Raw genomic sequence first — 130,417 nt, 5'->3', positions numbered from 1 at the left:
CAGGGATTACTCACACAGCGCCCCCTGCTGATCCACAACCCCTGCTCCTGGGCTTTCCCGGCACAGTCCCCCATCCAAGCCGCGACCGCATCCCGCCCTGCTTAGCGGCAGGTTTAACCCTTCCCTCGCTGGGCAGAGCACTCACTGACTCGGGTTTTTCTGAAGCAGAAGAAGGCCACAAGGAGGAGGAGGAGGAGGAGGAGGACAGCGGCTGCCGCGCTTGCCCCGGCAATGATGGGGCTGGTCAGACCTGAAAGTGCCGGCGATTTGGATCCACCTGGGAAATAGCAGCAGGCCGTGAGTGCCAGGAGCGGCTGGTCTGTTCCCCCCCATGCCCCCTCCTACCCCAGGTGGCACCCAAGGGGCTGGGACACCGCAGGGCAGAGGGATCCGAAAATTCTGTGGGGAGGATGTCGGGGGCCCCAGGGCATCAAGTGGGGTCAGAGCAAGCAAGGTTTGGGGGATTTGTAGCGCTAGGGGGCCCTGGGCTGCAGGGGGCAGGGAGCTCAGTAGGGGGCGCTCTCCCCATCAGTAAGGGCTGGCCCCATTGCCCCAGCATGGCGCTAGTGGGTCCTGTCTGATCCAGCCTGGCTGTCATTTCTAAGGCATTTCACTCCCTTCCTCATGGCCACACCGACTCAGGCCAACAGGCCCATCTAGCCCGGTATCCCGCCTCCCATACTGACTGCTCCTGGCTGCTTCGCAGGGAGCTCCAGGGCACCCCCCTCCATGGCCACTGATGGGCCCAGCTGCCCCCAGAGGAAGCCTCCGGCTGCCCCGTTAGTGGCAGGTTCGTGTTTGAGCAGGAGGCTTCGCTCCCCTCCCAAAACCATTGGCGGGGGGGAGTCACTGCCCCCGTGAACAGCCTCCGTCTATTGTGGCTCAATAGATTCCCATCCCAGCCCGGTACCTGACCCCGCCCTGCCTGCATGGGTGGGAGCCGACGCCGCTCCAGGCTGGGTCAGGTGGGTTCCCCCTGCAGGAATAGAACCAGCGTCTGTCGGGGAGGGGCTGAAACACAGACTCAGAGATCGCCCCGGACCCTCCGCAACCAGTGGTGGATCAGCCACTGGGCCTATGGGGCCAGTGCCCAGAGGCCGCAGCCAAGTGGGGGACCCCAGAGCCCTGGCCACCAGGCGAGCAGGACGGGAGAAGCCTCAGCAGCCCGACCCTGCTCCTCTCAGAAGCACGGGGTGGTGGTGGCAGGGGAAGCCTTAGCACCGGGACCTCCGTTGCAGCCCCGGGACGGGAGGAGCTCTCGCTACCCGCCACTGCCTCGGGGCTGGGGGACTCTCACTCCCCGCTGCGCCCCTGGGCCGGGGTCGGGGGACAGAGCTTCTCCAGTCTTAGGGCTGCAGTTGGGGTCAGGGGGTCAGAAAGTAGCAAATGGGTTGTGGGGCTGCAGTGGGGGGACGGAATGAGGCGGGACCGTGGGTGGAATAGGGGCGGGGAGAGAAAGGGGTGGGGCTGTGGGCGGGGCCACAGGCCGAGGAGGCGGGACAGGAGAGGGACGCAGGTGGAAGGGGTCGGGAGGGATCCCCCTTGCTCTGGCCCAGGGCCCCAGGAAACGTTAATTCATCTCTGCCCGTGACTCAGCATCAATCGTTACTGTCAGTCCCGGGGAGGGGGGTTTGTTGCTGGGGACGGTGCCGGCTGGGCAGCCCCTGGGCCCTGACTCCTCTCTGAGTCCCCAGTGCAGGGGCAGCCGGGGGAGCATCCCCTGGGAAATGCCCCCTGCTCTGCAGCTGCCCCTGGGGGCAGGGATCCCCCCTCCCTTGGCACGAAATCTCCAGGAGCTGCTGCTCCCCCTTGGCTGGGGAAACCCCCAGTGACACTGTCCCCGCTCCCTGTCCAGGTGAGTCCTAGGGCTCTGGGCAGAGCCTGGCTCTGAGCATCCCATTTGGGTGCCGACCTTCTGAGGGTCCGGCTGGGAGCGGGGACGTGGAGCCGGGCCCCTCACCTGCTACCACCAGCTGCACGGGGTCGCTGGGGTCCAAGGAGACGAAGGGCTCTGATGGGGGCCAGTAGCTGCAGCTGTAGCTCCCTCCGTGCTGCCGGCCCACGCTGGGGATGCGGAACTCGGCCCCGTCCCCAGAAGGGTCCACGTATCGCGGCGGGTCCCGGTCTCCAGCCTTGTGCAGGAAGAACCTCACATCCCAGCGCTGCCCCCGACACCGGATGGTGACGTTTGCCCCTGGGGTGGTGACCCCAGTGGGGCTCAGAGAGATGGAGGGTCTGGGTAAGCTGGGATCTGCCCATAGGAGACAGGCTGTGAGAGCCAGACCCGGGCACCCACCCAGCCCCGGCCTCCAGCTGCAGAAGAGAAGAGTGAGGGGGGATTTGATAGCAGCCTTCAACTCCCTGAAGGGAGGCTCCAAAAAGGATGGAGCTGGGCTGTTCTCAGTGGGGGCAGATGACAGAACAAGGAGCGATGGTCTCAGGTTGCAGTGGGGGAGGTTTAGGCTGGATATTAGGAAACACTATTTCACTAGGAGGGTGGTGAGGCACTGGAATGGGTTCCCTAGGGAGGTGGTGGAATCTCCTTCCTTAGAGGTTTCTAAGGCCCCTCTTGACAACACCCCGGCTGGGATGATTTAGTTGGTCCTGCTTTGAGCAGGGAGTTGGACTAGAACCTCCTGAGGCCTCTTCCAACCCTGATCTTCTATGATTCCCCAGCCGGCCCCAGCGCAGGCAGATCCAGGGGCCCTCGGCAGAGATTCTCTCCCAGATCCCAGAGTCCCTCTGACCCAGAATCCTGGCCCTGCAAGCTGGGCTCCCAGCCCCACAGGCACGGGGCCACGGCAGCTGAGTTGTTGGGGTCCTCATATGCGGTGTGTGATCCCTGCCTCGTTCACTGTGTCTGCGCCACCCCCCACCCCCGCAGAGCACAGAGCGACTCACGGGCTGGTCCCTGGTGCCCGGCACCACAGGGCCTGAGCCCCACACAGGAAGGGAGTCAGCCCCCTGGGAGGCAGGGAGTGTCATTATCTCCATTCTACGTGGGGAATCTGAGGCACAGACAGATTCACTTTCCTTAGTGCGCTCCCAGGGGCAGAGACCGTCTCTTCACTCTGTGTTTATGCAACACCGGGCACAAAGGGGCCCTGATCATAGCCTGGTTAGAGTGGGGGAGGGGATGGCTGGGGGCCAGGACTCCTGGGTTCTGTGCACAGTACCACCACTGACTTGTAGGGGACTGTGTAAGTCTCTACTATCCACTGAGGTTTATAACCTTCAGCTCCACCCGTCACCCCCTAACTGATGTGTTGCCTGGGAAAGGACCCCCCTGCTCTGCAGCTCCCCCTGGGGGCAGCGGTCCCCCCTTCCTCAGCCCCAAATCTCCAGCAGCTGCTTCTCCCCTGTGGCTGGGGAACCCCCCAGTAACTCGGTCCCTCCTTCCCGGCGGGTGTCCCCTCTGCTGGGCCAAGGGTCCGGCTGGGCCTAAGGCTCGGAGCGGAGACGCCGAGCCGGGCCCCACACCTGCTACCACTGACTCCACGGGGTCGCTGGGCTCCGACCGGGTGTCGGGATCTGAGTCGGGGGGATAATAGCAGGTGTAGCTGCCTCCGTCTGCCCGGCTCACTCTAGGGATGGGGAAAGTTGACACCAGCCGAGTCCCCGCCCTGCGCTGCTGCGTTCCTGGCCCCTGCCTTGTACAGAACCAGCTCCAGACCCCGGCACTGACCCCGACGCCGGAGGGTCACGGCTCCCCGCAGGGCGACGCCCCCGCTGGGGCTCATGGAGATGGAGGGTTTGGGGGAGCTGAGCTCTGCAGTAGGAGGGGGCTGGGGCGTGAGACAGACCCCGTCCCCAGCAGGGAGCATCAGCGATGGGGCAGAGACAGGGTCAGGGTCTCCCTTGGGATCCAGGGCCGAGATATCCTCCCTCCCCTCAACCTTCACTGGTTGGGCTGGACGTCCCATCTGCTGGGCACCAGGGCTCGCTGAGACCCCCTGGGGGCCTGGCTGGGTGTGGGGCTGGGAGCCGAGGTGCCGGGCTGGGCCCCTCACCTGCTACAATGATCTGCACAGGGTCGCTGGGCTCCGAGTAGGCAGCTCGGTCTGTTCTGTAGCTATAACGACAGGTGTAGCTGCCCCCGTGTTCCCGTCTGGCGCTGGGGATGGGAAATTCAGCCACATAACCAGCAGGGTCCGTGTACCTCAGATAGTTCCCGTCTCCATCCTTGTAGAGGAGGAACCTCATGCCCAGGCGCTGATGCCAACACTGGATGGTGACGTTTCCCCCCACGGGGATCACCCCACCGGGGCTGACGGAGATGGAGGCTTTGGGGAGGGACCCCTCTGGATTCACAAACAAACAGGCCGTGAGTGGGGGTGACACAAACCGCGTCCGTCTGGTGCAATCCTCTGCCCGTCTGTCGCTCCAGCCTTTCACCCCAGCCCCGCCTGTCCCTGTGGTGCAGGCCCGGCCCCGGGACTCACAGCCGGGGAGAGACACAGCAGGGGGAAGGAGATTTCCAGTCTCTGGTTCCTTTAGTTCTCCAGGGTCAATTCAGCCCGGCCCCCGCTGCAGTCAGGGGTAACTCCGGATTGAGCCCGGGGGGCTGAGATCAGAACCCAGCCCTGCCCCCGTCGCACTCAGGCGGTGAATTGGGATCCACCCTGCGAGGTGTGACGGGGTAGGGAGTAGAGAATATTAACCTGGTGATGTTGCGTGGGAGTTTTACTCGTTGACTGTCGGCATTGACACTAGATGATGGCGGGATATCAGGGTGTGACTTCTCTGCGGGATGATACTTGGCAGCCAGCTCGTAACCTGAGCCCAGGAGCGGGTTGGGGCCAGGTGACACCTTCTGCCCTGGAAACTGGACCAAGGCTGGAGGAGGGGTCGGGCTGTGTGGCTGTGGGAGGCGGCTGGAGGGAGTTTCAGTTTGGAGCCGGCTGAGGGGGGAGGCCCAGAACCTGGGTCTGGGCTCCCCACCCCCGAAGAAGGACCCCACTGAGGGGTCCTGTTTTGTGTACCTCCAAGCTCTGTTTGAGACCGTGTTCCTGTCGTGTAATAAGCCTTCTGTTTTACCGGCTGGCTGAGAGTCACAGTGAATCGCAGGAAGTGCCGGGTGCAGGGCCCTGACTCCCCCACACTCCGCGAAATGGGGCTCCTGGTCTAAATATGGGTCATTTGAGGAAGCTGCTCCCAGGACAGGCACCCCAAGAAAACATGTTAACAAAATCCCCCAGTTGTTCCAACAGGTTCCCATCCCTGTGATGAGTAGGGCGAGGTCTCAGTCCCCACCTCTGGAGAACACATGTCTGACAGGATCATCCCTTTGGGGGACTGGTGCCCCTCACCCCCACCCACATCCCTCGTCCCTAATGTGGAAATTCCCCCAGCTTCCCCATTCCCCACAGATACTCACGTCCCAACGCCCCGCTCCGCCCAGCCAGCCAGCAGCCTGGAGAGGAGACAGCTTGTTAGAGATCAGATCCCAGAGCAACTGGACCCTGGTCTCAGATCTGCCCACCGGTGCCCCATGGGCACACTCCCTAGTCTCAGATCCCCACCGTGGGCACACTCCCTGGCTGTGGCCGATACTCACCGAGGAGGACGGTGAGAGCAGACACCATGATGGGGCAGTGGGGGGCCCCTCAGCGCTGCCACCAACGCCCCAGTGCCCAGCTCCACCCAGCCTGAGGCCCGAGTGTGAGCGGAATGAGGAACAGCGCCAGGGGCTGCGGCCCCAGGAACCCCGTGATGTGCTCAGCCCCTTTCTTCCCCATCAGATGGTTTCTTTGCACTCTCCTCCGCAAATCTACCACGGTCAGAGCAAAGCCAGCTCCCTGCCACGCCCAGCAAACCACATCCCCTCCTGCAGCTGCCTGGCCCCGCCCCGCCATGATCTCCCAGCCCCACATGGGAGCTGCCCAGTCCGGGGACCAGCTGGGAGCAGGGCAATCTCAGGAGGCATCAAGAGGTGCCCATGTTGCCCTGACCTTTTCCAACAGGCCCATCTAGCCCCCCTGGAGCAGCAGCTCAGAGCAGAGGAAGGCTTCCCCCATACACACACATTGCCCCCCACGGAGTGGCCCTCTCCCACGAAGCAGGGCAGAGATTCCTTCCTGACCCACCCTGGAGCATGAGGGTGGAGGGGCCTGGCCAAACTCCTTCTCAGGTCGTGTCGCTGCAGAATCTATTCTTCGCCCAGTGACGTGGCACAGCGATGGGACGGGTGGCTGGGAGGGGTTGTGGTTTCTGGTCCCCGTGAGTGGGGGAGGAAGGAATAAATGTAGATCTTGAGTTGTTAAAGGAACAGCCAATAAATCCGTGAAAGGGGAAGTCTGCCCAGAGCCAGCACTCGCGTCCTGTTTCTGGTACTGCCAGTGAAACTCTGAATCATAGAATATCAGGGTTGGAAGGGACCTCAGGAGGTCATCTAGTCCAACCCCCTGCTCAAAGCAGGACCAATCCCCAACTAAATCATCCCAGGCAGGGCTTTGTCAAGCCTGACCTTAAAAACTTCTAAGGAAGGAGATTCCACAGCTCCCTAGGTAACGCATTCCAGTGTTTCACCACCCTCCTAGTGAAAAAGTTTTTCCTAATATCCAACCTAAATCTCCCCCACTGCAACTTGAGACCATTACTCCTCGTTCTGTCATCAGCTACCACTGAGAACAGTCTAGAGCCATCCTCTTTGGAACCCCCTTTCAGGTAGTTGAAAGCAGCTATCAAATCCCCCCTCATTCTTCTCTTCCGCAGACTGAACAATCCCAGTTCCCTCAGCCTCTCCTCATAAGTCATGTGTTCCAGTCCCCGAATCATTTTTGTTGCCCTCCGCTGGACTCTTTCCAATTTTTTCACATCCTTCTTGTAGTGTGGGGCCCAAAACTCAACACAGTCCTCCAGATGAGGCCTCACCAGTGTCGAATAGAGGGGAAACGATCATGTCCCTCACTGCTGGCAATGCCCCTACTTATACATCCTAAAATGCCATTGGCCTTCTTGGCAACAAGGGCACACTGTTTACTCAAATTCAGCTTCTCGCCCACTGTAACCCCTATGTCCTTTTCTGCCAAACTGCTGCCGAGCCATTCAGTCCCTAGTCTGTAGCGGTGCATGGGATTCTTCCGTCCTAAGTGCAGGACTCTGCACTTGTCCTTGTTGAACCTCATCAGATTTCTTTTGGCCCAATCCTCTAATTTGTCTGGGGCCCTCTGTATCCTATCCCTACCCTCCAGCGTATCTACCTCTCCTCCCAGTTTCGTGTCATCTGCAAACTTGCTGAGGGTGCAATCCACACCATCCTCCAGATCATTAATGAAGATATTGAACAAAACCGGCCCCAGGACCGACCCTTGGGGCACTCCACTTGAAACTGGCTGCCACCTAGAGATGGAGCCATTGATCACTACCCATTGAGCCCGACAATCTAGCCAGCTTTCTATCCACCTTATAGTCCATTCACCCAGCCCATACTTCTTTAACTTGCTGGCAAGAATACTGTGGGAGACCATGTCAAAAGCTTTGCTAAAGTCAAGGAATAACACGTCCACTGCTTTCCCCTCATCCACACAGCCAGTTATCTCGTCACAGAAGGCTATTAGATTAGTCAGGCATGACTTGGCCTTGGTGAATCCATGCTGACTGTTCCTGATCACTTTCCTCTCCTCTAAGTGCTTCAGAATTGATTCCTTGAGGACCTGCTCCATGATTTTTCCGGGGACTGATGTGAGGCTGACTGGCCTGTAATTCCCAGGATCCTCCTCCTTCCCTTTTTTAAAGATGGGCACTACATTAGCCTTTTTCCAGGCGTCAGAGACTTCCCCTGATCGCCACGAGTTTTCAAAGATAATGGCCAATGGCTCTGCAATCACATCCGCCAACTCCTTTAGCCCTCTCGGATGCAGCGCATCCAGCCCCATGGACTTGTGCTCATCCAGCTTTTCTAAATAGTCCCGAAGCACTTCTTTCTCCAGAGAGGGCTGGTCACCTCCTCCCCATGCTGTGCTGCCCAGGGCAGTAGTCTGGGAGCTGACCTTGTTTGTGAAGACAGAGGCAAAAAAAGCATTGAGTACATTAGTTTTTTCCACAGCCTCTGTTACTAGGTTGCCTCCCTCCTTCAGTAAGGGCCCACACATTCCTTGACTTTCTTCTTGTTGCTAACATACCTGAAGAAACTCTTCTTGTTACTCTTAACATCTCTTGCTAGCTGCAACTCCAGGTGTGATTTGGCCTTCCTCATTTCACTCCTGCATGCCTGAGGCATTTTTTATAAACCTGATGCAGCCACCCTGTTATATACCACAGTTCGGGGAGGGGAATGGGGTCTAGTGATTGTGGGGGAGGGGCTGGGAGCCAGAACTCCTGGGTTCTCTCCCTGGCTCTGGTTGGGGGGGTGGGATCTGGTGCTTAGAGAAAAAGGACACAGATTCGAGCCAGCACCCTAGAAGTGAAAGGCCCCATGTCCCTTCCCCAGCCCATCCCCCGGGCAGTGGGTCTGCACAGCTCAAGGCCTAGGGCAGAGCTCACAGGGGGTCGACAGCTGAGCAGAGTTTCCCTCTTCCCCCTCAGGATGCTGCGAAAGGGACACAGGGGATGGGAGAGAGCTGACCAGCCCCCCAGAAACGGGAGGGGGCAAGATCACGGGGACAGAGCTCAAGAGAAACTGGCCCCCCCGGTAGATGCTCCAGCTCTGGCTCCTCAGCTCATTTGCCCTTCACCCCCCTCCGACATTCAGGCATTGGGCCCCTCAGCCCCCCCATTCTGCCCCCTGGCCTGCGTCCCCTCCCCCATTCTTTCCCCCCAGCCTGTAGTTCCCTCACGTCCACCCCATCATGGCCCCCGCCTTCCTAGTTCTGCCCTGTCCCCTATCCCTTCATCCCCCGTTGTGCCCCTCATGCCCCATGTCCTGTCCCCTGTTCTGCCCCCCATCCCCTTGACCTCCCCGTTGTAGGGAAGGGACACCTGGCTGCCCTCAGTTAACATGGCCGCCCCCTCACCCCCTGCAGCCCTCGCAGGGCAGCCATGCTGGCCCCTGGCTAAGACGGCCAACGCCTCAACCTGGGGGCAGGAACAATCCTGTCCCCTCTGTGATGGGTTGGATCACAGGAAACCCCCGTGGGACTGCCAACTGATTTGCTGAGACTTCTTCTGCCCCTGCTTTCCCTGCCAATTTGGGACTCCACAACCCTGCCTGGTTTGAGCCAGACACGCTATCCTGTTACAAATCAAGACCCAGGTCTGAACAACGTCCCACAAAAGCTGCAGGCTTAACTGAAAACAGATTAAGAAGTGTTCCTGTCTCCAACACCCAGATGCCCAGTTCCCAATGGGGTCCAAACCCCAAATAAATCCATTTTACCCTAGATAAAGCTTATACAAGGTAAATTCATAAACTGTTCGCCCTCTATAACACAGAGAGTTATACACAGCTGTTTCCTCCCCCCTCTCGCCTCCCCCTGGGCTCAGTATTAATACATACTCTGGGTTAATAAGTCAAAAGTGATTTTATTAAATACAAAAAAAGTAGGATTTAAGTGGTTCCAAGTAATAACAGACAGAACAAAGTGAATCACCAAGCAAAATAGAATAAAACACGCATGTTTAAACCTAATACAGTAAGAAAGTGATTACAGGTGAAATCTCACCCTCAGAGATGTTCCAATGAGCTTCTTTTACAGACTAGGCTCCTTCTAGTCTGGGTTCAGCAATCACTCACACCCCTCAGTTACTGTCCTTTCTACCAGTTTCTTTCAGGTATCCTTTGGGGTTTGGGAGGCTAACTCTTCAGCCAGCTGAAGACAAAATGGAGGGGTCTCCCAGGGATTTAAATAGACTCTCTTGTGGGTGGCGACCCCCCTCCTCTCTCCTATGCAGAATCCAGCTGCAAGATGGAGTTTTGGAGTCACATGGGCAAGTCATATGTCCATGCATGACTCAGTTTTTACCGGCAGCAGCCATTGCCCTCGTGCTATCTTGAATGTCTCCAGGAAGACCTCTTATGCAGATTGGAGTCTTCCAAGATCCATTGTCAGTTAAGTGTTTCTTGATCAGGCACTTAATTTGCCCATTCCTTTCTCAAGAAGCTGACCAAATGCCTTAGTAAGGCTACTTAAACTCAAAAAAGTACACAGCCAATTATTCATAACTTCGAATACAAAAATGACACATGCATACAAATAGGATGAATATATTCAGTAGATCATAACCTTTGCAGAGATATGTTACATGGCATATGTAGCATAAAACATATTCCAGTTATGTCATATATACATTCATAGGCATATTTCCATAAAGAATTATGGGGTGTGTCATGGACTTCCAGGTCATGCCCACTCTCAGCCCCGTACGGTCCCTGAAAACCCCCTTCAGTGTGACAGCCCTTCTCGGGGGTCCGCTCTCTCTCGGGGGTTAGGCCCCTCCGCCTCCTGGAACCGCACCTCTCTGAGCCTTAGCACACCTGTCTCTCGCCATGGGACCCCTCAGGGAGTCCACTTGCTCTGGACCCCTGGGGCCTCCACTCCCAGAGGGAATAATGTCCCCCTGTTCCTTAGCCCGGAGCGACTCTCAGCCAGTGTAACACAGGAGGGTTTATTGAGCATCTGAACCCAGCACAGGAAACTCTCCGGGCCTCAGGCCTGGCCTCCCTCAGCACAGCACATCCCAGTCTCCCCTGCATCCAGGTGGGCTCTGCCTGCTCCCTCTGTCCAGCCCCGAGCCCCCCTGCTTCCCAGCTGGGCATCTGATCTCACCGGCTCCAAGCCCCCACTCCCCGTCCATTGTCTTCTCTCCAGGTAAACAGGGTCGCCTGGGCCCCCTCTCCCCTCTTCGGTCCTCTGGCTGGAACCAGCTGGTCCGGTCACTGGGGTCCTCTCTTCACAGCCCATTGTCCTTCCACTGGCCGGACCAGCTGTGACTCCCGAGCTGGGCCTCCCGGTCACCAGGTCACCAGTCGCTGGGGTCTCCATTCTCCAGGGCATTGGCCGGGGTCCCAAGTTCCATCGCGGGTCCTCTGTACCAACCAACTCCCTCTCCCATCACCTCATGAAACCAGTAACACCCAGGGAAACTGAGTCCCACCTACTCTGCATGCAAACCATTGGAAAAACCAAGGAAAAGCCAAGAAACGCCCCCACTTCGTCACAGTGGGGAGCAGGGGTTGCCCCTATTGGTAGGGGGACGTCATGGGCCCCAGGGAGGGAAGTTATTGCCCTAGATCTCCTCCTAGATCGTGCCCCTTCCCTGAGATCCCCCCACAGCTTCCAGGCAGTGACCTGCAGGGCAGGAGTCATCGGGGGAGCTGGGGGTCTACCAGTGGTGGAGGGGCAGTGGGGTTGTCTCTCCATCTCCCCATCTCAATGAGCCCCTCCCCGAGGTGTCTGGGCCCCACTCACCTGGATTCACTGCCCCTGTTTCCCCAAACCAGCCCCAGCCCCTGGGCACCACGAGCCTGTTTCCAGAGCTGGTTTGATGGTACCTGGCCCCGTGCTGCCTGGGAGGGTGGGAGCCGGGGCCGCTCCAGGCTGGGTCGGGTTGGTTCCCCCTGTGGGAATAAAACAAGCACCTGTCAGGGGCCGGGGGAGGGACTGAAACAGCGACTCAGTGATCTCCCCCTCTCCCCACCTCAATTCATCATCGGTCGTCACTGTCATTCCCAGAGGCAGGGGGGAAGGATTTCCGTGGCTGGGGACGGTGCCGGCTTGGCAGCCCCTGGGCCCCAACTATGCATCCCCAGAGTAGGGACAGCCCTGGGAAAGGCCCCCTGCTCTGAAGCTCTCCCTGGGGGCAGGGATCCCCCCTCCCTCAGCCCCATATCTCCAGCAGCTGCTGCTGCTCCCTAGTTGGGGACCCACCCCAGTCCTAGTGACTCCATCCCCGCTTCCTGGCCAGGCATCTCCTCTGCTTTGCCCAGGGCTCATGGCAGAGCCTGGCTCTGAGCATCCCATCAATGCGGAGCTCCCCCAAGTGCCCGGCTGGGCATTGGGTTGGGAGTGAAGATGCCAAGCCGGGCCCTTCACCTGCTACCACCAGCTCCACGGGGTCACTGGGCTCTGACCAGACGGGCAGGTCTGGTTTGGTGCTATATCGGCAGCTGGAGCTCCCTGCGTCTCTCCGGCTCACACTGCTGATGGGAAACTCAGCCATGTCCCCAGCCGGCTCCGCGTCCTGCAGCCCGTTCGGGTTTCCATCTTGGTACAGAAGGAACCTCACGTTCTGGTGCCGACCCCGACACCGGATGGTCATGGCTCCCCCATCTGCTGGGACTCAGGGAGGTGGAGGGTTTGGGGTAGTAGGTCTCTGCAGTGAGAAGGAGACAGGCCATGAGACAGACCCCGGCACAGTCACTGCACCTGTCCTCACCGCACGGTCCCAGACACGGGGCCCCTGGGAGAAAACCCAGCCGGAGGAACCTCTCCGAGATCCCAGAGATTCCTGGGAGCTCCGACTGAAGCTGCCCGAGGACCTAAATCCACAGCACCCCTCTGTACCCGTCTATCCACTTAATGGGCCCCCCCAGCCCAGTGCCCCCCTCCCCATCCCTGCCCCATGGGATCAGACCCATGGGTCCATCCTGCCAGTATCATCCCCCCACCCCCCGGATCAGACCCACAGGTCCTCACAGAACGACTGGAGCCTGCACCATGGTCTCAGATCGATTCCCCCCACTCCCCCACCCCCGACCCACCCATGGTGACACTCACCAAGGAAGAGGACAGTGAGATGAGAGCAGATGCCATGATGGGGCAGCGCGGGGGCTCTCAGCAGTGCCACCAATGCCCCGGTGCCCAGCTCCACCCAGCCCCGAATAAGGCACTGAGCCAGGGGCTGTAGCCACAGGAAGCCGGTGATGTGTCATCTCTTCCTGTATCCATCACACCTTGTCTCTAATCTACCGGCCAAATCTAGCGCGGCCAAAGTAAGCAGAGGTACCTGCAAAACCCAGGAAATCCTGGGACCGTCAGCCTGGCCAGGTGTCATGCAGCTCGCAGCATGTCCCTATGTCTGTGGGGAGTGGGGACAGGTCACCCTCAGTGTACCCTGCAGCCTTGGGGAAGGTGCGCTAGGCTGGTAGCCAGGAGACCACGGGGTCTGGTCTTCAATCTTCAACTGACCACTGCGAATATTTAAGTGCAGATCCTCCTTCTCATTACTTTCTGGGTTCAAACCTGGCTGATGACCCATATCGGTAAAAGTAATATGATCATGCAATTAAAGTATGATGTCATAATGCACAAGGGGGCAGAGCTAAGAGTGTTCAGGAAACCATAACTGAGGCATTTCCTGGTGCTGGAGGGTTTGACTCCGCAGCCTTCCCGCTCAGCCTGCCAAGCTGCCCACCTGCCACACGAGCCGTGGCACCGTGTGAGGAGCGGGCGCGATGGGGGACGCCTGGGTTTGCTGTCCCTTGGGCCACAGCTGAGCGGTGATGACGGGTTTACACTGTAACGCCTGGTTCTAAGGGGCTTTTCTCAGCATGTGAATTAAATCAACCAGGTTCAAAACAAAACTGGAGAAAGAAATTCCACCCCGGGCCCCCAGCCGGTCACCAGCCAGGAGAGACCCAGGGACCTTCTAATGCCCCCGCAGAGACCCTGCCCCCGAGCTGGAGGAGACCCTGTCAGTGGTTATGTGGCCAGGCCCCTAGAGAGGGACGTGACACAGGCTTTGTTTATACGCCATTGGCTGAGGGCAGCAGAAAGCTGGGGGTCAGGAAGCTTTGACTGTGTCCTTGGCTCTCGTCGTTGGAGCAGGGGGCTGGGAGCCAGGATCCCGGGCGTGATGGTTGCGCCGTTCCCCATCCGTTGCTCTCACACAGCGCTGGGTAATGCCGGGGGCACCGCGACTTGGGGCAGCGTTAAAGGTGCCTCAGGAGTCCAGCCAGATGGTCCCAACGGGCTTTAACTCCCGCATCCCCCTGCTCACCAGTCGCCCCCCCCTCGGCTGCCCCTGGTCCCCCGGAGCAGGAATGGGACAAGCAGCGGATTTGCTGCATAGCACAGTCATCTCCCGGCCTTTTCACTCCCCAAACTTACCCCCCCGCCCCGCCCCGGGTCTGGGAAACGGCAGCCACCTGGGCTGGGAGGGGCACTGGGGGGCAGGTAGGGTGACCAGATGTCCCAATTTTATAGGGACAGTCCCGATATTTGAGGCTTTGTCTTCTATGGTCCCCACCCCCATCCCGATTTTTCACACTTGCTCTCTGGTCACCCTAGGGGCAGGGGAATATGGCGGGTGGGAGAACGTGGGGGAACATTGGGGCCGGGGGGCTGAGGGGGCAGGGCTGCAGGGCAGGGCAGTGGAGGGGAGACAATGGAAGCTGCCCCCAGTGGCTGGGGTTCGCCTGGGTTCCCCCCGGTGAGTGTTTCAGGGTGAATCTGCCCTATGGCCATGGGGGGCATCGTCTCCCCTCCCTCCCCTGCCCCGCCCCAGCGAGCCAGAAGTGCCCCAGCTCAGTGGGAATTTTGGCAGGAAAACAAATCCCCCCCCAACCCCATCTGCCGACTCCCCCCCTCAAAACCCCATCCTATCTCAAAACCACCGCCCCTGCCCTGACTAGTCTCCCCTCAAACTCCCAACTCCACCACTTGCCCCAGCCTCGGCCCGTCTCCCCTCACAACCACGTCCCCCCCACCCCGACCTCATTCTGTCTCCCCTCGTGCCCACATTCCCCCACCCTGACCCATCTCCCCTCACACCCACGTCCCCCCACTATGACCTCGGCCCGTCTCCCCTCATGCCCATGTCCCCCCAACCCCGACCTCGGCCTGTCTCCCTTCACACCCATGTCCTGCCCTCCCCAACCTCAACGTGTCACTCTGCCTCGGTGGGTCACAACTGTGAATACCAAATTCAGGGCAAGCTGCTGACAAGTAGGGCAGACACACCCCGAAACGGGTGCTTATTCTTCCATAAGATATTCCAAACCAGCAACTAACGTAAACTTCTGTCTCACCCCATTGGCTAACAAGAAGTTAGAAATGCAGGGTCCTTAGGAATTCCAGTCCTTGTTCCAACTCCCAGACACTAGACTTAATGATGGGTGGTTATTTAAAACCAACTGCGTCAACCAAAGGGTTCTTCTGATCCCAAAGGACCAGCCACGCACCCAGGTCAATATGTAACTCAGATCTTACTAAAGGATTGGCAAGAGTGTGATCAATGGGGTATCTAATATCTAAAGGTTTATTTATAAAAAGAAAGAGGGGAGAGTTAAAGTTGGTTAAAGGAATCAAATACTTACAACAATTGCAAAGTTCTTGGCTCAGGCTTGAAGCAGCGATGAAATAATGTACTGGCTGGTTCAGTCTCATTGGAAGGTCCTCGGTCGGTCGGTTTGAAGGCTCCCGTTCATATAAGTCCACAGTCCAGAGAGCAGAGCAGGAAAAAGGGGAAATGGAGATGTTTCCAGGGCTTTTTATAGCGTCTGTGGCATTATAGGATTCAAATATGACCATGTAGATCATTGTTGCTACCACTGTTATACAATTGCAACAAATCTTCTGCAAAGTATGTCATGTAAGGTGTCGTGGTTTCTCGACAAGCCCTCAGCACACTCTGTGGAAACATACAGGCACAAGATGGAGTTTAGTGTCACGTGATCTGGTCACACGCCTGCCCTCCAGTGCTTGGATGAGTCACAGCAGGGGCCATTACCCAGATTCCAGTTAGAGCGTGTGACGATGTGACGCAGCAGGGAGGGGGGAGTGTTGACCTGGGAATGTGCCCTGGGGACGGGAGACCTGAGAGCCTGTCACCTGAGCCAGGAGGGGGAGGGGGAGGTGACACCTCTGCCCAGGAATGTGGACGGAGGCTGCAGCAGGGAACCTGCTCGGTGGGTTTAGTTTCAGTTTGGGGCTGGGGGGAGGAACACAGGGAACCCCAGGGCTGGGGTCTAAGCTCCCTGCTCCCCCAGAAGGACTTCACTGAGGGGTCCTGGGGGTACCCACAAGCTCTGTTTTGGACTGTGTTCCTGTTGTCCAATAAACCTTCTGTTTTACTGGCTGGCTGAGAGTCTCAGTGAATCCCAGGAAGAGGGGTGCAGGGCCTGGTATCCCCCACACTCCGTGACAACTGGTGGCAGCGGTGGGATCTACTGCACCCCGTGAACGGCGCTTCCTGCAGTAAGTGACTGGGGAACAGTAAAACGAAGGGGGATTGACGGGGACCAGGCGTGCTGAAGATTCAGAGAGAGACGGTTCCAGGGGGCGGTTAACCCCTGGGAGTGTGTGACCAGAGAGAAGGACTTTTGCAGTAACAGGGTCCCCCGGGGGATTGCAGCGAGCGGTCCCAGGGGCGGAGGAGTCTGCAGCTCGACCCTGGCAAAGAGGTGGTGACCTCAAGAAGGACTGGCACACTAGGGGCTTTTCCTGGAAACCGTGGACAGCTGCCCGGCCTGCGAGTGGCCAGCCGGGAGATGTACGCTAAACGCCTTAAGAGCGACCTGGTGGAGCTGTGCAGGCAGAGGGGGCTGCGCGTCGGGAGGTCCACCAAGGAACAGCTGATTGCCCAGCTGGAGGAGAGGGATCGCTTGGATGACCCGATCCCTGTCCCTGAGGGAAGCCGCCCGGCGGACGCAGCGTGGGCCCTGGGGCCTGACCAGGCTGGGAGGGGTCAGACTGCTGCCCAGGACACCCCGAGACCCTTCCTACCTATGCCTGGGGGAGGGGTTGTGGGAAGCCCAGCGAATACCGAGGGCCCCCTGACCCCAGCAGCCAGCAGGGGATCCTCCCAGCGGAGCTCCCCATCCCTGGAGCGGATGCGGCTGGAATGGGAGAGGGAGAGGAAAATGAGGGAGCTGGAGGATCATGAAAAACAACGTCAACATGAGGAGAAACAACGTCAACATGAGCAGGAGGAGAAGGAGAAACAAAGTCAACATGAGCAGGAGGAGAAGGAGAGGGAGCGTCAGGAGAAGGAGAGGGAACGTCAGGAGAAGGAGAGGGAGCGTCAGGAGAAGGAGAGGGAACGTCAACATGAGCAGCAGGAGAAGGAGAAACAAAGACAGCATGAGCTGGAGCTGGCCAGGCTGAGGAGCAGTGGGGCCCCGGCTGCGGTGAGTGCGGGGGGACCCAAGACTGCAAGGAGCTTTGATAAGTGCTTCCTGGCCCAGCGGAAGGAGGGGGAGGACATAGATAGCTTCCTGACGGCCTTTGAGAATGCCTGCGAGCTGCACAGGGTTGACCCTGCCGACAGGCTCCAGTTCCTCACCCCCTTACTGGACCCCAAAGCCGTGGAGGTGTACAGCCGGATGACAGGGCCAGAGGCTGGGGACTATGAACTGTTCAAACAGGCCCTGCTCCGTGAGTTTGGGCTGACCCCCGAGATGTACCGGAGAAGGTTCCGGAGTCAGCGTAAAACGCCTGAGGTCACCTACCTACAACTGGTCAACAGGATGCAGGGATATGCCCGCAAGTGGACAGCGGGGGCCCAAACTAAAGAGGACCTGCTTGACCTGTTTGTACTGGAGCACCTGTATGAACAGTGCCCTTCCGACCTGAGGCTGTGGCTGGTGGACAAAAAGCTCGCGAACCCCCAGCACGCAGGGCAGCTGGCCGACGAGTTTGTGAACAGTCGGTCAGGGGGTAGCCGGGAGGAGTCCCAAAAGAACAGGCCCCCCCCGATGCAGAGAGAGAGTCACCATGGGGCCTCCCAGCGGGGAAATAGGGAGAACCCCCTCCAAAGGGGAACGCCTGGTGTCGGGCCCCTCCGACCCGTTCGAGGGGACCAACGTGACCTGAGCTGCTATCACTGTGGCCAGAGAGGCCACGTACGGGCCCAGTGCCCCGGGCTCAGGGACAAACTGAGCAGACCCAACCTACCCAGGGTTAACTGGGTAGGGACTCAGCTGGACGAGGGGCAGGCGACCCAGGAAAGGGGGGCTACCAGTTTGCCACCTGCTCAGGAGGGAAGAGTACCCCCAGCCAGCCCCGCCAGAGGGCTGGAGGCTCTGGACTCAGGGTGCTCGGTTTACAGGGTGGGTGCGGGGCTGTCCCTCCGGAGAGAGTGCCTTGTTCCCCTGGAGGTGGATGGGAGGAAGGTCAATGGATACTGGGATACGGGCGCGGAGGTGACGCTGGCCCGGCCCGAGGTGGTGGCCCCAGATCGGGTGGTGCCCAACACCTACCTGACCCTGACGGGGGTGGGCGGGACCCCATTTAAGGTGCCCGTGGCAAGGGTACACCTGAAATGGGGGACCAAGGAGGGCCCCAAGGATGTGGGGGTACACCACCATTTGCCCACTGAAGTTTTGATGGGGGGAGACCTAGAGGACTGGCCAAGCGACCCCCAGACCGCCCTGGTTGTGACCCGTAGCCAGAGCCGGCGAGGGGCACTGCGACCTGACCCTGGGGAGGGTACCACACTGGAGGCGCGAGACCCTACTCGGGTGGGGAGGGAGCGCCGAGGGGCACGGCTCAGAGAGGCTGCGGCCTCAGACCTGGCCACGGAGGGGGAACCGGGCCCCATCCCTTCCCCAGCCGCTGAGTTCCAGGCCGAGTTGAGGAAAGATCCCTCCTTGCAGAAGCTCAGGGACCTGGCCGACCTCAGTGAGGGACGGACCATGAGGAGAGGCTGCCAGGAGAGGTTCCTGTGGGAGAAGGGGTTCCTGTACCGAGAATGGGCTCCCCCAGGGGAAGGGGAGTCCTGTGGGATCAGGAGGCAGCTGGTAGTCCCCCAGAAGTACCGCCGCAAGCTCCTGTCCCTGGCCCATGACATCCCCCTCGCAGGGCACCAGGGAATCCGGCGCACCCAGCAGAGGTTGCTACAGAACTTTTACTGGCCCGGGGTCTTTACCACGGTCCGGCAGTATTGCCGATCCTGTGACCCCTGTCAGAGGGTGGGGAAGGCCCGGGACAAGGGGAAAGCGGCGTTGAGACCTTTGCCCATCATAGAGGAGCCTTTCCAGAAGGTGGCCATGGACATCGTGGGGCCTCTCAGCAAGACGACCCGGTCGGGGAAGAAATACATTCTGGTGGTGGTAGATTTCGCCACCCGCTACCCCGAGGCAGTGCCCTTAGCTTCCATTGAAGCAGACATCGTGGCAGATGCGCTCCTGACCATTTTCAGCCGAGTGGGGTTCCCCAGGGAAGTCTTGACAGACCAAGGCTCCAACTTCATGTCGGCCCTGCTCCGGTGCTTGTGGGAGAAATGTGGGGTCCGGCATGACTGGGCCTCAGCGTATCACCCCCAGTCCAATGGGCTGGTGGAGAGGTTTAACGGGACGCTAAAGATGATGCTGAAAACCTTTATGAACCAGCACCCGCAGGATTGGGACAAGTACTTACCTCACCTGCTGTTCGCGTACAGGGAGGTGCCCCAGGAGTCTACCGGATTTTCGCCTTTCGAACTGTTATATGGAAGGAGGGTGAGGGGCCCCCTGGACCTGATGAGAGACGAGTGGGAGGGGAAGGCCACTCCCGATGGAGAGTCAGTGGTGGAGTATGTCCTGACCTTCCGAGAGAGACTGGCTGAACTCATGGGCCTGGCCAGGGAGAATCTGGCCAGAGCCCAGAGGAAGCAGAAGGTCTGGTATGACCGCACGGCGCGGGCCCGTGCCTACGCCACCGGGGATCAGGTGATGGTTCTCATCCCCGTGAGAAAGAACAAACGACAGGCCGCCTGGGAGGGCCCGTTCAAGGTCGTCAAGCAGCTCAATGAGGTAAACTATGTGGTGGAGCTGTCGAACCGGGCCCACCACCGCCGGGTGTACCATGTGAATATGATGAAGCCATATTATGCCAGGGGGAATGTGGTGTTAGCTGTGTGTGGTCAGTGGGAGGAGCAGGGAGATGACCCTTTAGTAGATCTATTCCCTGGGACCAGAGCTGGTTCCCCCTGGAAACAATCCCCCTCTCGGATCAGCTCACCCCTGCCCAGCAAGCTGAGGTCAGGGGGGTGCTGCATCCGTACCGACAGCTGTTTTCCAACCAGCCTGGACGCACTAATCTGACTGTCCACCGGGTGCAGACAGGGTCGCACCCGCCGATAAGATGCTCCCCCTTCCGAGTCACAGGGAAAACTGCTCAGGACCTGGAAAGAGAGGTCCGGGACATGCTGGCTTTGGGGGTGATCCAGCCATCGGCCAGCCCTTGGGCCTCGCCGGTGGTGCTGGTCCCCAAAAAGGATGGGTCAGTCCGGTTCTGTGTGGACTATCGGAAGCTCAATGCCATCACTGTATCGGATGCCTACCCCATGCCCAGGCCGGACGAGCTCCTAGACAAGCTGGGAGGAGCTCGGTACCTTACCACCATGGACCTTACAAAGGGCTACTGGCAAGTGCCGCTGGATGCAGATGCCCGGCTGAAATCGGCCTTTATCACCCCTCTGGGGCTCTATGAGTTTCTGACCCTGCCTTTCGGCCTCAAGGGAGCGCCGGCCACCTTCCAGCGCCTGGTGGACCAGCTCCTGAGGGGGATGGAGAGTTTTGCCGTGGCATATATTGACGACATCTGTGTCTTTAGCCAGACCTGGGAGGACCACGTGTCCCAGGTTAGACAAGTGCTGGACCGACTCCAGGGGGCTGGGCTGACTGTCAAAGCGGAGAAGTGCAAGGTGGGGATGGCTGAAGTATCTTACCTGGGCCATCGGGTGGGGAGCGGCCGCCTAAAGCCGGAACCGGCCAAGGTGGAGGTGATCAGAGACTGGCCCGCTCCCCACACCAAAAAGCAGGTCCAAGCCTTTATTGGGATGGCAGGATACTATCGAAGGTTTGTGCCTCACTTTAGCGCCATAGCCACCCCCATCACTGAGCTATGCAAGAAGGGGAAGCCAGACAAGGTGGTCTGGACCGAGCAGTGCCAGGAGGCTTTCCGGGCGCTGAAGGAGGCTCTGGTCAGTGGCCCAGTTCTAGCAAAGCCAGACTTTGACAAGCCCTTTGTGGTGTTCACCGACGCCTCCGACACGGGACTGGGGGCGGTGTTAATGCAGGAGGATGAAAAGGGGGAGAGACACCCCATCGTGTACCTGAGCAAGAAGTTGCTACCCCGGGAGCAACACTACGCGGCCATCGAGAAGGAGTGCCTGGCCATGGTGTGGGCCCTCAAGAAACTAGAGCCCTATCTCTTCGGGCGATACTTCACCGTGTACACCGACCACTCTCCCCTGACCTGGCTGCACCAGATGAAAGGAGCCAACGCCAAGCTCCTGAGGTGGAGCCTGCTCCTGCAGGATTACGACATGGACGTGGTCCATGTGAAGGGAAGTGCCAACCTGATAGCGGATGTGCTGTCCCGGAGAGGGGGCCCCGAACTTCCCCAGGTCACTGGTCACAGTGACCCCGCTCAGTTCAGTCTCGAAGGGGGGAGAGATGTGACGATGTGACGCAGCAGGGAGGGGGGAGTGTTGACCTGGGAATGTGCCCTGGGGACGGGAGACCTGAGAGCCTGTCACCTGAGCCAGGAGGGGGAGGGGGAGGTGACACCTCTGCCCAGGAATGTGGACGGAGGCTGCAGCAGGGAACCTGCTCGGTGGGTTTAGTTTCAGTTTGGGGCTGGGGGGAGGAACACAGGGAACCCCAGGGCTGGGGTCTAAGCTCCCTGCTCCCCCAGAAGGACTTCACTGAGGGGTCCTGGGGGTACCCACAAGCTCTGTTTTGGACTGTGTTCCTGTTGTCCAATAAACCTTCTGTTTTACTGGCTGGCTGAGAGTCTCAGTGAATCCCAGGAAGAGGGGTGCAGGGCCTGGACTCCCCCACACTCCGTGACAGAGCGGTTACATGAAAGTCCGCCATGGCCCATTGTGTCTGTTGAGGGGCCATCACTCAAATGCTCCATTCGCAATGCGCTGGCTAGACTCCATGTAAACGGTCCTGTGGGTGTTACCACAGGAGCAAACACATTTGAAAGACAGGTACCTAGTCAATATCCATAACTGCAGATACAAAAACGGTGCATGCATACAAACAGGATAGTCTTATTCAGCAAACCCTAACTTTTCCATTGACCCCTTACATGACATACTTCAGAGAAGATTTGTTGCAACTGAGTAACAGTGGTAGCAACAACGATCTACATGGTCATATTTGAATCATATAATGTCACACCATGTCCCCCCTGCCCCGACCTCGGCCTATCCCCCAAATCTCCCATAGCCCGGCTGCTCTTTGCAGAGGGTCTCACCGGCCCAGAGAGTTCAAGGGGTTTGGAAACTCTCTCCCTTGCCAGCGTTACCGAGGCAGGGGGGGCTCGTTTCAAACAGAGCCCTTTGTTTTACTCAGCTCCTGGGCAAACCCCCAGCAGCAGCCATTTAAAGGCAAAGCTTTCAGGTTAGACCCACGGACAAGGAATCAAACCCGGCCTTTCTGTTGAAACGGGGGCTGCGTGACTGCGGCCAACAGCCGGAGTCAGACCGGCTCCAAGTCTTGCTCCGTCGGGAGTCACCAGAGCAGAATCGCTTGTTTCCAAAACAGCCAGGCTTTGTGGGGAGGAACGGGTTCATTTCACTCTCCCGACAGACAGGAAGGGCAGGCGCTGACCGCGCTCCTAGCAAACAGACAGAAGGGAGGTGGGGGAGAGACAGGATGGAAATGGGGGTGAAATACGGCTTCTGGGGATGGTGTCGGGTGCTGGCCGTGAGTTAGTGACAAGTGGGTGCGTTGGCTGCAAGGCGACCCTGACCCCTGCTGTTTGGACCCTGGGTGGTTACAACCTGGCCAGGGCTGCTCCCGGGTTGGGTCCCTTCTCCTTAGGCAGGACAAGTGGGGTGGGTGCCACACACCTGACTGCAGCATCCGATGGAAAGCCAGGAGAGTGAGCTAGGAGAGGACGAAAGACACAGCGGGGTGGCAAACAACCCAACCAGGGAAGGGAAAAGGATCTTGTCACGGAGTGTACAGAGTGTGGGGGAGTCCGGGGCCTGCACCCCTCTTCCTGGGATGCACTGAGACTCTCAGCCAGCCAGTAAAATGGAAGGTTTATTGGACAATAGGAACACAGTCTAAACCAGAGCTTGTGGGTACACCCAGGACCCCCTCAGTCCAGTCCTTCTGGGGGAGCAGGGAGCTCAGACCCCAGCCCTGGGGTTCCCTGCGTTCCTCCACCCAGCCCAAACCTGAAACTAAACCGCAACCCGCCCCCCCCCCCCCCCCCGCCCGCTCAGCAGGCTCTCTCCTCCAGCCTCTGTTCACATTCCTGGGCAGAGGTGTTACCTCCCCCTCCCCCTCCTGGCTCAGGTGACAGGCTCTCAGGTCTCCCATTGAAACTCCCCTGCCACATTCCCAGGTCAACACTCCCCCTACCCTGCTGCGTCACATCTCTCCCCCCTTCGACACTGAACTGAGTGGGGTCACTCTGACCAGTGACCTGGGGAAGTTCAGGGCCCCCTCTCCGGGACAACGCGTCCGCTATCATGTTGGCACTTCCCTTCACGTGGACCACGTCCATGTCGTAATCCTGCAGGAGCAGGCTCCATCTCAGGAGCTTGGCGTTGGCTCCTTTCATCTGGTGCAGCCAGGTCAGGGGAGAGTGGATGGTGTACACGGTGAAGTGTCGCCCGAAGAGATAGGGCTCTAGTTTCTTGAGGGCCCACACCATAGCCAGGCACTCCTTCTCGATGGCTGCATAATGTTGCTCCCGGGGTAGCAACTTCTTGCTCAGGTACACGATGGGGTGTCTCTCCCCCTTTTCATCCTCCTGCATTAACACCGCCCCCAGTCCCGTGTCTGAGGCGTCGGTGAACACCATAAAGGGCTTGTCAAAGTCTGGGTTTGCCAGAACTGGGCCACTGACCAGAGCCTCCTTCAGTGCCCAGAAAGCCTCCTGGCACTGCTCGGTCCAGACCACCTTGTCTGGCTTCCCCTTCTTGCATAGCTCAGTGATGGGGGTGTCTATGGCGCTAAAGTGAGGCACAAATCTTCGGTAGTATCCTCCCATCCCAATAAAGGCTTGGACCTGCTTTTTGGTGTGGAGAGCAGGCCAGTCTCTGATCACCTCCACCTTGGCTGGTTCCGGCTTTAGGAGGCCGCTCCCCACCTGATGGCCCAGGTAAGATACTTCCGCCATCCCCACCTTGCACTTCTCAGCTTTTATGGTCAGCCCAGCCCCCTGGAGTCGGTCCAGCACTTGTCTAACCTGGGACACATGATCCTCCCAGGTCTGGCTAAAGATACAGATGTCATCAATATATGCCACGGCAAAACTCTCCATCCCCCTCAGGAGCTGGTCCACCAGGCGCTGGAAGGTGGCTGGAGCTCCCTTGAGGCCGAAAGGCAGGATCAGGAAATCATAGAGCCCCAGAGGGGTGATAAAGGCCGATTTCAGCCGGGCATCTGCATCCAGTGGCACTTGCCAGTAGCCCTTTGTAAAGTCCATGGTGGTGAGGTACCGAGCTCCTCCCAGCTTATCTAGGAGCTCATCAGACCTGGGCATGGGGTAGGCATCAGATACAGTGATGGCATTGAGCTTCCGATAGTCCACACAGAACCGGACCGACCCATCCTTTTTGGGGACCAGCACCACCGGCAAGGCCCAAGGGCTGGCAGATAGCTGGATCACCCTCAAAGCCAGCATATCCCTGACCTCTCATTCCAGGTCCTGAGCAGTTTTCCCTGTGACTAGGAATGGGAACATCTTATCGGCAGGTGCGACCCTGTCTGCACCCGGTGGACAGTCAGATTAGTGCGTCCAGGCTGGTTGGAAAACAGCTGTCGGTAGGGATGCAGCACCCCCCTGACCTCAGCTTGCTGGGCAGGGGTTAGCTGATCCGAGAGGGGAATTGTTTCTAGGGGGGAACCAGCTCTGGTCCCAGGGAATAGATCTACTAAAGGGTCATCTCCCTGCTCCTCCCAATGTCCACACACGGCCAACACCACATTCCCCCTGGCATAATATGGCTTCATCATATTCACATGGTACACCCGGCGGTGGTGCGCCCGGTTCGACAGCTCCACCACATAGTTTACCTCATTGAGCTGCTTGACAACCTTGAAAGGACCCTCCCAGGTGGCCTGTAGTTTCTTCTTTCTCACGGGGATGATCCCTTGATCCCCGGTGGCAAAGGCACGGGCCCGCACTGTTCGGTCATACCAGACCTTCTGCTTCTTCTGGGCTCTGGCCAGATTCTCCCTGGCCAGGCCCATGAGTTCAGCCAGTCTCTCTCGGAAGATCAGGACATATTCCACCACTGACTCTCCATTGGGAGTGGCCTTCCCCTCCCACTCGTCTCTCATCAGGTCCAGGGGGCCCCTCACCCTCCTTCCATATAACAGTTCGAAAGGCGAAAATCCGGTAGACTCCTGGGGTACCTCCCTGTACGCGAACAGCAGGAGAGGTAAGTACTTGTCCCAATCCTGCGGGTGCTGGTTCATAAAGGTTTTCAGCATCATCTTTAGTGTCCCGTTGAACCTCTCCACCAGCCCATTGCACTGGGGGTGATAAGCTGAGGCCCAGTCGTGCCAGACCCCACATTTTTCCCACCAGCACCGGAGCAGGGCCGACATGAAGTTGGAGCCTTGGTCTGTCAAGACTTCCTTGGGGAACCCCACTCGGCTGAAAATGGTCAGGAGCGCATCCGCCACGGTGTCTGCTTCAATGGAAGCTAAGGGCACTGCCTCAGGGTAGCGGGTGGCAAAATCTACCACCACCAGAATGTATTTCTTCCCCGACCTGGTCGTCTTGCTCAGAGGTCCCACTATGTCCCTGTCCACCTTCTGGAAAGGTTCCTCTATGATGGACAAAGGTCTCAAAGCCGCTTTCCCCTTGTCCCAGACCTTCCCCACCCTCTGACAGAGGTCACAGGATCGGCAATACTGCCGGACCGTGGTAAAGACCGCGGCCCAGTAAAAGTTCTGTAGCAACCTCTGCCGGGTGCGCCGGATTCCCTGGTGCCCTGAGAGGGGGATGTCATGGGCCAGGTACAGGAGCTTGCCGTGATACTTCTGGGGGACCACCAGCCGCCTCCTGATCCCACAGGACTCTACTTCCCTTGGGGGAGCCCATTCTCGGTACAGGAACCCCTTCTCCCACAGGAACCTCTCCTGGCAGCCTCTCCTCATGGTCCATACCACACTGAGGTCGGCCAGGTCCCTGAGCTTCCGCAAGGAGGGATCTTTCCTCAACTCGGCCTGGAACTCAGCGGCTGGGGAAGGGATGGGGACCGGTTCCCTCTCATTGGCCGGGTCTGAGTCCACAGCCTCTCTGAGCCGTGCCCCTCGGTGCTCCCTCCCCACCAGGGTAGGGTCCTGCACCTCCGTTGTGGTACCCTCCTCAAGGTCTGCTCAGTCTGTCCCTGAGCCTGGGGCATTGGGTCCATACTGGGTCCGTACGTGGCCTCTCTGGCCACAGTGATAGGAGCTCAGGTCACGTTGGTCCCCTCGAGCGGGTCGGAGGGTCCCGACGCCAGGCATTCCCCTTGGGAGGGGGTTCTCCCTATTTCCCCGCTGGGAGGTCCCAGGGTGACTCTCTCTCTGCATCGTGGGAGGCCTGTTATTTTGGGACTACTCCCTGACCGACTGTTCACACACTCCTCAGCCAGCTGCCCTGCGTGCTGGGGGTTCTCGAGCTTTTTGTCCACCAACCACAGCCTCAGGTCGGAAGGGCACTGTTCATACACTTGCTCCAGTACGATTAGGTCAAGCAGGTCCTCTCTAGCTTGGGCCTCAGCTGTCCACTTGCGGGCATATCCCTGCATTCGGTTGACGTTCCCTCTCCTTCTCCTCCTGCTCATGCCGACGTTGTTTTTCCTCATGCTGACGCTGCTTTTCACGGTCCTCCAGCTCCCTCATTTTCATCTCCCTCTCCCATTCCAGCCGCATCCGCTCCAGGGATGGGGAGCTTCGCCGGGAGGATCACCTGCCGGCTGCCGGGGTCAGGGTGCCCTCGGTATTCGCTGGGCTTCCCCCAACCCCTCCCCCAGGAGTAGGTAGGAAGGGTCTCGGGGTGTCCTCGGCAGCAGTCTGACCCCTCCCAGCCCGGTCAGGCCCCAGGGCCCACGCTGCGTCGATCGGGCGGCTTCCCTCAGGGACAGGGATCGGGTCATCCAAGCGATCCCTCTCCTCCAACCGGGCAATCAGCTGTTCCTTGGTGGACCTCCCAATGCGCAGCCCCCTCTGCCTGCACAGCTCCACCAGGTCGCTCTTAAGGCGTTTAGCGTACATCTCCCGGCTGGCCACTCGCAGGCCGGGCAGCTTTCCACGGTTCCCAGGAAAAACCCCTTGTGTGCCAGTCCTTCTTGAGGTCACCACCTCTTTGCCAGGGTCAAGCTGCAGACTCCTCCGCCCCTGGGACTGCTCACTGCAATCCCCTGGGGGACCCTGTTACTGCAAAAGTCCTTCTCTATAGTCACACACTCCCAGGGGTTAACCGCCCCCTGAAACCCTCTCTCTCTGAATCTTCAGCACGCGTGGTCCCCGTCCATCCCACTTCGTTTTACTGCTCCCCAGTCACTTACTGCAGGAAACGCCATTCACGGGGTGCAGTAGATCCCACCGCTGCCACCAGTTCTCACGGAGTGTGGGGGAGTCCAGGCCCAATACCCCTCTTCCTGGGATTCACTGAGACTCTCAGCCAGCCAGTAAAACAGAAGGTTTATTGGACAACAGGAACACAGTCCAAAACAGAGCTTGTGGGTACAACCAGGACCCCTCAGTCAAGTCCTTCTCGGGGAGCAGGGAGCTCAGACCCCAGCCCTGGGGTTCCCTGCGTTCCTCCACCCAGCACCAAACTGAAACTAAACCCCCCAAGCAGGCTCCCTTCTGCAGCCTCTGTTCACATTCCTGGGCACAGGTGTCACCTCCCCCTCCCCGCTCAGGTGACAGGCTCTCAGGTCTCCCATCCCAGGGCACATTCCCAGGTCAACACTCCCCCCTCCCTGCTGTGTCACATCCTCACACTCCCTGACAGGGGCACCGTCTGCCCCCTCCCCCCTCACTTCCCCAAACAATCCTGGCCCCCGGCTCTGACCTTTGCGGGGAGCCTGTCTGGCCTCAAAGTCCTGCCCCCATCCCAACTCCTCTCCCCTCTACCCCCCTTCCAACACTCCCAACCTACCTCACCCAAACTCCCGGCTCCCCCAGCTGGCTCCCCCCAAACACCCGCTGTGGGGGGGTCCAGAAGCGCTGGTGGCTAAATCACTCTGGGCCCTGTTGTGTCATGGAGACGCAATAAAGGGCCCAAGGTGCGAACACGCCCCAGCCCCTGCCCCACACTGAACAGGGTTAAACACGGGCCGGGGCGGGGTCCAGAGCCCGCAGCCTGCTCAGCCCCACGGCAAACCCCCCAGTGACCCCTGGGACCGGCTGTTACAGATCCAGCAGAGCAGGAACCAGGGAGCCATGGCAGGTGCCGTGTGAAACGAGGGGTTTGTTCCGGCCTCGGCCCTGTTCACTGGAGTGAGTCTCTAGTTGGAAAATCCCCTGGGTTTGGGCATCTCCACGCTGGCCCCGGAGACGCTAGCGACTGTCCTGGGGGGCAGAGGAGCCTGCGGAGCTGGGCTAGAGCCGGCAACACTGCAGCTGCTGTGAAAGTCTGACCCCGTTTCTTCCCGGGTTGGGGGTTCAGCAGGGGGAGGGGTGATGGCTTCGGGGTCCCTCTCTCCGGCCGCTCTGCTCAGGACGTCTCCGCGGAGCAGGATCCGGACGGCCCGGGGGGCCCAGGAGACAGGGGGTGGCAGCCAGGAGGGTGAAGCGAGTCTCTTTCTTTAAGGCCCCAAAGGGTGGTGGGTGGCACAGCCCGTCCCCGCAATATTTTATCCACCAATGAGGCCTCGTTTCTGACACCCCAATTTTGGGTCACGGATTTCTGCTCCCCCCCTTCTCCCGTGTCCCAGGCGGGCCCCAGCCTGGCCCATGGGGTCTGTCCGGCAGCCTCTTGGGTTGGACAAATCCCGTTTTTCTGTCTCGCCAACTTTCCCCCCAACGTTCATTCATCCAGGTTCTCGTGAGGCTGCCTGAACTTCTCACTCGCCTTCGTCGGCTGAACCCACCACGGGGGGACATTGGGAGGCTCCGGTATCACAGCCCCCCCTGGGGTGGGGAGATTTGGGGGGCAACTCTGAGGGTTTGTACAAGAGAAATACAGGGTGGGGAAGGTCTAGGGAGAAAGGGGGGAGAGAAAAGGGGCAGGGGGAACCCCGCTGAAGAGAGAGGAGGGGGATGGAAACCGGGGGGGGGGCAATAAGTGCCATTATTCTAGTGCCAGGCAAGACGCAGGCTCCCCGCTCTCCACTGACAGCCCTGGGCAGAGACTGGCCTGGCAGGGCCAGTGAGTGGGACCCGGTGCTGTCCAGGGGCTGCTCCGCGGGGAGCCAAATGAGCCCAGCACAGGGGCAGTTCCTCTAACTGGTGCTGCAGGGGCTGGTGATCGCGGGGTTTGGGGTTCAATCCTGGGGTGTTGCTGTCAGGTCAGGAGCTGTTGTGGGGGGGGATTCACCGAGGCAGCGGTGTTTGGGAGCAGGAGGTTTTGTGCCGGCATTTCAGCACCCCAAGGGGGAGCAGCTCGTCCTGTGGGGAGATTTTCTTCTCTGCACGGCTGGATCCAGGCTCCTGGGGGTGCAGAGAGATGGCAGGTTAGAGGGGCCCGTGTCGCACTAGGCCCAGCCCCTGGGGGCAGCAAGGGGCACAGAAGTGGGGGTCACCTCACCTAGGACACCACCCTCGGGCGGCTGTAGCGGGCCTCAGCCAGGATCAGCCCCATGATGAGCAGGACCATGACGCTCAGCGCCAGGTGGGCGATGTCAGCGTGAGTGAAATCCGGGCATCCCAGGGGCTGCTGTGGGGGGAAGGGGAGAGTCACTCGGCGGCTCAGATGGGGAGATCAGCAGTTGGGGGCCAAAGAGAGTGGGTGAACTGCCCCCCTGAGCCACCCGGCACCCAAGGGCCTGGCCAGGGGACTGTGACAGTCAGAGACGCAGGGTCCCAGGCCCCCCGGGACAGGGAACCACCCCAGCTCCCTGTCCCCGTAGGACCCCTCAGTCCACCCCCACAGGTGGCTCTGCCCCGGCCTGTCTGCTGCGCAGTGAGCCCATCCCCGGGGTATCTCGGCTGCTGCCAAACACAGCCAGGCAGGGTGCCCGGGGGGAGGCTGGGACGTCACCCGCTGCTCCCCCCACCCCGTGGTGCCCAGGGAGCAGCCAGAGACAGCAAAACATCTGTGGGGGATGGGTCGGGGGTCCCCTCGGACCCCCGTGGGGGAGGGCGAGCAAGAGCAGAGGGAATTCTGGATAATGGTCACCCCTGTTGCCAGGGGGAGATCATGGGGCCCAGGGAGGGGGCTCATTGCCCCAGCCCCTGTGCACCCAGCGGGGCCCAGCCCCCACAGCCCCGTCCCTCCCCTGGGATCCCCCCACAGCTCCCAGGCAGTGACCTGCAGGGCAGCAGGCGTCCGGGGAGCTGAGGGCCTGGCAGTGGGCGAGGGGCAGTGGGTCTGTTTACCTTCCCCCCATGTCAATGAGCCCCTCCCTGTGGTGTCTTGGCCTCACCCACCCAGATTCACTCCCCCGTCATTCCCTGCAACCAGCCCCAGCCCCTGGGCACCACAAGGCTGTTTCCAGGGCTGGCTGGATGGTGATTCCCGCCCCGGCCCTGGTACCTGGCCCTGCGCTGCTCGGGCGGGTGGGAGCCGGCGCCGTTCCAGGCTGGATCAGGGCGGTTCCCTCTGTGGGAATAGAACCAGCGTACACCAGGGCCTGGGGAGGGGAAGAAACAGCGACTCAGCGATCTCCCCCCAGCTGCTGACTCAGCATCGATCTTCACTGTCATTCCCAGGGATAGGAGGGATGGATTTTAGCTGGTGGAGAATGGGGACCCCCCGCCCTGTTCCCTCCTTGGTGGGGACACTCACTTCCTCCTGTTTGTCTCTAGCAGAGGCAGGCCAGGAGGTGCCATTCACACCTGGAGTCACTGCGGAGCCGGTCTCGGTGCGGCTGTTCCTATTTGGGAGGAGGAACGTCCCTGTGTCTATAGAGCTAAAGGGGAGCTTGTCTGCCAAACGGGGCTGTATCAAACCGGGGGGGGGCAGCTAATCCGACAACCCAGACTTGCTCTGAGATCACCGTTTGGGGGCGGGGGTTGGGAACCACAAGGGAGTCATCATTTCAGGTCCAGTTTTCATGTAGACAAGGTTTTAGTCCATCTTTCTATCCCTCACCAAACACACTCCCATCTGTCCACCTCCCTACTTTCCCACAGACTCATTCCCACCGACCCGTGGCCGTCCGTGCCCATGGATCTGTCCATCACCCTCTATATAGAAGAAATGAACCCATCAGCTCTGTCTGCAGGGACCATCCCCCTCCAAACAGCCCGACTGGCCCCATGGGTGTCAGAGCGGGTAGCCCTGTTCCCTGGGGGATGAATTGTTCCATTTCTCCTGCTCACCTTCTCCCTCCGGCTCCGTCATGGGGGGATCCGGCTGCACCCACCCAGCTGGGTCGGTTCCCTCTGTGGGATGAAATTGAGCGTGATTTCGGGCTGGGGAGGGATGGAACCAGCACCTAGGCCCTGGTGGGAAGGGGCTGAAACAGTGACTCAGAGACTGGACCCCTCGCCCCACGACCAGGCGTTTGTTATGGGTTTAATTGTCCAGGCTGGTGGGGAGTGAATTCAGCGCTGGGGCTGGAGCCAGCTGGGCATCCTCTGGGCCGTGACTCCTCTGTGAGTCCCCAGAGCGGGGTCAGCTGGGGGAACATCCCCCTGGGAAAGGCCCCCTGTTTTGCAGCCTCCCTGGGGGCAGGAATCCCCCCTTCCTCTGCCCTGAATCTCCAGCAGCTTCTGCTCCCCCTGGCTGGGGAACCCCGCAGTGACTCCATCCCCACTCCCCAGCCGGGTGTCCCCTCTGCTGGATCCAGAGCTCAGGGCAGAGCCTGGCTCTGAGCGTCCCATTGGGGCTGAGCCCCTCTGAGTATCCAGCTGGGTGTGGGGCTGGGAGCGGGGATGCTGAGCCGGGCCCCTCACCTGCTACTACCAGCTCCATGGCGTCGCTGGGCTCTGACCAGACGGACAGGTCGGATTTGATGCTATATCGGCAGCTGCAGCTCCCTGCATCTCTCTGGCTCACATTGTGGATGGAAAATTGAGCCACATCCTCTGGAGGGTCCTTGCCCTGTCGTGCTTCTGGGTCTCCAGCTTTATACAGAAGGACCCTCGCTCCCTGACACCCACACTCACACCAGACAGTCACGGCTCCCCCCGGGGCGACCCCCCACCTGGGTGCAGGGAGATGTTGGGTTTGGGGTAGCTGGGCTCTGCAGGCAGGAGGAGACAGGCCATGAGACACAGACCCCGGCACGGTCACTGTTCCCTGTCCCCACAGCCCGGCCCCAGTGACGAGGGCGCTACAGGGGGTTGCAGGGAGAGAGTCTCCTGGATGCTTTTTCCCCAAATCCAAGAGCGAGAGAGCTGGGCTAGCGACACAAGAGCCCCGGGGGTCCCTGTGACGATGTGACGCAGCAGGGAGGGGGGAGTGTTGACCTGGGAATGTGCCCTGGGGACGGGAGACCTGAGAGCCTGTCACCTGAGCCAGGAGGGGGAGGGGGAGGTGACACCTCTGCCCAGGAATGTGGATGGAGGCTGCAGCAGGGAACCTGCTCGGTGGGTTTAGTTTCAGTTTGGGGCTGGGTGGAGGAACACAGGGAACCCCAGGGCTGGGGTCTAAGCTCCCTGCTCCCCCAGAAGGACTTCACTGAGGGGTCCTGGGTGTACCCACAAGCTCTGTTTTGGACTGTGTTCCTGTTGTCCAATAAACCTTCTGTTTTACTGGCTGGCTGAGAGTCTCAGTGAATCCCAGGAAGAGGGGTGCAGGGCCTGGACTCCCCCACACTCCGTGACAACTGGTGGCAGCGGTGGGATCTACTGCACCCCGTGAACGGCGCTTCCTGCAGTAAGTGACTGGGGAACAGTAAAACGAAGGGGGATTGACGGGGACCAGGCGTGCTGAAGATTCAGAGAGAGACGGTTTCAGGGGGCGGTTAACCCCTGGGAGTGTGTGACCAGAGAGAAGGACTTTTGCAGTAACAGGGTCCCCCGGGGGATTGCAGCGAGCGGTCCCAGGGGCGGAGGAGTCTGCAGCTCGACCCTGGCAAAGAGGTGGTGACCTCAAGAAGGACTGGCACACTAGGGGCTTTTCCTGGAAACCGTGGACAGCTGCCCGGCCTGCGAGTGGCCAGCCGGGAGATGTACGCTAAACGCCTTAAGAGCGACCTGGTGGAGCTGTGCAGGCAGAGGGGGCTGCGCGTCGGGAGGTCCACCAAGGAACAGCTGATTGCCCAGCTGGAGGAGAGGGATCGCTTGGATGACCCGATCCCTGTCCCTGAGGGAAGCCGCCCGGCGGACGCAGCGTGGGCCCTGGGGCCTGACCAGGCTGGGAGGGGTCAGACTGCTGCCCAGGACACCCCGAGACCCTTCCTACCTATGCCTGGGGGAGGGGTTGTGGGAAGCCCAGCGAATACCGAGGGCCCCCTGACCCCAGCAGCCAGCAGGGGATCCTCCCAGCGGAGCTCCCCATCCCTGGAGCGGATGCGGCTGGAATGGGAGAGGGAGAGGAAAATGAGGGAGCTGGAGGATCATGAAAAACAACGTCAACATGAGGAGAAACAACGTCAACATGAGCAGGAGGAGAAGGAGAAACAACGTCAACATGAGCAGGAGGAGAAGGAGAAACAACGTCAACATGAGCAGGAGGAGAAGGAGAGGGAGCGTCAGGAGAAGGAGAGGGAACGTCAGGAGAAGGAGAGGGAGCGTCAGGAGAAGGAGAGGGAACGTCAACATGAGCAGCAGGAGAAGGAGAAACAAAGACAGCATGAGCTGGAGCTGGCCAGGCTGAGGAGCAGTGGGGCCCCGGCTGCGGTGAGTGCGGGGGGACCCAAGACTGCAAGGAGCTTTGATAAGTGCTTCCTGGCCCAGCGGAAGGAGGGGGAGGACATAGATAGCTTCCTGACGGCCTTTGAGAATGCCTGCGAGCTGCACAGGGTTGACCCTGCCGACAGGCTCCAGTTCCTCACCCCCTTACTGGACCCCAAAGCCGTGGAGGTGTACAGCCGGATGACAGGGCCAGAGGCTGGGGACTATGAACTGTTCAAACAGGCCCTGCTCCGTGAGTTTGGGCTGACCCCCGAGATGTACCGGAGAAGGTTCCGGAGTCAGCGTAAAACGCCTGAGGTCACCTACCTACAACTGGTCAACAGGATGCAGGGATATGCCCGCAAGTGGACAGCGGGGGCCCAAACTAAAGAGGACCTGCTTGACCTGTTTGTACTGGAGCACCTGTATGAACAGTGCCCTTCCGACCTGAGGCTGTGGCTGGTGGACAAAAAGCTCGCGAACCCCCAGCATGCAGGGCAGCTGGCCGACGAGTTTGTGAACAGTCGGTCAGGGGGTAGCCGGGAGGAGTCCCAAAAGAACAGGCCCCCCCCGATGCAGAGAGAGAGTCACCATGGGGCCTCCCAGCGGGGAAATAGGGAGAACCCCCTCCAAAGGGGAACGCCTGGTGTCGGGCCCCTCCGACCCGTTCGAGGGGACCAACGTGACCTGAGCTGCTATCACTGTGGCCAGAGAGGCCACGTACGGGCCCAGTGCCCCGGGCTCAGGGACAAACTGAGCAGACCCAACCTACCCAGGGTTAACTGGGTAGGGACTCAGCTGGACGAGGGGCAGGCGACCCAGGAAAGGGGGGCTACCAGTTTGCCACCTGCTCAGGAGGGAAGAGTACCCCCAGCCAGCCCCGCCAGAGGGCTGGAGGCTCTGGACTCAGGGTGCTCGGTTTACAGGGTGGGTGCGGGGCTGTCCCTCCGGAGAGAGTGCCTTGTTCCCCTGGAGGTGGATGGGAGGAAGGTCAATGGATACTGGGATACGGGCGCGGAGGTGACGCTGGCCCGGCCCGAGGTGGTGGCCCCAGATCGGGTGGTGCCCAACACCTACCTGACCCTGACGGGGGTGGGCGGGACCCCATTTAAGGTGCCCGTGGCAAGGGTACACCTGAAATGGGGGACCAAGGAGGGCCCCAAGGATGTGGGGGTACACCACCATTTGCCCACTGAAGTTTTGATGGGGGGAGACCTAGAGGACTGGCCAAGCGACCCCCAGACCGCCCTGGTTGTGACCCGTAGCCAGAGCCGGCGAGGGGCACTGCGACCTGACCCTGGGGAGGGTACCACACTGGAGGCGCGAGACCCTACTCGGGTGGGGAGGGAGCGCCGAGGGGCACGGCTCAGAGAGGCTGCGGCCTCAGACCTGGCCACGGAGGGGGAACCGGGCCCCATCCCTTCCCCAGCCGCTGAGTTCCAGGCCGAGTTGAGGAAAGATCCCTCCTTGCAGAAGCTCAGGGACCTGGCCGACCTCAGTGAGGGACGGACCATGAGGAGAGGCTGCCAGGAGAGGTTCCTGTGGGAGAAGGGGTTCCTGTACCGAGAATGGGCTCCCCCAGGGGAAGGGGAGTCCTGTGGGATCAGGAGGCAGCTGGTGGTCCCCCAGAAGTACCGCCGCAAGCTCCTGTCCCTGGCCCATGACATCCCCCTCGCAGGGCACCAGGGAATCCGGCGCACCCGGCAGAGGTTGCTACAGAACTTTTACTGGCCCGGGGTCTTTACCACCGTCCGGCAGTATTGCCGATCCTGTGACCCCTGTCAGAGGGTGGGGAAGGCCCGGGACAAGGGGAAAGCGGCGTTGAGACCTTTGCCCATCATAGAGGAGCCTTTCCAGAAGGTGGCCATGGACATCGTGGGGCCTCTCAGCAAGACGACCCGGTCGGGGAAGAAATACATTCTGGTGGTGGTAGATTTCGCCACCCGCTACCCCGAGGCAGTGCCCTTAGCTTCCATTGAAGCAGACACCGTGGCAGATGCGCTCCTGACCATTTTCAGCCGAGTGGGGTTCCCCAGGGAAGTCTTGACAGACCAAGGCTCCAACTTCATGTCGGCCCTGCTCCGGTGCTTGTGGGAGAAATGTGGGGTCCGGCATGACTGGGCCTCAGCGTATCACCCCCAGTCCAATGGGCTGGTGGAGAGGTTTAACGGGACGCTAAAGATGATGCTGAAAACCTTTATGAACCAGCACCCGCAGGATTGGGACAAGTACTTACCTCACCTGCTGTTCGCGTACAGGGAGGTGCCCCAGGAGTCTACCGGATTTTCGCCTTTCGAACTGTTATATGGAAGGAGGGTGAGGGGCCCCCTGGACCTGATGAGAGACGAGTGGGAGGGGAAGGCCACTCCCGATGGAGAGTCAGTGGTGGAGTATGTCCTGACCTTCCGAGAGAGACTGGCTGAACTCATGGGCCTGGCCAGGGAGAATCTGGCCAGAGCCCAGAGGAAGCAGAAGGTCTGGTATGACCGCACGGCGCGGGCCCGTGCCTACGCCACCGGGGATCAGGTGATGGTTCTCATCCCCGTGAGAAAGAACAAACTACAGGCCACCTGGGAGGGCCCGTTCAAGGTCGTCAAGCAGCTCAATGAGGTAAACTATGTGGTGGAGCTGTCGAACCGGGCCCACCACCGCCGGGTGTACCATGTGAATATGATGAAGCCATATTATGCCAGGGGGAATGTGGTGTTAGCTGTGTGTGGTCAGTGGGAGGAGCAGGGAGATGACCCTTTAGTAGATCTATTCCCTGGGACCAGAGCTGGTTCCCCCCTGGAAACAATCCCCCTCTCGGATCAGCTCACCTCTGCCCAGCAAGCTGAGGTCAGGGGGGTGCTGCATCCGTACCGACAGCTGTTTTCCAACCAGCCTGGACGCACTAATCTGACTGTCCACCGGGTGCAGACAGGGTCGCACCCGCCGATAAGATGCTCCCCCTTCCGAGTCACAGGGAAAACTGCTCAGGACCTGGAAAGAGAGGTCCGGGACATGCTGGCTTTGGGGGTGATCCAGCCATCGGCCAGCCCTTGGGCCTCGCCGGTGGTGCTGGTCCCCAAAAAGGATGGGTCAGTCCGGTTCTGTGTGGACTATCGGAAGCTCAATGCCATCACTGTATCGGATGCCTACCCCATGCCCAGGCCGGACGAGCTCCTAGACAAGCTGGGAGGAGCTCGGTACCTTACCACCATGGACCTTACAAAGGGCTACTGGCAAGTGCCGCTGGATGCAGATGCCCGGCTGAAATCGGCCTTTATCACCCCTCTGGGGCTCTATGAGTTTCTGACCCTGCCTTTCGGCCTCAAGGGAGCGCCGGCCACCTTCCAGCGCCTGGTGGACCAGCTCCTGAGGGGGATGGAGAGTTTTGCCGTGGCGTATATTGACGACATCTGTGTCTTTAGCCAGACCTGGGAGGACCACGTGTCCCAGGTTAGACAAGTGCTGGACCGACTCCAGGGGGCTGGGCTGACTGTCAAAGCGGAGAAGTGCAAGGTGGGGATGGCTGAAGTATCTTACCTGGGCCATCGGGTGGGGAGCGGCCGCCTAAAGCCGGAACCGGCCAAGGTGGAGGTGATCAGAGACTGGCCCGCTCCCCACACCAAAAAGCAGGTCCAAGCCTTTATTGGGATGGCAGGATACTACCGAAGATTTGTGCCCCACTTTAGCGCCATAGCCACCCCCATCACTGAGCTATGCAAGAAGGGGAAGCCAGACAAGGTGGTCTGGACCGAGCAGTGCCAGGAGGCTTTCCGGGCGCTGAAGGAGGCTCTGGTCAGTGGCCCAGTTCTAGCAAACCCAGACTTTGACAAGCCCTTTGTGGTGTTCACCGACGCCTCCGACACGGGACTGGGGGCGGTGTTAATGCAGGAGGATGAAAAGGGGGAGAGACACCCCATCGTGTACCTGAGCAAGAAGTTGCTACCCCGGGAGCAACACTACGCGGCCATCGAGAAGGAGTGCCTGGCCATGGTGTGGGCCCTCAAGAAACTAGAGCCCTATCTCTTCGGGCGACACTTCACCGTCTACACCGACCACTCTCCCCTGACCTGGCTGCACCAGATGAAAGGAGCCAACGCCAAGCTCCTGAGGTGGAGCCTGCTCCTGCAGGATTACGACATGGACGTGGTCCATGTGAAGGGAAGTGCCAACCTGATAGCGGATGCGCTGTCCCGGAGAGGGGGCCCCGAACTTCCCCAGGTCACTGGTCACAGTGACCCCGCTCAGTTCAGTCTCGAAGGGGGGAGAGATGTGACGATGTGACGCAGCAGGGAGGGGGGAGTGTTGACCTGGGAATGTGCCCTGGGGACGGGAGACCTGAGAGCCTGTCACCTGAGCCAGGAGGGGGAGGGGGAGGTGACACCTCTGCCCAGGAATGTGGATGGAGGCTGCAGCAGGGAACCTGCTCGGTGGGTTTAGTTTCAGTTTGGGGCTGGGTGGAGGAACACAGGGAACCCCAGGGCTGGGGTCTAAGCTCCCTGCTCCCCCAGAAGGACTTCACTGAGGGGTCCTGGGTGTACCCACAAGCTCTGTTTTGGACTGTGTTCCTGTTGTCCAATAAACCTTCTGTTTTACTGGCTGGCTGAGAGTCTCAGTGAATCCCAGGAAGAGGGGTGCAGGGCCTGGACTCCCCCACACTCCGTGACAGTCCCCCACCCCTCAGCAGGGCAACGGTGCGGATCCATCTGCCAGGTGGCTGGGGCAGGGCAAGGAGAGGCCGAGGCGACCTAGAGGCCAACTGCGTTTTATCTCCATCAGCTGCGGAAGGAGAAATCGGTTCAGTGGGCACGTGCACTGGCTTTCTCTGACACTCACCGAGGAAGAGGACGGTGAGAGCAGATGGCATGATGGACGCAGCGAGAGGCCCCTCAGCACTGCCACCAACGCCCCAGAGCCCAGCTCCACCCAGCCCCAAATAACAAACTCAGCTGGTGTCTCCAGCTACAGGAAGCCGACGATGTCTCGTCTCTTCCTGTGTCCATCACACGTTGTCTCTAATCTGCAGGGGAAATCTAGTGCGGCCAAAGTAAGCAGAGGCGCCTGCAAAACCCAAGCCTGGGCCCATCGGCCTGGCCAAGTGTCATGCAGCTCCCAGCTTGTCTGTGTCTCTGTGGGGAGGGGGGACAGTTCTCCCTCCATGTACCCTGCAGCCTTGCGGAAGGTGCACCAGGCTGGGAGCCAGGAGAGCACGGGCTCTGGTCTTCAATCTGCCACTGACCACGATTTCCATGCAGATTCCCCCACACCCGTCCTTTCTTACATTCTGGGTTCAAACATGGGTGGTGGCCTGTCCTAAATATCAAGGGAAGGGTCCCCACCTTTCTGTACACAGTGCTATAAAATCCCTCCTGGCCAGAGGCAAAACCCTTTCACCTGTAAAGGGTTAAGAAGCTCAGGTAACCTCGCTGGCACCTGACCCAAAATGACCAATGAGGGGTGTCAGGGTTCCTTCCCCACTCTGAACTCTAGGGTACAGATGTGGGGACCTGCATGAAAACCTCCCAAGCTTACTTTCACCAGCTTAGGTTAAAACTTCTCCAAGGTACAAACTATTTTACCCTTTGCCCTTGGACTTCCACTGCCACCACCAAACGTTTATCTGGGTTTATTGGGAAAACGTAGTTTGGACACGTCTTTCCCCCCAAAATCCTCCCAACCCTTGCACCCCACTTCCTGGGGAAGGTTTGGTAAAAATCCTCACCAATTTGCATAGGTGACCACAGACCCAAACCCTTGGATCTTAGAACAATGACAAAAGCATTCAGTTTCTGAAAAGAAGGATTTTAATAGAAGGAAAAAGTAAAAAAGAATCACCTCTGTAAAATCAGGATGGTAAATACCTTACAGGGTAATTAGATTCAAAACATAGAGAATTCCTCTGGGCAAAATCTTAAGTTACAAAAAGACACACAGACAGGAGTATTCATTCTATGCAGCACAACTTAATTTCTCAGCCATTTAAAGAAATCAGAATCTAACGCATACCTAGCTAGATTACTTACTAAGTTCTAAGCCCTGGTCTACACTAGGACTTTAGGTCGAATTTAGCAGCGTTAAATCGATGTAAACCTGCACCCGTCCACACGATGAAGCCCTTTATTTCGACTTAAAGGGCTCTTAAAATCGATTTCCTTACTCCACCCCTGACAAGTGGATTAGCGCTTAAATCGGCCTTGACGGGTCGAATTTGGGGTACTGTGGACACAATTCGACGATATTGGCCTCCGGGAGCTATCCCAGAGTGCTCCATTGTGACCGCTCTGGACAGCACTCTCAACTCAGATGCACTGGCCAGGTAGACAGGAAAAGAGCTGCAAACTTTTGAATCTCATTTCCTGTTTGGCCAGTGTGGCAAGCTGCAGGTGACCATGCAGAGCTCATCAGCAGAGGTGACCATGATGGAGTCCCAGAATCGCAAAAGAGCTCCAGCATGGACCGAACGGGAGGTACGGGATCTGATCGCTGTATGGGGAGAGGAATCCGTGTTATCAGAACTCCGTTCCAGTTTTCAAAATGCCAAATCCTTTGTCAAAATCTCCCAGGGCATGAAGGACAGAGGCCATAACAGGGACCCGAAGCAGTGCTGCATGAAATTTAAGGAGCTGAGGCAAGCCTACCAGAAAACCAGAGAGGCGAATGGCCGCTCCAGGTCAGAGCCCCAAACATGCCGCTTCTATGATGAGCTGCATGCCATTTTAGGGGGTTCAGCCACCACTACCCCAGCCGTGTTGTTTGACTCCTTCAATGGAGATGGAGGCAACACGAAAGCAGGTTTTGGAGACGAAGAAGATGATGATGAGGAGGAGGTTGTAGATAGCTCACAGCAAGTAAGCGGAGAAACCGGTTTTCCCGACAGCCAGGAACTGTTTCTCACCCTGGACCTGAAGCCAGTACCCCCCGAACCCACCCAAGGCTGCTTTCTGGACCCAGCAGGCGGAGAAGGGACCTCCGGAGAGTGTACCTTTTAAAAGACTGTACATGGTTTAAAAGCAAGCATGTGAAAGGATTACTTTGCCCTGGCATTCGCGGCTCTCCTGGATGTACTCCCAAAGCCTTTGCAAAAGGTTTCTGGGGAGGGCAGCCTTATTGCATCCTTCATGGTAGGACACTTTACCACTCCAGGCCAGTAACACGTACTCGGGAATCATTGTACAACAAAGCATTGCAGTGTATGTTTGCTGGCGTTCAAACAACATCCGTTCTTTATCTCTCTGTGTTATCCTCAGGAGAGTGAGATATCATTCATGGTCACCTGGTTGAAATAGGGTGCTTTTCTTCAGGGGACACTCACAGGAGCCCGTTCCTGTTGGGCGGTTTGCCTGTGGCTGAACAGAAATGTTCCCCACTGTTAGCCACGCGGTGGGGGGAGGCAAAATGCGACCTTGTAACGAAAGCACATGTGCTATGTATGTAATGTTAACAGCCAGGTTTACCCTGAAAAAGTGTAGCCACTGTTTTATAAAATGTGTCTTTTTAAATACCGCTGTCCCTTTTTTTTTCCTCCACCAGCTGCATGTGTTTCAATGATCACAGGATCTTCTCCTTCCCAGAGGCTAGTGAAGATTAGAAAGAAAAAAAAACGCACTCGTGATGAAATGTTCTCTGAGCTCATGCTGTCCTCCCACACTGACAGAGCACAGACGAATGCGTGGAGGCAGACAATGTCATAGTGCAGGAAAGCACAAAATGACCGGGAGGAGAGGTGGCGGGCTGAAGAGAGTAAGTGGCGGGCTGAAGAGAGTAAGTGGCGGGCTGAAGAGAGGGCTGAAGCTCGAATGTGGCGACAGCGTGATGAGAGGAGGCAGGATTCAATGCTGAGGCTGCTGGAGGACCAAACCAGTATGCTCCAGTGTATGGTTGAGCTGCACCAAAGGCAGCTGGAGCACAGACTGCCACTACAGCCCCTGTGTAACCAACCTCCCTCCTCCCCAAGTTCCATAGCCTTCACACCCAGGCGCCCAAGAACGCGGTGGGGGGGCCACCGGCCAACCAGCCACTCCGCCACAGAAGATTGCCCAAAAAAAAGAAGGCTGGCATTCAATAAATTTTAAAGTTGTAAACTTTTAAAGTGCTGTGTGGCATTTTCCTTCCCTCCTCCACCACCCCTCCCTGGCTACCCTGGTAGTCATCCCCCTATTTGTGTGATGAATGAATAAAGAATGCATGAATGTGAAGCAACAATGACTTTATTGCCTCTGCAAGCAATGATTGAAGGGAGGAGGGGAGGGTGGTTAGCTTACAGGGAAGTAGAGTGAACCAAGAGGCGGGGGGTTTCATCAAGGAGAAACAAAGAGAACTTTCACACCGTAGCCTAGCCAGTCATGAAACTGGTTTTCAAAGCTTCTCTGATGCGTACCGCGCCCTCCTGTGCTCTTCTAACCGCCCTGTGTCTGGCTGAGCTTAACCAGCAGCCAGGCGATTTGCCTCAACCTCCCACCCCGCCATAAACATCTCCCTCTTACTCTCACAGATATTGTGGAGCACACAGCAAGCAGTAATAACAATGGGAATATTGGTTTCGCTGAGGTCTAAGCGAGTCAGTAAACTGCGCCAGCGTGCTTTTAAACATCCAAATGCACATTCTACCACCATTCTGCACTTGCTCAGCCTGTAGTTGAACAGCTCCTGACTACTGTCCAGGCTGCCTGTGTACGGCTTCATGAGCCACGGCATTAAGGGGTAGGCTCGGTCCCCTAGGATACATATAGGCATTTCAACATCCCCAAGGGTTATTTTCTGGTCTGGGAATAAAATCCCTTCCTGCAGCTTTTGAAACAGACCAGAGTTCCTGAAGATGCGAGCGTCATGTACCTTTCCCAGCCATCCCACGCTGATGTTGGTGAAACGTCCCTTGTGATCCACCAGTGCTTGCAGCACTATTGAAAAGTACCCCTTGCGGTTTATGTACTCGCTGGTTTGGTGCTCCGGTGCCAAGATAGGGATATGGGTTCCGTCTACGGCCCCACCACAGTTAGGGAATCCCATTGCAGCAAAGCCATCCACTATGACCTGCACATTTCCCAGGGTCACTATCCTTGATATCAGCAGATCTTTGATTGCGTGGGCTACTTGCATCACAGCAGCCCCAACAGTAGATTTGCCCACTCCAAATTGATTCCCAACTGACCGGTAGCTGTCTGGCGTTGCAAGCTTCCACAGGACTATCGCCACTCGCTTCTCAACTGTGAGGGCTGCTCTCATCTTGGTATTCATGCACTTCAGGGCAGGGGAAAGCAAGTCACAAAGTTCCATGAAAGTGCCCTTACGCATGCGAAAGTTTCGCAGCCACTGGGAATCATCACAGACCTGCAACACTATGCGGTCCCACCAGTCTGTGCTTGTTTCCCGAGCCCAGAATCGGCATTCCACAGCATGAACCTGCCCCAATAGCACCATGATGCATGCATTGGCAGGGCCCGTGCTTTCAGAGAAATCTGTGTCCATGTCCTCATCACCCACGTGACCGCGCTGACGTCGCCTCCTCATGCGGTATCGCTCTGCCAGGTTCTGGTGCTGCATATACTGCTGGATAATGCGTGTGGTGTTTAATGCTCCTAATTGCCAAAGTGAGCTGAGCGGGCTCCATGCTTGCCATGGTATGGCGTCTGCACAGGTAACTCAGGAAAAAAGGAGCGAAATGATTGTCTGCCCTTGCTTTCACGGAGGGAGGGAGGGAACGGGGGCCTGACGATATGTACCCAGAACCACCCGCGACAATGTTTTAGCCCCATCAGGCATTGGGATCTCAACCCAGAATTCCAATGGGCGGCGGAGACTGTGGGAACTGTGGGATGGCTACCCACAGTGCAACGCTCCGGAAGTCGACGCTTGCCTCGGTACTGTGGAAGCACTCCGCCGAGTTAATGCACTTAATGCACTTAGAGCATTTTCTGTGGGGACACACACACTCGAATATATAAAACCGATTTCTAAAAAACCGACTTCTATAAATTCGACCTAATTCCATAGTGTAGACATACTCTTAGACTCCATTCCTGTTCTGTCCATGGCAAAAGCATCACCCAGACAGACACAGACCCTTTGTTTTTCTCCCTCCTCCCAGCTTTTGAAAGTATCTTGTCTCCTCATTGGTCATTTTGGGTCAGGTGCCAGCGAGGTTATCCTAGCTTCTTAACCCTTTACAGGTGAAAGGATTTTTCCTCTGGCCAGGAGGGATTTGAAAGGTGTTTACCCTTCTTTTTATATTTATGACAAGGGGGCAAGATACTTTCAGACCTCGAGGCGGAGGGGAAAGGCTTTTCTCTGTCTGTGTGATACCTTTGCCAGGAACAGATCAAGGATGCAAGCCCTCCACTCCTGTAAAGTTAATAAGTATTCAAGCTAGAAAATGCATTAGGTTTTCTTTGTTTGGGCTTGTAAATTTGCTGTGCTGAAGGGAATGTGTATTCCTGTTTTTGTGTCTTTTTTGTAATTTAAGGTTTTGCCTAGAGGGATTCTCTGTGTTTTGAATCTGACTGCCTGTGAGATTCTCTTCCATTCTAATCTTACAGAGTGTTTCTTTTATCTTTGTTTTGTTCTTCTAATAAAGTTCTGTTTTTTAAGAATCTGATTGGGTTTTTAGGGTCCTAAGAAATCCAAGCTGGTCTGTGCTCAACTTGTTTATTCTCAAGCCTCCCCAGGAAAGGGGGTGTGAGGGCTCGGGGGAATTGCTGGGGGAAGAGGAACTCCAAGTGGTCCTTTTCCCTGGTTCTTGGTTAAAGCGCTTGGTGGTGGCAGCATTCCTAGTCCAAGAACAAACAGGGATTTTGTGCCTTGGGGAAGTTTTTAACCTAAGCTGGTAGAAATAAGCTTGGGGGGTCTTTCATGCGGGTCCCCACATCTGTACTCCAGAGTTCAGAGTGGGGAAGGAACCTTGACATGGCTCATGAAGATAAAATTAATACTTGATCACAAAATTAAAGGATGGCGCCGTAATGCATGTGCACAAGGGGGCAGAGTTAAGGGTGTTTGGGAAACTTTGTGGCATTCCCTGATGTTGGAGCGTTTGACTGCAGCCTTCCCACTCAGTCTGCCAACCTGCCCACCTGCAACACAAGCCGTGGCACCATGTTAAGAGCGGGCGCAATATGAAAGACCTGGGTTTTCTGCCCTTTGCGCCTTAGCTGAGCGGTGATGACGGGTTTACACTGTAATGCCTGGTTCTAAGGGGCTTTTCTCAGCGTGTGAATTAAATCAACCAGGTTCAAAAGAAAATCAGAGAAAGAGAAATTCTACCCCAGGCCCCCAACAGGTCACCAACCAGGAGAGACCCAGAGACCTTCTAATGCCCCCGCAGAGACCCTGTCCCCCGAGCTGGAGGAGACACTGTCAGTGGTTATGTGTCCAGGCCCCAAGAGAGGGATGTGACACAGGCTTTGTTTATACGCCATTGGCTAGAGGACAGCAGAAAGCTGGGGGTCAGGAAGGTTTGACTTATTTCTGGGCTCTGGCAGCGGAGTGGGGACTAGTGGTTAAAGCCAGGGGGTGGAGCTGGGGCCAGGACTCCTGGTGTCACCATCGCGGTGTCGCCCCTCTGGGGCTTGCACACAGCGCTAGGCTGGGCCGGGGCTGCATTAAAGGTGCATCAGCTGCCCAGCCGAAGGCTCCCAATGAGCCTCCTTCAATCAGCGCCCCTGTCCCAGGGCCCCGGCTCCCCTGCTCTCCAGCCCCCTTGGGAGCCTTTGTCCCCGGCCCCCAGAGCAGGAGGGAGATGAGCAGCAGATTCATTGTGAAGCAGGATCATTCCCCCCCCACCTGACCCCCCCCCCAATCTCCCAGCTTGCTGCCCCCCTTGGAAGGGGCAGGGAGAGAGGTGACTGTGTGGTTGGGGCCCTTATTGGGCAGGGAATTTGCAGCACAGGGGCTGTGAGGGGAGACTCAGGGGACTAAAAAGAAAATGGGAGACCCTGAGGGTGAGGGGGCTGGAGCTGCGGAGGGATGTGGAGGGGGGGCAGTGAGAGGGGAGGCTGCTGGGGGTAGAAGTGGCAGCCCAGGGAGTACTGGGGGGTGCTGCTCCGCCCTCGCTCCTCACATGCCCAACAATCCTACCCCCCGCCCCCCCCAGCTCTGACCTTCTTGGGGGAGCCTGTCTGCTGATATGCTTTGACTAATTCTGAGTCTCTTTTCCCTGCCAGCTTAAGACTTCAGTGCCCGGTCTGGTTTGAGCCAGACCCGCCAGGTGCAAGCAAGGTTATATTAGCTTCTTAACCCTTTACAGGTAAAAGGACTTTGCCTCTGGCCAGGAGGGATTTTATAGCACTGTATGCAGAAAGGTGGTTACCCTTCCCTTTATATTTATGACTGTCTGTAACACTGATACAGAGATACACACAGCTATTTGCTCCCCCAGATATTAATCACTTATTCTGGATCAATTAATACACAAAAGTGATTTTATTAAGTATAAAAAGTCGGATTTAAGTGGTTTCAAGTAGTAACAGACAGAACAAAGTAAGATACCAAGCAAAATAAAACCAAACACGCAAGTCAAAGCCTAATACATTTAAGAAATTGAATAAAGGCAAATCTCACCCTCAGAGATGTTCCAATAAGTTTCTTTCCCAGACTAGACTCCTTCCTAGTCTGGGCCTAATCCTTTCCCTGGTACAGTCCTTGTTAATTGCAGCAGATATCTTGGTTGAAAAGCAGGGGATTCAACATGACTGAGAACCGCTTTGTTCTGTTCCTTTAATAGCTTTGGCAGAAGGCAGGAATCCTTTGTCTCCTTCAAAATGGAAAAGCATCCGGTTAAAGATGGATTTCAGTTCAGGTGACAAGATCACATATCCTGTGAGACTTCATTACCCGCTTGCTGGCACACAGCTATACAGGAAGTCTCACAAGTAAACAGAGCCGTTTACAACCAATTGTCCTGGTGAATGGGAGCCATCAAGATTCCAAACCACCATTAATGGCCCACACTTTGCATAATTACAAGAGGACCTCGGAGTTATATTTCATATTCCTAGTTTCAGATACAAGAACGATACATTCCTACAAATAGGATGACCACACTCAGTAGATTATAAGCTTTGTAATGATACCTGACAAGAAAACTTTTGCATAAAGCATATTCAGAAGAGGGGGTCACCTCACCTAGGGCACCTCCCTCGGGCGGCTGTAATAGGCCTCAGTCAGGATTAGCCCCATGATGAGCAGGACCGTGGCGCTCAGCGCCAGGCACGCAATGTTGGCATCGGTGAAATCCTGGCGTCCCGGGAGGGGCTGCTGCAGAGGGAAGGGGAGAGTCACTTGGCAGCTCAGATGGGGAGATCAGCAGCTAGCTCTGCCCCAGGAGTGGAGCCCCCAACACCCCATCCAGCAGGTCCAGCTCAGCCCCCCTCTGGGGGTCTCCCAGGTGCTGCAGCTCTGAGATCTCCCCAGGGCCAGACCCCTCAGGTGAGGCCATGTCCTGCTGCCCCAGGGGGCTGAGCCTCGGCTTCCCCGGTGAAGGGGGCTCCCGGGTGGACGAACTGCCCCCGAGACACCCGGCACCCCAGGACCACACCAGGGGATGGGGACAATCAGAGCCTCAGGGTCTTAGCCCCCCACAGCAGGGAACCACCCCAGCTCCCTGTCCCCATAGAACCCCTCTGTCCACCCCCACAGGTGCCTCTGCCCCGGCCTGTCTGCTGCGCAGTGAGCCCATCCCCGGGGTATCTTGGCTACTGCCAAACACAGCCAGGCAGCGTGCGGGGGGAGGCTGGGACGTCACCCGCTGGCCCCCACACTCGGGCGGTGCCCAGGGCCCTGGGGACCAGGGCGCAGACAGAGGCGGCAGAACATCTATTGGGGAGAGGGTCGGGGGTCCCCTGAGACCCCCAGTGGGGGGAGGGGAAGCAAGAACCAAGGAAATTCTGGCTAATGCTCACTCCTATTGCCAGGGGGATGTCATGTGGCCCAATAATGGGGGGTTATTGCCCCAGGACTCTGGGCCCAATTTCACAGCCCAGGCCCCCAGATCCTGTCCCTCCCCTGGGATCCCCCAGCAAATTCCCGGCTGCGACCTGCAGAGCAGGAGGCATAGGGGGAGCTGTGGGTCCGGGGTTCACCCTCCCCCTGATTTCTCAGCCCCACCCACCCCTGAACACCACGACCTGTTTCCACAGTAATTGCCCCCTACCCTGGACCCAGGACCCAACCTCCTCTTTGGGTCCCAAGAATAGGAGCAACACGGGGGAACATCCCCCTGGGAAAAGCCCCCTTCTCTGCAGCTCCCCCTGGGGGAAGGGATCCCCCCTCCCTCTGCCCGAACCTCCAGTGGCTGCTGCTCACCCCCAGCTGGGGAACCCCCAAGCGACTCCATCCCGGCTCCACAGCTGGGTGTCCCCTCTGCTGGGCCCAGGGCTCAGGGCAGACCCTGGTTCTGAGCGTCCCATCGGTGCGAAGCCCTGAGGGATCTGGCTGGGTGTGAGCCTGGGATCAGGGACGTGGAGCCGGGCCCCTCACCTGCTACCACCAGCTCCACGGGGTCGCTGGGGTCCGAGGAGACGAAGGGCTCTGATGGGGGCCGGTAGCTGCAGCTGTAGTTCCCTCCATGCTGCCGGCCCACGGTGGGGATGTGGAACTCGGCCCCGTCCCCAGCAGGGTCCATGTCTCGCGGCGGGTTCAGGTCTCCAGCCTTGTGCAGGAAGAACCTCACGTCCCGGCGCTGCCCCTCACACCGGATGGTGACGTCTGCCCCTGGGGCGGTGACCCCAGTGGGGCTCAGAGAGATGGAGGGTCTGGGCAGGCTGGGATCTGCGCACAGGAGACAGGCTGTGAGAAGAAGACCCGGGCACCCACCCAGCCGCAGCCTCCCTGGCAGGCCCCAGCCACGGGCAGATCCAGGGCCCCGGGCAGAGATTCTCTCCCAGATTCCAGAGTCCCCCCACCGAGAATCCCGGCCCTGCGAGCTGGGCTCCTGGCCCCACAGACACCAAGCCATGGCTCCCTACTGCTTGGGATCCTCCTATGCCCGTTTGTGGCCCCTGCCTCGTTCACTGCATCTGCATACACCCAGCGACTCACGGGCTTGTCTCCGGGGCCCAGCACGACAGGGCCTGAGCCCCACACAGGAAGGGAGTCACCCTGCCAGCCCCCCGGGAGGCAGGGAGGTGTCATTATCCCCATTCTACACAAGGGGAAACTGAGGCACAGACAATTCACTTGGTTAGTGAGCTCCCAGGGGCAGGGACCCTTTCTTCACTCTGTGTTTATGCAGCGCCTGGCACAAAGGGGCCCTGAACATGGCAGGGGCCCTACCTGCTCCCCCAACACAAGGGATCCAGCGCTATTGAGGCCAGCATTTGCAAAGGTCTCCACTAACTGTGGGCATCTCGGTTTCTGGCGCTTGGCCTGAGGTCCCCCAAGATTGAGGCCCTTTTGAAGGACACTTTTGAAAATCATGACATGCTCCCATCACACAGTCTGTGGCCGCGCCAGGAGCTGGGCCAGATCTCCTGGGTCCCAGCCCAGCACCGTGTCCACCAAGCCACCACTTCCCCTGCAGGCCCTGCCTCATTCAGCTCCGGCCGGGGCACTGCCTGGGGCAGGGCCTGGAGAACAGAGCGGAGGGGATCACAGGATTAAATAGCGACTCACAGCTCCTACCCACAAGGGGCAGCATTAAAGTCACCTCCCTGCCCCAAGTCTTGAGGGGTTGATGCTCCACGGGGGGAGGGATAGCTCAGTGGTTTGAGCATTGGTCTGCTAACCCAAGGTTATGAGTTCAATCCTTGAGGGGGCCATTTTGGAATCTGGGGCAAAAATTGGGGATTTGCTCCTGCTTTGAGCAGGGGGTTGGACTAGATGACCTCCTGAGGTCCCTTCCAACCCTGATAATCTATGATTCTATGACAGGCATCCCGTCAGGGCTCAGGGCAGAGCCTGGCTCTGAGCGTCCCATTAGCACCTGTGAGGGTCTGGCTGGGGCTGGGAATGGGGATGCCGAGCCGGGCCCCTCACCTCTCACCACCAGCTCCACGGGGTCGCTGGGGGACGACCTGGCAGACGGCTTTGATCTGCTGTGATAGGAGCAGCTGTAGCTCCCGCCGTGCTCCCGGCTCACGTTGCTGATGGGAAACACAGCCTCCAACCCGTTCGGATCCACAGGTGGGAAATGGCGTCCCTCTTTATTCAGCACGAACTGCATGTCCCGGTGCTGCCCCCGACACCAGACGGACACGGCTCCCCCCAGGGAGACCCCCCCGCTGGGGCTCAGGGAGATGCTGGGTTTGGGGTAGCTGGGCTCTGCAGGGGGAAGCAGACAGGCCGTGAGACGCAGGCCCCTTCACCCAGTCCTGGGGCCCATCCCCACCACGCAGCCTCAGTGGTGGGTCAGACCTGGCAGCCCTGGGGACGGGCTCCTGGATGCCTTTCCACAGGGGCCCAGTTTCCTCTGAGCCCTGGGCTAACAGCATGAGACATGGAGTTCTTCCTGCACAAGGCTGGAGACCTGATGTCACGGAGTGTGGGGGAGTCCAGGCCCTGCACCCCTCTTCCTGGGATTCACTGAGACTCTCAGCCAGCCAGTAAAACCGAAGGTTTATTGGACAACAGGAACACAGTCCAAAACAGAGCTTGTGGGTACACCCAGGACCCCTCAGTGAAGTCCTTCTGGGGGAGCAGGGAGCTTAGACCCCAGCCCTGGGGTTCCCTGTGTTCCTCCACCCAGCCCCAAACTGAAACTAAACCCACCGAGCAGGTTCCCTGCTGCAGCCTCCGTCCACATTCCTGGGCAGAGGTGTTACCTCCCCCTCCCCCTCCTGGCTCAGGTGACAGGCTCTCAGGTCTCCCGTCCCCAGGGCACATTCCCAGGTCAACACTCCCCCCTCCCTGCTGCGTCACATCGTCACATCTCTCCCCCCTTCGAGACTGAATGGAGCGGGGTCACTGTGACCAGTGACCTGGGGAAGTTCGGGTCCCCCTCTCCGGGACAGCGCATCCGCTATCAGGTTGGCACTTCCCTTCACGTGGACCACGTCCATGTCGTAATCCTGCAGGAGCAGGCTCCACCTCAGGAGCTTGGCGTTGGCTCCTTTCATCTGGTGCAGCCAGGTCAGGGGAGAGTGGTCGGTGTAGACGGTGAAGTGTCGCCCGAAGAGATAGGGCTCTAGTTTCTTGAGGGCCCACACCATGGCCAGGCACTCCTTCTCGATGGCCGCGTAGTGTTGCTCCCGGGGTAGCAACTTCTTGCTCAGGTACACGATGGGGTGTCTCTCCCCCTTTTCATCCTCCTGCATTAACACCGCCCCCAGTCCCGTGTCGGAGGCGTCGGTGAACACCACAAAGGGCTTGTCAAAGTCTGGGTTTGCTAGAACTGGGCCACTGACCAGAGCCTCCTTCAGCGCCCGGAAAGCCTCCTGGCACTGCTCGGTCCAGACCACCTTGTCTGGCTTCCCCTTCTTGCATAGCTCAGTGATGGGGGTGGCTATGGCGCTAAAGTGGGGCACAAATCTTCGGTAGTATCCTGCCATCCCAATAAAGGCTTGGACCTGCTTTTTGGTGTGGGGAGCGGGCCAGTCTCTGATCACCTCCACCTTGGCCGGTTCCGGCTTTAGGCGGCCGCTCCCCACCCGATGGCCCAGGTAAGATACTTCAGCCATCCCCACCTTGCACTTCTCCGCTTTGACAGTCAGCCCAGCCCCCTGGAGTCGGTCCAGCACTTGTCTAACCTGGGACACGTGGTCCTCCCAGGTCTGGCTAAAGACACAGATGTCGTCAATATACGCCACGGCAAAACTCTCCATCCCCCTCAGGAGCTGGTCCACCAGGCGCTGGAAGGTGGCCGGCGCTCCCTTGAGGCCGAAAGGCAGGGTCAGAAACTCATAGAGCCCCAGAGGGGTGATAAAGGCCGATTTCAGCCGGGCATCTGCATCCAGCGGCACTTGCCAGTAGCCCTTTGTAAGGTCCATGGTGGTAAGGTACCGAGCTCCTCCCAGCTTGTCTAGGAGCTCGTCCGGCCTGGGCATGGGGTAGGCATCCGATACAGTGATGGCATTGAGCTTCCGATAGTCCACACAGAACCGGACTGACCCATCCTTTTTGGGGACCAGCACCACCGGCGAGGCCCAAGGGCTGGCCGATGGCTGGATCACCCCCAAAGCCAGCATGTCCCGGACCTCTCTTTCCAGGTCCTGAGCAGTTTTCCCTGTGACTCGGAAGGGGGAGCATCTTATCGGCGGGTGCGACCCTGTCTGCACCCGGTGGACAGTCAGATTAGTGCGTCCAGGCTGGTTGGAAAACAGCTGTCGGTACGGATGCAGCACCCCCCTGACCTCAGCTTGCTGGGCAGGGGTGAGCTGATCCGAGAGGGGGATTGTTTCCAGGGGGGAACCAGCTCTGGTCCCAGGGAATAGATCTACTAAAGGGTCATCTCCCTGCTCCTCCCACTGACCACACACAGCTAACACCACATTCCCCCTGGCATAATATGGCTTCATCATATTCACATGGTACACCCGGCGGTGGTGGGCCCGGTTCGACAGCTCCACCACATAGTTTACCTCATTGAGCTGCTTGACGACCTTGAACGGGCCCTCCCAGGCGGCCTGTAGTTTGTTCTTTCTCACGGGGATGAGAACCATCACCTGATCCCCGGTGGCGTAGGTACGGGCCCGCGCCGTGCGGTCATACCAGACCTTCTGCTTCCTCTGGGCTCTGGCCAGATTCTCCCTGGCCAGGCCCATGAGTTCAGCCAGTCTCTCTCGGAAGGTCAGGACATACTCCACCACTGACTCTCCATCGGGAGTGGCCTTCCCCTCCCACTCGTCTCTCATCAGGTCCAGGGGGCCCCTCACCCTCCTTCCATATAACAGTTCGAAAGGCGAAAATCCGGTAGACTCCTGGGGCACCTCCCTGTACGCGAACAGCAGGTGAGGTAAGTACTTGTCCCAATCCTGCGGGTGCTGGTTCATAAAGGTTTTCAGCATCATCTTTAGCGTCCCGTTAAACCTCTCCACCAGCCCATTGGACTGGGGGTGATACGCTGAGGCCCAGTCATGCCGGACCCCACATTTCTCCCACAAGCACCGGAGCAGGGCCGACATGAAGTTGGAGCCTTGGTCTGTCAAGACTTCCCTGGGGAACCCCACTCGGCTGAAAATGGTCAGGAGCGCATCTGCCACGGTGTCTGCTTCAATGGAAGCTAAGGGCACTGCCTCGGGGTAGCGGGTGGCGAAATCTACCACCACCAGAATGTATTTCTTCCCCGACCGGGTCGTCTTGCTGAGAGGCCCCACGATGTCCATGGCCACCTTCTGGAAAGGCTCCTCTATGATGGGCAAAGGTCTCAACGCCGCTTTCCCCTTGTCCTGGGCCTTCCCCACCCTCTGACAGGGGTCACAGGATCGGCAATACTGCCGGACGGTGGTAAAGACCCCGGGCCAGTAAAAGTTCTGTAGCAACCTCTGCTGGGTGCGCCGGATTCCCTGGTGCCCTGCGAGGGGGATGTCATGGGCCAGGGACAGGAGCTTGCGGCGGTACTTCTGGGGGACTACCAGCTGCCTCCTGATCCCACAGGACTCCCCTTCCCCTGGGGGAGCCCATTCTCGGTACAGGAACCCCTTCTCCCACAGGAACCTCTCCTGGCAGCCTCTCCTCATGGTCCGTCCCTCACTGAGGTCGGCCAGGTCCCTGAGCTTCTGCAAGGAGGGATCTTTCCTCAACTCGGCCTGGAACTCAGCGGCTGGGGAAGGGATGGGGCCCGGTTCCCCCTCCGTGGCCAGGTCTGAGGCCGCAGCCTCTCTGAGCCGTGCCCCTCGGCGCTCCCTCCCCACCCGAGTAGGGTCTCGCGCCTCCAGTGTGGTACCCTCCCCAGGGTCAGGTCGCAGTGCCCCTCGCCGGCTCTGGCTACGGGTCACAACCAGGGCGGTCTGGGGGTCGCTTGGCCAGTCCTCTAGGTCTCCCCCCATCAAAACTTCAGTGGGCAAATGGTGGTGTACCCCCACATCCTTGGGGCCCTCCTTGGTCCCCCATTTCAGGTGTACCCTTGCCACGGGCACCTTAAATGGGGTCCCGCCCACCCCCGTCAGGGTCAGGTAGGTGTTGGGCACCACCCGATCTGGGGCCACCACCTCGGGCCGGGCCAGCGTCACCTCCGCGCCCGTATCCCAGTATCCATTGACCTTCCTCCCATCCACCTCCAGGGGAACAAGGCACTCTCTCCGGAGGGACAGCCCCGCACCCACCCTGTAAACCGAGCACCCGGAGTCCAGAGCCTCCAGCCCTCTGGCGGGGCTGGCTGGGGGTACTCTTCCCTCCTGAGCAGGTGGCAAACTGGTAGCCCCCCTTTCCTGGGTCGCCTGCCCCTCGTCCAGCTGAGTCCCTACCCAGTTAACCCTGGGTAGGTTGGGTCTGCTCAGTTTGTCCCTGAGCCCGGGGCACTGGGCCCGTACGTGGCCTCTCTGGCCACAGTGATAGCAGCTCAGGTCACGTTGGTCCCCTCGAACGGGTCGGAGGGGCCCGACACCAGGCGTTCCCCTTTGGAGGGGGTTCTCCCTATTTCCCCGCTGGGAGGCCCCATGGTGACTCTCTCTCTGCATCGGGGGGGGCCTGTTCTTTTGGGACTCCTCCCGGCTACCCCCTGACCGACTGTTCACAAACTCGTCGGCCAGCTGCCCTGCATGCTGGGGGTTCGCGAGCTTTTTGTCCACCAGCCACAGCCTCAGGTCGGAAGGGCACTGTTCATACAGGTGCTCCAATACAAACAGGTCAAGCAGGTCCTCTTTAGTTTGGGCCCCCGCTGTCCACTTGCGGGCATATCCCTGCATCCTGTTGACCAGTTGTAGGTAGGTGACCTCAGGCGTTTTACGCTGACTCCGGAACCTTCTCCGGTACATCTCGGGGGTCAGCCCAAACTCACGGAGCAGGGCCTGTTTGAACAGTTCATAGTCCCCTGCCTCTGCCCCTGTCATCCGGCTGTAGACCTCCACGGCTTTGGGGTCCAGTAAGGGGGTGAGGAACTGGAGCCTGTCTGCAGGGTCAACCCTGTGCAGCTCGCAGGCATTCTCAAAGGCCGTCAGGAAGCTATCTATGTCCTCCCCCTCCTTCCGCTGGGCCAGGAAGCACTTATCAAAGCTCCTTGCAGTCTTGGGTCCCCCCTCACTCACCGCAGCCGGGGCCCCACTGCTCCTCAGCCTGGCCAGCTCCAGTTCATGCTGTCTTTGTTTCTCCTTCTCCTGCTGCTCATGTTGACGTTCCCTCTCCTTCTCCTGACGCTCCCTCTCCTTCTCCTCCTGCTCATGCTGACGTTCCCTCTCCTTCTCCTGACGCTCCCTCTCCTTCTCCTGACGCTCCCTCTCCTTCTCCTGACGCTCCCTCTCCTTCTCCTCCTGCTCATGTTGACGTTGTTTCTCCTCATGTTGACGTTGTTTTTCATGATCCTCCAGCTCCCTCATTTTCCTCTCCCTCTCCCATTCCAGCCGCATCCGCTCCAGGGATGGGGAGCTCCGCTGGGAGGATCCCCTGCTGGCTGCTGGGGTCAGGGGGCCCTCGGTATTCGTTGGGCTTCCCACAACCCCTCCCCCAGGCATAGGTAGGAAGGGTCTCGGGGTGTCCTGGGCAGCAGTCTGACCCCTCCCAGCCTGGTCAGGCCCCAGGGCCCACGCTGCGTCCGCCGGGCGGCTTCCCTCAGGGACAGGGATCGGGTCATCCAAGCGATCCCTCTCCTCCAGCTGGGCAATCAGCTGTTCCTTGGTGGACCTCCCGACGCGCAGCCCCCTCTGCCTGCACAGCTCCACCAGGTCGCTCTTAAGGCGTTTAGCGTACATCTCCCGGCTGGCCACTCGCAGGCCGGGCAGCTGTCCACGGTTTCCAGGAAAAGCCCCTAGTGTGCCAGTCCTTCTTGAGGTCACCACCTCTTTGCCAGGGTCGAGCTGCAGACTCCTCCGCCCCTGGGACCGCTCGCTGCAATCCCCCGGGGGACCCTGTTACTGCAAAAGTCCTTCTCTCTGGTCACACACTCCCAGGGGTTAACCGCCCCCTGAAACCGTCTCTCTCTGAATCTTCAGCACGCCTGGTCCCCGTCAATCCCCCTTCGTTTTACTGTTCCCCAGTCACTTACTGCAGGAAGCGCCGTTCACGGGGTGCAGTAGATCCCACCGCTGCCACCAGTTGTCACGGAGTGTGGGGGAGTCCAGGCCCTGCACCCCTCTTCCTGGGATTCACTGAGACTCTCAGCCAGCCAGTAAAACAGAAGGTTTATTGGACAACAGGAACACAGTCCAAAACAGAGCTTGTGGGTACACCCAGGACCCCTCAGTGAAGTCCTTCTGGGGGAGCAGGGAGCTTAGACCCCAGCCCTGGGGTTCCCTGTGTTCCTCCACCCAGCCCCAAACTGAAACTAAACCCACCGAGCAGGTTCCCTGCTGCAGCCTCCGTCCACATTCCTGGGCAGAGGTGTTACCTCCCCCTCCCCCTCCTGGCTCAGGTGACAGGCTCTCAGGTCTCCCGTCCCCAGGGCACATTCCCAGGTCAACACTCCCCCCTCCCTGCTGCGTCACATCGTCACACCGGTCTCACTTCCCGGCTCTGGGACACACCGAGTGTGTCTCAGCGGCAGGACCCGCTGCTGGTGCCTTTCCCAGGCACAGGCCAACTCGCACCCTGGCAGAAATTGGGGGGGACATCTGACCCCCGCGTACCCCCACACACACGTCACCTGTCCCAGACCTGCATCACAATGTGATCCCACCACTCAGCGCTCGTTTCCCGAGCCCCAGAGCGACGCTCCGCTGTGTGCAGCCGCCCCGTGATGCCAGAAGGAAGCTGGTCTTGTTTCTTCCCCTGGCACCCAGCCTGTCGGGCAGCTCTGATCCCTGTTCAGACTGGGAGCTCGTGACATCCTGCCTGACCAGCCGAGCTGCTGCGTTCACAGCAGTGGAGAGCCGGGCGGGATCCATCCTTTCGCACAGGGGTGGCGGGCGCCCCGGGAACAGGGGCCGTTGGAAAATGCCGCGAAACGCAGTTGGAACAGCGTGGGATGCTGGGAGAGAAAATAAGGCACCATGGGACCTTGAGCCGCCCCCATGACGCGCTGCGATCCACCGCGCCTGCCCACAAGTCCTAGCTGCAGAAGGTGCCGAGTAGCACGGTGGGACAGCTACCCACAATGCACTGCTCTCGCTGTGGACGGTGGCGCACCAAAGGCGGACGCGCTCTGCCGGCAGAGGACGCGCAGTGGGAACGGGCAATAGCGACGTCATCGTGGCGCCTTTTGGCGACAACACTCTGTAGTGTAGACACGGCCCAACCGCCAGAGGAGCGAAGTTCTGGAGCAGCCTCCCAAGGGACCTCACTGGCTTCAAGACTGAGCTTGAGACGTTTCTGGAGGGGGCGGGATGAGGAGACGTCCCACAACGGCAGGGAGCCGATCCGCGACTGCTAGCAGCAAATCTCTCCGATGGCCGGAGACGGGACACCCGCTGGGGAGGGCTCTGAGTGACGACGGAGGATCCGTTCCCAGGTGTCCGGCTGGAGGGTCTTGCCCACATGCTCAGGGTCTAACCCGTCGCTGTATCTGGGGTCAGGAAGGAATTTCCCCCCCGGCTCAGACTGGCAGAGACCCTGGGGGGTTTCACCTTCGTCTGTGGCCTGGGGCGCGGGGCACTGGCAGGTTTCAGCTAGTGTCAGTGGTGGATTCTCTGGAAGTCGAAGTCTGTAGCCCGTGATCTGAGGATGTCAGTGACTCAGCCGGAGGCGAGGGGCCTGCTACAGGAGTGGGTTGGGGAGGCTCTGTGGCCTGCGATATGCAGCGGCTCACACTGGATGATCGCGATGGATCCTTCTGGCCTTAAAGTCAGTGAGTCTGTGGCCCCCTGGGGGCCGGTGCCCCATGGCTGTGGGGGGCTCTCACTGCGGGGCCCCCCGGCTCACGTTAATCGCGGCGTACACGCTGGGTTGGGTCGGCTCAGGGGCAGGAGCCGGGCCCCCCCGCTTGGCATGCAGCGCCTGGCGGTCCAGCTCGGCGTAGGTGAGACCATTGGTGCCAGGGTCGGGCTCCTGGGGCTGGGAGGGGAGAGAGTCACTGGGGTGTGCATGTGTGCACCAACCCCCCCCACACACACATTCACACAGAGCAGGGCTTGTCCCCTCCAACAGGGGGTGACAGGGATACACTCACACACACACACACACACACACACACTGGCAATCCCAGCTGCGATCCCATGAGCCCCTCCCAGCAACCCGACCCCCACCCCAAAATACTGAGTGTGCCAGATAAGGTGAGTGGGGCCCATGTGGGTCAAGGTTGGGGTCAGGCCCCATGGGGGAACGGGGGACACTTACCAGGGTCTGTGTCTCTTTCCCTTCGTCGACGGAGGAGTCTGCAGAACAAAGACACCCGCTGAGCTGCGCCCCCGGCCGGCCCAGAGCAGAGCCCCACACCTAGCTCCGACCCCCTATGTCCAGCCAGGGGGCTCAGAGACTGGCACAGCCACCCCTCCCCCACCCCACAGCATGGGCCATAGTCATTCGCCCCATCTTACAGAGAGGAAAACTGAGGCACAGAGATGGCAGCAGAGTCTAGGTTGTTATGGCAGGGCAGGGTGGCTGGGAGTCAGGACCCCTGGGTTCTCACCCCACCTCTGGGAGGGGAGTGGGGTCTAACAGTTAGAGCAGGGGGCTGGGAGCCAGGAGTGGATGGGGATTCCCCGCAGGTCACTGGCTGGGAAGGTCCGATGGAGAAGTGAAGGGGGGACACACAAAGCCCCAGGCCTGGTGGGGTAGAATGGGGGGCTCACAGAGGGAGTCCCTGAATTAGAGGGGGAGGGGAGGGTGACCCCCAGGGAGTTGGTGGGGAGAGAGGCAAGAAGCTCAGCTGACAACAGCTATCTCTGGGACCCTCTCCTTAGTCCCACCCAGCAGCAGCTGTAAATCAGGCCCTGCCCTGTATTGGTGGAGCCCCCACAAGCCCTGCCCCTCCCCAGGGGTCCTGCCCCACCCTGGTACCCCCTTTGGTGTGTTACTCACAGATGGGGTCTTGCTGAGCCGGGGCCTTCAACACCCCCCACGGGATAGTGCTAAAAGATAGAAAATCTACCTGTAAATGTCATATCCCCCCACCCACAGGGAGATTCCCCAACACACCCAGAGAGCCCCCCATCCTGCCTCGCACTGAACCCCGGGGGCAGCAGTTGGGGGGGGCATGCAGGGTCACATGACACCCACCCCCAGATGGCTCTGTGACATGGTGCAGCCAGGCCCCCTCCCCGCTGAGCAGCTGAGCTGGGGAGCTGCGCTGGACAGGGAGGGGCAGAGGCAGGCGCAGAGGAACAGCTGGGAGCTGCACGGCAGGGGGGTCACTGCTTTCCGGAGGCGGGGGGGGCGTGGTGTGACTCCAGCTGTTCTGGGGTTGTGCCCCTCCACTGTCAGCAGGCCCAAGTCATCTCTGAGGGGTCCTGGCTTCCAATCCCGTCCCCCCGCAGAGCCAGGGAGAGAACCCAGGAGTCCTGTGACCAAGGGAGGTTGATCAGGAGCGGGAGGGGCCGGGGTTCCTACCTCCTCGGTCTCGGTGCGGCTCCTTTTCCTGCAGAGGGACACAAACCAGAATCCCCCATGAGCCGATCCCCTGGTCCCAGCACCGGCCACTCACCCCCCACAGGGCAACAGGGATGAGGGTGCCAGGGAGGGGTCCCCTCTGCTGCTGGGGCTGAGCCTGGATCCCTGCTGGGGTGGGACAGACCAGCAGGGGGCAGCACAACACCATAGTATGCGCCGGCGGGAGGGGCAGATTAACTCGGGGGGGGGCTTTTCCTGTCCCCAATCCTCCCTCGTTGGTGACTCGTTATAATGAAATTGATCCATAAGGTCAGCTCGCCAGGTACCTGAGAGGCACGGTGCCGGTGGCTCATTATACAGGGACCCCTCGCCTGGTGCTGAGATGCAGCTACCTCTGGGGTGGGGCATGGGGGCTGGTTATATGGGGACCCTCAGCCGGCACTAAGATGCAGCCCCTCTGGGGTGGGACAGCTGTGTGTGTCCAGGGATTACTCACGCAGCGCCCCCTGCTGATCCACGACCCCTGCTCCTGGGCTTTCCCGGCACAGTCCCCCATCCAAGCCATGACCCCATCCCGCCCTGCTTAGTGGCAGGTTTAACCCTTCCCTCGCTGGGCAGAGCACTCACTGACTCGGGTTTTTCTGAAGCAGAGGAAGGCCACGAGGAGGAGGAGGAGGACAGCAGCTGCCGCGCTCGCCCCGGCGATGATGGGGCTGGTCAGACCTGAAGGTGCCGGCGATTTGGATCCACCTGGGAATTAGCAGCAGGCCATGAGTGCTGGGAGCAGCTGGTCTGTTCCCCCCCACGCCCCCTCCTACCCCAGGTGGCACCCAAGGGGCTGGGACACCGCAGGGCAGAGGGAGCCAAAAATTCTATGGGGAGGATGTCGGGGGCATCAAGTGGGGTCAGAGCAAGCAAGGTTTGGGGGATTTGTAGCACTAGGGGGCGCTGGACTGCAGGGGGCAGGGAGCTCAGTAGGGGGCGCTCTCCCCATCAGTCAGGGCTGGCCCCATTGCCCCAGCATGGCGCTAGCGGGCCCTGTCTGATCCAGCCTGGCCGTCATTTCTAAGGCATTTCACCCCCTTCCTCATGGCCACACCGACTCAGGCCAACAGGCCCATCTAGCCCGGTATCCCGCCTCCCATGCTGGCTGCTCCTGGCTGCTTCGCAGGGAATAACAGAATAATAGAATATCAGGGTTGGAAGGGACCTCAGGAGGTCATCTAGTCCAACCCCCTGCTCAAAGCAGGACCAATCCCCAATCAAATCATCCGAGCCAGGGCCAGAGGGAGCTCCAGGGCACCCCCCTCCATGGCCACTGATGGGCCCACCTGCCCCCAGAGGAAGCCTCCGGCTGCCCCGTTAGTGGCAGGTTCATGTTTGAGGAGGCGGCTTCGCTCCCCTCCCAAAACCATTGGCGGGGGGGAGTCACTGCCCCCGTGAACAGCCTCCGTCTCTTGTGGCTCAATAGATTCCCATCCCCAGCCCGGTACCTGACCCCGCCCTGCCCGAGCAGGTGGGAGCCGGCGCCTCTCCAGGCTGGGTCAGGTGGGTTTCCCCTGCGGGAATAGAACCAGCGTCTGTTGGGGAGGGGCTGAAACACCGACTCAGAGATCGCCCCATACCCTCCTCAACCAGTGGTGGATCAGCCACTGGGTCTATGGGGCCAGTGCCCAGAGGCCGCAGCCAAGTGGGGGGCCCCAGAGCCCTGGCCACCGGGCGAGCAGGACGGGAGAAGCCCCAGCAGCCCGACCCTGCTCCTCTCAGAAGCGCGGGGTGGTGGTGGCAGGGGAAGCCTTAGCACCGGGACCGCCGTTACAGCCCCGGGACGGGAGGAGCTCTCGCTGCCCGCCACTGCCTCGGGGCTGGGGGACTCTCACTCCCCGCTGCGCCCCTGGGCCGGGGTGGGGGGACAGAGCTTCTCCAGTCTTGGGGCTGCAGTTGGGGTCGGGGGGTCAGAAAGTAGCAAATGGGTTGTGGGGCTGCAGTGGGGGGACGGAATGAGGCGGGACCGTGGGTGGAATAGGGGCGGGGAGAGAAAGGGGTGGGGCTGTGGGCGGGGCCACAGGCCGAGGAGGCGGGACAGGAGAGGGACGCAGGTGGAAGGGGTCGGGAGGGATCCCCCTTGCTCTGGCCCAGGGTCCCAGGAAACGTTAATTCATCTCTGCCCGTGACTCAGCATCAATCGTTACTGTCAGTCCCGGGGAGGGGGGTTTGTTGCTGGGGAGGGTGCCCCTGGGCCCTGACTGCTCTCTGAGTCCCCAGTGCGGGGGCAGCCGGGGGAGCATCCCCTGGGAAAGGCCCCTGCTCTGCAGCTCCCCCTGGGGGCAGGGATCCCCCCTCCCTCAGCTGTGAACCTCCAGGAGCTGCTGCTGCTCCCCCCAGCCTGGGGAACCCCCCAGTGACACTGTCCCCGCTCCCTGTCCACGGGAGTCCTAGGGCTCTGGGCAGAGCCTGGCTCTGAGCATCCCATCTGGGTGCCGACCTTCTGAGGGTCCGGCTGGGAGCGGGGACGTGGAGCCGGGCCCCTCACCTGCTACCACCAGCTGCACGGGGTCGCTGGGGTCCGAGGAGACGAAGGGCTCTGATCGGGGCCGGTAGCTGCAGCTGTAGCTCCCTCCGTGCAGCCGGCCCACGGTGGGGATGCGGAACTCGGCCCCGTCCCCAGCAGGGTCCTTGTGTCGCGGCGGGTCCCGGTCTCCAGCCTTGTGCAGGAAGAACCTCACATCCCGGCGCTGCCCCTCACACCGGATGGTGACGTCTGCCCCTGGGGCAGTGACCCCAGTGGGGCTCAGAGAGATGGAGGGTCTGGGTAAGCTGGGATCTGCACACAGGAGACAGGCTGTGAGAGCCAGACCCGGGCACCCGCCCAGCCCCGGCTTCCAGCTGCAGAAGAGAAGAGTGAGGGGGGATTTGATAGCAGCCTTCAACTCCCTGAAGGGAGGCTCCAAAGAGGACGGAGCTGGGCTGTTCTCAGTGGGGGCAGATGACAGAACAAGGAGCGATGGTCTCAGGTTGCAGTGGGGGAGGTTTAGGTTGGATATTAGGAAACACTATTTCACTAGGAGGGTGGTGAGGCACTGGAATGGGTTCCCTAGGGGGGTGGTGGAATCTCCTTCCTTAGAGGTTTCTAAGGCCCCTCTTGACAACACCCCGGCTGGGATGATTTAGTTGGTCCTGCTTTGAGCAGGGGGTTGGACTAGAACCTCCTGAGGCCTCTTCCAACCCTGATCTTCTATGATTCCCCAGCCGGCCCCAGCGCAGGCAGATCCAGGGGCCCCCTGGCAGAGATTCTCTCCCAGATCCCAGAGTCCCCCTGACCAAGAATCCTGGCCCTGCGAGCTGGGCTCCCAGCCCCACAGACACAGGGCCATGGCAGCCGAGTTGTTGGGGTCCTCATATGCTGTGTGTGACCCCTGCCTCGTTCACTGTGTCTGAGCCCTACCCCCCACTCCCCCAGAGATACGGAGTGACTCACGGGCTGGTCTCTGGTGCCCGGCACCACAGGGCCTGAGCCCCACACAGGAAGGGAGTCAGCCCCCTGGGAGGCAGGGAGTGTCATTATCTCCATTCTACATGGGAAAACTGAGGCACAGACAGATTCACTTTCCTTAGTGCGCTCTCAGGGGCAGAGACCGCCTCTTCACTCTGTGTTTATGCAACACCTGGCACAAAGGGGCCCTGATCATAGCCTGGTTAGAGTGGGGGAGGGGATGGCTGGGGGCCAGGACTCCTGGGTTCTGTGCACAGTACCACCACTGACTTGTAGGGGACTGTGTAAGTCTCTACTATCCACTGAGGTTTATAACTTTCAGCTCCATCCGTCACCCCCTAACTGAGGTGTTGCCTGGGAAAGGACCCCCCTGCTCTGCAGCTCCCCCTGGGGGCAGGGGTCCCCCCTTCCTCAGCCCCAAATCTCCAGCAGCTGCTTCTCCCCTGTGGCTGGGGAACCCCCAGTAACTCGGTCCCTCCTTCCCGGCGGGTGTCCCCTCTGCTGGGCCAAGGGTCCGGCTGGCCCTAAGGCTCGGAGCGGAGACGTCGAGCTGGGCCCCGCACCTGCTACCACCGACTCCACGGGGTCGCTGGGCTCCGACCGGGTGTCGGGATCCGAGTCGGGGGGATAACAGCAGGTGTAGCTGCCTCTGTCTGCCCGGCTCACTCTAGGGATGGGGAAAGTTGACAAGAGCCGAGTCCCCGCCCTGCACTGCTGCGTTCCTGGCCCCTGCCTTGTACAGAACCAGCTCCAGACCCCGGCGCTGACCCCGACACCGGAGGGTCACGGCTCCCCGCAGGGCGACCCCCCCGCTGGGGCTCAGGGAGATGGAGGGTTTGGGGGAGCTGAGCTCTGCAGTAGGAGGGGGATGGGGCGTGAGACAGACCCCGTCCCCAGCAGGGAGCATCAGCGATGGGGCAGAGACAGGGTCAGGGTCTTCCTTGGGATCCAGGGCCGAGATATCCTCCCTCCCCTCAACCTTCATTGGTTGGGCTGGACGTCCCATCTGCTGGGCACCAGGGCTCGCTGAGACCCCCTGGGGGCCTGGCTGGGTGTGGGGCTGGGAGCCGAGGTGCCGGGCTGGGCCCCTCACCGGCTACAATGATCTGCACAGGGTCGCTGGGCTCCGAGTAGGCAGCTGGTCCTGTTCTGTAGCTATAACGACAGGTGTAGCTGCCCCCGTGTTCCCGTCTGGCGCTGGGGATGGGAAATTCAGCCACATAACCAGCAGGGTCCGTGTACCTCAGATAGTTCCCGTCTCCATCCTTGTAGAGGAGGAACCTCATGCCCAGGCGCTGATGCCAACACTGGATGGTGACGTTTCCCCCCACGGGGATCACCCCACCGGGGCTGACGGAGATGGAGGCTTTGGGGAGGGACCCCTCTGGATTCACAAACAAACAGGCCGTGAGTGGGGGTGACACAAACCGCGTCCGTCTGGTGCAATCCTCTGCCCGTCTGTCGCTCCAGCCTTTCACCCCAGCCCCGCCTGTCCCTGCGGTGCAGGCCCGGCCCCGGGACTCACAGCCGGGGAGAGACACAGCAGGGGGAAGGAGATTTCCAGTCTCTGATTCCTTTAGTTCTCCAGGGTCAATTCAGCCCGGCCCCCGCTGCAGTCAGGGGTAACTCCGGATTGAGCCCGGGGGGCTGAGATCAGAACCCAGCCCTGCCCCCGTCGCACTCAGGCGGTGAATTGGGATCCACCCTGCGAGGTGTGACGGGGTAGGGAGTAGAGAATATTAACCTGGTGATGTTGCGTGGGAGTTTTACTCGTTGACTGTCGGCATTGACACTAGATGATGGTGGGATATCAGGGTGTGACTTCTCTGCGGGATGATACTTGGCGGCCAGCTCGTAACCTGAGCCCAGGAGCGGGTTGGGGCCAGGTGACACCTTCTGCCCAGGAAACTGGACCAAGCCTGGAGGAGGGGTCGGGGTGTGAGTGGCTGTGGGAGGCGACTGGAGGGAGTTTCAGTTTGGAGCTGGCTGAGGGGGGAGGCCCAGAACCTGGGTCTGGGCTCCCCACCCCCGAAGAAGGACCCCACTGAGGGGTCCTGTTTTGTGTACCTCCAAGCTCTGTTTGAGACCGTGTTCCTGTCGTGTAATAAGCCTTCTGTTTTACCGGCTGGCTGAGAGTCACAGTGAATCGCAGGAAGTGCCGGGTGCAGGGCCCTGACTCCCCCACACTCCGCGACATGGGGCTCCTGGTCTAAATATGGGTCATTTCAGGAAGCTGCTCCCAGGACAGGCACCCCAAGAAAACATGTTAACAAAATCCCCCAGTTGTTCCAACAGGTTCCCATCCCTGTGATGAGTAGGGCGAGGTCTCAGTCCCCACCTCTGGAGAACACATGTCTGACAGGATCATCCCTTTGGGGGACTGGTGCCCCTCACCCCCACCCACATCCCTCGTCCTTAATGTGGAAATTCCACCAGCTTCCCCATTCCCCACAGATACTCACGTCCCAACGCCCCGCTCCGCCCAGCCAGCCAGCAGCCTGGAGAGGAGACAGCTTGTTAGAGACCAGATCCCAGAGCAACTGGACCCTGGTCTCAGATCTGCCCACCGGTGCCCCATGGGCACACTCCCTAGTCTCAGATCCCCACCGTGGGCACACGCCCTGGCTGTGGCCGATACTCACCGAGGAGGACGGTGAGAGCAGACACCATGATGGGGCAGTGAGGGGCCCCTCAGCGCTGCCACCAACGCCCCAGTGCCCAGCTCCACCCAGCCTGAGGCCCGAGTGCGAGCGGAATGAGGAACAGCGCCAGGGGCTGCGGCCCCAGGAACCCCGTGATGTGCTCAGCCCCTTTCTTCCCCATCAGATGGTTTCTCTGCACTCTCCTCCGCAAATCTACCCCGGTCAGAGCAAAGCCAGCTCCCTGCCACGCCCAGCAAACCACATCCCCTCCTGCAGCTGCCTGGCCCCACCCCGCCATGATCTCCAAGCCCCACATGGGAGCTGCCCAGTCCGGGGACCAGCTGGGAGCGGGGCAATCTCAGGAGGAATCAAAAGGTGCCCATGTTGCCCTGACCTTTTCCAACAGGTCCATCTAGCCTCCCTGGAGCAGCAGCTCAGAGCAGAGGAAGGCTTCCCCCATACACACACAGTGCCCCCCACGGAGTGGCCCTCTCCCATGAAGCAGGGCAGAGATTCCTTCCTGACCCAACCTGGAGCATGAGGGTGGAGGGGCCTGGCCAAACTCCTTCTCAGATTGTGTCACTGCAGAATCTATTCTTCGCCCAGTGATGTGGCACAGAGATGGGACAGGTGGCTGGGAGGGGTTGTGGTTTCCGGTCCCCATGAGTCAGGGAGGAAGGAATAAATGTAGATCCTGAGTTGTTAAAGGAACAGCTGATAAATCCGTGAAAGGGGAAGTCTGCCCAGAGCCGGCGCTCGCGTCCTGTTTCTGGTACTGCCAGTGAAACTCTGAATCATAGAATATCAGGGTTGGAAGGGACCTCAGGAGGTTATCTCATCCAACCCCCCTGCTCAAAGTAGGACCAATCCCCAAATAAATCATTCCAGGCAGGGCTTTGTCAAGCCTGACCATAAAAACTTCCAAGGAAGGAGATTCCACCACCTCCCTAGGTAACGCAAAAAGTTTTTCCTAATATCCAACCTAAACCTCCTCCACTGCAACTTGAGACCATTGCTCCTTGTTCTGTCATCAGCTACCACTGAGAACAGTCTAGATCCATCTCTTTGGAACCCCCTTTCAGGTAGTTGAAAGCAGCTATCAAATCCCCCCTCATTCTTCTCTTCCGCAGACTAAACAATCCCAGTTCCCTCAGCCTCTCCTCATAAGTCATGTGTTCCAGTCCCCGAATCATTTTTGTTGCCCTCCGCTGGACTCTTTCCAATTTCTCCACATCCTTCTTGTAGTGTGGGGCCCAAAACTGGACACAGTCCTCCAGATGAGGCCTCACCAATGTGGAATAGAGGGGAACGATCACGTCCCTCGATCTGCTGGCAATGCCCCTACTTATACATCCTAAAATGCCATTGGCCTTCTTGGCAACAAGGGCATACTCTTGACTCATATCCAGCTTCTCGTCCACTGTAACCCCTAGGTCTTTTCTGCAGAACTGCTGCCAAGCCATTCGGTCCCTAGTCTGTAGCGGTGCATGGGATTCTTCCATCCTAAGTGCAGGACTCTGCACTTGTCCTTGTTGAACCTCATCAGATTTCTTTTGGCCCAATCCTCTAATTTGTCTAGGTCCCTCTGTATCCTGTCCCTACCCTCCAGCGTATCTACCTCTCCTCCCAGTTTAGTGTCATCCGCGAACTTGCTGAGGGTGCAATCCACACCGTCCTCCAGATCATTTATGAAGATATTGAACAAAACCGGCCCCAGGACCGACCCTTGGGGCACTCCTATTGATACCGGCTGCCAGCTAGATATGGAGCCATTGATCACTACCCATTGAGCCCGACAATCTAGCCAGCTTTCTATCCACCTTATAGTCCATTCATCCAGCCTATACTTCTTTAACTAGCTGGCAAGAATACTGTGGGAAACCATGTCAAAAGCTTTGCTAAAGTCAAGGAACAACACGTCCACCGTTTTCCCCTCATCCACAGAGCCAGTTATCTCGTCATAGAAGGCGATTAGACTAGTCAGGCATGACTTGCCCTTGGTGAATCCATGCTGACTGTTCCTGATCACTTTCCTCTCCTCTAAGTGCTTCAGAATTGATTCCTTGAGGACCCGCTCCATGATTTTTCCAGGGACTAGGGTGAGGCTGACTGGTCTGTAGTTCCCAGGATCCTCCTTCTTCCCTTTTTTAAAGATGGGCACTACATTAGCCTTTTTCCAGGCGTCTGGGACTTCCCCCGATCGCCATGAGTTTTCAAAGATAATGGCCAATGGCTCTGCAATCACATCCGCCAACTCCTTTAGCCCTCTCGGATGCAGTGCATCCGGCCTCATGGACTTGTGCTCGTCCAGCTTTTCTAAATAGTCCCGAAGCACTTCTTTCTCCACAGCGGGCTGGTCACCTCCTCCCCATGCTGTGCTGCTCAGGGCAACAGTCTGGGAGCTGACCTTGTTTGTGAAGACAGAGGCAAAAAAAGCATTGAGCACATTAGCTTTTTCCACATCCTCTGTCACTGGGTTGCCTCCCTCATTCAGTAAGGGGCCCACACGTTCCTTGACTTTCTTCTTGTTGCTAACATACCTGAAGAAACCCTTCTTGTTACTCTTAACATCTCTTGCTAGCTGCAACTCCAGGTGTGATTTGGCCTTCCTGGTTTCACTCCTGCATGCCTGAGGAATTTTTTTATAAACCTGATGCAGCTACCCTGTTATATACCACAGTTCGGGGAGGGGAATGGGATCTAGTGATTGGGCGGGAGGGGCTGGGAGCCAGGACTCCTGGGTTCTCTCCCTGGCTCTGGTTGGGGGTGGGATCTGGTGCTTAGAGTAAAAGGACACAGATTCGAGCCAGCCCCCTAGCGGTGAAAGGCCCCATGTCCCTTCCCCAGCCCATCCCCGGGGCAGCGGGTCTGCACAGCTCAGGGCGTAGGGCAGAGCTCACAGCGGGTTGACAGCTGAGCAGAGTTTCCCTCTCCCCCATCAGGATGCTGCGAAAGGGACACAGGGGATGGGAGAGAGCTGACCAGCCCCCCAGAAAGGGGAGAGGGCAAGATCACGGGGACAGAGCTCAAGAGAAACTGGCACCCCCCGGCAGATGCTCCAGCTCTGGCTCCCCAGCTCATTTGCCCTTCACCCCCCCGACATTCAGGCATTGGGCCCCTCAGCCCCCCCATTCTGCCCCCTGGCCTGCGTCCCCTCCCCCATTCTGTCCCCCCAGCCTGTAGTTCCCTCACGTCCACCCCATCATGGCCCCCGCCTTCCTAGTTCTGCCCTGTCCCCTATCCCTTCATCCCCCATTGTGCCCCTCATGCCCCATGTCCTGTCCCCTGTTCTGCCCCCCATCCCCCTGACCTCCCCATTGTAGGGAAGGGACACCTGGCTGCCCTCAGTTAACATGGCCGCCCCCTCACCCCCTGCAGCCCTCGCAGGGCAGCCATGCTGGCCCCTGGCTAAGATGGCCAACGCCTCAACCTGGGGACAGGAACAATCCTGTCCCGCCTATGATGGTTTGGATCACAGGAAACCCCCGTGGGACTGCCAACTGATTTGCTGAGACTTCTTCTGCCCCTGCTTTCCCTGCCAATTTGGGACTCCAGAACCCTGCCTGGTTTGAGCCAGACACGCTATCCTGTTACAAATCAAGACCCAGGTCTGAACAACATCCCACAAAAGCTGCAGGCTTAACTGAAAACAGATTAAGAAGTGTTCCTGTCTCCAACACCCAGATGCCCAGTTCCCAATGGGGTCCAAACCCCAAATAAATCCGTTTTACCCTAGATAAATCTTATACAGGGTAAACTCATAAACTGTTCGCCCTCTATAACACAGAGAGATATGCACAGCTGTTTCCTCCCACCCTCCACCCTCCCTCCCGGGCTCGGTATTAATACATACTCTGGATTAATAAGTCAAAAGTGATTTTATTAAATACAAAAAGTAGGATTTAAGTGGTTCCAAGTAATAACAGACAGAACAAAGTGAATCACCAAGCAAAATAGAATAAAACACGCATGTTTAAACCTAATACAGTAAGAAAGTGATTACAGGTGAAATCTCACCCTCAGAGATGGTCCAATGAGCTTCTTTTACAGACTAGGCTCCTTCTAGTCTGGGTTCAGCAATCACTCACACCCCTCAGTTACTGTCCTTTCTACCAGTTTCTTTCAGGTATCCTTTGGGGGTGGGGAGGCTAACTCTTCAGCCAGCTGAAGACAAAATGGAGGGGTCTCCCAGGGACTTAAATAGACTCTCTTGTGGGTGGAGACCCCCCTCCTCTCTCCTATGCAGAATCCAGCTGCAAGATGGAGTTTTGGAGTCACATGGGCAAGTCACATGTCCATGCATGACTCAATTTTTACCGGCAGCAGCCATTGCCCACATGCTATCTTGAATGTCTCCAGGAAGACTTCTTATGCAGATTGGAGTCTTCCAAGATCCATTGTCAGTTAAGTGTTTCTTGATCGGGCACTTAATTTGCCCATTCCTTTCTCAAGAAGCTGACCAAATGCCTTAGTAAGGCTACTTCAACTCAAACAAGTACACAGCCAATATTCATAACTTCGAATACAAAAATGACCCCTGCATACAAATAGGATGAATATATTCAGTAGGCCATAACCTTTGCAGAGATACGTTACATGGCATATGTAGCATAAAACATATTCCAGTTATGTCATATATACATTCATAAGCATAGTTCCATAAAGAATTATGGGGTGTGTCATGGACTCCCAGGTCATGCCCACTCTCAGCCCCATACGGCCCCTGGTGAAAACCCCCTTCAGTGTGACAGCCCTTCTCGGGGGTCCACTCTCTCTCGGGGGTTAGGCCCCTCCGCCTCCTGGAACCGCACCTCTCTGAGCCTTAGCACACCTGTCTCTCGCCATGGGACCCCTCAGGGAGTCCACTTGCTCTGGACCCCTGGGGCCTCCACTCCCAGAGGGAATAATGCCCCCCTGTTCCCTAGCCCAGAGTGACTCTCAGCCAGCGTAACACAGGAGGGTTTATTGAGCATCTGAACCCAGCACAGGAAACTCTCCGGGCCTCAGGCCTGGCCTCCCTCAGCACAGCACATCCCAGTCTCCCCTGCATCCAGGTGGGCTCTGCCTGCTCCCTCTGTCCAGCCCCGAGCCCCCCTGCTTCCCAGCTGGGCATCTGATCTCACCGGCTCCAAGCCCCCACTCCCCGTCCATTGTCTTCTCTCCAGGTAAACAGGGTCGCCTGGGCCCCCTCCCCCCTCTTCGGTCCTCTGGCTGGAACCAGCTGGTCAGGTCACTGGGGTCCTCTCTTCACAGCCCATTGTCCTTCCACTGGCTGGACCAGCTGTGACTCCCGAGCTGGGCCTCCCGATCACCAGGTCACCAGTCGCTGGGATCTCCATTCTCCAGGGCATTGGCCAGGGGCCCAAGTTCCGTTGCGGGTCCCCTGTACCAATAAACTCCCTCTCCCATCACCTCGTGAAACCAGTAACACCCAGGGAAACTGAGTCCCACCTACTCTGCATGCAAACCATTGGAAAAACCAAGGAAAAGCCAAGAAATGCCCCCACTTCGTCACAGTGGGGAGCAGGGGTTGCCCCTATTGGTAGGGGGTCGTCATGGGCCCAAGGGAGGAAGGTTATTGCCCTAGATCTCCTCCTAGATCGTGCCCCTTCCCTGAGATCACCCCACAGCTTCCAGGCAGTGACCTGCAGGGCAGGAGTCATCGGGGGAGCTGGGGGTCTACCAGTGGTGGAGGGGCAGTGGGGTTGTCTCTCCATCCCCCCATCTCAATGAGCCCCTCCCCGAGGTGTCTAGGCCCCACTCACCTGGATTCACTGCCCCCGTCCCCCTGAACCAGCCCCAGCCCCTGGGCACCACGAGCCAGAGCTGGTTTGATGGTACCTGGCCCCGTGCTGCCTGGGAGGGTGGGAGCCGGGGCCGCTCCAGGCTGGGTCGGGTTGGTTCCCCCTGTGGGAATAAAACAAGCATCTGTCAGGGGCCGGGGGAGGGACTGAAACAGCGACTCAGTGATCTCCCCCTCTCCCCACCTCAATTCATCATCGGTCGTCACTGTCATTCCCAGAGGCAGGGGGGAAGGATTTCCGTGGCTGGGGACGGTGCCGGCTTGGCAGCCCCTGGGCCCCAACTCTGCATCCCCAGAGTAGGGACTGCCCTGGGAAAGGCCCCCTGCTCTGAAGCTCTCCCTGGGGGCAGGGATCCCCCCTCCCTCAGCACCAAATCTCCAGCAGCTGCTGCTGCTCCCAAGTTGGGGACCCACCCCAGTCCTAGTGACTCCATCCCCGCTTCCTGGCCAGGCATCTCCTCTGCTTTGCCCAGGGCTCATGGCAGAGCCTGGCTCTGAGCATCCCATCAATGCGGAGCTCCCCCAAGTGCCCGGCTGGGCATTGGGTTGGGAGTGAAGATGCCAAGCCGGGCCCTTCACCTGCTACCACCAGCTCCACGGGGTCACTGGGCTCTGACCAGACGGGCAGGTCTGGTTTGGTGCTATATCGGCAGCTGTATCTCCCTGCGTCTCTCCGGCTCACACTGCTGATGGGAAACTCAGCCATGTCCCCAGCCGGCTCCGCGTCCTGCAGCCCGTTCGGGTTTCCATCTTGGTACAGAAGGAACCTCACCTTCTGGTGCCGACCCCGACACCGGATGGTCACGGCTCCCCCATCTGCTGGGACTCAGGGAGATGGAGGGTTTGGGGTAGTAGGTCTCTGCAGTGAGAAGGAGACAGGCCATGAGACAGACCCCGGCACAGTCACTGCACCTGTCCTCACCGCACGGTCCCAGACACGGGGCCCCTGGGAGAAAACCCAGCCGGAGGAACCTCTCCGAGATCCCAGAGATTCCTGGGAGCTCCGACTGAAGCTGCCCGAGGACCTAAATCCACAGCACCCCTCTGTACCCGTCTATCTACTTAATGGGCCCCCCCAGCCCAGTGTCCCCCCTCCCCATCCCTGCCCCATGGGATCAGACCCATGGGCCCATCCTGCCAGTATCATCCCCCCACCCCCCGGATCAGACCCACAGGCCCTCACAGCCGCTGTCTCATACCCAGCAGCCACCAGCAGCTGCTGCGTCTCTGGCAGGCGCTGGGAACCTGCTGCTCTCGGGCTGGCGGCACTGGGCAGTGCCAGATTGTGTCTGGTATGACAACACCCGGCTCCTCCCCAGCGCTTCGCACCCGCAGATCTCACAGCGCTTCACAGAGGGGGCAAGGCATCAGCCCCATTTTACTGAGGGGGAAACTGAGGCAAAGAAGGGGGCAGGGACTTGGCCACAGTCCCCCAGAAAATCATGGCAACACTAGGAACGGCAGCCAGCTCTCCTGAGTCCCGGCCCCTGCGCTCTCCCCACTAGGCCACACGGCCACCCAGGGAGTGTCAGCCCGGCTCAGGGCCGTAGTCCGTACAGCATTGGTGGGCTAGTGGCTACAGTAGAGGACTGAGATCCAGGGTTATATCCCCAGCTCCGGGAGGAGAGTGGGGTCTAGAGGTGGGGGTGGGGAGGCCTGGGAGCCAGAATTCCTGGGTTTGATCCCAGCACAGAGAGGGGAGTGGGGTCTAGTGGTTAGATCGGGAGGGGGCTGGGAGTCAGAGGTGCTGGGTGCTGCACAGACACAGTGAGAAAAAGCCCCCACCCTAAAGCCAAGCCCTGACTCTCTAACCAGACAAGAGGTACAGGAGGAATGATTGTCCCCAGGTCATACAAGGGGAAATGGAGGCACAGGCGGGTTGAGTGACAGCCCAAGGTCCCCTGGGGGCAGGGATGCCCCCTCCCTCAGCCCCAAATCTCCAGTGGCTGGGAACCCCCCAGTGACTCCGTCCCCACTCCCCAGCCGAGCGTCCCCTCTGCTGGGCCCACGGCGCTGAGCATCCCATTGGCATGGAGAACCCCTGTAGGTCTGGCTGGGTGTGGGGCTGGGAGCGGGGACGCCGAGCCAACAACAATCCGCACGATGTCGCTAGGATCCGACCAGTTGGGCGGCTCCGATCCAGAGTGAGGTCGGCAGCTGTAGGCCCCTCCGTCTTCCCGCCTGGCACTGGGGATGGTGATTTCAACAATGTCCCCAGCAGTATCCAGCTTCCAGATTTCGATTCCACCTTTATACAGAAATAACCTCCTGGCCTCGCACCGACACTGACAGTGGATGGTGACGGCTCCCTGCAGGGCGATCACCTCGCTGGGGATGGCGGAGATGGAGGGTCCGGGCGCAGGGAGCTCTGCGTTCACACACAAACAGGAGTGAGATGGGGAGAGACAAACCCCTCCCCGTGTGTCTGTAACCTGCCCCTAGCGCCCAGCCCCGGGACAGCGCCAGGGCTATCAGACACCTCACTGCATCCGCAGGGAACCTGTGGGCTGGGTTCTGATCTCAGCCCCCTGGGGTCAACCCGGAGTCACCCCTGAGTGCACTGGGGGCAGGGCTGGGGTTAATCCAGGGGGGTTGATTTGAGGTTTTGGGGGAAGGTTCCGGGCTCAGCTTGTCTGTTCTCCCCCATCCTTAACTTTCCCCCACCCCTCATTGATGCTCACGTCCAGACACCCCACTCCACCCGACCAGCCAGCAGCCTGGAAAGGAAACTGTTTGTTAGGGACAAGATCCCAGAACGACTGGAGCCTGCACCATGGTCTCAGATCGCTTCCCCCCACTCCCCCACCCCCGACCCACCCATGGTGACACTCACCAAGGAAGAGGACAGTGAGATGAGAGCAGATGCCATGATGGGGCAGCGCGGGGGCTCTCAGCAGTGCCACCAATGCCCCGGTGCCCAGCTCCACCCAGCCCCGAATAAGGCACTGAGCCAGGGGCTGTCGCCACAGGAAGCCGGTGATGTCTCATCTCTTCCTGTATCCATCACACCTTGTCTCTAATCTACCGGCCAAATCTAGCAAGGCCAAAGTAAGCAGAGGTACCTGCAAAACCCAGGAAATCCTGGGACCGTCAGCCTGGCCAGGTCTCATGCAGCTCGCAGCATGTCCCTATGTCTGTGGGAGTGGGGACAGGTCACCCTCAGTGTACCCTGCAGCCTTGGGGAAGGTGCACTAGGCTGGTAGCCAGGAGACCACGGGGTCTGGTCTTCAATCTTCAACTGACCACTGCGAATATTTCCGTGCAGATCCTCCTTCTCATTACTGTGACGAAGTGGGACTGTTCTTAATGGTTCCTCCGAATATTGTGGGGGTGCCTCAATTTCCCCTATGCAGTTCTTAAGTATCTAGGTGGTGGGGTAAGGGTGTATGATCACTGCAGAGCCCTAGAGGGCAGGTGTGTGCAGGGGTCTGGACACAGAGAATGGCCGACACCCTGTTTCCTGGCAACTGATGGCCTGGGCCCTTCCCCCCTGCAAGGTGAGAGCTAAAGGGTTGGAGAACAAAGGAATCAGGTGACCTCCTGGCCCGGGAAAGGAACAAAGCCCAGAGGAGCGGGGGCTGGAGGGAGTTTCAGTTTGGGGCTGGCTGGGACATGGAGTGAAGTGCAGACATGGTTGTCTGAGTCACTGCCCCCCAAAATGGACCCAGCCGAGGGGTCCCGTTCTCTGCACCTGCAAGCTCTGTTTTAGACCATGTTCCTGTCGTCTAATAAACCTCTGTTTTATTGGCTGGCTGAGAGTCACGTCTGTCTGCGAAGCTGGGGTACAGGACCCTCTGGCTTCCCCAGGAGCCCTGCCTGGGCGGACTCGCTGTGGGAAGCGCACGGAGGGGCAGAGGATGCTGAATGCTCCGAGGTCAGATCCAGGAAGGTGGAAGCTGTGTGAGCTGTGTGTCCTGCAGACAGGCTGCTCACAGGAAGGCGACTGCCCCAGAGTCCTGACTGGCTTCATGGGGAGCAGTTCCAGAGCATCGCCCAGGGACTCCGTGACAATTACTTTCTGGGTTCAAACCTGGCTGATGACCCATATCCGTAAAAGTAATATGATCATGCAATTAAAGTATGATGTCATAATGCACAAGGGGGCAGAGCTAAGAGTGTTCAGGAAACCGTAACTGAGGCATTTCCTGGTGCTGGAGGGTTTGACTCCGCAGCCTTTCTGCTCAGCCTGCCAAGCTGCCCACCTGCCGCACGAGTTGTGGCACCATGTGAGGAGCGGGTGCGATGGGGGACGCCTGGGTTTGCTGCCCCTTGGTCCACAGCTGAGCGGTGATGACGGGTTTACACTGTAACGCCTGGTTCTAAGGGGCTTTTCTCAGCGTGTGAATTAAATCAACCAGGTTCAAAACAAAACTGGAGAAAGAGAAATTCCACCCCGGGCCCCAAGCCGGTCACCAGCCAGGAGAGACCCAGGGACCTTCTAATGCCCCCGCAGAGACCCTGCCCCCGAGCTGGAGGAGACCCTGTCAGTGGTTATGTGGCCAGGCCCCGAGAGAGGGACGTGACACAGGGTTTGTTTATACGCCATTGGCTGAGGGCAGCAGAAAGCTGGGGGTCAGGAAGCTTTGACTGTGTCCTTGGCTCTCGTCGTTGGAGCAGGGGGCTGGGAGCCAGGATCCCGGGCGTGATGGTTGCGCCGTTCCCCATCCGTTGCTCTCACACAGCGCTGGGTAATGCCAGGGCACCGCGACTTGGGGGCAGCGTTAAAGATGCCTCAGGAGTCCAGCCAGATGGTCCCAACGGGCTTTAACTCCCGCATCCCCCTCTCACCAGTCGCCCCCCCTCGGCTGCCCCTGGTCCCCCGGAGCAGGAATGGGACGAGCAGCGGATTTGCTGCATAGCAGAGTCATCTCCCGGCCTTTTCACTCCCCAAACTTACCCCCCCATGCCCCCGACCCCGGGTCTGGGAAACGGCAGCCACCTGGGCTGGGAGGGGCACTGGGGGGCAGGTAGGGTGAGCAGATGTCCCAATTTTATAGGGACAGTCCCGATATTTGAGGCTTTGTCTTCTATGGTCCCCACCCCCATCCCGATTTTTCACACTTGCTCTCTGGTCACCCTAGGGGCAGGGGAATATGGTGGGTGGGAGAACGTGGGGGAACATTGGGGCCGGGGGGCTGAGGGGGCAGGTCTGCAGGGCAGGGCAGTGGAGGGGAGACAATGGAAGCTGCCCCCAGTGGCTGGGGTTCGCCTGGGTTCCCCCCGGTGAGTGTTTCAGGGTGAATCTGCCCTATGGCCATGGGGGGCATCATCTCCCCTCCCTCCCCTGCCCCGCCCCAATCAGCCAGAGGTGCCCCAGCTCAGTGGGAATTTTGGCAGGAAAACAAATCCCCCCCCAACCCCATCTGCCGACTCCCCCCCTCAAAACCCCATCCTATCTCAAACCACCGCCCCTGCCCCGACCAGTCTCCCCTCAAACTCCCAACTCCACCACTTCCCCCGACCTCGGCCCGTCTCCCCTCACAACCACGTCCCCCCACCCCAACCTCATTCCGTCTCCCCTCGTGCCCACATTCCCCCACCCCGACCCATCTCCCCTCACACCCACGTCCCCCCACTACGACCTCGGCCCGTCTCCCCTCATGCCCATGTCCCCCCAACCCCGATCTCGGCCTGTCTCCCTTCACACCCATGCCCTGCCCTCCCCAACCTCAGCGTGTCACTCTGCCTCGGTGGGTCACAACTGTGAATACCAAATTCAGGGCAAGCTGCTGACAAGTAGGGCAGACACACCCTGAAACGGGTGGTTATTCTTCCATAAGATATTCCAAACCAGCAACTAACGTAAACTTCTGTCTCACCCCATTGGCTAACAAGAAGTTAGAAATGCAGGGTCCTTAGGAATTCCAGTCCTTGTTCCAACTCCCAGACACTAGACTTAATGATGGGTGGTTATTTAAAACCAACTGCGTCAACCAGAGGGTTCTTCTGATCCCAAAGGACCAGCCACGCACCCAGGTCAATATGTAACTCAGATCTTACTAAAGGATTGGCAAGAGTGTGATCAGTGGGGTATCTAATATCTAAAGGTTTATTTATAAAAAGAAAAGGTGAGAGTTAAAGTTGGTTAAAGGAATCAAATACATACAACAATTGCAAAGTTCTTGGCTCAGGCTTGAAGCAGCGATGAAATAATGTGCTGGCTGGTTCAGTCTCATTGGAAGGTCCTCGGTCGGTCGGTTTGAAGGCTCCCGTTCATATAAGTCCACAGTCCAGAGAGCAGAGCAGGAAAAAGGGGAAATGGAGATGCTTCCAGGGCTTTTTATAGCGTCTGTGGCATTATAGGATTCAAATATGACCATGTAGATCATTGTTGCTACCACTGTTATACAATTGCAACAAATCTTCTGCAAAGTAGGTCATGTAAGGTGTCGTGGTTTCTCGACAAGCCCTCAGCACACTCTGTGGAAACATGCAGGCACAAGATGCAGTTTAGCGTCACGTGATCTGGTCACACGCCTGCCCTCCAGTGCTTGGATGAGTCATAACAGGGGCCATTCCCCAGATTCCAGTTAGAGCGGTCACATGAAAGTCCGCCAGGTGTGAATAAGCTTCTTCCATGGCCCATTGTGTCTGTTGAGGGGCCAACACTCGAATGCTCCGTTCGCAATGTGCTGGCTAGACTCCATGTAAACGGTCCTGTGGGTGTTACCACAGGAGCAAACATATTTGAAAGACAAGTACCTAGTCAATATCCATAACTGCAGATACAAAAACGGTGCATGCATACAAACAGGATAGTCTTATTCAGCAAACCCTAACTTTTCCATTGACCCCTTACATGACATACTTCAGAGAAGATTTGTTGCAACTGAATAACAGTGGTAGCAACAACGATCTACATGGTCATATTTGAATCATATAATGTCACACCACGTCCCCCCTGCCCCGACCTCGGCCTATCCCCCAAATCTCCCGTAGCCCGGCTGCTCTTTGCAGAGGGTCTCACCGGCCCAGAGAGTTCAAGGGGTTTGGAAACTCTCTCCCTTGCCAGCGTTACCCAGGCAGGGGGGGTTCGTTTCAAACAGAGCCCTTTGTTTTACTCAGCTCCTGGGCAAACCCCCAGCAGCAGCCATTTAAAGGCAAAGCTTTCAGGTTAAACCCACGGACAAGGAATCAAACCCGGCCTTTCTATTGAAACGGGGGCTGCGTGACTGCGGCCAACAGCCGGAGTCAGACCGGCTCCAAGTCTTGCTCCGTCGGGAGTCACCAGAGCAGAATCGCTTGTTTCCAAAACAGCCAGGCTTTGTGGGGAGGAACGGGTTCATTTCACTCTCCTGACAGACGGGAAGGGCAGGCTGTCATAAATAGAAAGGGAAGGGTAAACCCCTTTAAAATCCCTCCTGGCCAGAGGAAATCTCCTCTCACCTGTAAAGGGTTAAGAAGCTAAAGGTAACCTCGCTGGCACCTGACCAAAATGACCAATGAGGAGACAAGATACTTTCAAAAGCTGGGAGGAGGGAGAGAAACAAAGGGTTTGTGTGTCTGTCTACATTTTGTCTTTGCCGGGGATAGACCAGGAATGAAGCCTTAGAACTTTTAGTAAGTAATCTAGCTAGGTATGTGTTAGATTATGATTTCTTTAAATGGCTGAGAAAAGAATTGTGCTGAATAGAATAACTATTTCTGTCTGTGTATCTTTTTTGTAACTTAAGGTTTTTGACTAGAGGGGTTCTCTATGTTTTGAATCTAATTACCCTGTAAGGTATTTACCATCCTGATTTTACAGGGGGGATTTCTTATTTCTAATTCTATTTTTATTAAAAGTCTTCTTGTAAGAAAACTGAATGCTTTTTCATTGTTCTCAGATCCAGGGGTTTGGGTCTGTGGTCACCTATGCAAATTGGTGAGGCTTTTTATCCAACATTTCCCAGGAAAGGGAGGGTGCAAGTATTGGGAGGATTGTTCATTGTTCTTAAGATCCAAGGGTCTGGGTCTGTAGTCACCTAGGCAAATTGGTGAGGCTTTTTACCAAACCTTGTCCAGGAAGTAGGGTGCAAGGTTTTTGGGAAGTATTTTGGGGGGAAAGACGTGTCCAAACAGCTCTTCCCCAGTAACCAGTATTTGTTTGGTGGTGGTAGCGGCCAATCCAAGGACAAAAGGGTGGAATATTTTGTACCTTGGGGAAGTTTTGACCTAAGCTGGTAAAGATAAGCTTAGGAGGTTTTTCATGCAGGTCCCCACATCTGTACCCTAGAGTTCAGAGTGGGGGAGGAACCTTGACATGGTGGCAGAGTGGTGGGATTAACCTGAAATCATTTTGAGATCCAGTTGAGATTTTTTTGAACTAGAAATACAGATTTTAAAAAAAAAGGAAGTCCAGAAGCAGCTGAAACTGAAAGCAGCTTGTTTTTCTCTGCTTTGTGGCCAAGCAGAGACAAAAGGGGATTATCTTTGTGAATTGCAGGTTTTCTTTGCCTGGAGGCAGGGTACTTAACTCCTGCAGGGAAATTCACAGTCTTCCAACCCAGAGTTTTTTGTTTCCCTAAAAGTAAATAGAAGGAGGGGTGTTCTACCCATTTGCCTGGAGACAAAAGTGGCAGGGGGTTTTTTTTTTGGATTTTGATTTTTTACAAGGAGCACAAGTTTAAAAAGGAAACTTGTTTTTTCTTTGGGCTGGGTAAACAGGTTTCCAAGTAGTTGGAAGTTTTTTGCTTTGATTTGGGCCCAGAGCAGAGACAAGGGAATTGTCTTTTTCTGTAGGCTGACAATCACTATCAGAGAATAGGTATTCTATTCCAGCACAGCAAAATTTTACAGCCAAGTTTTGTTTGTTTATTTCTAAACCTCGGGTGTAAAGTTAGTTAAAAACAGAGAGGTTAGAATGACAAAATCTACGGCTAGACTACAGCTGGAATTAGCCAAATTTCAGGCTGAGGAAAAACAAAGGGAACATGAAAGACAGATAGAACTCATGCGGCTGGAGAAGGAGGTACAGGAGGCTGCCCACAAGAGGGAAATGGAGGCAAGGAAGCATGTGGAGGAGGAGAAGGAAAAAGAGAGGAAGCATGTGGAGGAGGTAGAGAAGATAAAGGCTCAGCAGAATATACCAACAAACCCTAGCAATCCTTCTCCAGGTACCACTTCCCATCCCAAAAAGTTCCCCACCTACAAGGCAGGTGATGATACTGAGGCCTTCTTAGAAAACTTCGAAAGGGCCTGCCTTGGGTACAGCATCTCTACCGACCAATACATGGTAGAGCTGAGGCCACAGCTCAGTGGACCCTTAGCTGAGGTGGCGGCTGAAATGCCTAGAGAACACATGAATGAGTATGAACTGTTTAAATCCAAGGCGAGAGTCAGAATGGGGATAACACCCGAGCATTCTCGTTGGAGGTTCAGAGCCCTAAGGTGGAAACCAGACGTGTCATTTACCCGACATGCCTACCACATTGTGAAACATTGGGATGCCTGGATATCAGGAGCAAGTGTTGAATCTCCAGTAGATGTGCCCTTCCTAATGCAAATGGAACAGTTCTTAGAGGGTGTTCCTGAGGAAATAGAAAGATACATCCTAGATGGGAAGCCCAAAACTGTAATCGAGGCAGGAGAGATTGGAGCCAGATGGGTGGAGGTGGCAGAGAAGAAAAAAACTGGTCGCAGTTGGAGCGGAGACCAGAAGGGACAACCCCAGACCACACTCTATTACCGGGGGCCGCCCAAAGCCCCACCTACCTCCCAAAGGACCTCCCAAAGAACCCTCCAGACCCCTTATCGTCCCACCACCCCGTTCTCCAGCAACCCTCCTCGCCCCAGTGACCCGTCAGCTGGACGATGTTTTAAATGTAACGAGCTGGGGCATGTAAAGGCCAACTGCCCCAAGAACCCCAACAGATTACAGTTCATTGCACCGGAATCACACCAGAGGTCCAAAGGCCCAGATACCTCCCAGATACCCTTGGAGCGGAGGGAAACTGTGAGTGTGGGCGGGAAGAAGGTCACCGCGTGGAGGGACACCGGAGCACAAGTGTCAGCTATCCATCCTTCCTTAGTGGACCCTAAGTTAATCAACCCAGAGATCCAAGTGACAATTCAACCCTTCAAGTCCAACTCTTTCGATTTGCCTACAGCCAAGTTGCCTGTCCAGTACAAGGGCTGGTCAGGAACGTGGACTTTTGCAGTCTATGATGATTATCCCATCCCCATGCTGTTGGGGGAAGACTTGGCCAATCATGTGAAGCAGGCCAAGAGGGTGGGAACGGTCACCCGCAGCCAGGCTAAACAAGCCGTGAGGCCTAGCTCTGTTCCGGAAACTTCTATCAGGACCCGGTCAGAGGTGATGGACCCGGACCCCAGACCAATGTCTGCAACAGCAGTAGTGGATCCAGTCCCAGAGACCCAGACGGAACCAGTCCCAGAACCGGAACCAGCCGAACAACCAACACCAGACCCATTGCCAGCACTGAATCCAGTACTTGCAACCTCAACACCAGAGGGCCCCACCGACCCTGAACTGGCAGCAGCCGATAACCCGACACAAGAGGCTCAGCCGGAGCCTGAATCCCAACATAGTGCACCAGCGGAGAGCGGTTCACAGTCAACAGAAACAGCTCCATCCCCTATATCGCTTCCAGAGGGACCAAGCCTAGGTCCACAATCCAATGAGGAACTGATGTCTCCAGCATCAAGGGAACAGTTCCAGACCGAACAGGAAGCAGATGAAAGCCTCCAGAGAGCTTGGACAGCGGCATGGAGCAACCCACCGCCTCTCAGCTCTTCTAATCGATCCAGGTTTGTTGTAGAAAGAGGACTTTTATACAAGGAAACTCTTTCTGGTGGACACCAGGAAGACTGGCATCCTCAGAGACAGTTGGTAGTTCCAACTAAATACCGGGCCAAGCTCTTGAGCTTAGCCCATGATCACCCTAGTGGCCATGCTGGGGTGAACAGGACCAAAGACCGTTTGGGGGGTCATTCCGCTGGGAGGGAATGGGCAAGGATGTTTCTACCTATGTCCAGTCTTGTGAGGTGTGCCAAAGAGTGGGAAAGCCCCAAGACCAGGTCAAAGCCCCTCTCCAGCCACTCCCCATCATTGAAGTTCCATTTCAGCGAGTAGCTGTGGATATTCTGGGTCCTTTTCCGAAAAAGACACCCAGAGGAAAGCAGTACATACTGACTTTCATGGATTTTGCCACCCGATGGCCGGAAGCAGTAGCTCTAAGCAACACCAGGGCTAACAGTGTGTGCCAGGCACTAGCAGACATTTTTGCCAGGGTAGGTTGGCCCTCCGACATCCTCACAGATGCAGGGACTAATTTCCTGGCAGGAACTATGAAAAACCTTTGGGAAGCTCATGGGGTAAATCACTTGGTTGCCACTCCTTACCACCATCAAACAAATGGCCTGGTGGAGAAGTTTAATGGAACTTTGGGGGCCATGATACGTAAATTCGTAAATGAGCACGCCAATGATTGGGACCTAGTGTTGCAGCAGTTGCTCTTTGCCTACAGAGCTGTACCACACCCCAGTTTAGGGTTTTCCCCATTTGAACTTGTATATGGCCGTGAGGTTAAGGGGCCATTGCAGTTGGTGAAGCAGCAATGGGAGGGATTTACACCTTCACCAGGAACTAACATTCTGGACTTTGTAACCAACCTACAAAACACCCTCCGAACCTCTTTAGCCCTTGCTAAAGAAAACTTACAGGATGCTCAAAAAGAGCAAAAAGCCTGGTATGATAAACATGCCAGAGAGCGTTCCTTCAAAGTAGGGGACCAGGTCATGGTCTTAAAGGCGCTCCAGGCCCATAAAATGGAAGTATCGTGGGAAGGGCCGTTCACGGTCCAGGAGCGCCTGGGAGCTGTTAATTATCTCATAGCATTCCCCACCTCCAACCGAAAGCCTAAGGTGTACCATATTAATTCTCTAAAGCCCTTTTATTCCAGAGAATTAAAGGTTTGTCAGTTTACAGCCCAGGGAGGAGACGACGCTGAGTGGCCTGAAGGTGTCTACTACGAAGGGAAATGTGCTGGTGGTGTGGAAGAGGTGAACCTCTCCATGACCCTTGGGCGTATGCAGCGACAGCAGATCCAGGAGCTGTGCACTAGCTACGCACCAACGTTCTCAGCCACCCCAGGACTGACTGAACGGGCATATCACTCCATTGACACAGGTAATGCTCGCCCAATAGGAGTCCAACCTTACCGGGTGTCTCCTCAAGCTAGAACTGCTATAGAACGGGAGATCCGGGATATGTTACAGATGGGTGTAATCCGCCCCTCTGGCAGTGCATGGGCATCTCCAGTGGTTCTAGTTCCCAAACCAGATGGGGAAATACGTTTTTGCGTGGACTACCGTAAGCTAAATGCTGTAACTCGCCCAGACAACTATCCAATGCCTCGCACAGATGAACTATTAGAGAAACAGGATGGAAATGGGGGTGAAATACGGCTTCTGGGGATGGTGTCGGGCGCTGGCCATGAGTTAGTGACGAGTGGGTGCATTGGCTGCAACGCGACCCTGACCCCTGCTGCTCGGATGGTTACAATCTGGCCAGGGCCACTCCCGGGTTGGGTCCGTTCTCCTTAGGCAGGACAGGTGGGGTGGGTGCCACACACCTGACTGCAGCATCCGATGGAAAGCCAGGAGAGTGAGCTAGGAGAGGACGAAAGACACAGCGGGGTGGCAAACAACCCAACCAGGGAAGGGAAAAGGATCTTGTCATGGAGTGTACAGAGTGTGGGGGAGTCCAGGCCCTGCACCTCTCTCCCTGGGATTCACTGAGACTCTCAGCCAGCCAGTAAAATGGAAGGTTTATTGGACAACAGGAACACAGTCTAAACCAGAGCTTGTGGGTACACCCAGGACCCCCTCAGTCCAGTCCTTCTGGGGGAGCAGGGAGCTCAGACCCCAGCCCTGGGGTTCCCTGTGTTCCACCACCCAGGCCAAACCTGAAACTAAATCCCCCCTCAGCAGGCTCCCTTCTGCAGCCTCTGTTCACATTCCTGGGCTGAGGTGTTACCTCCCCCTCCCCCTCCTGGCTCAGGTGACAGACTCTCAGGTCTCCCATTGAAACTCCCCTGCCACATTCCCAGGTCAACACTCCCCCCACTCTGCTGCGTCACATCTCTCCCCCCTTTGAGACTGAACTGAGCGGGGTCACTGTGACCCGTGACCTGGGGAAGTTCAGGGCCCCCTCTCCGGGACAACGCGTCCGCTATCATGTTGGCACTTCCCTTCACATGGACCACATCCATGTCGTAATCCTGCAGGAGCAGGTTCCACCTCAGGAGTTTGGCGTTGGCTCCTTTCATTTGGTGCAGCCAGGTCAGGGGAGAGTGGTTGGTGTAGACGGTGAAGTGTCGCCCGAAGAGATAGGGCTCTAGTTTCTTGAGGGCCCACACCATGGCCAGGCACTCCTTCTCGATGGCCGCATAGTGTTGCTCCCGGGGTAGCAACTTCTTGCTCAGGTGTCTCTCCCCCTTTTCATCCTCCTGCATTAACACCACCCCCACTCCCGTGTCTGAGGCATCGGTGAACACCATAAAGGGCTTGTCTAAGTCTGGGTTTGCCAGAACTGGGCCACTGACCAGAGCCTCCTTCAGTGCCCGGAAAGCCTCCTGGCACTGCTCGGTCCAGACCACCTTATCTGGCTTCCCCTTCTTGCATAGCTCAGTGATGGGGGTGGCTATGGCGCTAAAGCGGGGCACAAACTTTTGGTGGTATCCTGCCAACTCAATAAAGGCTTGGACCTGCTTTTTGGTGTGGAGAGCAGGCCAGTCTCTGATCACCTCCACCTTAGCTGGTTCCGGCTTTAGGCGGCAGCTCCCCACCCGATAGCCCAGGTAAGATACTTCCGCCATCCCCACCTTGCACTTCTCCGCTTTTATGGTCAGCCCAGCCCCCTGGAGTCAGTCCAGCACTTGTCTAACCTGGGACACATGGTCCTCCCTGGTCTGGCTAAAGACACAGATGTCATCAATATACGCCATGGCAAAATTCTCCATCCCCCTCAGTAGCTGGTGCACCAGGCCCTGGAAGGTGGCCGGCGCTCCCTTGAGGCCGAAAGGCCGGGTCAGGAACTCATAGAGCCCCAGAGGGGTGATAAAGGCCGATTTCAGCCAGGCATCTGCATCCAGCGGCACTTGCCAGTAGCCCTTTGTAAGGTCCATGGTGGTAAGGTACCGAGCTCCTCCCAGCTTGTCTAGGAGCTCGTCAGGCCTGGGCATGGGGTAGGCATCAGATACAGTGATGGCATTGAGCTTCCGATAGTCCACACAGAACCGGACCGACCCGTCCTTTTTGGGGACCAGCACCACCGGCGAGGCCCAAGGGCTGGCAGATGGCTGGATCACCCCCAAAGCCAGCATGTTCCGGACCTCTCTTTCCAGGTCCTGAGCAGTTTTCCCTGTGACTCGGAAGGGGGAGCAGCTTATCGGCGGGTGCGACCCTGTCTGCACCCGGTGGACAGTCAGATTAGTGCGTCCAGGCTGGTTGGAAAACAGCTGTCGGTACGGATGCAGCACCCCCCTGACCTCAGCTTGCTGGGCAGGGGTTAGCTGATCCGAGAGGGGAATTGTTTCCAGGGGGGAACCAGCTCTGGTCCCAGGGAATAGATCTACTAAAGGGTCATCTCCCTGCTCCTCCCAATGTCCACACACAGACAACACCACATTTCCCCTGGCATAATATGGCTTCATCATATTCACATGGTACACCCGGCGGTGGTGAGCCCGGATAGACAGCTCCACCACATAGTTTACCTCATTGAGCTGCGTGACAACTTGAAAGGGCCCTCCCAGGCGGCCTGTAGTTTGTTCTTTCTCACAGGGATGAGAACCATCACCTGATCCCTGGTGGTGTAGGCACGGGCCAGCGCCCTGCGGTCATACCAGACCTTCTGCTTCTTCTGGGCTCTGGCCAGATTATCCCTGGCCAGGCCCATGAGTTCAGCTAGTCTCTCTTGGAAGATCAGGACATACTCCACCACTGACTCTCCATTGGGAGTGGCCTTCCCCTCCCATTCATCTCTCATCAGGTCCAGGGGGCCCCTCACCCTTCTTCCATATAACAGTTCGAAAGGTGAAAATCCGGTGGACTCCTGGGGTACCTCCCTGTATGCGAACAGCAGGTGAGGTAAGTACTTGTCCCAATCCCGTGGGTGCTGGTTCATAAAGGTTTTCAGCATCATCTTTAGCATCCCATTGAACCTCTCCACCAGCCCAATGGACTGGGGGTGATAAGCTGAGGCCCAGTTTGCCGGACCCCATATTTCTCCCACAAGCACCAGAGCAGGGCTGACATGAAGTTTGATCCTTGGTCTGTCAAGACTGCCTTGGGGAACCCCACTCGGCTGAAAATGGTCAGGAGCGCATCTGCCACGGTGTCTGCCTCAATGGAAGCTAAGGGCACTGCCTCGGGGTAGCAGGTTGCAAAATCTACCACCACCAGAATGTATTTCTTCCCTTACCAGGTCATCTTGCTCAGAGGTCCCCTTATGTCCATGGCCACCTTCTGGAAAGGTTTCTCTATGATGGGCAAAGGTCTCAAAGCCGCTTTCCCCTTGTCCCGGGCCTTCCTCACCCTCTGACAGGGGTCACAGGATTGGCAATACTGCCGGACCGTGGTAAAGACCCCGGGCCAGTAAAAGTTCTGTAGCAACCTCTGCCGGGTGCGCCGGATGCCCTGGTGCCCTGAGAGGGGGATGTCATGGGCCAGGTACAGGAGCTTTCGGCGATACTTCTGGCGGACCACCAGCTGCTCCTGATCCCACAGGACTCTACTTCCCTTGTGGGAGCCCATTCTCGGTACAGGAACCCTTCTCCCACAGGAACCTCTCCTGGCAGCCTCTCCTCATGGTCCGTACCACACTGAGGTCAGCCGGGTCCCTGAGCTTCCGCAAGGAGGGATCTTTCCTCAACTCGGCCTGGAACTCAGCGGCTGGAGAAGGGATGGGGCCCAGTTCCCTCTCATTGGCCGGGTCTGAGGCCACAGCCTCTCTGAGCCGTGCCCCTCGGCGCTCCCTCCCCACCAGGTAGGGTCCTGCACCTCCGGTGTGGTACCCTCCTCAAGGTCTGCTCAGTCTGTCCCTGAGCCTGGGGCACTGGGTCCGTACTGGGTCCGTACGTGGCCTCTCTTGCCACAGTGATAGCAGCTCAGGTCATGTTGGTCCCCTCGAGAGGGTCGGAGGGTCCCGACGCCAGGCATTCCCCTTGGGAGGGGGTTCTCCCTATTTCCCCGCTGGGAGGCCCCATGGTGACTCTCTCTCTGCATCGTGGGGGGCCTGTTCTTTTGGGACTCCTCCCTGCTACTCCCTGACCGACTGTTCACACACTCGTCGGCCAGCTGCCCTGCATGCTGGGGGTTCTTGAGCTTTTTGTCCACCAGCCACAGCCTCAGGTCGGAAGGGCACTGTTCATACAGCTGCTCCAGTACGATTAGGTCAAGCAGGTCCTCTCTAGCTTGGGCCCCAGCTGTCCACTTGCGGGCATATCCCTGCATCCGGTTGACCAGTTCTAGATATGTGACCTCAGGCATTTTACGCTGACTCCGGAACCTTCTCCGGTACATCTCGGGGGTCAGCCCAAACTCACGGAGCAGGGCCTGTTTGAACAGTTCATAGTCCCCTGCCTCCGCCCCTGTCATTCGGCTGTACACCTCCACGGCTTTGGGGTCCAGTAAGGGGGTGAGGAACTGGAGCCTGTCTGCAGGGTCAACCCTGTGCAGCTCGCAGGCATTCTCAAAGGCCGTCAGGAAGCTATCTATGTCCTCCCCCTCCTTCCGCTGGGCCAGGAAGCACTTATCAAAGCTCCTTGCCATCTTGCGTCCCCCCGCACTCACTGCAGCCGGGGACCCACTGCTCCTCAGCCTGGCCAGCTCCAGTTCATGCTGTCTTTGTTTCTCCTTCTCCTGACGTTCCCTCTCCTTCTCCTCCTGCTCATGCCGACGTTGTTTCTCCTCATGCTGACGCTGCTCTTCATGGTCCTCCAGCTCCCTCATTTTCATCTCCCTCTCCCATTCAAGCCGCCTCCACTCCAGGGACGGGGAGCTCCGCCGGGAGGATCCCCTGCTGGCTGCCGGGGTCAGGGTGCCTTCGGTCTTCACTGGGCTTTCCCCAACCCCTCCCCCAGGCATAGGTAGGAAGGGTCTCGGGATGTCCTCGGCAGCAGTCTGACCCCTCCCAGCCCGGTCAAGCCCCAGGGCCCACGCTGCGTCCACCGGGCGGCTTCCCTCAGGTACAGGGATCGGGTCATCCAAGCGATCCCTCTCCTCCAAGTGGGCAATCAGCTGTTCCTTGGTGGACCTCCCGATGCGCAGCCCCCTCTGCCTGCACAGCTCCACCAGGTCGCTCTTAAGGTGTTTAGCGTACATCTCCCGGCTGGCCACTCGCAGGCCGGGCAGCTTTCCACAGTTTCCAGGAAAAGCCCATCGTGTGCCAGTCCTTCTTGAGGTCACCACCTCTTTGCCAGGGTCGAGCTGCAGACTCCTCCGACCCTGGGACCGCTCACTGCAATCCTCTGGGGGACGCTGTTACTGCAAAAGTCTTTCTCTCTAGTCACACACTCCCAGGGGTTAACCGCCCCCTGAAACCGTCTGTCTCTGAATCTTCAGCACGCCTGGTCCCCGTCAATCCCCCTTCGTTTTACTGCTCCCCAGTCACTTACTGCAGGAAGCGCCGTTCACGGGGTGCAGTAGATCCCACCGCTGCCACCGGTTGTCACGGAGTATGGGGGAGTCCAGGCCCTGCACCCCTCTTCCTGGGATTCACTGAGACTCTCAGCAAGCCGGTAAAACAGAAGGTTTATTGGACAACAGGAACACAGTCCAAAACAGAGCTTGTGGGTACAACCAGGACCCCTCAGTGAAGTCCTTCTGGGGGAGCAGGGAGCTTAGACCCCAGCCCTGGGGTTCCCTGTGTTCCTCCACCCAGCACCAAACTGAAACTAAACCCCCCCAGCAGGCTCTCTCCTGCAGCCTCTGTTCACATTCCTGGGCACAGGTGTCACCTCCCCCTCCCCCTCCTTGCTCAGATTACAGGCTCTCAGGTCTCCCATCCACAGGGCACATTCCCAGGTCAACACTCCCCCCTCCCTGCTGCCTCACACTCCATGACAGGGGCAACATCTGCCCCCTCCCCGCTCACTTCCCCAAACAATCCTGGCCCCCGGCTCTGACCTTTGCCGGGAGCCTGTCTGCCCTCAAAGTCCTGCCCCCATCCTGACCCCTCTCCCTTCTACCCCCCTTCCAACACTCCCAACCTACTTCGCCCAAACTCCTGGCTCCCCCCAGCTGGCTCCCCCCAAACACCCGCTGTGGGGGTGTCCAGAAGCGCCGGTGGCTAAATCACTCTGGGCCCTGTTGTGTCATGGAGACGCAATAAAGGGCCTGAGGTGTGAGGACGCCCCAGCCCCTGCCCCACACTGAACAGGGTTAAACACGGGCCGGGGCGGGGTCCAGAGCCCGCAGCCTGCTCAGCCCCATGGCAAACCCCCAGTGACCCCTGGGACCGGCTGTGACAGACCCAGCAGAGCAGGAACCAGGGAGCCGTGGCAGGCGCCGTGTGAAACGAGGGGTTGGTTCCGGCCTCGGACCCGTTCGCTGGAGCGAGTCTCTAGCCAGAAAATCCCCCGAGTTTGGGCATCTCCCCGATGGCCCCGGAGACGCTAGCGACTGTCCTGGGGGACAGAGGAGCCTGCGGAGCTGGGCTGGAGCCGGCGTCGCCACGGCTGCTGTGAAAGTCCGACCCCGTTTCCTCCCGGGTTGGGGGTTCAGCCGGGGGAGAGGCGATGGCATCGGGGTCCCTCTCTCTGGCTGCTCTGCTCAGGACGGCTCCACGGAGCAGGGTCCGGACGGCCCGGGGAGCCCAGGAGACGGGGGTGGCAGCCAGGAGGGTGAAGCGAGTCTCTTTCTTTAAGGCCCCAAAGGGTGGTGGGTGGCACAGCCCGTCCCCATAATATTTTATCCACCAATGAGGCCTCGTTTCTGACCACCAATTTTGGGTCACGGATTTCTGCTCCACCCCTTCTCCCATGTCCCAGGCAGGCCCCAGCCTGGCCCATGGGGTCTGTCCGGTGGTCTCTTGGGTTGGACAAATCCCGTCTTTGTGTCTCGCCGACTTTCCCCCCAACGTTCATTCGTCCAGGTTCTCGTGAGGCTGCCTGAACTTCTCACTCGCCTTCGTCGGTTGAACCCACCAGGAGGGGACATTGGGAGGCTCTGGTATCACAGCCTCCCCTGGGGTGGGGAGATTTGGGGGGCAACTCTGAGGGTTTGTACAAGAGAAATACAGGGTGGGGGATGTCTAGGGAGAAAGGGGGAGAGAAAAGGGGCTGGGGGACCCCGCTGAAGAGAGAGGAGGGGGATGGACACCGGGGGGGGGGCAATAAGTGCCATTATTCTAGTGCCAGGCAAGACGCAGGCTCCCCGCTGTCCACTGACAGCCCTGGGCAGAGACTGGCCCGGTAGGCGCTGTCCAGGGGCTGCTCCACGGGGAGCCCAATGAGCCCAGAACAGGGGCAGTTCCTCTAACTGGTGCTGCAGGGGCTGGTGCTCGCGGGGTTCGGGGTTCAATCCTGGGGTGTTGCTGTCAGGTCAGGAGCTGTTGTGGGGGGATTCACCGAGGCAGGGGTGTTTGGGAGCAGGAGGTTTTGTGCCGGCATTTCAGCCCCCCAAGGGGGAGCAGCTCGTCCCGCGGGGAGATTTTCTTCTCTGCACGGCTGGATCCAGGCTCCTGGGGGTGCAGAGAGATGGCAGGTTAGAGGGGCCCGTGTCACACTAGGCCCAGCCCCTGGGGGCAGCAAGGGGCACAGAAATGGGGGTCACCTCACCTAGGACACCACCCTCGGGTGGCTGTAGTGGGCCTCAGCCAGGATCAGCCCCACGATGAGCAGGACCATGACGCTCAGCGCCAGATGGGCGATGTCGGCGGGGGTGAAATCTGGGCATCCTAGAGATGTGGGGGGGAAGGGGAGAGTCACTTGGCGGCTCAGACGGGGAGATCAGCAGCTGGGGGCCAAAGAGAGTGGGTGAACTGGCCCCCTGAGCCACACGGTACCCAAGGGCCTGGCCAGGGGACTGTAACAGTCAGAGATGCATTGGGATGGTGCCCAGCCCCGGAGCGATCCTTTGCCTCCTTTGTCTTCTGATATTCTGATATTCCTGCCTCAGCTCCTTTATCTTTGCTCTGCACCCACCGTGTCCCGAGTGTGGCCCTTATCACACAAGCCAGGAGAAATCGGCCCGTAGGTGTCGGAGTTCCTTCAGCTGGAGCGGAGCTGGGACCGGATGGCCTCCTCTCCCCATGCACTCAGCAGATCTAACAGCTCCCCATCGCTCCAAGCGGGGGGTTTTGCCACTTGGAGCCGCCAGGGTCCGCCGGGAAGATGCGATGTGAGCTCTCCGCTGAGCAAACAGGAAATGGAATTTCAAAAATCCTCGGGTCTTCAAAGGGGGAGGGGCGGATGGTTGTTTACCTGGGTGCCGGGCAGCGGAGTTCGAACTGCTGACCAGAGCGGTCAGGATGGGCATTATGGGCCACCTCCTGGAGGCCACTTAGTGCATGCACCTCCCCTGTTTTGTCGACAAAAGCTGCCTTTTGCCGACAAAACTGTGTAATGTAGACGAGGCCTTAGAAACCTTCATCTAATTTCAAGCCTAAACTTGCTGATGGCCAGTTTATATCCATTTGTTCTTGTGTCCAAACTGGTGCTCCATGTAAATAACTCCTCTCCCTCCCTGGGCTTTATTCCTCTGATATATTTATAGAGAGCAGAGCAGTCGTATCTCCCCTCAGCCTTCTTTGGGTTCGGCGAAACAAGCCAAGCTCTTTGAGTCTCCTCTCGTGAGGTGGGTTTTCTATTTCCTCAGATCATCCTCGTAGCCCTTGTCTGCACCTGCTCCAGCTTGAATTGATCTTTCTTCAACATGGGAGACCAGAATTGCCCACAGTGTTCCAGATCAGGTCTCACCAGTGCCCTGTAGCACGCTACGAACGCTTCCCTCTCTCTATGGGAACTACCTCGCCTGATGCATCCTGGGACTGCATTCGCCTTTCTCACAGCCACATCACACGGGCGTCTCCTAGCCATCCTGTGATCAACCCACCCACCCAGGTCTTCCTCCTCCTCTTTTGCTTCCAATTGGTACATCCCCAGCTTATAGCAAAAATTCTTGTCATTAGTGGATGATCCTGCACTTTGCATTGTTAAATTTCATCCCATGTCTATTGCTCCAGTTTTCCAGGTCGTCCAGGTCTTCGTGTACGATAGTCCGGTCCTCCTCCCGATTGGCAATACCTCCCGCCTTTGTGTCAGCCGCAAATTTTATGACAACCCGCCCAGTTTTTGGGCCAAGGTCAGGAATAAAAACGTGAAATAAGCTGGGTCCCAAGCTAAGTTCCCTGTTCGCCGTGCAGCGGTGTGGCCGGACAGCAGCCCATTGAGCACCGCGCGGGCGCTCGGGGAACCCGCCCACCCGCGACCTGCTGCTACTGGGGAAGGAGCCACCCGAACGTAGCCCTGGCCGGATCTGCGGCCCCCGGGTGCCCCTCCCCCTGCCCCAGCTCAGCCACAGACCTGCCGCGGCTCGGGGAGGAGCGCCTCTCCCATGGCCCCAGCCCCGGAGCTGCTGCAGCAGGGAGAGGTGCCTCTCTCCCCGGCCCAGGTGCGGCTGCCAGGAGAGAGAGCCGGGGGGAGTCCTCTCTCCCCGCTGTAGCCCTGGAGCCCCCTCCTGCACCCAAAACCCCTCATCCCTAGCCCCACCTGGAGCCCGCACCCCCAGGCACAGCCCTCACCCCGCACACAGCCCTACCCTCTGCCCCAACCCTGAGCCCCTCATCTCTGCCCTCACCCCACAGCCCGCACCCCCAGGCACAGCCCTCACCCCCCACACAGCCCAACCCTCTGCCCTAGCTGTCAGCCCCTCATCCCAGGCCCCACCCCCCAGACAGAGCCCACACCCTCCAGTACCCCAACCCTCTGTCCCAGCCCTGAGCCCCCTCCCAGACTCCGAATTCCTTGGCCCTAGAAGAGTCCAAACAAAAAAAGAAAGCCAATAGAGAACGATTCTGTGTTCAACAAAGTACTAAAAAGCCAAAGGGAAAGTTTAAAAACAGCTTTGACAAGGCAAGGAAACGGTTTCTGTGCTTGTTTTGTTTAAATGAAGATGGTTAAAAGCAGCATTTTTCTTCGGCGTAGTCAAGTTTCGAAGCTGTGTGAGGTCAACGGTTAGTTGTAAACCTTTCAGAGAACCATAATGTTTTATTCAGAGTTAGGAACATTTCAGTTACAAACAACCTCCCTTCCCCAGGTGTTTGTAACTCTGAGGCTCTCCTATATTTTGCATCCTGTTACTCTCCAGATTTGTAATAAACACAGAACCACAAACCAGCCCCCCCTTACAGGCACCCCAAAGCTCCCCAGTCCTCGTGTGTAACACCTGAGTGAGGTGCGATTACTCCGGAACGGGTGCAGGGAGGGAGGGCCCTGCTCTAACCCCTGAACCCCACTCCCCTCCCAGAACTGGGATAGATTCCTGGGTGGGTGCTGGGCAGGATGTAATGGTGCCCCAGGGGACGCCCTCCATTTGTTAAACTTTTCAATACTTTAATTTTTCTGGGATTTGTAGCCCATTTCATGACTTTGATGCAGGATTTGCATTCATGATTTAGCCCTGTCATATAAGACAATAAATTTGCACACTAGGATCTGTAAATATGTATTTCTTCATGCCGCAGATAAGAAAAATACCCCCCAAAAATTCATTTCTTCTACACGTATAGAAACGTTTAATTTTTAAGAATAACTGAAATGTACAAATGTCAAGGACTTGACCTGTGCCCCAACCCATACTAAATAGTGTTACACCAGGTGACAGCCTGAGAATGTCTCCGCTCGTCCCTTAGTTCGAAGAGTCGCTTTTCTCACCTTCGCCCGCCCGAACTGAAGTACAGCATCCGACTGGGAGCCAAGCACTGGCCATTGGCATTTTCAAGTGATAAAATAGCCAGCGACGTCCGTCTCTCATTGGCCATCGGCGATCACAGACCTGTTTTTATAGAATCATAGAATCATAGAATATCAGGGTTGGAAGGGACCTCAGGAGGTCATCTAGTCCAACCCCCTGCTCAAAGCAGGACCAATCCCCAATCAAATCATCCCAGCCAAGGCTTTGTCAAGCCTGACCTTAAAAACTTCTAGGGAAGGAGATTCTACCACCTCCCTAGGTAACGTATTCCAGTGTTTCACCACCCTCCTAGTGAAAAAGTTTTTCCTAATATCCAACCTAAACCTTCCCCACGGCAACTTGAGACCATTACTCCTTGTCCTGTCCTCTTCTACCACTGAGAATAGTCTAGAACCATCCTCTCTGGAACCACCTCTCAGGTAGTTGAAAGCAGCTATCAAATCCCCCCTCATTCTTCTCTTCCGCAGACTAAACAATCCCAGCTCCCTCAGCCTCTCTTCATAAGTCATGTGCTCTAGACCCCTAATCATTTTTGTTGCCCTTCGCTGGACTCTCTCCAATTTATCCACATCTTTCTTGTAGTGTGGGGCCCAAAACTGGACACAGTACTCCAGATGAGGCCTCACCAGTGTCGAATAGAGGGGAACGATCACATCCCTCGATCTGCTCGCTATGCCCCTACTTATACATCCCAAAATGCCATTGGCCTTCTTGGCAACAAGGGCACACTGCTGACTCATATCCAGCTTCTCGTCCACTGTAACCCCTAGGTCCTTTTCCGCAGAACTGCTGCCGAGCCATTCGGTCCCTAGTCTGTAGCTGTGCATTGGATTCTTCCATCCTAAGTGCAGGACCCTGCACTTATCCTTATTGAACCTCATCAGATTTCTTTTGGCCCAACAGAGTGAAGAGACACTCCCTGCCCCTGGGAGCTCACTAAGAAAAGTTAATCTGTCTGTGCCTCAGTTTCCCCCCCCTGTAGAATGGGGATAAAGACCCCTCCCTGCCTCCTGGGGGGCTGGGAGGGTGACTCTCTTCCTGTGTGGGGCTCAGCCCCCTGCCCCTCTTCCCCCCCTTTGACGCTGCTCTCTCCACTGCCCTCCTCCTGCCAGGTGAGCCGTGCACCGGAGGTGGGGGTGAGTGGGGCAGGGTGGGGGAGGGGGAGCCGCGCTCGGGGGGAAGGGGTGGGGGGCAGGGAGTGGGGCAGGGCGGGAGAGGGGGAGCTGCACTTCGGGAGTGGGGGTGGGGGTGAGTGGAGCAGGGCAGAGGAGGGGGAGCCACTCTCCAGGGGTGGGGGTGAGGGGGGCAGGGAGTGGGGCAGGGCCCCTGCTCAGTGGCTCCACTGCTCCTCCAGGCTCCAGCAGCAGCTGCTCTTCTCGCCCCCTGGTGGCACAGGCCAGTCACTGCAGGAATCAGACTTCGGGTCCGGTCAGTGTCACTGCCAGGTTCCCTTTTCAGCCAGACTTTCCTGCTGAAAACGACACCGGTGTGGAAGTATAACATTGTATAAGTATAACGTTGTATAAGGGGACATGCTGGATACATTGTATATGAGAGGGCATGCCAAAACATGTTACAAAGTATCTGAGGAGCACACGTAGGGACAGTTAGCTTTTGAATGGAGAAGCAATTAAGATACAGCCAGAACATCTAAGAAGCAGGCATCAGAATGGAAGGTGTGAAGGGCAATTAGTTAAGTTAACTGGAAGCTGTTAAAGGAGATTGTTAAGGGTGGCAGGTAATTGAAGATAAGTGACTGGTCTCAGGGATCTCGAAGGGTGGTGACTAAAATCTTTTTCTTCTTTTGTCTGTAACTTCTCTGTAACTTCTTCTCCAGCAAGCTGTATAAATTAAGAGACACAAGCCCCACTCAGGGGGCTCACTTCTAAATGTATTAGCAGAGCAGCTTTGCTAATAAAACAGGGTGGTCTGATAAATTGTGAGTCTGAGTCAAACTTTGACACCGGCAACCCCGGGCCCTGCGGTGCCGGGCGCCAGAGACCAGCCCGTGAGTCGCTCTTTGTCCAGGGCGGGCCAGACGCAGTGAATGAGGCAGGGGTCACACACGGCATATGAGGACCCCAAGCACCAGGGAGCCGCGGCTCGGTGTCTGTGGAGCCGGGAGCCAAGCTCGCAGGGCCAGGATTCTGGGTGGGAGGACTCTGGGATCTGGGAGAGAATCTCTGCCCGGCCCCTGGATCCGCCCGTGGCTGGGGCCTGCCAGGGAGGCCGGGGCTGGGTGGGTGCCCGGCTCTGGATCTCACAGCCTGTCTCCCGTGCGCAGATCCCAGCTTACCCAGACCCTCCATCTCTCTGAGCCCCACTGGGGTCACCACCCCAGGGGCAGACGTCACCATCCGGTGTCAGGGGCAGCGCCGGGACGTGAGGTTCTTTCTGCACAAGGCTGGAGACCTGAACCCGCCACGACACATGGACCCTGCTGGGGACGGGGCCGAGTTCCACATCCCCACCGTGGGCCGGCAGCACGGAGGGAGCTACAGCTGCAGCTACCGGCCCCGATCAGAGCCCTTCGTCTCCTCGCAGCCCAGCCACCCCGTGCAGCTGGTGGTAGCAGGTGAGGGGTCTGGCTCCACATCCCCGCTCCCAGCCCCACCCCCAGCCGGTCCCTCGGCAGCTTGGCACTCACGGGGTGCTCAGAGCCAGGCTCTGCCCTGAGCCCAGCAGAGGGGACCCCCGGCCAGGGAGTCACTGGAGGGTTCCCCGGCCAGGGGGAGCAGCAGCCACTGGAGATTTGAGGCTGAGGGGGGATCCTGGCCCCCAGATGGCTGTCCGCACTCTGGGGAGACACAGAGGAGTCAGGGCCCAGGGGCTTCTGAGCTGGCACTGCCCGCCCCCCCAACATGAATGACAGTGACGATTGAAGCTGAGTTGTGGGGGGGGGGGAATCACTGTCACTGTTTCAGCCCCTCCCCCCTACCCGACAGTCACTGGTTTGATTCCCTCAGGGGGAACAGACCCAACCCAGCCTGGAGTGGCCCCGGCTCCCACCCACCCGGGCTGCTCGAGGCCAGGTACCGGGGCCCGGTGGGGAATCACCATCAAACCAGCCCTGGAAGGCTCATGCTGCCCAAGGAACCGCCCCCGGGGGTTGAGGCTGGTTGGGCGGGATGGGGGAAGGGACTTCTGGTGCATGAGCCCAGACACCAGGGGGCAGGGAAGCCCCTGCCCCTCCCTCCCCACCAGACCCCCAGCTCCTCCGGCACCTCCTGTCCTATAGGTTGCTGCCTGGAAGCGACTGGGGGATCCCAAGAGAGGACAGGATGTGGGAGTCCTGGCTTTGGGGTTGGGACGAGCTGGGTGCCCAGGCGGGTCCTGGGGCTAGGGTTGCCAGGTGTCCGGTTTTTGACCCGAACACCCGGTTGCAAAGGGACCCTGGCGGGACAGTTAAAAGTCCGGTTGGCGGCACCGCGGGGCTGGCAGGGTCCCTGGCTGCTGTGGCTCTGCGCGGCTCTTGGGAAGCAGCCGGCATCTCCCTCCGGCTCTGAGGAGCAGGGTGGCCACAGGAGCTCTGTGCACTGGCCCCGCCCCAAGCGCCGTCTCCGCAGCTCCCATTGGCCAGGAACCGCAGCCAATGGGAACCGCAGGGGGCAGCACCTGTGGGCAGGGGCAGTGTGCAGAACCCCCTGGCTGCCCCTCCAGCTCCCAGACAGGCTGGTTACTTCCCGGGAGACGCCTGAGGTAAGCGCCACCCGAGGCCTGCACCCCGAACCCCCTCCTATGCCCCAATCCCCTGCCCCAGCCCTCAGCCCCCTCCCTCACCTAAACTCCCACCCAGAGCCCACACCCCGCACCGCCGTCTGCGCCCCAACCCCCTGCCCCAGCCCAGAGCCCCCTGCCACACTCCCAACCCCTCGGCCCCACCCCTCATCCCTGGCTCCACCCAGAGCCCGCCCCCCTGCCAGAGCCTTCACCCCCTCCTGCACCCCAACCCCCTGAAAATGAGCGAGTGAGTGAGGGTGGGGAGAGCAAGCTGAGGCCCCAGAGCCAGACCTGCCGGACAGGTGGGTTGGCGGCTCCGCTCCCGGGGCAGCGCCAGCTGCTGATCTCCCCGTCCGAGCTGCCGACTGACTCTTCCCTTCCCTCCACAGCAGGCCCCACGGGGCACCAGGATTTCACCCAGGCCAACATCGCCCACCTGGCGCTGAGCGCCGTGGTCCCGCTCGTCCTGGGGCTGATCCTGGCCGAGGCCTATTACAGCCACCCGAGGGGGGCGCCCTCGGTGACAGGAGCTGGACGCAGCACTCCTGGCCTGCCCAGCGCCGAGCAGAGAGGGACCCTCACCGCCCGGGACTCGCACGCTGCCCCTCTCTTAATGCAGCCTAAAGCTGCCTTCGCTTTTGGTTTTGCAACGGCTTCGCATGGCTGCCTCATGCTGAGGGCGTGATCCACCACAGCTCCCCGATCCATCTCGGCTCTGCTGCTGCCAGGCCCGTTCGCCCCCACCCTGCCCTGCTGCGCTTGGTTTTTCTTCCCTACGTGCAGCACCTCTGTCGGCTTTGGAACAGTTCGGTGACGGGCTGCTCCACGCGCCACGTGGCTGGTGCCTCCTGCTGGCCGTTCGGGGGAACGGCTCGACGCCCCTTCCAGCAGCTGCCTGCCGTCCCTCCGCCTCTCTCTCTCTCGCTGCAGCAGCTTCTGCTGCCTCTTCGTGACTCGGCCCTGCGGCCAGGTCATGGCGCGCGTGTTACCCTGTTCAAAGTCTCCCTCCGCACCACTCCGGGGATGCCACCTGATGTACTGGGGTACCACAGAGCCCACCCCTTCCACCAGCCTGGGCTCCCTCACCCTGTTCTGCAGAGCCAGGCCCTCAAGCCCTCTCCAGCACATACACACACAGGTAGGGATACACCAGCTGCGGAAAGACACAGACACTGAAACCAGCCCTGCATGGGAAAGCTTTCAGCTAAGGCATTGACCTGCACTCAGGTGCACACCCTCTCAGGGTGCAAACCCAAAATTGTATTGTCTTGCGCTGCACAGAGAACTGTACTGCGTAAGCTACTTGAAATTTGCCTCCTCCCTCAATGTGGAGGAAGATATGCACAGCTTTGTCCCCCCATCCACCAGCAATGAGTTCCACAAACTGGGTTTTGAGACAACAAAACAAGTTTATTAACTACAAAGGATAGATTTTAAGGATTATAAGGGATAGCAAACAGATCAAAGGCAGATTACTGAGCAAATAAAACAAACATGCAAACTATAGTTTAATACACGATAGAAACTGGCTACAGTCTGTAATTTCTCACCCTCGATGTTGTTTTAAGCAGGTTGCAGAGTTTCTTGAAGACAAACTTGAAGCTCCAGGTATTCCTTTCACAGGCCAGAAACCTTCTAGCCTGGGTTTAGTCCTTTCTTCCCCAGATCAGTTTTAGGTGTTTTCAGCAGTCATCTTGGGCAGGGATTCAGTGAAGAACCAACCCTGATTATCTCACTCCCCAGCCTTAAATAGGATTTACATAAGGCGGGAATCCTTTGTTTCCCAGTTTGATCCCCACCTCCTACAAGTGGAAAACTACTATCAGTCCAAGATGGACTCCAAACCAGGTGACATGATCACATGACCCTGCCGTGTCAAAGCAGCCATGAGTCAAAGGTGGTTTGGAGCATCCCAGGAAACGTCTCAGGAAGGTGGGAGATTAACATCTTCAAAATCCTATTGTTCCCCCTAACGGATCATTGACCAACCAGCCAGACTCATGGCGTTTTGTGTGTGTCGTTCCTCAGGTGCAAACATTTTTGTAATTGGTACATTAAAGTTAGGAATATTGACTGATACAGAAATGATCCATGCATACAAACAGGATAATCACATTCAGTAAATCATAACCTTTCCAATGATATCTTACATGACCCATCTTGCATAAAATACAACTTAGTAATGCCATATTCATATCAAAAGCAGATCCCCATGACGACTATGAAGTGCCACAACTGAGTCAGTGGGGATCCCACCCAAACACACCAGCCTGTGCTCAGGCCACAAAACCGGACGAAAGTCTGGTGTCCCTGGGGCACTTCCTACCACAGTCTGAGGGGGGGAGGGGTGTTCCGCAGTCCAGGGGTCCTTTGTCTCCGTGGGGTACACTGCGGACAACAGTCCTGGCACCACGTCTCCAGGGTTGGTTTCCCCCGGGGGCAGGGCACTGCACAGCACAGAGTCAGCTCTGCATTCAGCAGCAGGCTGGAGACATCTGCCTCCTTCCCCTGCAGGGCCCTCCCTTTATACTTCCTGCCTCGCCCCCGTACTTCTGGGAAGGGGGCGGGGCACATTTGACTCCACCCACCAGGGAAAACATAGTGGTCCCTTGCTCTCAAGTCCAGAGGGAGGCCGCTCTGCTCACTACACCGCGATTATGTGTGGAGCCTTCATTTTATCCTCCGTTTCTCAGTGTATTATGGGATGGTACGGCCAATGGATGTGCATTTCCTGTACAATCAACGGATGCTCCTTGGACTGGAGTTGCAGGATTAGCGCAGTATAGGATAGATAAGAAGGCGTGAGGGGTGTGTATTAGGTATTAGTAAAGCACGGTTAATAGCAAGGCCTACAGGCTGAGACCTGTACGATTTTAGCTTCGCCAGACTAGGCCAGAGGCTTAAGATGATTGCGTGACCTAGCAATAACCGCTAAGACCAAAGGTTACTGCATAAGATGTGCCAACAGGTGAGGTTATGGAAAAATGTCTGTCCTGACTGCAGGGTACCTGCCATGCGTAGCTGCACGTGAGACAAAAAGGAACTACAAACAACCTAAGAAAAATGGGGCAGACCAATAATCATGGGGCGTGGAAGTGCAGCTAAGGAAAAGTGGGTTGACACCTTGTGACGAAGCAGGGGATTTTCTTAGTGTTGTGCATGAGTACTGTGAGTGCCTCAGTTTCCCCCGTGTGCGGCGTGTGTAATGAGGTGGTGGGAGAGGGGGTTTGCTGGTGCAGAGGGCCGGGTGTGACCTCGCCTAGCAGCCTGGACCCCGGACAATGGCCTGGACATGATAGAACTTAAGATGAGTTCTGATCTTTAGACCTGACTAATCTAATCGCCTTTTATGATGAGATTACTGGTTCTGTGGATGAAGGGAAAGCAGTGGATGTATTGTTTCTTGACTTTAGCAAAGCTTTTGACACGGTCTCCCACAGTATTCTTGTCAGCAAGTTAAGGAAGTATGGGCTAGATGAATGCACTATAAGGTGGGTAGAAAGCTGGCTAGATTGTCTGGCTCAACGGGTAGTGATAAATGGCTCCATGTCTAGTTGGCAGCCGGTGTCAAGTGGAGTGCCCCAGGGGTCGGTCCTGGGGCCGGTTTTGTTCAATATCTTCATAAATGATCTGGAGGATGGTGTGGATTGCACTCTCAGCAAATTTGCAGGTGATACTAAACTGGGAGGAGTGGTAGATACGCTGGAGGGGAGGGATAGGATACAGAAGGACCTAGACAAATTGGAGGATTGGGCCAAAAGAAATCTGATGAGGTTCAATAAGGATAAGTGCAGGGTCCTGCACTTAGGATGGAAGAATCCAATGCACCGCTACAGACTAGGGACCAAATGGCTAGGCAGCAGTTCTGCGGAAAAGGACCTAGGGGTGACAGTGGACGAGAAGCTGGATATGAGTCAACAGTGTGCCCTTGTTGCCAAGAAGGCCAATGGCATTTTGGGATGTATAAGTAGGGGCATAGCGAGCAGATCGAGGGATGTGATCGTTCCCCTCTATTCGACACTGGTGAGGCCTCATCTGGAGTACTGTGTCCAGTTTTGGGCCCCACACTACAAGAAGGATGTGGATAAATTGGAGAGAGTCCAGCGAAGGGCAACAAAAATGATTAGGGGTCTAGAGCACATGACTTATGAAGAGAGGCTGAGGGAGCTGGGATTGTTTAGTCTGCAGAAGAGAAGAATGAGGGGGGATTTGATAGCTGCTTTCAACTACCTGAAAGGGGGTTCCAAAGAGGATGGCTCTAGACTGTTCTCAATGGTAGCAGATGACAGAACGAGGAGTAATGGTCTCAAGTTGCAATGGGGGAGGTTTAGATTGGATATTAGGAAAAACTTTTTCACTAAGAGGGTGGTGAAACACTGGAATGCGTTACCTAGGGAGGTGGTAGAATCTCCTTCCTTAGAGGTTTTTAAGGTCAGGCTTGACAAAGCCCTGGCTGGGATGATTTAACTGGGAATTGGTCCTGCTTCGAGCAGGGGGTTGGACTAGATGACCTTCTGGGGTCCCTTCCAACCCTGATATTCTATGATTCTATGATTCTATGAACTTATCAACCGGTGACCTGGTGGCCCAGCCTGTGTTGAGAGCCGGCCAGTTCTGGCCAGTGGGAGGGCAAAGGACAGAAGAGAGAGGGCCCCAGCTATCTGTTTTCCCAGAAGGAAGACAAAGGGTGGAGGTGGGGCTGTGGGGAAGGTGATATAGGGGGGTCAGCTGGAAGGAAGTCACTTCTGGACTGGGGACAAAGAGGGGTCTGGCTGCACCTGGACTGGGACAGACCCACCGGGACTGGGTCAGACCAGCTGGACGGTGCTGAGACCGGCCAGGCCCGAGCCCCTGACAACTGCCTGGGCTTTGTCCAGACATTCAATAAACCCTCCTGTTTTACGCCGGCTGAGAGTCCCTGGGGAAGGCTCACGGTGAGAGCCAGGCGGGCTGGAGGCTCTGAGAGGTGCAGTTCCAGGAGACGGTGGAACCCAGGGCTTAGCCCCAAGAGAGAGTGGACCCTGAGAAGGGCTGTCAGACGGAGGGGAGTTCCTCCCGGGATCCTACAGAGCCGAGAGAGCTTGCAGGGGCCTGTGAGTCCGTGACACACCTTCATGCATAAACGGTGAGGTGGCAAAATTTGCAGATGGTACAAAACTATTCAAGTTAGTTAAGTCGCAGGCAGACTGCCAAGAGCTACAAAGGGATCTCCCGAAAGTGGGTGACTGGGCAACAAACTGGCAGATGAAATTCAATGTTGATCAATGTAAAGTGATGCATTTTTGAAAGCATCATCCCAGCTCTACATATACAACGATGAGGCCTCAATTAGCTGTTACCAGGCAAGAGAGAGATCTGGGAGTCAGTGTGGAGAGTTCTCTGAAAACTTCCACTCAATGTGCAGCGACAGTCAAAAAAGCCAGCAGAAGGTTGGGCATCATTAAGAAAGGGATAGATGATAAGACAGAAAATATCATATCGCCTCTCTATAAATCCATGGTACGCCCACACCTTGAATACTGCGTGCAGATGTGGTCGCCCCATCTTAAAAAAGGTAGACTGGAATTGGAAAAGGTTCAGAAAAGGGCAACAAAAATGATTAGGGGTCTGGAACGGCTTCTGTATGAGGAGATGTGACAAAGTGGGACTGTTCTTAATGTTTCCTCTGAATAGTGTGGGGGTGCCTCAGTTTCCCCTATGCAGTTCTTAAGTATCTAGGTGGTGAGGTAAGGGTGTATGATCATTGCAGAGCCCTAGAGGGCATGTGTGTGCAGGAGTCTGGACACAGAGAATGGCCGACACCCTGTTTCCTGGCAACTGATGGCCTGGGCCCTTCCCCCCGCAAGGTGAGAGCTAAAGGGTTGGAGAACAAAGGAATCAGGTGACCTCCTGGCCCGGGAAAGGGACAAGCCCAGAGGAGGAGGGGCTGGAGGGAGTTTCAGTTTGGGGCTGGCTGGGACATGTAGTGAAGGGCAGACGTGGTTATCTGGCTCACTGCCCCCCAAAATGGACCCAGCTGAGGGGTCCCGTTCTCTGCACCTACAAGCTCTGTGTTAGACCATGTTCCTGTCGTCTAATAAACCTTCTGTTTTACTGGCTGGCTGAGAGTCACATCTGACTGCGAAGTTGGGGTGCAGGACCCTCTGGCTTCCCCAGGAGCCCTGCCTGGGCAGACTCGCTGGGAGAAGCGCACGGAGGGGCAGAGGAGGCTGAATGCTCCTAGGTCAGACCCAGGAAGGTGGAAGCTGTGTGAGCTGTGTGTCCTGCAGACAGGCTGCTCCCAGAAAGGCGACTGCCCCAGAGTCCTGCCTGGCTTCATGGGGAGCAGTTCCAGAGCATCGCCCAGGGACTCCGTGACAGGAGAAATTAAAACTTTTCAGCTTGGAAAAGAGACAACTAATGGGGGATCTGGTCGGGGTCTATAAAATCATGACTGGTGTGGAGGAAGTAAAGAAGGAAGTGTTATTTACTCCTTCTCATGAAACAAGAACCAATGAAATTAATAGTCAGCAGCTTTAAAAAAAACAAGAGGAAGTATTTCTTCACGCAACGCACACTCAGCCTGTGGAACTCCTTGCCACAGGATGTTGTGAAAGCCAAGATTATAACAGGGTTCAAAAAAGAACTAGATAAGTTCATGGAAGTTACGTCCATCAATGGCTATTAGCTAGGATGGGCAGGGATGGTGTCCCGAGCCTCTGTTTGCTGGGAGGACGACAGAGGATGGATCACTTGATGGTTCCCTGTTCTGTTCATTGCCTCTGGGGCACCTGGCACTGGCCACTGTCGCAGACAGGATACTGGGCTAGATGGCCCTTTGGTCTGACCCAGCGTGGCCGTTCTTATGTGTTAGGTGTAGTCAGAGCTACAATATCAAAGAGGGAAGAGCCAAGGGAAACCCCAGCAGGAACCATCCCGCTAGCGACGCTTCTCTACTGAGAGGCCCATCGGAGCCGAGAACACCGGGGAGGATGTGAAGAAGGCCACGGCTGTAATTGTTGCACAGGGTTTTGTAGGATTTCTCTCTGCAGGACTTTACTTAGCACTGGGACCGGCACTGACGGCCAGAGAAGAGGCCCCTAGTGACCTCTGCCCCCACTCCCTGCAGCACAGCGCCCCCCAAGCAGTGCACTGGGGTATCAGGGCCAGCAGTGACGGCCAGGGGAGAACGCCCCTCTACTGAGCCCCTTCCCCTGCAGCATAGCACCCCTAGTGCAGCAGGGGTATTGAGGCCTGTCATGGACTCCCAGGGGGTGCCCACTCTTGGCCCTGTGCGGTCCTTGGGGGGAACCCCCTTCAGTGCGACAGCCCTTCTCGGGGGTCCACTCTCTCTAGGGGGTTAGGCCCCTCCACCTCCTGGAACTGCACCTCTCTGAGCCCTAGGACACCTGTCTCTGCTGTGGGTCCCCGCAGGGAGTCCACTCGGTCTGGAGCCCCGGGGCTTCCATTCCCAGAGGGAATAACGCCCCCCTGATCTCTAGCCCAGAGCGACTCTCAGCCAGCGTAACACAGGAGGGTTTATTGAGCTTCTGAACTCAGCACAGGAAACTCTCCGGGCCTCAGGCCTGGCCTCCCTCCGCACAGCACATCCCAGTCTCCCCTGCATCCAGGTGGGCTCTACCTGCTCCCTCCCTCTACCCCGAGCCCCCCTACTTCCCAGCTGGGCATCTGATCTCACCGGCCCCAAGCCCCCCTCTGTCCATTGTCTTCCCTCCAGGTAAACAGGGTCACCTGGGCCTCCTCTCCCCTCTTCTGTCCTCTGGCCCCTCTGGCTGGAACCGGCTGGTCCAGTTACCAGAGTCCTCTCTCCTCAGCCCATTGTCCTCCCACTGGCCAAAGCCAGCTGTGACTCCTGAGCTGGGCCTCCCGGTCACCAGTCGCTGGGGTCTCCATTCTCCAAGCCATTGGCCGGGGTCCCCAGTTCCCTCGCGGGTCCCCTGTACCAACCAACTCCCTCTCCCATCACCTTGTTAAACCAGTAACATCCAGGGAAACTGAGTCCCATGCCCTCTGCATGCAAACCATTGAAAAACAAGGAGAAAACAGGAAAATCCCCCAACTTGGTCACACTTGGATGTGCTGTGCTAAGGGAGGAAAGGCCTGAGGATTCGGACGGGTTTGGGGCTGTGTTTCCCATCAGCAACGTGCACCAGGAGAATGGCGGGAGCTACAGCTGCTCCTATCACAGCAGATCGGAGCCGTTCGCCGTGTCATCTCCCAGCAACCCCGTGCAGCTGGTGGTGAGAGGTGCGGGGCTCGGCTCGGCATCCCCGTTCCCAGCCCCAAGCCCAGCCAGACCCTCACAGGGGCTCGGTGCCAATGGGACCCTCAGAGCCAGACTCTGCCCTGAGCCCTGACCCTGCAGAGGGGACACCCGGCCGGGGAGAGGGGACGGAGTCACTGGGGACAGCATAGAATCAAAGAATCATAGAAGATCAGGGTTCGAAGAGACCTCAGGAGGCTCTAGTCCAATCCCCTGTTCAAAGCAAGACCAACCCCAACTAAATCATCCCAGCCAGGGCTTTGTCAAGCCGAGCCTTAAAAACCTCTAAGGATGGAGATTCCACCACCTCCTAGGGAACCCATTTCAGAGCTTCAGCACCGTCCCAGTGAAATTGTTTTTCCTAATATCCAAATGAGACCTCCCCGATGGCAATCTGAGACCATTGCTCCTTGTTCTGTCATCTGCCCCCACTGAGAACAGCTCAGCTCCATCCTCTTTGGAGCCCCCCTTCAGGGAGTTGAAGGCTGCTATCAAATCCCCCCTCACTCTTCTCTTCTGCAGCTGGAGGCCAGGGCTGGGCGGGTGCCCGGGTCTGGCTCTCACAGCCTGTCTCCCGTGCGCAGATCCCAGCTTACCCAGACCCTCCATCTCTCTGAGCCCCACTGGGGTCACCGCCCCAGGGGCAGACGTCACCATCCGGTGTCAGGGGCAGCGCCGGGACGTGAGGTTCTTCCTGCACAAGCCTGGAGACCTGAACCCGCCAGGACACAGGGACCCTGCTGGGGACGGGGCCGAGTTCCACATCCCCAGCGTGGGCCGGCAGGACGGAGGGAGCTACAGCTGCAGCTACCGGCCCCCATCAGAGCCCTTCGTCTCCTCGGACCCCAGCGACCCCGTGGAGCTGGTGGTAGCAGGTGAGGGGCCCGGCTCCACGTCCCCGCTCCCAGCCAGACCGTCAGAAGGTCGGCACCCAGATGGGATGCTCAGAGCCAGGCTTTGCCCAGAGCCCTAGGACTCGCCTGGACAGGGAGCGGGGACAGTGTCACTGGGGGGTTCCCCAGCCACGGGGGAGCAACAGCTCCTGGAGATTTGGTGCCAAGGGAGGGGGGATCCCTGCCCCACGAGCAGCTGCAGAGCAGGGGGCTTTCCCAGGGGATGCTCCCCTGGCTGCCTCCGAACTGGGGACGCACAGAGGAGTCAGAGCCCGGGGGCTGCCCAGCCAGAACCATCCCCAGCCACAAACCCCCCTCCCCGGGACTGACAGTAATGATCGATCGATGCTGAGTCACAGGTGGAGGTGGATTAAGGTTTCCTGGTGCCCTGGGCCAGAGCAAGGGGGATCCCTCCCCACCCCTTCCACCTGCGTCCCTCTCCTGTCCCGCCTCCTCAGCCTGCAGCCCGTCCATGGCCCCACCGCTTTCTGCCCCTTCCCCCGGTCCCTGCCCCAATTCCACCCACGGTCCCGCCCCATTCCGTCCCCCCACTGCAGCCCCGCAACCCATTTCCTACTTTCTGCCCCCCCCCCCCCGTGACGAAGCGGGACTGTTCTTAATGTTTCCTCTGAATCGTGTGGGGTCACCTCAGTTTCCCCTAGGCAGTTCTTAAGTATCTGGGTGGTGGGATAAGGGTGTGTGATCATTGCAGAGCCCTAGAGGGCAGATGTGTGCAGGAGTCTGGACACAGAGAATGGCCGACACCCTGTTTCCTGGCAACTGAGGGCCTGGCCCTTCCCCCCTGCAAGGTGAGAGCTAAAGGGTTGGAGAACAAAGGAATCAAGTGCCCTCCTGGTCCGGGAAAGGGACAAAGCCCGGAGGAGGGCGGGGCTGGAGAGAGTTTCAGTTTGGGGCTGGCTGGGGACATGGAGTGAAGTGCAGACGTGGTTGTCTGGCTCACTGCCCCCCAAAATGGACCCAGCTGAGGGGTCCTGTTCTCTGCACCTACAAGCTCTGTGTTAGACCATGTTCCTGTTTTCTAATAAACCTCTGTATTACTGGCTGGCTGAAAGTCACGTCTGACTGTGGAGTTGGGGTACAGGACCCTCTGGCTTCCCCAGGATCCTGCCTGGGTGGACTGGCTGTGTGTGACGAAGTGGGACTGTTTAACTTCCTTAACAGCATTCACTTCATCTGAGACCTTCTCAAAGCTATCCACACTGGATCTTTCAACAGGAAAGTCAGTGGATGCATTCACAACAGAAAATTTCTGGCTGTTAGGAACTGAAACTTTCTTGATTAAATCACTTTCACACCCTTCAGTTGCAGTAAACTGCTTGCAAAGACTCCATGAGGATTCCTTTCCCGAGGGGCTTTTCTATGGAACAATTCACCCCTCACAAAAATTCTGCTCTTACCCTCTTTACCTAGGGCTTCCTCTAGAGGGACACTTTCCTGAGCAACAACAGACTCTTTCTGGGTCTCCCTTAAATCCAGAATTACCTCTGGCCCATCAAGCGGATTCCTACACAATCCCCTTTCAGGCAAACTAACAGACTTCCTAGAATGCTCAGAAGCATTCTCCCTGCTGCCAGCCAGGTCATCTGCATTTTCACTGACCATTTCCCTCTCCGCCGATTGGTTCCCTGGATTCAAATTCAAACCCTCGGCAGTTACCGGAGCAGGGCCTGGATCCTGTCCCAAAGACACACAGTCACCCCACAACAGGGTCTCACAGCTGGTATCCTGGGCACCACAACGACCAGCCAGCCCGACCCCTCCTGGGTCTGCACAGGGATCTGGGCCATAGGCAGGGCGAGGGGCTTCGTCCCTGGACCCTCACCCAGCTCACACAGCCCCTCAGCATCTGAGGCTGCACCACCCAGGGCCTGACAACAGTTCTCTCTGTCCCCGGATCTCATCACCCCAGGAATGTCTCCCCATTGACCATCACCTTCCGCTCCCACTGGGGGTCTGAGGGACCTGGCCCCAGGAAAGTCCACACAGACATATAGGTTGGGGTCAGGAGTGGGAGCCTGTCCACCTCCCCAACCTGACTCCCCAACGGAGTCTATGGCCTTGGGACCAAGCAAGGAAGCTAGACACCGGGGCTTTTCCGCAGGGTCCCCCTGGTTCAAATCGCCAGCCTGCTCAAAGGCAGTGAGGTGGCATCCACATCCCCCCTCCTTAACCAGGGGCAGCAATTAAGTCTCGAGGTTCCCTGTGGAACTGGCCCCCCGGGGTCTATCCCCACTCACCCCTGCGGGGTTCCCTAGGCCTCTCCGCTCCCCCACCGCCAGTTCATGCTGCTGCTGCTTCTGCAGCTCTTTCTCGGGCTCTCGTTGTTTCTCACAGTCCTCTTGCTCTATCGGACTCAGCTCCAATCCCGTCCGTCTCCAATCCCCGGATGGGGAACCTGATCGTGAAGACCCCCGTCTGGTCGTGGACAGGAGTCTTGGGGATGCCTGGCTCCCACTCCAGCTGCTCCCAGATCCTGCTATAGCCCCATTTGGGGTCAGAAATCTGTTCCTTAGAGCGGTCATCCTCCTCCAGCTGCACGATTAACTGTGCTTTGGTGAACTTTCCAATGCTCAACCCTCTCTTTCTGCACAGGGTTACAATGTCCTTCTTAAGGAGACAGTGACAGGCCATCACTCCGCTCTTCCTAAGTTGTTGTGGACTCACAGGCCTGCGTGCTCTCAGCTTCCCATGGTTTCCAGGGAGAACCCCTCGTGTGCCAGCCCTTCTCGAGGTCACCTCCTTTTTGCCAGGGTCGAGCTGCAGACTCCTCCGCCCCTGGGACCGCTCGCTGCAATCCCCCGGGGGACCCTGTTACTGCAAAAGTCCTTCTCTCTGGTCACACACTCCCAGGGGTTAACCGCCCCCTGAAACCGTCTCTCTCTGAATCTTCAGCACACCTGGTCCCCGTTGATTCCGCTTCATTTTACTGCTCCCCAGTCACTTACTGCAGGAAGCGCCGTCCACGGGGAGCAGTACATCCCACCTCTGCCACCAGTTGTCACGGAGTGCCCGGGCAATGCTCTGGAACTGCTCCCCATGAAGCCAGTCAGGACTCTGGGGCAGTCGCCTTCCTGTGAGCAGCCTGTCTGCAGGACACACAGCTCACACAGCTTCCACCTTCCTGGGTCTCACCTCGGAGCATTCAGCATCCTCTGCCCCTCCGTGTGCTTCCCACAGCGAGTCTGCTCATGTGGGGATCCTGGGCAAGCCAGAGAGTCCTGCCCCCCAACTTCTTTGTCAGACGTGACTCTCAGCCAGCCAGTAAAACAGAGGTTTATTAGACGACAGGAACATGGTCTAAAACAGAGCTTGCAGGTGCAGAGAACAGGACCCCTCAGCTGGGTCCATTTTGGGGGGCAGTGAGCCAGACAACCACATCTGCCCTTCACTCCATGTCCCAGCTAGCCCCAAACTGAAACTCCCCCTAGCCCCTCCTCCTCTGGGCTTTGTCCCTTTCCCGGGCCAGGAGGGCACCTGATTCCTTTGTTCTCCAACCCTTTAGCTCTCACCTTGCAGGGGGGAAGGGCCAGGCCCTCAGGTGCCAGGAAACAGGGTGTCGGCCATTCTCTGTGTCCAGCCCCCTGCACACACCTGCCCTCTAGGGCTCTGCAATGATCATACACCCTTACCCCACCCCCTAGACACTTAAGAACTGCATAGGGGAAACTGAGGCACCCCCACACTATTCAGAGGAACCATTAGGAACAGTCCCACTTTGTCACACTGTGGGAAGTGCACGGAGGGGCAGAGGATGCTGAATGCACTGAGGTCAGACCCAGGAAGGTGGAAGCCGGGTGAGCTGTGTGTCCTGCAGACAGGCTGCTCCCAGAGAGGAGACTTCCCCACAGTCCTGCCTGGCTTCGTAGGAAGCAGTTCCAGCGTATTGCCCGGGGACTCCGTGACACCCCCCAACTGCGGCCCCAAGACCGGAGAAGCTCTGTCCCCACACCCCGGCCCAGGGGCCCAGTGGGGAGTGAGGGCGGCAGCTCCGCCGCTCTTCTGGGCTCGGCGGCAATTCGGCAGCGACTGCTTGGGGTGGCAAAATTGGTAGAGCCGCCCCTGGCTCCAGGGGCCCCCACTGGCCAGGGCCCCTGGGCACACAGGCCCCATAGGCCCAGTGGCTGATCCACCACTGGTTGCGGGGGGGGAGGGGATTCCTGTGTCGGTGTTTCAGTCCCTTTCCCCGCCCCGACAGACGCTGGTTCTGTTCCTGCAGGGGAAACCGACACGTTCATGGTCAGTGCAGCCCTGGGGAGAACCCCCCAGATCCACTCCCAAGAGCTCCCTCTCCTGCACTCACAGCCCCCCGTTCCCAAGGCCTGGGGAAAGGTGGGTCTTGTGTGACTCCCGCCGGTCACAGACTCTATTTCCGACCCCGGGGCGGGGGGCAGAGCTGCAGGGGGCCACTGGTCAGACTCCCTGGCTGGCCCCAGGTGGGGTGGGGCGGGGCAGGTGATCTCTCATGCAGCTGGGTCCTGAGCTATGTATGGGTGAAGCCCCTGCCCCGAGCCCCATGGACAGGCAGTGCCAACCTGGGTAGGGGACAGACTCCCAGAGAGGCTGAAGGAGGGATCGACTGAACTGGGGTGCAGGAGAAGCGGGGGGCTGTGTCTCCCCTGTTTAACTCCTGTCTCTTGTCGACAGCAGGGTGAGAATTTCTCAAACCCACCATCTGGGTGAGCCCCAGCAGGGTGGTGGCTCTCGGGGGAAGCGTCACCATCCGCTGTGAGGGTTGGCTCCCAGCCCTCCCAGCAAAGAACCCAGAGAATGAATGGACCCTAGAGACTGGACTCTGTGTGGTGGGAGTTCGTGGCAGTTTTCAAAAGTGTTCTTCCTTGTGGGGTGGCCCCAGTCTTGGGGGATCTCAGGGTTTATAGGGTCCCAAAAATGAGGGAGCTGAGGCGCGGTGTCTGTGGGGCCGGGAGCCCAGCTGCAGGAGGGGATGTGGTTTGCTGGGCGTTGCAGGGAGCTGGCTTTGCTCTGACCGTGGTAGATTTGGGCTGGAGATTGCAGAGAAACCAGCTGGTGGGGAAGAAAGGGGCCGAGCGCATCACGGGCTTCCTGGGGCTGCAGCCCCCCGCGCAGTTCCTCGTTCCACTCGCACTCCGGCCTCAGGCTGAGTGGAGCTGGACACTGGGGTGTTGGTGGCAGCACTGGGGGGCCTCCCACTGCCCCATCATGGCGTCTGCTCTCACCGTCATCCTCCTCAGTAAGTATCGGAGACAGCCAGGGCGTGTGGCCATGGGGGGCGGGGAGGATCTGAGACCAGGGCGTGTGGCCATGGTGGGGATCTGAGACCAGGGTGTAGGATCCAGTTGCTCTAGGATGTGACCCCTTAACACTACTTTTCTCTCCAGGCTGCTGGCTGGCGGGGCACAGAGTGGCGTGGGGAGGTGAGTATCAGTCTGTGGGGAGGGTGGTAACATCAAGGATGGGGGAGGGGGTGCGTGGGGTGGGGAAAAGAGGAATCGAGCCCTGAACCTTCCCCAAAACACAACCCAAACTCGTCCTGTGAAGACCCGTCACAGTTCTCCTGTGCCCAGACTCCACGGAGTAACTAGGAGCCGAATCTGGCTCCCAGGCTCTGACAAAGAAGCCAGGATTTGAACCGTTCACTGGTTCAAAGCTCTGCCCCGCCCAGGCTGTGAGGATCGGCGGGGGGGACACCTGGATTTATTTCAGCTCATACAAACGCTAACAGGGCCCGTCCGTGGGCTCTAGATCCCCTCGGGGAACCGAAAGGTTCCCGGTCAGAGCAGCCATGGGGGAGAACCCCCCAGATCCACCCCTGCCCCGAGATCCACCCCCAACCGCTTCCTACCCTGCACTCACAGCCCCCTGTTCCCAAGGCCTGGGGGAAGGTGGGTCTTGTGTGACTCCTGCCAGTCACAGACTCTATTTCCAACCCCAAGGCGTGGGGCAGAGCTGCAAGGGGCCTACTGGTCAGGCTCCCTGGCTGGCCTTAGGTGGGGCCGGGGGGACAGGTGATCTCTCATGCAGCCGGGTCCTGAGCTACGTATGGGTGAATCCCCTGTCCCCAAGCCCCATGGGCAGGCAGTGCCATCACTGGTAGGGGACAGACTCCCAGAGAGGCAGAATGACAGATGAACTGAACTGGGGCGGGAGGGAGGCAGGGGTGGGGTGTCTCCCTTGTTTAACTCCTGTCTCTTGTTGAAAGCAGGGCGAGAATTTCGCATGCCCACCGTCTGGCCCAGCACGGTGGTGGTGCTCGGGGGAAGCATCACCATCCGTTGTGAGGGTCGGTACCCGGGCATGAAGTTCTTTCTGCTTAAAGCCCTGGGCCTAGCAGAGAGGACGCCCGGCTGGGGAGCTGCAGAGCAGGGGGGGCCTTTCCCAGCCGACATATCAGTTAGGGGGTGACGGGCGGAGCTGAAGGTTATAAACCTCAGTGTGTAGTAAAGACTTGTACAGTCCCCTACAAGTCAGGGGTGGTGCAGTGCACAGAACCCAGGAGTGCTGGACCCCATCCCTCCTGCTGTCCCCCACTCCCTTCCCAGAGCTGGGGAGAGAACCTGGCTCCCAGCCCTCCCAGCAGAGAAGCCAGGGGGTGAACGGACCCTGGAGACTGGCTGTGATGAAGTGGGACTGTTCTTAACGTTTCTTCTGAATAGTGTGGGGGTGCCTCAGTTTCCCCATGCAGTTCTTCAGTCTCTAGGTGATGGGATAAGGGTGTGTGATCATTGCAGAGCCCTAGAGGGCAGGTTTGTGCAGGGGTCTGGACACAGAGAAGGGTCAACACCCTGTTTCCTGGCAACTGATGGCCTGGGCCCTTCCCCCGACAAGGTGAGAGCTAAAGGGTTGGAGAACAAAGGAATCAGGTGCCCTCCTGGCCCGGGAAAGGGACAAAGCCCAGAGGAGGAGGGGATGGAGGGAGTTTCAGTTTGGGGCTGGCTGGGACATGGAGTGAAGGACAGACATGGTTGTCTGGCTCACTGCCCCCCAAAATGGACCCAGCTGAGGGGTCCCATTCTCTGCACCTACAAGCTCTGTTTTAGACCATGTTCCTATCGTTTAATAAACCTCTGTTTTACTGGCTGGCTGAGAGTCACGTCTGACTGTGAAGTTGGGGTGCAGGACCCTCTGGCTTCCCCAGGAGCCCCGCCTGAGCGGACTCGCTGTGGGAAGCACATGGAGGGGCAGAGGATGCTGAATGCTCCGAGGTCAGACCTAGGAAGGTGGACGCTGTGTGAGCTGTGTGTCCTGCAGACAGGCTGCTCCCAGAAAGGCGACTGCCCCAGAGTCCTGACTGGCTTCATGGGGAGCAGTTCCAGATCTTCACCCAGGGACTCCGTAACAACTGGTGTCAGAGGTGGGATCTACTGCACCCCATGGATGGCACTTCCTGCAGTAAGTGACTGGGGAGCAGTAAAACGAAGGGGGATTTACGAGGACCAGGCGTTCTGAAGATTCAGAGAGAGTCGGTTTCGGGGGGTGGTTAACCCCTGGGAGTGTGTGACCAGTGGGAAGGACTGTGCAGTAACAGGGTCCCCCGGGGGATTGCAGCGAGCGGTCCCAGGGGCGGAGGAGTCTGCAGCTCGACCCTGGCAAAGAGGTGGTGACCTCGAGAAGGGCTGGCACACGAGGGGTTCTCCCTGGAAACCGTGGGGAGCTGAGAGCACACAGGCCTGTGAGTCCACAACAACTTGAGAAGAGCGGAGTGACGGCCTGTCACTGTCTCCTTAAGAAGGACATTGTAACCCTGTGCAGAAAGAGAGGGTTGAGCATTGGAAAGTTCACCAAAGCACAGTTAATCGTGCAGCTGGAGGAGGATGACCGCTCTAAGGAACAGATTCCTGACCTAAATGGGGCTATAGCGGGATCTGAGAGCAGCTGGAGTGGGAGCCAGGCATCCCCAAGACTCCTGTCCCCGACCAGACGAGGGTCTTCACGATCGGGTTCCCCATCGGGGGATTGGAGACGGACGGGATTGGAGCTGAGTCCGAGAGAGCAAGAGGACTGTGAGAGACAGCAAGAGCCCGAGAAAGAGCTGCAGAAGCAGCAGCAGCATGAACTGGCGGTGGGGGAGCGGAGAGGCCTAGGGGACCTCCCAGGGGTGAGTGGGGATAGATCCCGGGAGGCCAGTTCCACAGGGAACCTCGAGACGAAATTGCTGCCCCTGGTTAAGGAGGGAGGGATGTGGATGCCCACCTCACTGCCTTTGAGCAGGCTGGCGATTTGAACCAGGGGGACCCTGCGGAAAAGCCCAGGTGTCTAGCTTCCTTGCTGGGTCCCAAGACCATAGACTCAGTCAGCCAGATGGGTGGGGTGGTGGACAGGCTCCCACTCCTGACCCCAACCTATATGTCTGTGTGGAGTTTCCTGGGGCCAGGCCCCTCGGACCCCCAGTGGGAGCGGAAGGTGATGGTCAATGGGGAGACAGTCCTGGGGTGGCGAGATCCTAGGACAGAGAGAACTGTCGTCAGGCCCTGGGTGGTTCAGCCTCAGATGCTGAGGGGCTGTGTGAGCTGGGTGAGGGTCCCAGGGACGAAGCCCCTCACCCTGCCTATGGCCCAGATCCCTGTGCAGACCCAGGAGGGGTGGGGCTGTCTGGCCGTTGGGGTTCTCCAGGATACCAGCTGGGAGACCCTGTTGTGAGGTGACGGTGTCTCTTTGGGACAGGATCCAGGCCCTGCTCCTGTAACTGCCAAGGGTTTGAATTTGAATCCAGGGAACCAATCGGCGGAGAGGGAAATGGTCAGTGAAAATGCAAATGACCTGGCTGGCAGGGGGGAGGAGCGGCTAGGCTTAGGCTACCTGCCTGTCTGTAACCAGATGTCGCGGAGTGTGGGGGAGTCCAGGCCCTGCACCCCTCTTCCTGGGATTCACTGAGACTCTCAGCCAGCCAGTAAAACGGAAGGTTTATTGGACAACAGGAACACAGTCCAAAACAGAGCTTGTGGGTACAACCAGGACCCCTCAGTCAAGTCCTTCTAGGGGAGCAGGGAGCTTAGACCCCAGCCCTGGGGTTCCCTGCGTTCTTCCACCCAGCCCCAAACTGAAAACTAACCCCCCCCAGCAGGCTGTCTCCTAAAGCCTCTGTTCACATTTCTGGGCAGAGGTGTTACCTCTTCCTCCCGCTCCTGGCTCAGGTCACAGGCTCTCAGGTCTCCCATCCCCAGGGCACATTCCCAGGTCAACACTCCCCCCTCCCTGCTGTGTCACATCATCACACCAGACCCCTGGGGCTCGGTGGGACAGAGAGATGATCCCCGCCCCCCTTGCACGCCGGAGCAGGGTGGTGGTGGGGGGGCTCAGGCTGGCTCTGATGCAGTGAGGAAAGCAGCGAGCTCACTGCCTACCCCCACTGGGACAGCAAGGGCAGGGCTGAGCACAGTGGGAGCTGAGACGCCAGCTGAGTGGGGGGAGACACAGGCAGGGCAGGGGATCTGTTAGGAGTGGCAAGGTGCTGGGTAAGGAAAGTTTGGATGAGCCTAGGCAGCCTTGTGAGCTGATGGCTGTGTCTAGTCAACAGTGTGGGAAGGCGCGGAGAGTGGAAGATGAGTGTCCCTGGACCTTACCTGTTAGCTGGGTGGAGAATTGTGACAGTGAAGGAAACGTGCCTGTGTCTGTCAGGGGTACTGACTTGCCTATGGAGGGAGCTACCCTGATCTCCAAGCAGTTGTCTGTGACCAGCCTTGTGTGCTGGGACAAGGGGAATGAGATCCCAAGCTGTGTGTCTGGTAAAGAAGAAATTGTGTCCTGCTCTTCTTTGTCTGTGGAGCAGACAGAAGGGGCCTTTCAGCCTGTGATGGTGGAGAATAGTGCAGTTGTCTCAGAGTTGGTTCTGGATTCAGCTCAAGCCCAGGAAGGGAATGGTCCTAAGTTTGGGTCTGCTCGGGAGAATGGCCCTGTAACTAGGTCAGATCCTGTTAGGGTCTATGCAAAATCCCAGAGCCCAGACAATTCTGGTGCTTGTATTTTGCCTGTTGCAAGTGTGTTGTTGGGAAAGGGTGTAGCAACTCTGTCTGATCAGGGTGAGATCCTAGTCAGGGCACAAGGAGAGCATGAAGGTGACATGATTGTGTTACCTACTGAGGGTGCGGAAACCTGTAGCAAGAAGGAAAAGATTCCTGAACTTGTGTGTGGCAAAAGGAAGAAGAAGGCTTCTGACCTGTAATCTAGGAAGTCTGTAAGTTTGCCTGAAAGGGGATTGTGTAGGAATCCGCCGGATGGGCCAGAGATAATTCTGGATGTAAGGGAGACCCAGAAAGAGTCTGTTGTTGCTCAGGAAAGTGTCCCTCCAGAGCAAGCCCTAGGTAAAGAGAGTAAGAGCAGAATTTCTGTGAGGGGTGAATTGTTGCATAGAAAAGCGCCTCGGGAAAGGAATCCTCATGGAGTCTTTGCAAGCAGCTTACTGCAACTGAAGGGTGTGGAAGTGATTTAATCAAGAAAGTTTCAGTTCCTAACAGCCAGAAATTTTCTGTTGTGAATGGATCCACTGACTTCCCTGTTGAAGGATGCAGTGTGGAGAGCTTTGAGAAGGTCTCATATAAAGTGAAAGCTGTTAAGAAAGTTAAAGAGTCCTATAACCAAGTGGCTGTGTTTGGCCAGCTTGTTGGGGAGAAGACCCAATCCCAGTTTGACCCCCTGGGGTTTTGGGGTGGCCAAAGGGCACGGGCAACATAAACTTTCCCATATGAGGCCTGAGAGTGCTATCGACCACCCTCGACCTAAGGGAGGGCCTGAAACTGGAAGGGCCTGGTGGAACTCCTACCAAGGAATGGGAGAGATGCTGGGGCATCAATGGGAACGTTGGTGGTTTTAAACTTCCCCAGGTCACCGGCTAAAGTGACCCTGCTCAGTTCGATCTCGAAGGGGGGAGAGATGTGATGAAGTGCGTCTGTTCTTAATGGTTCCTCTGAATGGTGTGGGGGTGCCTCAGTTTCCCCTATGCAGTTCTTAAGTATCTAGGTGGTGGGGTAAGGGTGTGTGATCATTGCAGATCCCTAGAGGGCAGGTGAGTGCAGGGGTCTGGACACAGAGAATGGCTGACACCCTGTTTCCTGGCAACTGATGGCCTGGGCCCTTCCCCCCTGCAAGGTGAGAGCTAAAGGGTTGGAGAACAAAGGAATCAGGTGCCCTCCTGGCCTGGGAAAGGGACAAAGCGCAGAGGGGGAGGAGGGGCTGGAGGGAGTTTCAGTTTGGGGCTGGCTGGAGACATGGAATGAAGGGCAGACGTGGTTGTCTGGATCACTGCCCCCCAAAATGGACCCAGCTGAGAGGTCCCGTTCTCTGCACCTGCAGGCTCTGTTTTAGAGCATGTTCCTGTCGTCTAATAAACCTCTGTTTTACTGGCTGGCTGAGAGTCACGTCTGACTGCGAAGTTGGGGGGCAGGACCTTCTGGCTTCCCCAGGATCCCCGCCTGAGCGGACTCGCTGTGGGAAGCGCACAGAGGGGCAGAGGATGCTGAATGCTCCGAGGTCAGACCCAGGAAGGTGGAAGCTGTGTGAGCTGTGTGTCCTGCAGACAGGCTGCTCCCAGAGAGGAGACTTCCCCAGAGTCCTGCCTGACTTCATGGGGAGCAGGTCCAGAGCATCGCCCGGGGACTCCGCGACACTGAGCTGGCCTGTCTCCTGCTTTCTGGTCCCCAGGGGCTGGGGTTGCTCCGTGTCTCATGTTGTTAGCCCAGGGCTCAGAGGAAACTCTGGGCCCCTGTGGAAAGGCATCCAGGAGCCCGTCCCAGGGCTGCCAGGTCTGACCCACCACTGAGGCTGCGTGGTGAGGACGGGGCCTCTGTCTCATGGCCTGTCTGCTTCCCCCTGCAGAGCCCAGCTACCCCAAACCCAGCATCTCCCTGAGCCCCAGCGGGGGGGTCTCCCTGGGGGAAGCCGTGTCCGTCTGGTGTCGGGGGCAGCACCGGGACATGCGGTTCGTGCTGAATAAAGAGGGACGCCATTTCCCACCTGTGGATCCGAACGGGTTGGAGGCTGTGTTTCCCATCAGCAACGTGAGCCGGGAGCACGGCGGGAGCTACAGCTGCTCCTATCACAGCAGATCTAAGCCGTCCGCCGCATCGTCCCCCAGCGACCCCGTGGAGCTGGTGGTGAGAGGTGAGGGGCCCGGCTCGGCATCCCCATTCCCAGCTCCAGCCAGACCCTCACAGGGGCTCGGTGCTAATGGGACACTCAGAGCCAGGCTCTGCCCTGAGCCCTGACGGGATGCCCATCATAGAATCATAGATTATCAGGGTTGGAAGGGACCTCAGGAGGTATCTAGTCCAACCCCCTGCTCAAAGCAGGACCAAATCCCCAATTTTTGCCCCAGATTCCAAAATGGCCCCCTCAAGGATTGAACTCATAACCTTGGGTTTAGCAGGCCAATGCTCAAACCACTGAGCTATCCCTCCCCCCATGGAGCAGCAGCCCCTGGAGACATGGGGCAGGGAGGTGACTTTAATGCTGCCCCTTATGCGTAGGAGCCGTGAGTCGCTATTTAATCCTGTGATCCCCTCCGCTCTGTTCTCCAGGCCCTGCCCCAGGCAGTGCCCCGGCCGGAGCTGAATGAGGCAGGGCCTGCAGGGGAAGTGGTGGCTTGGTAGACAGAGTGCTGGGCTGGGACCCAGGAGATCTGGCCCAGCTCCTGGCGCGGCCACAGACTTTGTGTGATGGGAGCATGTCATGATTTTCAAAAGTGTCCTTCAAAAGGGCCTCAATCTTGGGGGACCTCAGGCCAAGCGCCAGAAACCGAGATGCCCACAGTTAGTGGAGACCTCTGCAAATGCTGGCCTCAATAGCGCTGGATCCCTTGTGTTGGGGGAGCAGGTAGGGCCCCTGCCATGTTCAGGGCCCCTTTGTGCCAGGCGCTGCATAAACACAGAATGAAGAAACGGTCCCTGCCCCTGGGAGCTCACTAGCCAAGTGAATCTGTCTGTGCCTCAGTTTCCCCTTGTGTAGAATGGGGATAATGATGCCTCCCTGCCTCCCTGGGGGGCTGGCAGGGTGACTCCCTTTCTGTGTGGGGCTCACGCTCCGTCGTGCTGGGCCCTGGAGACAAGCCTGTGAGTCGCTGTGTGTCCAGGGCAGGCCAGATGCAGTGAATGAGGCAGGGGCCACAAACGGGCATAGGACGATCCCAAGCACTAGGGAGCCGTGGCTCGGTATCTGTGGAGCCGGGAGCCCAGCTCGCAGGGCCGGGATTCTGGGTCGGGGGACTCTGGGATCTGGGAGAGAATCTCTGCCCGGGGCCCTGGATCTGCCCGTGGCTGGGGCCTGCCAGGGAGGCTGGGGCTGGGTGGGTGCCCAGGTCTTGTTCTCACAGCCTGTCTCCCGTGCGCAGATCCCAGCCTGCCCAGACCCTCCATCTCTCTGAGCCCCACTGGGGTCACCACCCCAGGGGCAGACGTCACCATCCGGTGTCAGGGGCAGCGCCGGGACGTGAGGTTCTTCCTGCACAAGGCTGGAGACCTGAACCCGCCGCGACACGTGGACCCTGCTGGGGACGGGGCCGAGTTCCACATCCCCACCGTGGGCCGGCAGGACGGAGGGAACTACAGCTGCAGCTACCGGCCCCCATCAGAGCCCTTCGTCTCCTCGGACCCCAGCGACCCCGTGCAGCTGGTGGTAGCAGGTGAGGGGCCTGGCTCCACGTCCCCGCTCCCAGCCCCACACCCGGCCAGATCCCTCTGGGCTTCGCACTGATGGGACGCTCAGAACCAGGGTCTGCCCTGAGCACTGGGCCCAGCAGAGGGGACACCCAGCCGTGCAGCCGGGCCGGAGTCACTTGGGGGTTCCCCAGCCGGAGGAGGTTCGGGGCAGAGGGAGGGGGGATCCCTTCCCCCAGGGGGAGCTGCAGAGAAGGGGGCTTTTCCCAGGGGGATGTTCCCCCCTTTTGCTACCGTTCTTGGGACCCATAGAGGAGGTTGGGTCCTGGGTCCGGGGTCTGGGGCAATTACTGTGGAAACAGGTCGTGGTGCCCAGGGGTGGGTGGGGCTGAGATATCAGGGGGAGGGGCAACCCCAGACCCACAGCTCCCCCTATGCCTCCTGCTCTGCAGGTCGCAGCCGGGAATTTGCTGGGGGATCCCAGGGGAGGGACAGGATCTGGGGGCCTGGGCTGTGAAATTGGGCCCAGAGTCCTGGGGCAATAACCCCCCATTATTGGGTCACATGACATCTCCCTGGCAATAGGAGTGAGCATTAGCCAGAATTTCCTTGGTTCTTGCTTCCCCTCCCCACACTGGGGTCTCAGGGGACCCCCTGACCCTCTCCCCAATAGATGTTCTGCCGCCTCTGTCTGCGCCCTGGTCCCCAGGGCCCTGGGCACCGCCCGAGTGTGGGGGGCAGCGGGTGACGTCCCAGCCTCCCCCCACGCGCTGCCTGGCTGTGTTTGGCAGTAGCCAAGATACCCCGGGGATGGGCTCACCGCACAGCAGACAGGCCGGGGCAGAGGCACCTGTGGGGGTGGACAGAGGGGTTCTATGGGGACAGGGAGCTGGGGTGGTTCCCTGCTGTGGGGTGCTAAGACCCTGAGGCTCTGATTGTCCCCATCCCCTGGCCTGATCCTGGGGTGCCGGGTGTCTCGGGGGCAGTTCGTCCTCCTGGGAGCCCCCTTCACAGGGGAAGCCGAGGCTCAGCCCCCTGGGGCAGCAGGACATGGCTTCACCTGAGGGGTCTGGCCCTGGGGAGATCTCAGAGCCGCAGCACCTGGGAGACCCCCAGAGGGGGGCTGGGCTGGACCTGCTGGACGGGGTGTTGGGGGCTCCACTCCTGGGGCAGAGCTAGCTGCTGATCTCCCCACCTGAGCTGCCAAGTGACTCTCCCCTTCCATCTGCAGCAGCCCCCGCGGGACGTCAGGATTTCACCTACGCCAACATTGCCCGCCTGGCGCTGAGCGCCATGGTCCTGCTCGTCTTGGGGCTGATCCTGGCTGAGGCCTATTACAGCCGCCCGAGGGAGGTGCCCTAGGTGAGGTGATCCCCCCCTTCTGAGCCCCTTGCTCCCCCCAGGACTTGGGCCCAGGGTGACACAGGCCCCTCTAACCCGCAGTCTCTCTGTGCCCCCAGGAGTCTGGATCCGGCCATGCTGGGAAGAGAATCTCCCCGGGGGACGAGCCGCTTCCCCTCGGGGGACTGAGATGCCAGCACAAACCCCCCTGCCCCCAAATACCCCTGCCTCAGAGAATCCCCACCCCAAAACAGCTCCCGACCTGACAGCAGCTCCCCAGGATTGAACCCCCAACGACATGTGTGACACTGCACTCCATATGTTTATGGAAATATGCTTATGAGTGTAAATATAATGTAACTGGAATATTCTTTAAGCAAAAGGTCTCTTGGAAGGTATCATTACAAAACTTATGATCTACTGAGTGTGGTCATCCTATTTATATGCATGTATCATTCTTGTATCTAAAACTCGAAATATGACGTTAACTCTGAAGTCAATTAATGGTGGTTTAGAATCTTGATGGCCCCCATCGACTAGGACAATTGGCTGTAGATGGTTTATTTACCTGCAAGCCTTCTTGTTGACATGGGGGCCAGCCTGTGGGTAATGAAGAAGGAGGTCTCACAGGGACATGTGACCATGTCACCTGATACTGGAATCTATTTTAAGCCTGGTGCTTTTCCATTTAGAAGGAGGGGTGGGAACCCAGAGAGAGAGACAAAGGAGTCCCGCCTTTGGCCAAAGCTATAAAAGGGGGTGGAACAGAACAAAGGGGGCTGCCAGACATGAGGAATCGCCTAGTTACCACCTGAACTAAAACTAACAAGGACTGTACCAGGGAAAAGGATTGGGCTCAGACTAGTAAGGAGTCTAGTCTGGGAAAGAAGCTTCTTGGAACATCTCTAAGGGGGAGATTTACCTGTATTCAGTTTCTTAATGCATTAGGATTAGACTTGCGTGTTTTGTTTTATTTTGCTTGGTAACTTACTGTTATTACTTGAAACGACTTAAATCCTACTTTTAATACCTAATAATATCACTTTTGTTTATCAATTAACCCAGAGTAAGTGATTAATACCTGGGGGAGCAAACAGCTGTGCATATCTCTCTATCAGTGTTATAGAGGGCGGATAATTTATGAGTTTACCCTGTATAAGCTTTATAGAGAGTAAAATGGGTTTAATTGGGGTTTGGATCCCATTGGGCGCTGGGTGTCTGGGTGCTGGAGATAGGTGACCTGCTGAGCAGGGTTTGGTCAAAGCCTGCAGCTTTGGGGGTGTGGACCAGACCTGGGTCTGTGTTTGCAGCAGACTAGTATGTCTGGCTCAGCAAGGCAGGGTTCTGGAGTCTCAAGGTGGCAGTGGAAAATGGCTCAGAGATAATCTCAGCACGTCAGGTGACAGTCCGAAGGATGTCTCTCTGACTGAACCTGTCACACCGTGAGCACGAGCCCCTGCGGTACCAGCTAGAGGAGTCGCCCCTGGGCTGGGCACATTGGACTCCCTATGGAGCAGAACCTGGAGGGTGATGGAGTCCCACTCGCTGGCCCAGTCAGGCTGGTTCTGCCCAGGGCTGCCAGTGGGGAGCAGGGACGAAGCAGGGCTCAGCAAGGGGAAGGCACCACCTGCATCTGCCGGGAGCCCAGAGCACTGGGGAGCCGGGCACTCAATAACTAGCCCCTTCCCGCCCGGATTCCCAGCACCGCCCGGTCTGCCCGCTCCCTTTCCTTGGGGCTGGGCACCCGGCATTTCACAGCCACGGTCACCCCACCCACTTGCCACCTGCCGCTTCGTAGCCAGCTCCTGCCTGGGGGTCCCCATCGAGTCTAAACTGGCCACCCCCAGTCATGGCCTCCTTCTCAGACACCCGCTGTTGTCCCCCTGTCACGGAGTGCCCGGGCGATGCTCTGGAACTGCTCCCCATGAAGCCAGTCAGGACTCTGGGGCAGTCGCCTTCCGGTGAGCAGCCTGTCCGCAGGGCAAACAGCTCACACGGCTTCCACCTTCCTGGGTCTGACCTCGGAGCATTCAACATCCTCTGCCCGTCCGTGTGCTTCCCACAGCGAGACCGCTCAGGCGGGGCTCCTGGGGAAGCCAGAGGGTCCTGCACCCCAACTTCGCAGTCAGACGGGACTCTCAGCCAGCCAGTAAAACAGAGGTTTATTAGACGACAGGAACATGGTCTAAAACAGAGCTTGCAGGTGCAGAGAACAGGACCCCTCAGCTGGGTCCATTTTGGAGGGCAGTGAGCCAGACAACCACGTCTGCACTTCACTCCATGTCCTAGCCAGCCCCAAACTGAAACTCCCTCCAGCCCCTCCTCCTCTGGGCTTTGTTCCTTTCCCGGGCCAGGAGGTCACCTGATTCCTTTGTTCTCCAACCCTTTAGCTCCCACCTTGCAGGGGGGAAGGGCCCAGGCCATCAGTTGCCAGGAAACAGGGTGTCGGCCATTCTCTGTGTCCAGACCCCTGCACACACCTGCCCTCTAGGGCTCTGCAGTGATCATACACCCTTACCCCACCACCTAGATACTTAAGAACTGCATAGGGGAAACTGAGGCACCCCCACAATATTCGGAGGAAACATTAAGAACAGTCCCACTTCGTCACATCTCTCCCCCTTCGAGGTCGAACTGAGCGGGGTCACTTTAGCCGGTGACCTGGGGAAGTTCGAAGCCACCAACGTTCCCATGGATGCCCCAGCGTCTCTGCCATTCCTTGGTAGGAGTTACACCAGACCCTTCCAGTTTCACGCCCTCCCTTAGGTCGGGGGTGGTCGATAGCACTCGCAGGCCGCATGTGGGAAGGTTTCTGCGGCCCGTGCCCTTTGGCCACCCCAAAACCCCAGGGGGTCAAACTTGGATTGGGTCTTCTCCCCAACAAGCTGGCCAAACACAGCCACTTGGTTATAGGACTGTTTAAGTTTCTTAACAGCTTTCACTCCATCTGAGACCTTCTCAAAGCTATCCCCACTGGGTCTTTCAACAGGACAGTCAGTGGATCCATTCACAACAGAAAATTTCTGGCTGTTAGGAACTGAAACTTTCTTGATTAAATCACTTTCACACCCTTCAGTGGCAGTAAACTGCTTGCAAAGACTCCATGAGGATTCCTTTCCCTAGGGCTTTTCTATGCAACAATTCACCCCTCCCAGAAATTCTGCTCTTACCCTCTTTACCTAGGGCTTGCTCTAGAGGAACACGTTCCTGAGCAACAACAGACTCTTTCTGGGTCTCCCTTACATCCAGAATTACCTCTGGCCCATCCGGCGGATACCTACACAATCCCCTTTCAGGCAAACTGACAGACTTCCTAGATAAAAGGTCAGAAGCCTTCTCCTTCCCTTTGCCACACACAAGTTCAGGAATCTTTTCCTTCTTGCTACAGGTTTCCACACCCTCCATAGGTAACACAATCACATCACCTTCACGCTCTCCTTGTGCCCTGGCTAGGATCTCACCCTGATTAGACAGAGTTGCGACACCCTTTCCCAACCACACACGAGCAACAGGCAAAATACAAGCACCAGAATTGTCTGGTCTCTGGGATTTTACATAGACACTAACTGGATGCGACCTAGTTACAGGGCCATTCTCCTGAGCAGACACAAACTTAGGACCCTTCCCTTCCTGGGCTTTAGCTGAATCCAGAACCAACTCTGAGTCAACTGCATGACGCTCAACCATCACAGGCTGCAAGGCCCCTTCTGTCTGCTCCACAGACCAAGAAGAGCCGGACACACTTTCTCCTTTACCGGACACACAGCTTGGGATCTCATTCCCCTTGTCCCAGCACACAAGGCTGATCACAGACAACTGCTTGGAGATCAGGGTAGCTCCCTCCATAGGCAAGTCAACACCCCTGACAGACACAGGCATGTTTCCTTCACTGTCCCAATTCTCCACCCAGCTTAACAGGTAAGGTCCAGGGACACTCATCTTCCACCCTCCTCGCCTTCCCACACTGTTGACTAGACACAGCCATCAGCTCACAAGGCTGCCTAGGCTCATCCAAACTTTCCTTACCAAGCACCTTGCCACTCCCAACAGATCCCCTGCCCTGCCTGTGTCTCCCCCCACTCAGCTGGGGTCTCAGCTCCCACTGTGTTCAGTGCTGCCCTTCCTGTGCCAGTGGGGGTAGGCAGCGAGCTCACTGCTTTCCTCACTGCAACAGAGCCAGCCTGAGCCCCCTCTCCAGAGTGCAAGGGGGCAGGGAGCATCTCTCTGTCCCACCCAGCCCCAGGGGTCTGGTTACAGGCAGGTAGGTAGCCTGAGCCTAGCGGCTCCTCCCTGCTGCCAGCCAGGTCATCTGCATTTTCACTGACCTTTTCCCTCTCCACCGATTGGTTCCCTGGATTCAAATTCAAACCCTTGGCCGTTACAGGAGCAGGGCCTGGATCCTGTCCCAAAGAGACACAGTCACCCCCCAACAGGGTCTCGCAGCTGGTGTCCTGGAGCACCCCAACGACCAGCCAGCCCCACCCCTCCTGGGTCTGCACAGGGATCTGGGCCATAGGCAGGGCGAGGGGCTTCATCCCTGGGACCCTCACCCAGCTCACACAGCCCCTCAACCTCTGAGGCTGCACCACCCAGGGCCTGACAACAGTTCTCTCTGTCCCAGGATCTCGCCACTCCAGGAATGTCTCCCCATTGACCATCACCTTCCGCTCCCACTGGGGGTCCGAGGGGCCTGGCCCCAGGAAACTCCACACAGACATATAGGTTGGGGTCAGGAGTGGGAGCCTGTCCACCTCCCCACCCATCTGGCTGACGGAGTCTGTGGCCTTGGGACCCAGCAAGGGAGCTAGACACCGGGGCTTTTCCGCAGGGTCCCCCTGGTTCAAATCGCCAGCCTGCTCAAAGGCAGTGAGGTGGCATCCACATCCCCCCCCTCCTTAACCAGGGGCAGCAATTTAGTCTCAAGGTTCCCTGCGGAACTGGCCCCCCGGGGTCTATCCCCACTCACCCCGGGGAGGTTCCCTAGGCCTCTCCGCTCCCCCACCGCCAGCTCATGCTGCTGCTGCCTCTGCAGCTCTTTCTCGGGCTCTCGCTGTCTCTCACGGTCCTCTAGCTCTCTCGGACTCAGCTCCAATCCCGTCCATCTCCGATCCCCGGATGGGGAACCCGATCGTGAAGACCCTCGTCTGGTCGGGGACAGGAGTCTTGGCGATGCCTGGCTCCCACTCCAGCTGCTCCCAGATCCTGCTATACCCCATTTGGGGTCAGGAATCTGTCCCTTAGAGCGGTCATCCTCCTCCAGCTGCACGATTAACTGTGCTTTGGTGAACTTTCCAATGCGCAACCCTCTCTTTTTGCACAGAGTTACAATGTCCTTCTTCAGGAGACGGTGACAGGCCATCACTCCGCTCTTCCCAAGTTGTTGTGGACTCACAGGCCTGTGTGCTCGCAGCTCCCCACGGTTTCCAGGGAGAACCCCTCGTGTGCCAGCCCTTCTCGAGGTCACCACCTCTTTGCCAGGGTCGAGCTGCAGACTCCTCCGCCCCTGGGACCGCTCGCTGCAGTCCCCCGGGGACCCTGTTACTGCAAAAGTCCTTTTCTCTGGTCACACAATCCTAGGGGTTAACCGCCCCCTGAAACCGTCTCTCTCTGAATCTTCAGCACGCCTAGTCCCCCTCAATCCCCCTTTGTTTTACTGCTCCCCAGTCACTTACTGCAGGAAGCGCCATCCACGGGGTGCAGTACATCCCACCGCTCCCACCAGTTGTCACGGAGTGCCCGGGCGATGCTCTGGAACTGCTCCCCATGAAGCCAGTCAGGACTCTGGGGCAGTCGCCTTCCGGTGAGCAGCCTGTCCGCAGGGCAAACAGCTCACACGGCTTCCACCTTCCTGGGTCTGACCTCGGAGCATTCAACATCCTCTGCCCGTCCGTGTGCTTCCCACAGCGAGACCGCTCAGGCGGGGCTCCTGGGGAAGCCAGAGGGTCCTGCACCCCAACTTCGCAGTCAGACGGGACTCTCAGCCAGCCAGTAAAACAGAGGTTTATTAGACGACAGGAACATGGTCTAAAACAGAGCTTGCAGGTGCAGAGAACAGGACCCCTCAGCTGGGTCCATTTTGGAGGGCAGTGAGCCAGACAACCACGTCTGCACTTCACTCCATGTCCTAGCCAGCCCCAAACTGAAACTCCCTCCAGCCCCTCCTCCTCTGGGCTTTGTTCCTTTCCCGGGCCAGGAGGTCACCTGATTCCTTTGTTCTCCAACCCTTTAGCTCCCACCTTGCAGGGGGGAAGGGCCCAGGCCATCAGTTGCCAGGAAACAGGGTGTCGGCCATTCTCTGTGTCCAGACCCCTGCACACACCTGCCCTCTAGGGCTCTGCAGTGATCATACACCCTTACCCCACCACCTAGATACTTAAGAACTGCATAGGGGAAACTGAGGCACCCCCACAATATTCGGAGGAAACATTAAGAACAGTCCCACTTCGTCACACCCCCATCCATCCAGGACCTCACTGGGCAGGGTGCGTTAGGCCCTAGCACTTTCCCAACCCGCAGTTGGGTAGTTAAATCCCCCAGGACCACCAGGGCTCATCGCCCAGCCCTGAGCTGGGCCCCTCCCCGCATCCCACAAAATCCCATTCCCCCCAGCATCCCTAGACAGAGCCCCCGGTCCCGTGTGTGGGGAGGCTGCGTCTGGCCCTGGCGCTGGAATAACGGCACTTACTGCACCCCTGGTGTCTGTCCCCCTCCTCTCTCTGCAGGGGGGTCCCCCAGCCACTTTTCTGTCCCCCCTTTCTCCCTAGACCTCCCCCTCCCTGTATTTCTATTGTACAAACCCCCAGAGCTTCATGCTCCTCTGCTCCCCAAATCTCCCCACCCCAGGGGCGGCTGTGATACCAGAGCCTCCAAATGTCCCCTAATGTTGCAGCCGACGAAGGTGAGTGAGAAGTTCCGTCAGCGTCACGAGAACCTGGACGAATGAACATTGGGGGGAAAGTTGGCGAGAAAGGAAGACAGGATTTGTCCAACCCGAGTGGCCGCCGGACAGACCCCATGGGCCGGGCTGGGGCCCGCCTGGGACACGGGAGAAGGGAGGAGCAGAAATGTGTGACCCAAAATTGGGGTGCTGGAAACGAGGCCTCATTGGCAGATAAAATATTGCGGGGACAGGCTGTGCCGCCCACCACCCTTTGGGGCCTTAAAGAAAGAGACTCGCTTCACCCTCCTGGCTGCCACCCCCCGTCTCCTGGGCCCCCCGGGCCATCCGGACCCTTCTCTGTGGAGACGTCCTGAGCAGAGCGGCAAGAGAGAGGGACCCCGATGTCATCGCCCCTCCCCCGGCTGAACCCCCAACCTGGGAGGAAACAGGGTCGGACTTAAACAGCAGCCACGGCGACGCCGGCTCCAGCCCAGCTCCGCTGGCTCCTCTGCCCCCCAGGACAGTCGCTAGCGTCTCCGGGGCCAGCGGGGAGATGCCCAAACCCGGGGGATTTTCCGGCTAGAGACTCGCTCCAGCGAACGGGGCCGGGGCCGGAACAAACCCCTCGTTTCACACGGCGCCTGCCACTGCTCCCTGGTTCCTGCTCTGCTTGGTCTGTCACAGCCGGTCCCAGGGATCACTGGGGGTTTGCCGTGGGGCTGAGCAGGCTGCGGGCTCTGGACCCCGCCCCGGCCCGTGTTTAACCCTGCTCAGTGTGGGGCAGGGGCTGGGGCGTGTTTGGGCCCTTTATTGAGTCTCCACCAGCGCTTCTGCACCCCCCCACAGCGGGTGTTTAGGGGGAGCCAGCTGAGGGGGAGCCGGGAGTTTGGGCGAAGTAGGTTGGGAGTGTTAGGAGTGTTGGAAGGGGGGTAGAGGGGAAAGGGTTTGGGATGGGGGCAGGACTTTGAGGGCAGACAGGCTCCCCCCAAAGGTCAGAGCCGGGGGCCAGGATTGTTTGGGGAAGTGAGGGGGGAGGGGGCAGACGGTGCCCCTGTCACGGAGTCCCTGGGCGATGCTCTGGATCTGCTCCCCATGAAGCCAGGCAGGACTCTGGGGACGTCTCCTCTCTGGGAGCAGACTGTCAGCAGGACACACAGCTCACACAGCTTCCACCTTCCTGGGTCTGACCTCGGAGCATTCAGCATCCTCTGCCCCTCCGTGCGCTTCCCACAGCGAGTCCGCTCAGGCGGGGATCCTGGGGAAGCCAGAGGGTCCTGCCCCCCAACTTCACAGTCAGACGTGACTCTCAGCCAGCCAGTAAAACAGAAGGTTTATTAGACGACAGGAACATGGTCTAACACAGAGCTTGTAGGTGCAGAGAACAGGACCCCTCAGCTGGGTCCATCTGGGGGGCAGTGAGCCAGACAACCATGTCTGCCCTTCACTCCATGTCCCAGCCAGCCCCAAACTGAAACTCCCTCCAGCGCCCTCCTCCTCTGGGCTTTCCCCTTTCCCGGGCCAGGAGGTCACCTGATTCCTTTGTTCTCCAACCCTTTAGCTCTCACCCTTGCAGGGGGGGAAGGGCCCAGGCCATCAGTTTCCAGGAAACAGGGTGTTGGCCCTTCTCTGTGTCCAGACCCCTGCACACACCTGCCCTCTAGGGCTCTGCA

The 130,417-nt window shown here is 58.1% G+C and overlaps 5 protein-coding genes across 5 annotated transcripts; 2 read left to right on the top strand and 3 right to left on the bottom strand.

Annotated features, from left to right (window-relative positions):
• Window positions 1-46,825: 46,825 nt before the first annotated feature.
• On the bottom strand, window positions 46,826-56,913 carry LOC141976881 (T-cell-interacting, activating receptor on myeloid cells protein 1-like). Its single transcript, XM_074938047.1, has 5 exons — window positions 56,826-56,913; window positions 49,676-49,960; window positions 48,179-48,469; window positions 47,337-47,479; window positions 46,826-46,957 (listed from the first exon to the last, which is right to left on the bottom strand). The coding sequence occupies exons 1-5, from the start codon at window positions 56,911-56,913 to the stop codon at window positions 46,826-46,828; spliced, it is 939 nt and encodes a 312-aa protein (XP_074794148.1).
• Window positions 56,914-57,345: 432 nt separating this feature from the next.
• Window positions 57,346-63,609, bottom strand: LOC141976880 (leukocyte immunoglobulin-like receptor subfamily A member 2). Its single transcript, XM_074938045.1, has 8 exons — window positions 63,479-63,609; window positions 63,266-63,369; window positions 61,743-62,033; window positions 59,837-59,959; window positions 59,210-59,237; window positions 58,682-58,731; window positions 57,998-58,035; window positions 57,346-57,715 (listed from the first exon to the last, which is right to left on the bottom strand). Exons 1-8 carry the CDS (start codon window positions 63,607-63,609, stop codon window positions 57,560-57,562), a joined length of 921 nt encoding a protein of 306 aa, XP_074794146.1. The 3' UTR covers window positions 57,346-57,559.
• Window positions 63,610-63,676: 67 nt separating this feature from the next.
• LOC141976878 (immunoglobulin superfamily member 1-like) lies at window positions 63,677-73,968 on the bottom strand. The gene is made up of 4 exons (XM_074938043.1): window positions 73,965-73,968; window positions 73,234-73,515; window positions 71,727-71,963; window positions 63,677-64,086 (listed from the first exon to the last, which is right to left on the bottom strand). Exons 1-4 carry the CDS (start codon window positions 73,966-73,968, stop codon window positions 63,677-63,679), a joined length of 933 nt encoding a protein of 310 aa, XP_074794144.1.
• Window positions 73,969-80,519: 6,551 nt separating this feature from the next.
• On the top strand, window positions 80,520-83,128 carry LOC141976490 (uncharacterized). Its single transcript, XM_074937488.1, has 2 exons — window positions 80,520-81,896; window positions 83,077-83,128. The coding sequence occupies exons 1-2, from the start codon at window positions 80,626-80,628 to the stop codon at window positions 83,096-83,098; spliced, it is 1,293 nt and encodes a 430-aa protein (XP_074793589.1). The 5' UTR covers window positions 80,520-80,625; the 3' UTR covers window positions 83,099-83,128.
• Window positions 82,936-122,102, top strand: LOC141976876 (leukocyte immunoglobulin-like receptor subfamily A member 2). The gene is made up of 13 exons (XM_074938042.1): window positions 82,936-83,277; window positions 96,352-96,642; window positions 98,177-98,307; window positions 98,718-98,830; window positions 105,928-106,034; window positions 106,635-106,925; window positions 111,618-111,689; window positions 111,958-112,173; window positions 112,322-112,357; window positions 118,752-119,036; window positions 120,262-120,552; window positions 121,761-121,888; window positions 121,987-122,102. The coding sequence occupies exons 1-12, from the start codon at window positions 83,163-83,165 to the stop codon at window positions 121,886-121,888; spliced, it is 2,076 nt and encodes a 691-aa protein (XP_074794143.1). The 5' UTR covers window positions 82,936-83,162; the 3' UTR covers window positions 121,987-122,102.
• The last annotated feature ends 8,315 nt before the right edge of the window (window positions 122,103-130,417 follow it).

Source organism: Natator depressus, chromosome 23 (genome assembly GCF_965152275.1).
Source record: "Natator depressus isolate rNatDep1 chromosome 23, rNatDep2.hap1, whole genome shotgun sequence".
NCBI classification, from domain to species: domain Eukaryota; kingdom Metazoa; phylum Chordata; order Testudines; family Cheloniidae; genus Natator; species Natator depressus.
Note: the sequence above shows the minus strand (reverse complement) of the source record. Positions and strands in the feature narration are given on the sequence as shown.

Excerpts from the sequence above, each read along its gene's own strand:
- LOC141976881 (XM_074938047.1), bottom strand. The coding sequence starts at position 56,913 with ATGACGTCGCTATTGCCCGTTCCCACTGCGCGTCCTCTGCCGGCAGAG. Across the intron at positions 48,470-49,675 it reads CGTGGAGCTGGTGGTGAGAG|ATCCCAGCCTGCCCAGACCC; the intron begins GTGAGGGGCCCG and ends TCCTGTGCGCAG. Across the intron at positions 46,958-47,336 it reads AGGCCGGGGCAGAGGCACCT|CAGCCCCTCCCGGGACGCCA; the intron begins GTGGGGGTGGAC and ends TTCCCTCTGCAG.
- LOC141976880 (XM_074938045.1), bottom strand. The coding sequence starts at position 63,609 with ATGCTCCCTGCTGGGGACGGGGTCTGTCTCACGCCCCATCCCCCTCCT. Across the intron at positions 63,370-63,478 it reads CGGGGAGCCGTGACCCTCCG|AGTGAGCCGGGCAGACAGAG; the intron begins GTGTCGGGGTCA and ends CCCCATCCCTAG. Across the intron at positions 58,732-59,209 it reads GCCGCACCGAGACCGAGGAG|CACTATCCCGTGGGGGGTGT; the intron begins GTAGGAACCCCG and ends TCTATCTTTTAG.
- LOC141976878 (XM_074938043.1), bottom strand. Across the intron at positions 71,964-73,233 it reads CATCGTGCGGATTGTTGTTG|ATGGGGGAGCCGTGACCATC; the intron begins GCTCGGCGTCCC and ends GAGTCCCAGCAG. Across the intron at positions 64,087-71,726 it reads CGTGGAGCTGGTGGTAGCAG|AGGGGTCCCTCCCCAAAGCC; the intron begins GTGAAGGGCCCG and ends TTGTGAATCCAG.
- LOC141976490 (XM_074937488.1), top strand. The coding sequence starts at position 80,626 with ATGCAAATGGAACAGTTCTTAGAGGGTGTTCCTGAGGAAATAGAAAGA. Across the intron at positions 81,897-83,076 it reads AGCTCTTCTAATCGATCCAG|CCCAGGGAGGAGACGACGCT; the intron begins GTTTGTTGTAGA and ends GTCAGTTTACAG.
- LOC141976876 (XM_074938042.1), top strand. The coding sequence starts at position 83,163 with ATGACCCTTGGGCGTATGCAGCGACAGCAGATCCAGGAGCTGTGCACT. Across the intron at positions 98,831-105,927 it reads ATGCCACCTGATGTACTGGG|CAACGTGCACCAGGAGAATG; the intron begins GTACCACAGAGC and ends GTTTCCCATCAG. Across the intron at positions 111,690-111,957 it reads GGGAAGCGTCACCATCCGCT|ATTTGGGCTGGAGATTGCAG; the intron begins GTGAGGGTTGGC and ends TGACCGTGGTAG.